Source organism: Tiliqua scincoides, chromosome 1, assembly GCF_035046505.1.
Source record: "Tiliqua scincoides isolate rTilSci1 chromosome 1, rTilSci1.hap2, whole genome shotgun sequence".
Classification (NCBI taxonomy): Eukaryota; Metazoa; Chordata; class Lepidosauria; order Squamata; family Scincidae; genus Tiliqua; species Tiliqua scincoides.
The window spans coordinates 248,028,666-248,172,844 of NC_089821.1; the positions used below are offsets into that span (position 1 = coordinate 248,028,666).

A 144,179-nucleotide genomic window follows, 5' to 3' on the forward strand; every position below is an offset into this window, starting at 1 on the left:
TCAGGGGTGAGATCAATGGCTAATATTAGCTATCAATATCTTGATATTATAGAATATCACCTTCCCTTCCTCCAGTGAACCATACTAAGCAAGCTCTTCTTACCCATTTCACAGCTACGACTCTTGTCTCTTTTTCTTGCCCATTAGCTCCATACTGGGAACAGTCAACCTCTGCCCTCCCAATAATCTTGGGACTGCAGGGGCTTCAGGATGTCAGTGCTACTCATGCCAAAGGATTCCTGCTCTGTCCTAGGTCCTGTCCTACAACCTAGCCTAGATCGGTCTAGTGGAAAATCTGACTTTGACAATTGGGTTTTGAACTGCATCTTCATCAAAACTATCTAGTTCAAACCTGGGAATCTGTTGCCTTGACTACTGCAACCTCTTCCTCATGATCTGATGGCTCCTCTTGGCCTCTGTCCAGCACTCTGCTACTAAAATCATTCATGCTCTCATCATTCCAACCATGCCACCCATCTTCTCAAATCCCTGTAATGGAAATGTGCAAAATTCCTCAAGGAGATAGGGTGGGTGTCAACAGTGGCCCCTTGCTCTGGCAGGCAAGCATAGGATTAATCCCAGGGCTCTAACTAGTAGTGGGTATGCTGCCCAGCTGCAGACACTAGAGGCAACCAGGTCATTAAGGAATGAAAGCAGCACCTGAAGAAGGGATAGTTTGGTGGGTGAAGAAGGAAGGAGTTTGGAGAGACTGAAAGAACAGAAGGAAGGAGCCTGGAGGCGAAACTAAACTGATGGATTAATGAACTGAGGAACTAATGGACTGGCTGATTGACTACTGAACCTGCTGTCTGACAGATGGACTCACTGACTAATGGACAGATGGGTGAATGGACTTCTGAGGATTGCTGGAACAGAGACTGCCGGAGACACTGGAGATTAGTGTGTGGCTGCTACTCCCAAGACCTACTGAGGACCAAGTTGTTGCTGTGGTGGCTGGAAAAGCTACTGGCAGGTGGAAGGAGGACCTCTGCAGGTTGAACAGGCGAGCTACACTGGTGGTGGGGTCCAGCAGTGCTGCAGTGCAGAACTAGGGTCATTGTTGGGGAACACAGAGGAGCTAATTAGCTTTAAGTGGGCATAGGTTCTCTAGGCAAAGCTTGGACTGGAAATTTGGTAAACCAATCCCTTCATTTGTACCCATTATCTCCTGAATCTAATAAAAGTCATCTTCAAAGTTCTCCACAATTTTGCATCTCCTAAACTCTTGACCTACATATCCTGCTACATTCCTGCCAGGGGCTTTTGCTGTTCCAACTCCATGACCCCTAACCATCTGATGGCCACTTTCTCCATGGAACAGGAACTTGCTCTCACATTCTGTGTAAAGTGCTATTGCTCACACATAAGAACATAAGAACATAAGAACAGCCCCACTGGATCAGGCCATAGGCCCATCTAGTCCAGCTTCCTGTATCTCACAGCGGCCCACCAAATGCCCCAGGGAGCACACCAGATAACAAGAGACCTCATCCTGGTGCTCTCCCCTACATCTGGCATTCTGACTTAACCCATTCCTAAAATCAGGAGGTTGCGCATACACATCATGGCTTGTACCCCATAATGGATTTTTCCTCCAGAAACTCGTCCAATCCCCTTTTAAAGGCGTCTAGGCTAGACGCCAGCACCACATCCTGTGGCAAGGAGTTCCACAGACCGACCACGCGCTGAGTAAAGAAATATTTTCTTTTGTCTGTCCTAACCCGCCCAACACTCAATTTTAGTGGATGTCCCCTGGTTCTGGTATTATGTGAGAGTGTAAAGAGCATCTCCCTATCCACTCTGTCCATCCCCTGCATAATTTTGTATGTCTCAATCATGTCCCCCCTCAAGCGTCTCTTTTCTAGGCTGAAGAGGCCCAAACGCCGTAGCCTTTCCTCATAAGGAAGGTGCCCCAGCCCCGTAATCATCTTAGTCGCTCTCTTTTGCACCTTTTCCATTTCCACTATGTCTTTTTTGAGATGCGGCGACCAGAACTGGACACAATACTCCAGGTGTGGCCTTACCATAGATTTGTACAACGGCATTATAATACTTGCCGTTTTGTTCTCAATACCCTTCCTAATGATCCCAAGCATAGAATTGGCCTTCTTCACTGCTGCCGCACATTGGGTCGACACTTTCATCGACCTGTCCACCACCACCCCAAGATCTCTCTCCTGATCTGTCACAGACAGCTCAGAACCCATCAGCCTATATGTGAAGTTTTGATTTTTTGCCCCAATGTGCATGACTTTACACTTACTGACATTGAAGCGCATCTGCCATTTTGCTGCCCATTCTGCCAGTCTGGAGAGATCCTTCTGGAGCTCCTCACAATCACTTCTGGTCTTTACCACTCGGAAAAGTTTGGTGTCATCTGCAAACTTAGCCACTTCACTGCTCAACCCTGTCTCCAGGTCATTTATGAAGAGGTTGAAAAGCACCGGTCCCAGGACAGATCCTTGGGGCACACCGCTTTTCACCTCTCTCCATTGTGAAAATTGCCCATTGACACCCACTCTCTGCTTCCTGGCCTCCAACCAGTTCTCAATCCAGGAGAGGACCTGTCCTCTAATTCCCTGACTGTGGAGTTTTTTCAGTAACCTTTGGTGAGGGACCGTGTCAAACGCCTTCTGAAAGTCCAGATATATAATGTCCACAGGTTCTCCCGCATCCACATGCCTGTTGACCTTTTCAAAGAATTCTATAAGGTTTGTGAGGCAAGACTTACCCTTACAGAAGCCATGCTGACTCTCCCTCAGCAAGGCCTGTTCGTCTATGTGTTTTGAGATCCTATCTTTGATGAGGCATTCCACCATCTTACCCGGTATAGATGTTAGGCTGACCGGCCTATAGTTTCCTGGGTCCCCCCTCTTTCCCTTTTTAAAAATAGGCGTGACATTTGCTATCCTCCAATCTTCTGGCACTGTGGCCGTTTTGAGGGACAAGTTGCATACCTTAGTCAAGAGATCTGCAACTTCATTCTTCAATTCCTTAATAACCCTTGGGTGTATGCCATCAGGGCCCGGTGACTTATTGATCTTTAATTTATCAATGAGGTCTGAAACATCTTCTCTTTTAACCTCTATCTGACTTAACTCCTCGGTTAGAAGGGGCCGTTCGGGCAGCGGTATCTGCCCGAGGTCTTCTGCCGTGAAGACAGATGCAAAGAACTCATTTAATTTCTCTGCCATCTCTAAGTCTCCTTTTATCTCCCCTTTCCCTCCCTCACCATCCAGAGGGCCAACCGCTTCTCTGGCGGGTTTCCTGCTTCTAACATATTTGAAGAAGCTTTTATTATTCCCCTTAATGTTGCTGGCCATGCGTTCCTCATAGTCTCGCTTGGCCTCCCCTATCACCTTCTTACATTTCTTTTGCCACAGTTTATGTTCCTTTTTATTCTCTTCATTAGGGCAAGACTTCCATTTACGGAAGGAAGCTTCCTTGCCCTTCACAGCCTCTCTAACTTGGCTGGTTAGCCATGCGGGCACTCTCCTGGATTTAGTGGAACCCTTCTTTCTTTGCGGTATACACCTCTGCTGGGCCTCTATTACTGTTGTTTTAAGCAGCCTCCATGCACTCTGGAGAGACTGGACTCTTTTTACCCTCCCTTTCAGCCTCCTTCTAACCAGCCTCCTCATTTGAGGGAAGTCCGCCCGTCGGAAGTCAAGGGTTTTTGTTAGAGATTTGCCTGGTATTCCTCCCCCAACGTGCACGTCAAAACGGATCGCAGCATGATCACTGTTCCCCAATGGCTCAGTAACGTTTACATCTCTAACCAGGTCCTGCGTACCGCACAAAATTAAATCCAGAGTCACCTGTCCTCTGGTGGGCTCCGTGACTAGCTGATCTAAGCCACAGTCATTTAGCACGTCAAGAAATCCGGTTTCCTTATCGTGACCAGAACACAAATTGACCCAGTCAATATGAGGATAATTGAAGTCCCCCATGATTACAACCCTGTCCTTCCTTGTCACCTCCCTGATCTGTTTCCTCATTTCAAGGTCCCCATCAGATTTCTGGTCTGGAGGGCGATAGCACACCCCCAGTATTACATCGCTGCTCAAGCCTGGTAATTTAACCCACAGAGATTCTACGGTGGAGTCGGACCCACCTTCAATCTCTACTTTGCTGGATTCTATCCCTTCCTTAACATAAATGGCCACCCCACCTCCAACACGCCCCTGCCTGTCCCTCCTGTAGAGTTTATAGCCCGGGATTGCGGTATCCCACTGATTCTCCGCATTCCACCAGGTTTCCGTTATGCCCACTATGTCAATATTTTCCCTTGTCACCAGACATTCTAGTTCTCCCACCTTTGCTCGTAGACTTCGGGCATTCGCATAAAAGCAATTATACACGGAATGCCCCAGGATGGGCTGCTTATTCGCTCCTTTGTCCCCGCATCCTCTCATTGTGCCAAACTGTCTATCACATCCCATCTCTCTACCTTTCCCAATTTCTTCTCCTACCCTGCCTTTGTCTTGTTGTTCTCTAACCTCCCCATCCTCATCCCATAGGGATGAGGAGTCCCGAACCGGATGCCCCTCGGCTCCTGTCGGCCTTCCCCCAGGGATCAGTTTAAAAGCTGCTCTGCCACCTTTTTAATGTTATGTGCCATACATGCTTATGCACACGTGCCCGTGCAACACCAAGGTGTGCCCTGTTAGTAAAAGAGCATGCAGCCAGTATTCTAAAGAGATGGGGTTATGTTCGTGTTTTTAAACATAAAGGAAAATCTAATTGTTATATCCTTTGGCGACTTTGGGGGATAATTTGAATAGCTCAGTTAACAGCACACTGAAGGATTGATCCAACACTAATTAAAATAGATTAGGCACTTAAATTCAGTTTGACAGGCATATTTCATCAGAAAAACCACAGGCCAAATCCAATATGCTTTTGCCTAACCAATTCCATAGATTCTTAGCTGCTTTACTGCTTCAGTCAAGCTGCTGGAACACTGAATTAAATACAACTGGCGTTTCTTTAAAAAACAAAACAGAAAACCCAAACCAAACAATAACACAATAGCACTTACATGCAAATTATACATCCCCAAACCAGTTTGTACTATGTATGGTGGTATCTTTGCCAACATCGTTAAAGCAATAAAAGCAGCCAACACACACGCATAATTAAAAGGAGGCAGTCTGGGAAGACACAAGGCAGCCTCGCCGAGTTCAAAGATTTCCATAGCAACTGTCCCCTGATTAATCCTACTTTCTTGCTTGCTAGAACAAACAGAAAAAGCACCCAGAAAAACTTCTTTATGGTACTGATACCATTTACTCCTGTACTGTTGTAGGTCAGCGATTTTCAACTGGTGTGCCATGGCATGTTGGTGTGCCGTGAAAGGTCTGCAGGTGTGCTGTGGGAGTTTGGAGCACAGCAGTAGAAAATTGCTGAAAAATTCTTCTGCGTTCTGCGGCTCTGTTTCTAGGGCAACTGTCTGTAGTAATGAATTGGCAGAGCCAGTGGAGGAATAGGGATAGACACTTTGTTACTATAGTCAGTTGCCTTAAAAACAGCTGTAGCACCCAGAAAAGTCTCCCAGAAGCTAGAAGTGGCATCACAGGAGGTGAAGACCATAGAGAAAACCAGAGTTCAGTGTGCCATGAGAAGAAAAACATTGAAGATTGCAGTTCTAGGTCACTGGGGGGAAACTCTCTCAGCACTGCACTGGGAGAAGATACACAGAGGTGTATTTTAGGAAGATGCATCTAACTTTAGGAAACCAGCCTAGGGATAATTTAGCCCAGGGACCTTATATATTGGGTAAGAGTTGGTGGGGGCCAATGAAATGGCTCAACCAACTCATTGTAGCAAGACTCTTTATCCACTTTCTGACAGCCCAGTCCTAAAGGCAGCACCACCACTGGGTGCAGTGGCACTAAAGCAGCTACCGCTGCATCTTGCAGCCCCACAGCAGCCGCCAGAGGTCTCTTTGGGGAAGCCTCTGCAATGGAGCTTCTCAAATCTTTGCTGGATATTTTGCCAGCACAGACTTGAGAAACTCCCTATCGGGCCTTCTGGCACGACAGAGTTCAAGATCTGGTGCAGCAGAGCTTTGCTGATCCCACCTCCCGCCCCAGAATGCCTCCCCCCACCCCCGAAGCCCTCACCCCCACCCAGAGCTCTTACCTAGCTCCAGGAGTGTCCAACCAGCACAGGGTTCAGTGCCAACTCGGCACGGGGTGTCATGGGCATGCCTTATAGCACATTTACGACACCCAGCACTGACGGTATGCTCGTACTTTCAGTGCTAAACAGCTCAATATTGGGCTCTAAAGCCTTCGTGGATCCTGTATTGACATTTTATGATGGGAACTGCATTGTGGAATTCCTTCCCCAATGAAATTCAGGCCCACTTCTTTGTGGTTTTTAGGCATTCTGCAAAGACTTTTATTGGCTTCTTGTGAATTGGGATACTTTTGTATTCTAATAGGATAAAATTGTTGCATCTTGGTCAGTGTTTTTAATGAATTATTTTTTGTTTGATGCTTGTGATAGTTTTTTAAGGTGCTTTGAAGGGCCTTGTGGTCTGTATGTGGAATTAGAAATAAAAAAGAAATTACAAAATTTTCCCAACATACAATTCTTCAGTTCTGCTTTGGAAACCTCTAAGGAAGGTCCCATAAACTCAGCTACTTTTGCTATTGCATAAATGCGCTCACAATTAGAAACATCCTTCCTACTGCTGAATCTAAATCTCCCATGCTGTGGCACAATCATTACTGCTTGTTCTGTCCCCAGGAGAAAGGCAGAACCAATCACATCAAGAGAACGAGAGATTGAGCAGCAGTGAAGTGCATCCCGAATGATATGATAAAAAAACCAGAAGAATGCCAAATAAAAACATCCTTTATTTTTGATGAGTTTTGAGTGTAATCCTTTCTCGAGAGATGTAAGCTTCAAAAATAGATCAAAGCAGTCAGAATCTATATCTTTCAGTCATCTCTGAGTGGGTGTCCAATAGAGAAGATCACCAAGTACTTCTCCTTTCAAGTGCTTACACCATTTCCCCCTCACTCTCCACACCATTTCAAAGTGGCTCTGGGTTTTATTTGGAGCATTTATTTCTCTTGAATCACCAAGGACATTGTCCTTTTCATCATCTTCTCACTTTTTTTCCCCTATGAGTAGTGGGCATCTCTTCCTTTAGGTGTGTTCAGTACTGGAGAACCACCCACATATGCTGCCACCACTTTAAATGCTTTTTTGCTGGGCTAAGCCTATGTAGTGACTTCTTTCAATCTCTGGATCAGATACCTAAATTCTATTCTATGGTTCCATTGGCAACATACAAGCCCACAGAGGTATTGTCAGATACCATGTTTTAAACCTTTTATTTGCTCCCTCTCATGCTCCTTTATGTGATGCAGCTTCCCTTTGGGATGTCACCATCTTTTGGGACATACTGGAATAGAGATTATCAGCCAGCATTCCAAAAGTACACAGTTTGTCAGGTTCTTTTCTTTGGCCTGGCCCACCTAATTCTAAGCCACTCTATGAACCATATTCTCCAACTCTGCTTCTGCAGTCTGATGTCAGTAATTGCTGGGGTTGGATCAGTGCACAGAATGCTGTGCTACCAAGACAGAATAAAGATATGATTAGAATGGAAAGTTAATAATACTTAGCATTTATGTAGTGCTTTCTGAGTGTCGCATATATTAGCATAACATCTTACAGGGCTGTAAGGCTTGTGAATAAGCATTATTGTCCCCCTATTGCAGCTGGAGGTGGGGACCTAGAGAAAGTGGTTTGCCTAAACTTATTAATTCATGGCAGAGGCAATACTGAAAACCAGTGAAGCCCTGATTCATAGCTCACTAGCAAAATTGCTGGCACAGGGCTGAATGGACCCCAGCTGCAGGATCAGGGATGGGAAAGAGACTGGGATTTGGTAGCCATTGCTGCTGCCAAGACTGCCTCGTGCCAAAAGCCTATCCAACTTCCCCTGCCCCATTGCCTCCCTATTCTGCCCTCATTGTTGCCTCATTCTGCCCTCCCCCACCCTGTTCCAACTCCCCTACCCTGTCTCACCTCCCCTGCTGTCCTACATGCCTCAGTGAGTCTGGCAGGATCCTCCAACATGCATGGGAAGGCTCCAGTCAATAGGATTGGGCTATAAGAGACCCTACTGAGCTCCTATTACACCAAGGCTGCAATCCTGTGCAAATTTATCAGGGAGTAAGCCCTACTGAAACTCAGGAGATTTACTCCTGCTGAGATACTACTGAGTCCTACAAACTCAGGTTTGCTTCTGCATAGACATGCATAAGTTGACACTCTAATACAACTTTAAATGTTGCACTATTGCACCTCTGCTGCCACTGCAGTATTGTGTTTTGCTGTTGCATTGTCCTACCTTCTGTGCTCAAAGAAAAATTTAAATCAATGCCATTTGGCAAAGTACTAGATAATGTTTTTCCAGACATTTAGGAGAAACACAGAATGCTGCCATTGATCTCAAGAAAAAAAATTTAGTAAACCAACAATAGTTCAACCATCTTATCTTTTTACCTCATGCTCAGTATGTTTTGCTCTTGTGAAGAGTACCCATCAGATCTACACTAAGTTTGAGACACTGCGTTAAAGCCAAAGACAGTCAGCTATGGGACTCCTGTTGGTCATGATGCATTGTTTAGTTGACTCCAAAAGGTGCTTAGACATGACTTTCTTTGAATACAACCTTCTGTAAGCAGCTAAGAGTCCAATCCTATGCCTGTCTACTCAGAAGTAAGTCTCATTATAGTCAGTGGGGCTTACTCCCAGGTGTGGATAGGATTGGGCTCTCTGTCTCCAGGGAGCCAAGCAAGAATGCAATGCCTCTATTGCAGAGGTTCTCAAACTGGTGGGTCGTGACCCACCAGTTCGTGTAATGCTTCCCCCGTCCCTTTAAGGGGTGGGGGAAGGGGAGGGAGGTAGCGACGCAATCCCCAGGATCGCATCGCTAAGGGGGGCAAAGGGGGATGCTTTGCACTTACTTCAAGAAGGCTCCAGGAGGTGAGGGGAGCCCTGCACAGTGCTCCCAGAGGCTTGGAACTTTCACTAAAAGTGGATGCAAAGCACCTCCTGCAAAATGGAAGTGCTTTGCACCCACTTTTAGTGAAAGTTCCAAGCCTCAGGGAGCACTGTCCAGGGCTGTGCAGGGCTCCCCGCACCTCCTGCAGCCTGCTGCAGCCCTGCCTTCTTGAAGTAAGTGCAAAGTACCCCCCCTTGCCCTCCTTAGCCTCTTCCCTGCAAGAACTTACTGAAGGAGTAAAGCTCCCTCAAAGTTTGAGAAACGCTGCTCTGTTGGATTCATGAGGGAGCCACTTCCCAGCAGGTAAAGCCCTATCCAGCTTGTTCTGTAGGAGTTGGTTTATATAAAAAACTCTATGTAGGAAAAATGCAGTTCACAAATTATATGGTCCCCTACTTGATAGCTATTGGGACTAGAGTAAGGTTTCAGTCCTATAACACTTTCCTGAGAGTAAACTCCACTGTGCACAAGTTACTTCTGAATAGACACACATTGTACTGTGGTGTAAGAACTATGTGTGGGATGATTGTATGCTGGCATGAAAACCAATAACATTCAATATATTCCCTCATTCAATATGATGAATGACTCAATATAAAATACCCACCACTTTAAAAATCCTTCTCTGCCATTAGCAGTTAATTAAACAGTTTTCTAAATGCACTGAAACTGTGTATGTAAAATGACAAGTGATTACACTCAAAAATATTTTTTTTAATCAAATCCCAGTTCATATATATAAACATACAGAAGACAAGTGGTTGCAATACATTCTTTTAACTTGGGGCCTTGCACTGAAAAAGGTGCCCAGTATTAGCAGAAACAAACTCACTAAATTGAATATATGTGTTGCTTAGAAATACGGAGTCCATTGTCCCTCCTCCCCAGAAAAAAAAGCCATCTAAAAGATCACCCACCAGCAGCACTATGGAAAGGAGAGTCCACACCTCATTCCCATCCTCCATAAGGGAAGGCAGGAAATACTGCCAGTCCATTACTGGTGGTCTTGGGTGAAGCTGTAGCAGCTGCTGCCATTCCTCTCCGAGCTGGGATTCAGCAGTTGGTGGGCATGCAACTAGGAGTGGCCCTGAAGGATGGTGTGGAAACAGAATAAAACAAACAAAAGTATAGGGAGTGTCTGGGTGCATGAGGGAAGCAAAGGCTTGGTAGTCAGGAGGGCACAGGATAGTCTTTTTGGCTTCCCCCTCTCCTCCCTACTAAAGAGAGTTAGCCCTTCCACATAAGAGAGTTAGCAGGATGGTGTTCATACCTGGTTGGAATTCCTACAGGAGTTCGGTGGGGTTTCCTTTTGGTGGATGGAGCAAGTAAGTTCACTCTGATGCTGCCGAAAGCCCTGGGTTTGGGGTTTATCTTAGGGGTTGATGTGTTGTGTGGCATTATGGCCTGAGGATTAAGTACAATCTTGCATCACACTCAACTGGACCTTTTTCAAATTCTTTTGGGTCAGGGATTAGGAATGAAACAATGCACTTCTGGTGTGATAACCAAGCAGGGGTCTTTGCTATCAACCAGCAGACTTCCAAATCTCCACTTGGGTCAGGGTGCTTGTTGCCGGACATGTATCTAGTCTGAAAAATGGTGCTGCCAATTCCCTGTCTCATTTTCAGCAGGAGTGTTTCTTAGAACTAGCTTGCTTGGCACATTTGGATGAAGAGCTGATGTTTCTAGAGCTGTGGAGCTTTAGAATGCAGCCATCAAAGTCTTGTTAGGTACCCTCAGCACTTGGATAGGCTACAAACACAAGAATCCAGGCATTTTATTGTTTAAGGGCTGAAAATTGGATGGAGGACTTATGGCCTATTCCCATGGAACACTTGGCTCATTTTTTGGCCCAGTTTAAAAACTCTGGAAGGGCTGAGAGCACCTTGCAGGGGCATGTGACCAGCAGGTGGCAGCTTGAAGACACTCGCGAGAGAGCTGCTATGTGGTCATTCTCTCTTTTCTTGGCGCTTACAAGCAGGCATACTTACAAGTAGCATGAGCACTCAGCAGGGCCTTGGAGGAACCGTCTGCATCACCTGGGTTGTAAAGCAAGGGATGCTCTGGAATTAGGTTTGGGATTACCTTCAGGAGAACTTCACAGGCAGCTTGAGTGGTACAATTCAGCAGCCAATTCCAGGTGTTGAATTAGAAGCTCGGACTATCAACAGATGATCTGCAGCTTAGAATCAGTGTAAGATTGCTCAAAAAGGGGGGGAAAGAGTGGTTACCTTTTCCATGATAGGAACCTTTACGCACAAGAAGTAGGAATGAGGACCAGCTGCAGGGTCTATAGCTATATGTATTCTTTTGAATAATTTGTGGGAGGGGAGGATGTGGACAAGTTAAAGCTGCCATCTGGGAATGCAACATAATCTCCTGGAAAATATAGTGAACATACTGGTGCATGGTTGAACAGACCACTGTTCTGTCTAGACCAGGGGTGCCCAAACCTCGGCCCAAGGGCCACTTGCGGCCCTTAGGGGCTCCCAATCCAACCCGTGGGAAGTCCCCAGTCTCCAATGAGCCTCTGGCCCTCTGGAGTCTTGCTGCAGCCTGTGCTGGCCTGACACAACTGCTCTTGGTGTGAGGACGACTGTTCAACTTCTCACCTGAGCTGTGAGATGAGGGCTCCCTCCACTACTTGCTGTTTCATGTCTGTGATGCAGCAGTGGCAGCGAAGGAAAGGCTAGCCTTGCTTTGTGCAAGGCCTTTTATAGGCCTTGAGCTACTGCAAGGCCTTCATTCATTCATATAAGTTCCATGTCTAATATATTCATTTATGTAAATTTATTCAAATTTTAAATGCAAATTAATTCTTTTTTTCCCCCGGCCCCCGGCACAGTGTCAGAGAGTTGATGTGACCCTCCTGCCAAAATGTTTGGACACCCCTGGTCTAGACTCAACTAGAACTTTATTCATAGGTAAATTGCCTTATATCTCAAATGATACAGCACTGCAATGGCTATGACCAGCTCACAAAGTATTTTTCAGGATTCATTTTTAAAATAAATGTTTTGCATTCCTTTCAAAGAAGATATGGAAAATGTTGATTGCGCAGTACCTAGTGAACATCACTGGACAAACTTTTCCTAACGGAAAATATGGTCGGCAAAGTTTACATTTCAGATTCTGTTCCCCTGGCAACAAATCCCTTTGTGTAACTGCAACTTGTAATGACACCAGTTCTGATGATTTTGCAAACCTGACATGAATGGAGCCGAGGACACTTTGAGAATGTGACCAGTGCAACACTTGAGAGTGTGAAGCGCTTCCTTCACGCTCACAAAACGGAATGATGATGTGGGGATACATTTGCTTCTGCAATTTAATATAATGACAAGGACAGCTAGTTGTGTTTTTCTTTCCTTTCCTTTCCTTTCCTTTCCCACCATTCTGGAGAAGCATAAATAGCACCTGTCAATCAAATAAACTTACTCCATTGCTATCTTGGCTGTGTTGGATTTTCTTTTTAAACTCCATATTCCTCCATGGTGTAAGAGAACATGTCTATTTTTCTGCAGCACAGCTCTTGAAGAGACTGAGGGTCCAATCCTCTCCTCTCCAAGCACTGGTACCAGTGCTGGGTGCTGTAAACATGACATTAAACACGTTTACAGCAGCAGGAGAGCAAGAAGAACCAATGCTGAGCCCAGTGCCAGGAAGCTGACACTGGGGGAGCGCCAGCAGTAAGGTACATCACCAGGCAGCAGTGTGGTGTTTCTGGGCAGGAGGGGAGACATTCTGGGGCAGGAGGAGGGCGGAGCAGGGGAGGAATCAGTGGGAGAAGGGTGGGATCAACGGAGCCCTGCGCAGGATCCTATTCTTTGTGTCAGGCGAAAAGTCCAACACAGAGATCTTCCAGTCTGCATTGGCAAAACATCCAGTGCAGACAGGAGGAGACCCATTGCGACCCCTGTGCCCTTACTGAGGGGAAGGGGATGAAAGTCAGTCAATCAATCAATGGGTTTGGGCAAAATGAATGGAAAGTTAAGGGTGCCCAGGAAATAAAAATAAACAATTGAAGCCATATCCATTAGCTAAAATGCCTTGTGAAGTTTTGGAGAATAAACTGAGTTTCTTTTCTAATCCACAGCAAAAGGGTGGGCAGAGGTGCAGCTCTGCCTTACAGGGGCAGCTCATGGAATGTTGAGATGGGGAGGAGGGACTGAGTTATATGCGCCATTTGACTCTTAACACAGGTATCAGGCCACCTGTGGGTACCCAAGAACTGTTCATCTATTGGATCTACTGCTGGGCACATGTACTAGGTAGTAGACAAGAGCCCACAGCTACATGCATTGTGTGACAATTTACACTATGTACATATTTCCAAATCACAGAGATAATGATTGGTAAAAATCTTTCTTGGGGAGGGGCCGATGAGGAAAAGTCTCTTGTTCTCATCCCCCACTCCTCAGATACACAAGACTGAGATTCCCATATTATAACTGCTTAAAACCTGCCCCTCCCTCCCCCACCCAAGAACAAAGCACCAACAGACATCATGGAATGATGAAACTTGGCAAGAGCCAGCTCTGGCTTCCTGGCTGACAACAGATCAAAACTTCTCTTCTGCATTCAGCTGGCAGGCCGCATGAACAGCTGAGCCTGAATTACTTTCACGATGACACGGGATATACAAAAGCAGCAAACAAAACCTTGGGCTGCAGAAATGGATCTTCAACAAGCACCGTTACAAACCACACACGCGCACACATATGGAGCAGGAAAGGCTTCAGTTTGAAGCATCCTGAGCCCAAGAAATAGTCAAAAATGTCCTTTGGGAAACACACTGTACAGGTATCTATAAATATTTCATCAGCTTCTTTTGATAGTTGCAGCAGGACTGTTTCCTCAGCAAGCCATAAAGGAGGCAAAATGTTTCCAGGTATTCCCCACCCTGTGGAAGGAGAAAATAATATCTCTAGCTAGCAGGTCCTTTGCATTAGTGTCTGTGCAACTGCCATCTTCCTCAGGGACATCTTGGCCTAACCCGTAGTTCTCTCCCGCTTCTGGAACAGCTTGCCTGTTATGGAGGTGTACGGGTGGTGCCAGTCCAAAAATCCTTGCAGCAGGGCCTCCACAGTAGAGTCGACTGGAGGAGTGATCAGTGAAGGTCACTCTCCGCTGCTCTGCACCTCCGCTCAGCTGAACACAGGGGGAAAAAAGAAGACAAAAATGAAGTTATCTTTGCACCCCACAGCATCACAGGTGCAGGGGGATTCTATGCTCTCTGTTATCCTGTGCTGCATGGAAGGAAGAGAGTTAAACAAAGTATTCTGTTGTCAATAACAAACTAAAAACCATGATACAAAACAACAATAACTATCATCACCTTGCATTTCTGGAGAGTTGTAAGATTACCAAGAGGAGGTATGAGAGGATGTAACCTAAAGGGAGGAGTAGATGAGGAGGGAATGCTCTCCCATTTATTTTCAGAGGGATATTCAGGCAGGCAGGGTCAAAAGTATTCCATATTTCTGTGACTGTGTGCAGAACTAGGTCCAATTGCCTAATTCAGCCTCCAGGGTATCTTACCATTCATTCAATTCTGTTTTTTTAAATGAAAGTTGTTTCAGCATGGATTTATACCTCAGTAGCAAAACTTAAAGACTACTCTAGGCTCAATCCCTGGCAACCCCAAGGTGACTGAGCCCAAGACCTCAGAGCTGCTGCCAGGCAGTATAGACAATACCAAGCAAGATAGACCAATTGGTTGAACGATATGGCTGCTTAATTGGGGGAAGGACTCAGAAGGACTAAACATCATCTCTCTCTCCCCCCCCCCCCAGGAAATGAATGATCTACGAGCATAATCTCGATACCTGCCAGTTCCTGCCTATGGTTTTGTTCCCAGAATTTTGTTTTGTTCTCTCTCCCCCAGGAAATGAATGATCTGTGAGCATAATCTCGATACCCGCCATTTCCTGCCTATGGTTTTGTTCCCAGAATGTTTATGCAAACATCCACTGCTCTGCCAGTACAGACAGTGCACGGAATATCTTTGATTCAATGATCAATGAAAGTTAAGTTTAATTAGGAAACACACACACACACATACCTTGTGAAACTTTGATGATCATTTAGAGGAGGCAAAGAATGCATAAAAAAGGAGAGAAAGGGAAGACATAACTATCAGGAGAATTCAAAGCACATAAATACCATGACAAAAGTGACCAGCTATTGTGCTAAGTAAATAAACAGAGCTCTAAAATGAAACAAGACTGAGCAAGCAGAAATATAAACACTTGAGGATTTTTATTCCATTCTCATATTCTCACATTGCAACAACATTACTAACTTTATAATCTAGATTTTGTGGTCCAAGTTTTAAGAAGATTCAGTTTATAGAACTGAGGCCCAAATCCTAACCAACTTTCCAGCACTGGCATAGCTGTGCCAATGGGACATGTGCTGCAGTTGGGTGGCACTCAGGGAGGCCTTCTCAAAGTAAGGGATTTTTTTCCCCCTTACCTTAGAGCTGCCTTTCCCTTATGTCAGTGCTGGAAAGTGGGTTAGGATTGCACCCTGAATGTTAGTTACCAGAAAGCCATCCAGTGCTTTTTTTTTAGTTAAAAGTGGATTTTAATTAGGAGAGGCAGAACAATACTAGAAAAAGCATACTTTTAAGCCCTTGCCAGTTTTCTTGGAAGCAAGTTTCTTTGGGCTCATGGACACTTCCTTCCAGGCAGTACAGCATAGGATCAGGCTGTAAGCACTATCATGTCAGCCCGCATTAGCTATCTATTTGTTAAGCGTACTGTAGGAAGATACCTATTGCAGGAGCATCTTTTAGGTAGGAACTGAAAGCATTGCTATCATCCAACCTATGAAGCAGCACAAATTGTGTGGGTGGATGGATGAGTGGGTGGGTGAGGGTGTACTCAGACGCAGATAGAAATTGGTTTAGAGCAGGGGTGCTCAACAGGTGGATCGCGATCTACCGGTAGATCGCGAAGCAAAATGAGTAGATCGCGGAGTGCCGACCCCCCCCTTCAGGTGCCTCTGGGAGGAAACGCCGGGAGTAAGGCCCATTGTACTCAATGGGGCTTACTCCCAGGTAAGTGTGGCTAGGATTGCAGCCTCACAGCCTAATCCTAGGCATGTCTACTCAGGAGTAAGTCCTGTTATACTCAGTGGGGCTCAAGGTACACCAACATACATTGTACACATAAATGTTATATGTTATGATGGCGCGAACATTGTAAAAAAAACTCTGGTAGATCTCCGGGCCTTGCTGGGTTTCAAAGTAGCTCTCAAGCCAAAAAAGTGTGAGCACCCCTGGTTTAGAGTAAAGATAGAGTCCCATGGTAATCCAAGATCTTATCCCACCCACAGTGCAGCATGATATAAACGTGATGTGCCATGGGTAGTGACGTGTCTGACAATATATCCCTTTCAATGCATACCCTCATTGTGTCTTGTGCTACTGCTATGATTTAGTATTTATGGGACACCTTTTGCACAAGCAAACCAAACTTCAGATTCAGGTTCAAGTGACTTAAAAGCTGTTCAAGCTCCTGGCAAACAGGCTTTCTATCCTATATTAGGGATGTCAGACTCCAAGAGAAAAAGGGTAACATTGTAGGTGGGACTGAAGTCTTGAAAAGTGTCTCCCTGCCCTCTGCAAATGTGCCACGTAAGTTCCTTATTAGCTGCGGCCCACTGCATTTGCTGCTCAGTGGGGAAAGCAGCAGCAAAACTATGGCATGCCACTTTTAATCAGGAACAAACAGGTCATTAAAGTACAATGAAAAGCTACCATCCAGGTCCATGATAACTGAATCAGTATGTCCAAAGGACACAATCCCTTTGGAAACCATGACATCCACTTTGAACAGGGACATGGTCTGAGTGGTCAGATAACGAGATCCAATTTTGCAGCATTTGATACTGATCCAAAGGAGAAGTAGCCCATTTGTGAGATGCGGAGCCTGAGTGGCCCACCTACTAGCCAGAACATTTTGCTAAGTATGTTGAGTCGCATGTTATAACTTCAGCCAGTTTCATTCTCCATGTTCGTAAATGGAGAATAATTGCCTGTCTGCTTGGAGGAAAAGCAGTACTATATGGTCAATGCTATTTACAGTTAATGCTCAAATGCATAAAGGAATGCAAAGAATGACTGCAATTTGCATGCATTACCAGAGAGCTCCAGAGGAAATGACCTTTAGAGCATATTCCCTCTTCTGCCCAATGAAGAGATGTCAGTTAATTGAAAGAGGGCAGAAGGTTGGTTCAATGAAAGGCAAGAAATTCATCTATTTTGTCTCTTGGCAGTAATTGGGATGACATAAGAGACATTAGAACATGCAGGCGACTTCTGTCTCTGGAGGAACTCCTTTGCTTCCGTAAGGATTAGTCAGGGGTTCAGGTAGACAATTAGTTCTATTAATTTGTTGCGTGTCTTAACAAAAAGGGCTGTCCACCCACCTTTCAAGTTGCAGGGGTGGCAGTGGCGGAACTGTGCTACAGTGGCTCTGTGGAAGAACAAATATGGCTTTCTGAAGCTCTCCACAATCAGGGAAATTAAGCAGCTCGGTAATGGCCAGCAGGCTCAAAACTCTCAGTTAATCTAGCAGTAACAAGTGGACAGCATGATTGCAGATTAACCTTGTAATCACTGTTCACTAATGAATCCTTGAGGATCAAGATCCTGCCACTCATTAACACCCAACTAATGATGGTATGAAACTTCAAACTGGGGAAGCTTGAAATGTGAGCATCTGACTTGATTAATTTGTCTCCATTTCAGACTGGGCCTCACACCCTGCTCCTATGATTACTCAGACCCCTCTGCCAATTTTCAGCTACTGCTCCCAATAAAAGCAAAACAAATATACCTTGGGAAAGGGCAATAGGGAGGTTTGACACCTCACACGGTCTCGCCTTAGCTGAAAATTATGTGTAGAACAACAATCATGCTTAGCATTTATATAGTGCTTGCCAAGTATGCAAGTGTTTCATGTGTATTATCTTGATAGAATCCTTACAACAACTCTGTACGATGAATAAGTATTACTATTCCCATGTTTCAGGTGAGGAGCTGAGGGGATATGGTTAGGCCTCCTAGTGAGTTCATGCCAGATGTGATATTTAAAGCAGCAAAATCTTGATTTGTGGCTCAAAGACCAAGCCTACTTGAGGGTTATATGATAGTGTGCAAAGTGGGTGGTGGGAGGAATGGGTCAGGAGAAGCAGGGGTGTGTCTGGGCGATGAGGGAGGGGGCAGACCAGAGGGAGGAGTGGATCCTGGAGATACCAGCATGTGCTAGGATACTATCCCAGTTCCTTCTTCCTCTGCCATCAAACTTATTCTCCTCAGTACTGTATCAGCAGAGTGGCTGATACAGATCCAAGGAGACTCATTTGGGCAACCAAATCTTGTCCTGAGGTAAGGGAAGGAAAGGGACTAGGAGGGGGAAATCAATGAATGAGAAGTGTTCTACCAAAAAGAGTGTGTGCACTTGATGTTGTGTTAAACTGGAAGACGTGAGTGGGCAAAATGCCAGGTGGAAGCAGCACTGGGAGAGATAAGCCAGCAAGCCCTCTATTTATATATATTATATATCTGGACTTATATATCTTGTTTATATATATTTATATCTGGTCTCTTGTTGTCTGGTGTGCTCCCTGGGGCATTTGCTGTGAGATACAGGAAGCTGGACTAGATAGGCCTATGGCCTGATCCAATGGGGCTGTTCTTATGTTCTTATGTAGCCATCAGACCCCTACACAGTAAATCACAAGCTAATAATTTGTACAGGTTGTTAGTAGAGTGCAGCTCAGTTTGCTTTCCTGTATCTCCTTCCCCAAGTTGTCCCCCAGGCAAAACAACAGAAGAAAATTACTCTACTTACTGGCAAGAATGACCATGTCCATCCCCCAAAATATACTCATGATCCAACCAACCATCACAATAGCTGTGAGAATCTGAATCAGAGCTGCTGCAATGTTCAACCAGAATACACAGCAAACATGCCGATCAGGGAGGTCGGTCCGGGCTCCACACAGTACTGTGAAAGCTGACACAAATGTCCCTGTGCAAAGGAAGAGCAACAAATAAAAGAGTCAGAAGGAAGCCGAAGGCACAGAAGGAGCTGGGGTGCTGCAATCCTTTGCTAGGATACTCTCCCCAAGTCCCATAATAGCCTTGCATAGTGTAAACCTGAAGCTTCCAATGTCAAAAAAGTTGTCTATGGTAAGTGCTTTAACAAACATTCTGCACAGCACACCTTGGCTGCATAAAAGTCCCAAATGTTGTTGACACCTTTAGAGGAAAAAAAAAAAAGAATTAGGAGTTAAATAGGGACCCTTTCAGATAGTTGGTAGTTTAATAATGAGCTGGGTTGCGTGTACACAGGGTCATACTGCCATGCAACTGCAGAATTGAATAATGGTTGGGAACCTTCAGTCTCAAAAGACTATGGTACAAGCCTACAGCACCCAGTATTCCCACATGGTCTCCCATCCAAGTACTAACCAGGCCTGACCCTGCTTAGCTTCCGAGATCAGACGAGATTGGGCATGTACAGGGTAACCATCTATAGAATAATGGACACAGAATTCAGCAGCTGGAAACAAGACAATAATGTCATGAATCAAATAGCCTTCAGTGCAACCTTTCTAAAACCAGTTGTTATGGTGGTAGCTCAGTGACTTGACTGGACTGCAAGTCACTCTAATTTGTTGTGAAGAAGTCCTTTAGATCTTGTCAACAAGTTACATTCTTTGATAACCCCAGGACTGCTGCCAAAGGAAATATGAACACAAAATCAAGGTACTTAACCAGCACAGTCTCACATTTTCTATAGTCCTTTTTGAAAACATGCATATGCAACAGATCAGTCACCTTTGAAAGAATTTGGCAGTTTTAAGTATGAAAAGGCGAGAGGGAAAAGTGTGTTATTCACAGAATCATAGGACTGGAAGGGACCCAAAGCCATCAACTTCATCCTCCTCCTACATGGCAAACCCATCCACACCATCAGCTTCCACAGATCAACCCACACAATCCCACATGCTGCTGCTATCTTTCTAGATTAAAACCACCCAACACACAGAGGTGCTAATTTCACAGTCTTTCTAGATTATATACACTGTTACGGTAATAAAACGGGCTACAGCATCACTGATCATTAAGTTTTATTGCTGCTAAAGGAGGAACATTCATTTTATGAAATTTGAAATAACCTTCATATAGCACATAATTAATCTGTGGAATTTGTTGCCACCAGCTTGGATGGCTTTAAAAGGGGATTCACAAGTTCATGGAGGACAGGTCTATCAATGGCTACTATAATAGTCACAATGGCTATGCACTGCTTCCAGATTCAGTGACAATATACCTCTGAATTCCACTTATAGGACAGCAGTGGTCAGAGAGAAGGATGGCTTTCTCTTTTGTTTGTGGTCTTCCCAGTGGCAGCTGGTGGGCCACTGTGGAAAACAGAATCGGCTGGATGGGCCTTTACCCTGATCCAACAGAGCTTTTCTAATGTACCCAGATGGGCAGACAGAAATAGGGACAGTACCAATTATCCTCAACCTTGTTACAAGGCCACTGAGTGTGAATTAAAAAATATTGGATGGGTGAAATCACAGCCCAGTTTTTAAACATTTCAGACCTTTTGCAAACTCAAATCAAGTTGCTTTCTTGTGCAGTACAACATCTCAAGACATCCTTCCCTTCTTTCCTGCTGCTACCTTTATTCCTAACTCCCACTTTCTTCTAAAGCCTCTCAAAGTTAGAGAAGCCTTTTAGAAGCACTGCAGAGGAACAGCGTGGGTGGGAGCTGCTAAGGCCGTGGAAAGCAACTCTCTATTTAACCTGGTAGCGAGGGGGGCAGGAAGACTGACGATGCTTCCTTGAATGTGATATTCCCCTACTGTATAGCCTGCATGCATCAATCTTGCATAGATATATATTTCATTTTGCAAGATGGTTACCTGCTCGCTTTATGTAATCAATCCTTGTGAAGAAAAAAAAAAAAAAGGATGGTCTATAGACATACCTTCATTATACTTCTATATATTGCCTTACACTGTGCATGTTGGAAGAAATGTATCTTTGGCTCCTCATGGTTCCTTTCTTATTGTTCTAGGATGCTGGGACTCAATGTTCCATCCTTTACCTGCTCCTTCAAATGACAACCCAGGAGAGCAACTTCTTTGTTTAAAAACAAATGTGTTCTCCATACTGACCAATTGTGTAGTTCATCCAGCAATGCCAAGATTCTGCATTCATGTAGATACCTTACAATGTACTGACATCATGTTCTTTTCACATTCATGGGGGTGTAACAGTGCAATGCTATTCAAGTTTATTCAAATTTCATTTTATCCAGTGGGGCTTACTCTCCAGTAAGTCTGTATAGTGTTACAGTCAGGCAGCTCAATTCTAACTCCCGGCGTGGTGATGCAGTGATGCCAACGTGCCTCTGCTGTATCCTGTGCGGGAGTTCTGGCCTCTGGAGGCCTCCGTGGGGTAAGGCAGGGTTCTCAAACTTCTCAGGAGTAAAACTCCCCAGGTAAGTCTTTGCGAGGGAAGGAGAAAGTCAGTGAAGAGGTATGTTTTTACTTACAGAGGGCTGACACAAGGTCCAGGAGCTGCAGGGAGCCCCACACAGTTCTCCACAGGGCTTCCCAAGTCTTAAAATACTGAGAAAAAGTGATTGCAAACCACTTCCTGGAGATTGTGACACTGCCTCTCCCCTTGCCCCATTCCTTAAGGCACCAGGAGCTGAGGCTATCAGGCAGGCGTGTTGCAATGCCCCAGTTTGAGAACCTCAAGGGTAAGGGAATATTTGTGGCTAATAGCACACCAGCCAATGTGCAGGAGATGCTATTAGGTTCGGCGGACACCTGCATGTTGACACCGCTGCCCAATATGGCTCTGATGGCAAGTGGGAGGGGCCACTTACAAAATGCATTGTGTATTGGCAACCTTCAGTCTCGAGAGACTATGGTATCGCGCTCTGAAAGGTGGTTCTGGCACAGCGTCTAGTGTGGCTGAAAAGGCCAATCCGGGAGTGACAATCCCTTCCACACCGGGAGCAAGTGCAGTCTGTCTCTGGTCTGTCTCCCTGGCTATGGGCCTTCCTTCTTTGCCTCTTAGCCTCAGACTGTTGGCAAAGTGTCTCTTCAAACTGGGAAAGGCCATGCTGCACAGCCTGCCTCCAAGCGGGCCGCTCAGAGGCCAGGGTTTCCCACTTGTTGAGGTCCATCCCTAAGGCCTTCAGATCCCTCTTGCAGATGTCCTTGTATCGCAGCTGTGGTCTACCTGTAGGGCGCTTTCCTTGCACGAGTTCTCCATAGAGGAGATCCTTTGGGATCCGCCCATCATCCATTCTCACGACATGACCAAGCCAACGCAGGCGTCTCTGTTTCAGCAGTGAATACATGCTAGGGATTCCAGCACGTTCCAGGACTGTGTTGTTTGGAACTTTGTCCTGCCAGGTGATGCCGAGGATGCGTCGGAGGCAGCGCATGTGGAAAGCGCTCAGTTTCCTCTCCTGTTGTGAGCGAAGAGTCCATGACTCGCTGCAGTACAGAAGTGTACTCAGGACGCAAGCTCTGTAGACCTGGATCTTGGTATGTTCCGTCAGCTTCTTGTTGGACCAGACTCTCTTTGTGAGTCTGGAAAACGTGAAAAATGCATTGTGATGCCTGCAGTATTTACTGGTTTGCTCCCCCTAGCTCTGCTACTGAGGTTGAGCAGGTAAAATTCACTCATTTCATAATATTCCAGACTAGGTTTTTGCAAAACAGGTTCCAGACTTAACACATTAGTAAACCCCAGTACCAATTAAGCCTCTGATGAGAGTTCCTTCCACTAGTGAACTCACAGCCCAAACCTAACGGGCAGCCCAATCCTGAGCTGCCCGGAGCGCCCCCGCTCGGGGGCACCACGAGGGCTGCCACCAAATCCAGCACCTCCCACGTTACCGCAGGAGGCACCTCAGGAGTAGGGGACGTTCGTCCCCTTCCCCCAGGTAAGGGAGGCAGCCCCGCAATTGGGCTACTCTCTTTAGCGGTGCCCAAAGGGCACCGCTAAAGTAAAGGTGCTCATGTAAGGCACGCAGCCTCCACGAGCACCTAGGATCCTGTGGAGCAGAGCTCCAGGGATCCTCCACCCACCCACCCCCAGGCACACCTCTGGCACACACCCCTCCCCGCATCACACTGACCTCCCCCTCCCCGGAACACCCCTGTCCCCGCCCCGTTTGCTGTTCCGCAGCCCAGCAGTCGCAGGCACCGCCAAACTGCGCAACACGGGCGCCTGCCGGGCAGTGGCTCAGCACTGGCCAGAGCTGAGCCACCTCTGGTGGGAGCCCAGTGGTAAGCCCCGCAAACATGCCGACCATGATTCCACACCATGGAGGCGCGGTGCGGACCATAAGATTGGGCCCTCAGGTGGCAGGGTGTATTTCAGATTGAAAACATAGCAGGGCCACCCTAAAATAAGGTAGAAATGTGTATGTACTTGGGAGACTCACTAAGTATGTGGAAATGCTTATGTTTGCAAATGAAAACAGGATGATTTTTGAAACCAAACTAAAATGGACCTGTGAGCTTCCAGGACGTTGAACTTCAGGACCCATGGAATGCTAAAGGTTCTTGAGCTAGGGTATCAGCTGGACAATAGAGATGGAAGCGAATGGTCCGCTCAAGTCCCAAACAGCTTTAGCTTCTTGGAGGCATGGATAGACATGTGCCGTGAAGTTAACACGCTCACCTACCTATACTATACAGCACTGGTTCCCAACTCATGGTCTGAGAACCACAGGAGGTCTGCGAGACCCTGAGAAGTGGTCTATAAGGTCTCAGAAAAAAGACTGCCTTCAATCACTTCCAGCATCTCACTAAGCAAGGGCTCCCCCAAAGACCACCAGAGAGGGTGGAGAATGGACAATTTATTACAAATTTAATTGTATCTTTGTGTGCAAGGGGGTGGGGTGGAGGGTTGCATTTCGTCCACAATGATTCAAATTTTTGCTTCAATGGTCCATGGGCACTTAGAGATTGGGAACCACTGCTATACAGAGATGTTTCAGGAAGAAGGAGAAAGAGAAAAAAGGTCTCATTTTCATTTTCCCACTCTCCAAAACCATTCCCCCATCCCAACACTATATATAGCACAATAAAGAAAGGTCTCAAGGGAGTAGAAGAAAGGATGTACTGCCCCATTCTTCCCTTACAAAGTCTGAATATCACTACAAGTTTCCTGTTTCAGGCTGGCTGAAGTTCTGCTTTTAACTGTGGACCCCACTGGATGGTATTAATCTATGTTTAGAATTCCTATTTAGAATGAAAATTGAAGCAAAACCACACCTTATATGATAGTTCATATTCTATATTTGAAATTCAGTATTTAAAACTGAGGCTGGAATTGGTTGCCAGGGAAACCACTGGTTTCAAAATGCAGGAAAAACACTCCAAGATTATGCATGGATGTGAACTGTGCCTGTGCCCCGAATGGATATAAACATTTAAATTTCATCACATGTTGGAGAGCAAAATCAAATTTCAAAAGCTGACAGATTTGTCACTTAAAATGTTTTGCTTTAGCTCTCATTACTTTACAATGAACATAGAAAAAGAGAATTTCAACAGGTACCATTCGACTTATTAGAGTTTACAGTGGAGGGAGAGCTGTTCAAGTGCCTTCTGTGCAAACAATCTGGTAACCTTCACCCAGAAAGCTTTAAAAGGCATCCCATTATCAATTTCATAAGTAAACAGCTATTCAAATATGTGAATTATTTGTATTAGTACTACATTCCAATTAGCCAAAATATGACTTGGCAAACAGGCAAACTAAGAAATTATACCTTTAAACAAGAAGGAATTCAGGGACATGCTAAATGCCACACCTAAATTACCTGCTTAGCAGCAGAGTCCATGGGCAATTCAAACATTGACAGCACATCAGTTCTGCACTGGAACCTTTGTGCTTTTTTGAGCTAATATTCTAGGTTCCACTTGATACCATTTCAAGTAGCTACACTTTCACTTCCCCCAAGACAGTGATACCCAGCACTGAGGATTAAAAGCTAGTGAAGATGCCATGGAAGCAGGCTTGGTTCAAGCCATCAAACATACAAATAGAAAACTTTTTCTTCCTCTGCAGTAAGAAAAAGGCAAACTTCTACATGCTTCAACCTCTGATGTTCCACTGCTCAGTAAGTAAAACCCTTAACAAGCACAAACATTTTCCTGGACAAGTTGACTGCAATGAACACCTGCACCAGCTCTAGCAGCCTTTTCCAAACACAGACACTCCAAATGGCATTCTTCATGCTATACTAACATTAGAACTGATCCAGAGCTCATGCAATATTGCATTCACATGTAATACAGTTCAGGGGAGAAGGCTTACTGGTATTTAATCCTTTGGATTTTTAAAAAAAATGTCTTCTCAGGTATATCTGCGCTTCTGTACTACAGCAGGGCAATGCTCAGACTCTAGAGAAGTAAAAATACAATACAATAAAATTAAAACTTTCAGAAGGTCACAAAGAGGTAATTGTTTCAACTGAAGACAAGATCAACCCAATGGCAGTCCAAGTTGCCTGAGGCAACTATACTCCAGATAGGCACACATTGTCTCAACTATGCATAGCCATGGATGGAGTGGGAAGGGAGAAGCTGCATTTTGTCAATCATGAAATACTATCATTTTGAAGCATGGATAAATGCAGCATCCCTAAACTAACTTGCAACTACCGTGGCATCTCTGTCCTTAGCGTTGTAGGAAAGTTGTTTGCCCGAGTTGCACTAAAGAGGCTCCAGGTACTTGCAGAGAGTGTCTATCCAGAATCGCAGTGCGGATTCCGAGCCAACAGGTCCACCACTGATATGGTATTCTCCCTTAGACAACTGCAAGAGAAATGCAGGGAACAACGACAGCCACTCTTTATAGCTTTCATAGATCTCACGAAGGCTTTCGACCTGGTCAGCAGGGACGGCCTCTTCAAGATTCTCCCCAAGATCGGATGTCCACCCAGGCTCCTCAGCATCATCAGATCCTTCCACAAGGACATGAAGGGCACTGTTGTCTTCGATGGCTCCACATCAGACCCCTTTGACATCCGAAGTGGCGTGAAGCAGGGCTGTGTTCTTGCACCAACCTTGTTTGGGATTTTCTTCGCTGTCATGCTGAAGCAGGCCTTTGGAACTGCAACAGAAGGCATCTATCTCCGGACCAGATCTGACGGAAAGCTCTTCAACCTCTCCAGACTGAGAGCAAAGTCCAAGGTCCAGCTGAAATGTCTGCGTGACTTCCTCTTTGCTGACGATGCAGCTGTCACTGCCCACTCTGCCAAAGATCTCCAGCAGCTCATGGATCGTTTTAGCAAGGCCTGCCAAGATTTTGGACTGACGATCAGCTTAAAGAAAACACAGGTCATGGTTCAGGATGTGGACTCACCTCCCTGCATTACAATCTCTGCACATGAACTGGAGGTTGTCCATGACTTTGTGTACCTTGGCTCAATGATCTCTGACACTCTTTCTCTCGATACTGAGCTAAACAAACGCATCGGTAAAGCAGCTACCACGTTTTCCAGACTCACAAAGAGAGTCTGGTCCAACAAGAAGCTGACGGAACACACCAAGATCCAGGTCTACAGAGCTTGCGTCCTGAGTACACTTCTGTACTGCAGCAAGTCATGGACTCTCCGCTCACAACAGGAGAGGAAACTGAACGCTTTCCACATGCGCTGCCTCCGACGCATTCTCGGCATCACCTGGCAGGACAAAGTTCCAAACAACACAGTCCTGGAACGTGCTGGAATCCCTAGCATGTATGCACTGCTGAAACAGAGATGCCTGCGTTGGCTCGGTCATGTCGTGAGAATGGATGATGGGCGGATCCCAAAGGATCTCCTCTATGGAGAACTCGTGCAAGGAAAGCACCCTACAGGTAGACCACAGCTGCGATACAAAGACATCTGCAAGAGGGATCTGAAGGCCTTAGGAATGGACCTCAACAAGTGGGAAACCCTGGCCTCTGAGCGGCCCGCTTGGAGGCAGGCTGTGCAGCATGGCCTTTCCCAGTTTGAAGAGACACTTGGCCAACAGTCTGAGGCAAAGAGGCAAAGAAGGAAGGCCCATAGCCAGGGAGACAGACCAGGGACAGACTGCACTTGCTCCTGGTGTGGAAGGGATTGTCACTCCTGGATTGGCCTTTTCAGCCACACTAGACGCTGTGCCAGAACCACCTTTCGGAGCATAGTCTTTCGAGACTGAAGGTTGCCAATATATAATATATATGAAACTAACTTAGAGGAAGATGGCAGAAAAATGTAAGATTTCCTCCCCTTGCCAAATGACTAACAACTTTGCAATGCTTTGCCGCAAAACAGCCTACTGTAAGGGTCCTCAGAGTTTAACTGATATCACATGATGATCCACATCATGAGAGGAGAAGAGAAGGCTAAGAGGGGATATGATAGCTCTCTTCAAATACCTAAAGGGCTGTCATATGGAAGAAGGGAATCATTTATTCTCAGCTGTTTCTGAATGTAGAACTAGAACAAATGGGTACAAACTGCAAGAGAGGATATTTCTATTAGACATCAGGAAAAAATTCCTGACAGTCAGGGTGGTTTGGCAGTGGAACAGATTGCCAAGAGAGGTGGTGGACTCTCCCTCACTAGAGATATTCAAGCAGAGGCTCGACAAGCACCTGTTGGAGATGCTCTATGAGGATTTCTTGCCCAAGGCAGGGGGTTGGACTAGATGACCTATTAGGTCCCTTCCAACTCTATGATTCTATGATTCACATCATAGCCGTGAAAAGAGAGAAGCTCAATGATCAGCAGAACCATGTGGTGCAAAGCTTGCAGTCATAGAACTATGACTCTAGAATCTGTTCAAGAGATTCACAGCCATAGGGATGAACGTAAAGCACACGTGTTTATTTTACAAATCAAGTGAATATGGTATTAACATTCTTAAGCAGAAGGGATATTTTCTACATGTCACCTTCAGCATTCGAAGGAACACAATAAACACTTTTCAGATAGCCAATGCTGGCTAAATAAGGCTGCAATCCTAACCACACTTTCCTAAGAGTAAGCCCTATTGAACAAAATAGGACTTACTTCTGCGTAAACCTGGTTAGGATTGTGCCCTAAATCTAACAACCCAAGCCACCGTACTGCTGTCATAATTCTCATGAGCCCCAAAGGCCATGGTAGCAATCTCAGTATCTAGTTATGGAAACAGAATTCAGACAACCAGAAAGGGAAAAGGAAGAAGGAAATATGCCTGAGCAGCTGTGATGGATTCCAGGTGTAGATACTGAAATATCTTTCCGGAGTTTTGTTTGGTATAAATCTAGCTGTTTTTCTTAACACAAGATCAGCACAAAGTAAACCAAGTAAAGAAATTTTTACCCTCTGCCCCACTGTCTCCCTCTCAGACTCATACAGAACTTCAGTGAAAATTATTTGGACCTCCCCATTCAGTTAAGCAATGCTTTCAGTGAACTCTGCAAACACGAATTCACCAGGACAGAAAGGAACAACTCAAAGCACATCCAGAATACATCACACGCCAAAGAGCTTTTTCTACACCACTAGACAAATATGTGCTTCTTAGCTCAGTCAGTACAATTCATATGGCAGAAGATCTCACATATATATATCTAGCTTTTCAGCCAAGACTGGCTCCCAAAGTAGCTCACAATTAAAAACCACACAAAAGTACAATTATACTAGGACTGTTGGGAAGGGTGAAGGTATGTATAGCAGCTATTCTGGCAGCTAGTGACATACTGTAGTTCGGATTCCAGGATCTCTCTAGAGGGAGGGTGGCAGATGGACCACAGGGCTGGCTGATGGTTAAGATGCCAGCATGCATAAGCAGCCCAGCCTGTTGATCTGGCAAATACATGTTACAATAATGCAAGAACTCTTTGAGTGCTCATGCTGCCAACACCCAACTTTTTCTCTAATTGCTACAAGAACCACTTTCTCCAGTTTCTGATATCCGCATCTTACTACAAAATTCCTCCTAGTAAGAGCAGATCAAACAGATAATGGAGGCTGAAAGAAGAGCACCAAGTCAAAAGTAGGGCTTTCCAGCATATTTTAAGCAATAAACACAATCTCCAAATTGCCTATCCCAGACAGACAATTGCCTGGCATTGTTTTGTGGCTGCTCCAAAATGATCACATTTCTTCTAAAGTCAAGGCTGAACTTTTGCCAAAAGTGCCACAAGACCTTTCCATTTCTAAGACCTTCTAGTGGGAAGTTTTAATCCCAAAAATTTTGTGGCAGTGTTTTGATCTTTCGGCCGACATATATCCTATTTCCATCTGGTGTGTCAGATACAGAACACTGATCCCAGAAATCTTGAGTCAAAATGTGAGACTTGGTAATTTCTTTCAAAAATCTAACAAAAGCCAACATACACATTAGCAAGGAAAAACATGGGTTAAAGAAAAGCAACAAAGACAATAGCTTAAGGTAAGTCCTCTGAGTCATATCCAATATCTATATAACATTAGTAGCCCTCTTCTGAAGGCCACTAGCCTAGCTGGCAGGAACAAAACAAAGAAGTAATGACATTCGCTTCATTTTCAGAATATGTCACCTAAAGCCTAACTTGTGTATCTGCCTCTGTATGTGAGCAATCCCTTCTCAACAGCCCCTCTGATTATTAGCTATCTAAATGTCTCTGTTTCATGAAACTGACAACACAGATGACATTTTATGGCTGGTAGCCGATCACAGAACCATCAAATTCCAAAATGTCCATCTTGCTACAATTCATTACTGATTTTTTTTAACTCTTTCTATCTTGTTTTCCCTCTACAGGCCTGTCGCCAACTTAGGGGCGTTTGGGGTGCTCAGAGTTCTTGGTTCTCGAACCCTAAAGCCCTCAAGGCCCCCTGTTCAGTAGTACTACCACCACCCTGTACGTGCCAGTGTCTCAGTCCAGGGACACTGAGACCCTCTAGGCTTAATTCTATCCCTTTCAGGCACTGAGCGCTTTCTCCAATTAAAGCTTCAGTCCTCAAGTTACTAGACCTCAATGAGCACTTGGTAGCTTGCTGAATGGCTAGGCAGGATTTTGAACCTTTGTCCCCAACATACAATGAAACAACTTAGTAAAAGATATTTTAGTTTATTAAATACATAAGGTTACATAAGGTACATAAGGCAGCAAATGCTAGAGGCATAAACAACCAGGAAACATATCAGCAATTAAATAATAAAGCTAGCTGGCTATCTCTATTAATCTCTATGTCTCACCTGGGTCAGCTTCTTGTAGATCTTTTAGCTCCAGGCTACCTGTGATGCCAGATGCCCATGTTGGACAATGGAGCTCACCGCGTGTAGGATGTTGCACCCAAAACCTCTGTCCAAGAAGGGACCGGACACACCCCTTGGGCCTCATTATTATACTTCTTATGCTAATAGTACGGAGGTGACTTCATACTTATTTAGACTGTCCAGTCAGAAACTTTTGAGGACAGAACCTTCTCAAAGTGGGCCTGGTTGCTAGTCCTCTTAGTTCTTACCCCTCCCAACTGGAGATCCACAGCTGCATTTCATCAGCTTGATATGGCGCCATCCTGTCTGCAAAGGTGCTACATTCTAATGGATTGTAATTCTTGTTGTCTGTCCTTTCTGGCCAGCAGAGGAGAGACAACAATCTTTGTGTTTGTTTACTCACATTCTTGCAGCTAGGAACTGCTAGCAACTCCTCCATTACTGACTTAGTTTGGTTCAGGCTCTACATGCTAACCAAGGCCTAACATGTACATATTCATGACAAGGCCCCATTAATCCTAGAGAACTGGGATAGAAACAAGATCATGGATTTATTTCTGCCACAGAATTACAGATTCTGGATCAGAAAGTGACTGAGAGAGAGAGAGAGAGAGAGAGAGAGACTCAAATCTAATGAAACCTTTTAAAGGAGCAAATTTGTGTATGTGTAGCATCAAAAGTTCAAAACTGTGCTCTCCCTTATAATCCAGTCCTATACAAGCATCTTGAATGGTTTTTGTCTGTGCATCTTGTAGACAATTGACTATGGCAGCCACTTTCAACCACTGTGCCATGGCACATTGGTGTGCCGCGAGTGGTCCACAGGTGTGGCACAGGAATTTGCAGGAAGGTCATTTATTTAGTAGGGCCAATGGGGGACGTGAACCCCCACTGGCAGCATGGTGTGCCTTCTCAATTGTCAAAAACCTGATGGTGTGCCTTGACAATTTTAATGCCTTGTCGGTGTGCTGCGAGATGAAAAAGGTTGAAAATCATTGGACTATGGGAAGAACAGAAGCAACTCTTACTGATGCTGATCAGCTTCCTTATTGACAGCCCAATCCTATTCAACTTTCCAACACAGATACAGCCACAATGGAGTCCCGAGGTAAAGGAACAAATGTTTCCTTACCTTGAGGAAGCCTCCATGACTGCCCTAACTTTTCCTAACCTAACTTTTCAAGGTTTTTCTTACATGTGGACCTGCATAAAGGAACCACAGCAAGACTGAGAGCCCAAGTCTAGGCATGTTAACTCAGAAGTAAGTCCCATTGTATTCAATGGAGCTTACGCCCAGGTAAGTGTGGATAGGACTGCAATCGGAGAAGATAGGGGGAACAGCCCAGTTGAACTGACTCACTGGTGCTGCCAGAGCACTAGCTCACCTCCTCAGCTGTGAAGTGACCATCAAAGGCAAAACAAACTTCAGAATCCATGTCACTTCCCCTTGCAACATCAAACGACTCCTTAGCTGAAGTGCTACAAAAAGAGGCTCTCTGGTGCAAAGCAGATCTTGCTTGCATGTTCACTGGCTGGCATTGCAAAAGCCCACAAAATATCCTTGAGAAGGTTTCTTTTTTAGGGAAGAAACAGGGACTTCGCAGCCAGCCTTTTTCATCACAGCTCTCCAGAGACCAGCCTAGCCTGGCAAAGCAGGACCTGGTGGGGGCAACCAGGCTGACCCAGGGTGGCTCCTTCAGAACTCACCAGCTCATTGTTTGGCCACAAACCTAGCCACACTTACCTGGGAGTAAGCCCCATTACATAATGGGGTTTACTTCTGAGTAGACATGCATGGAATTGGGCTCTTTGTGCACTGGGCTCAGAGGGACGCCCAGGTCTGTCTGCAGGACATTCACGGAGAAGCAAAGGCAAAAACCAAGCGGGCACCCCCAGGGATTGAGCCTGCAGCCTCTGGGTCACTGAGAGGGGCGGGTGGTGGCTATCCAGCCTGACCAGGTGCCTTGCAAAGCCTTCTTAGGGTGGGAGGAGGCACCTTTGACATCAGGGCAGGGGCAGGAGGGAGGGAGAGAACTCTTGGACCAACCAACTCTCAGTGTTCCTGCTGCAGCACCAGCCCCTCAGCACCCCCTCCCCCCCGGAACACAGCCCCACCAAGATCAAATCTTGGGGCAGGCATACAGGCAGGGAGGAGCGCACAGTCTTGCTGCCTAGTTCATCATTCCCTGCTTCAGCCACTCAGAAAAGGAGAAGGGGGGCCCAGGAACTGTCCTGGACTGCCAACACCTCCCTTTTTTGTTAGGAGGGAAATGCCCATTGCCCTTTCCAGAGACTGAGTGCCCCCCCCCCACAATTCCCAGGGACCCAGCAGGGGCTGCAGAGGTGTCCCTCCCTCGGAGCCTGAGCCTCTGCTCCATATGGGGCAGCCTCACTCACTGCATGGAGACTCCTCCATCTCTCTCTGCCGCCTTTGGGTAGCTTTCCCTGCCTGATGCAGAGGTGGGGCAGGGATGGGACAGGATCCCTCCTGAGGCAGCCCATATCCCTTTGGAGTACCATGAGGCTCAGAGCAAGTGGCAGCATCCAGACAAGGAAGGGTAAAGAAGGGGGCTGCACCTACTGCTGCATATAGATACATTCTTATTGGGAAGGCTGGCGCTGCAGGGCAGATGGAGCACATGTTTGTCTGCATGGTACACTGGGAAAGGTGGCAGAAAGTGGGGGAGAAGAGCAAAACTAGTGCAATGCCCCGTGGGACCCAATTTGTCAAAATCACTCCAATCACACGAAGGCTAGCCCTGCCTACATTGCTCATAAAACTTCTCAGTTTTACCTGACCACATCTTAGGATTCCTGTTCTTCCATAGGGTCAGGTAATTCCCCAGCCTCATCCATGGGCACATGGATTTTCATCCTCCTGAACAACCCACCTCTGAGCTTGCCATTTTTAAATGCTAAAGAGCACGTCTGCTTGATGATCCCATGAGATACACAGGAGAGAAATATGAACAGCCAAGAAATCTTCAAAGCATGGCACAGTTAACAACAACCAGACATAGGTGAGCATATGCTCTTTACACTCTCACATAACACTGTCACTCCCAAATCGGCCTTTTCAGCCACACTAGACGCTGTTCCAGAACCACCTTTCAGAGCGCGATACCATAGTCTTTCGAGACTGAAGGTTGCCAACATGATGAAATAACACCAGAACCAGGGGACATCCACTAAAATTGAGTGTTGGGAGAGTTAGGACAGACAAAAGAAAATATTTCTTTACTCAGCGTGTAGTTGGTCTGTGGAACTCCTTGCCAGAGGATGTGGTGACAGCATCTGGCCTGGATGCCTTTAAAAGGGGATTGGACAAGTATCTGAAGGAAAAATCCATTACACATATACATAAGAACATAAGAACAGCCCCACTGGATCAGGTCATAGGCCCATCTAGTCCAGCTTCCTGTATCTCACAGCAGCCCACCAAATGCCCCAGGGAGCAAACCAGATAACAAGAGACCTCATTCTGGTGCCCTCCCTTGCATCTGGCATTCTGATATAACCCATTTCTAAAATCAGGAGGTTGCACATACACATCATGGCTTGTACCCCGTAATGGATTTTTCCTCCAGAAACTTGTCCAATCCCCTTTTAAAGGCGTCTAGGCCAGTCGCCATCACCATAACCTGTGGCAAAGAGTTCCACAGACCAACAACACACTGAGTAAAGAAATATTTTCTTTTGTCTGTTCTAACTCTCCAAACACTCAATTTTAATGGATGTCCCCTGGTTCTGGTGTTATGTGAGAATGTAAAGAGCTTCTCCCTATCCACTCTGTCCATCCCCTGCATAATTTTGTATGTCTCAATCATGTCCCCCCTCAGGCATCTCTTTTCTAGACTGAAGAGGCCCAAACGCCGTAGCCTTTCCTCATAAGGAAGGTGCCCCAGCCCAGTAATAATCTTAGTTGCTCTCTTTTGCACCTTTTCCATTTCCACTATGTCTTTTTTGAGATGCGGTGACCAGAACTGGACACAATACTCCAGGTGTGGCCTTACAATAGATTTGTACAACGGCATTATAATATTAGCCGTTTTGTTCTCAATACCTTTCCTAATGATCCCAAGCATAGAATTGGCCTTCTTCACTGCCGCCGCACATTGGGTCGACACTTTCATCGACCTGTCCACCACCACCCCAAGATCTCTCTCCTGATCTGTCACAGACAGCTCAGAACCCATCAGCCTATAGCTAAAGTTTTGATTTTTTGCCCCAATGTGCATGACTTTACACTTACTGACATTGAAGCACATCTGCCATTTTGCTGCCCATTCTGCCAGTCTGGAGAGATCCTTCTGGAGCTCCTCACAATCACTTCTGGTCTTCACCACTCAGAAAAGTTTGGTGTTGTCTGCAAACTTTGCAACCTCACTGCTCAACCCTGTCTCTAGGTCATTTATGAAGAGGTTGAAAAGCACCGGTCCCAGGACAGATCCTTGGGGCACACTGCTTTTCACTTCTCTCCATTGTGAAAATTGCCCATTGACACCCACTCTCTGTTTCCTGGCCTTCAACCAGTTCTCAATCCATGAGAGGACCTGTCCTCTAATTCCCTGGCTGTGGAGTTTTTTCAGTAGCCTTTAGTGAGGGACTGTGTCGAACGCCTTCTGAAAGTCCAGATATATAATGTCCACGGGTTCTCCCACATCCAAAAGAATTCTAAAAGGTTTGTGAGGCAAGACTTACCCTTACAGAAGCCATGCTGATTCTCCCTCAGCAAGGCCTGCTCATCTATGTGTTTTGAGATCCTATCTTCGATGAGGCATTCCACCATCTTACCCGGTATAGATGTTAGGCTGACCGGCCTATAGTTTCCCGGGTCCCCCCTCTTTCCCTTTTTAAAAATAGGCGTGACATTTGCTATCCTCCAATCTTCTGGCACTGTGGCCATTTTGAGGGACAAGTTGCATATCTTAGTCAAGAGATCTGCAACTTCATTCTTCAATTCCTTAATAACTCTTGGGTGGATGCCATCAGGGCCCGGTGACTTATTGATCTTTAATTTATCAATGAGGTCTGAAACATCTTCTCTTTTACATACATGATGTGTATGTGCAACCTCCTGATTTTAGAAATGGGCTATGTCAGATGCAAGGGAGGGCACTAGGATGTAGGTCCCTTGTTATCAGGTGTGCTCCTTGGGGCATTTGGTGAGCTGCTGTGCAGCAACTGTTACCCTGCACATGCCCAATCTCGTCTGATCTTGGAAGCTAAGCAGGGTCAGGCCTGGTTAGTACTTGGATGGGAGACCACCTGGGAATACTGGGTGCTGTAGGCTTATACCATAGTCTTTCGAGACTGAAGGTTGCCAACCATTTTTTTTTTTTTTTGTGAGATACAGGAAGCTGGACTGGATGGGCCTATGGCCTGATCCAGTGGGGCTGTTCTTATGTTCTTTTGAGCAACTTTAGAAGTGAAAGAATCGCTTTACATACTTTATCTTAGCTGAATCCCATGTGTTCTGCAGGATGCTAGGAACTGCAATCATAAACTTTCAAAATGGCAAATCATTCATTTATGTTTAAGTACTCAAGTTTCACTGATCTTAGCTAGGCTTTTTATCTACACAAGTGCTTTCAAAATTGAGAAAGTTAATTTTCCCAGGTATGAGGGCTTTAGAGAAAAAAATTCTTAGAAAAGGATGTGGGATCTGAATTAAAGAATACATATTTATGTACTCTACTCAAGGGCAGAACATCTTGGTAAATATGCTCTTTCCAAACTTTTCTTTGCTGAATGTGGTAGGATTAGAAGGGTGGAGTTTTAAGGGAACTGATATGCATACTGAACTCTCCCTACGACAGCAGATTCTCCACTACAAATACTCCTCAGCATCATATTAACACAATGAGACAAACATAGGTTGAGAGGCTGAACATATGAAGCTGCTAATGTAGGAAAGGGCAGCCTAATCTTGAGCTGCCCAATGTGCACGGCTCTTGTGGCACCAAAATGGCTACCACAGGATCCTGAGCACGCCAGGCAGCCAATGGTGGCTCCTCAAGGGGGGAGGGGACGAAAGTAACCCCTTTCGGGTAAGGGAAGTAGCCCTGCAATGGGGCTACTCAGTTCTGCGGTGGGGAGGTAGGGCTGGGATCCAGCAATTATGCTGGATCCCAACCCCCATTCCCAGGGAGTTCAGAGCAGCTTCAAGCCACACCACTCTCCTCGGACTTGTGCCACCTTAGGAGGTGGCACAAGTCTGAGGAGACCCATAGGAACCAGGGTGCCTTAGAGGGAGGTAAGGGGAAACGTTTCACAGACCTAGCCACTTTGAACACCTACCCTGCCCTGGATACAGCGCAAGCCTCTTGGCTTGACCCACCTCAGGATAGGATTGTGCCCTTAGCTAACATTCAGAAATCCTGAAACCTGCTAGGATCAAGAATATCACACTCTACTGGAAACAAAAATATCTACTGGAAAGAATATCACACCCTACAGGAAACAAAAAACTAAGGCAAATATTCCTGCCAAAAGCTCCAAAGAACCCTAACCATAGACAACTGCAATCTGCCTACAGCAGAGCCTACTTGCATCTAAATGCCAGGATAAGAACAAGAGTATTTATAGTCAGGCTTTTCTAATCAACTAGCTGCTAATCAACTAAGCAATTAGTTTTTTGTTTCATGCAGTAGAGCATGATATTCTTGCTCCTAGCGGGTTTCAGGATTTCCAGGTGTTAACTTAGTTGTATTTTTCTTTATTCCCATGATAATGCCCTACAGCACTGTTTCTCAAACTGTGAGTCGGGACCCACTAGGTGGGTTGTGAGCCAATTTCAGGTGAGCCCCCATTCATTTCAATATTTTCATGGTATGTGACTGCATTTGGGGAAAAGTTACAGATCTGTTCTTTTAACAGGCTATTGTGTATATGATAGCAAATGAGATTTACTCCTGGGTAAGTATGGGTAGGACTGCAGCCTAGGATTGTTAAATATTTTCCTGCTTGATTATGTCACTTCCGGTGAGTCCTAACAGAGTCTCATTCTAAAAAGTGGGTCCCAGTGCAAAAAGTGTGAGAACCACTGCACTACGGAGTTTAGGATGAAACATCGGATTACTATCTATTCTAGACTATCTACTATCTAAACTAAACCTGGAAAAATAATTTCTCATTAGGAGATACAAAGCTGCTGTATATAACAAGCCAGACCACTGGTCCATCTAATTTAGTATTACAAGGGGACTCTCATTATCCACGAGGGTTCCATTCCTGGACCCCTTGTGGTACCAAATTCCACATGGTATCAAATCACATAGCTTTCAGGGTCCACTAAGCTCCGAATGCGACCAGAGCTGATCTGAGGCAAGTGGAGGTTGTGGCCGAAAACATGTGTTTCATGAAAAATGAAAGCATTAGTTATTGCCTCTGGAGGCTTCAGGTTGAGCTGAATGTGGCTCCAGAGGACCCCATTGAGCCAAATCCATGGATCAAAAATCTGTGAATAAGTAGGCTCAACTTGTGGATAAGTAGGCTCAGACAGTGCACTGATCATCAGTGGCTACCCAGGATTTCAGACAGAGGTTTTTCCTAGCACACATTTATGGAGCAGCCACACGCACAGAGGATAGGATTGGTCTCTTAGTCAATTAACAGAATCCTCTTCAGAAAACACTGAGGGAGATGCCCAGTGTCTCTGAGTAACTTGTTCCACTGCTCAGTCATTCTTCTAGCCAAGAAAAATGTTTACATGGTTGCCAAACAGCTGAATTAGAAGACAAGCCAAACAACACAGACCTAGTTATCAAAGATTCCTCCTTTTTATTCCCTAGCTTCTTCAAGACCAGCTAAAGATGCTGCTCCTGCAGTCTTTGGAAAAACATCTTCACAACCTGCTACTTAATGTCTAAATAACTAATACTTTCATTTTTTGCAAGATCCAGATGAAAAAACAGGAACGTCAGAAGCAAAGGGCCTGTTCATTCATTACTTGCTGGGTTGTGATCCAGCTGCAGAGTTCTCAGAGAGGACCGACTTTCTAGACAAACACCAATCAGCATTCCAACTAGAATGTGGAATGGAAATGCTTATCTGGTTGATATACGGCATCTAGAGATTGGAAGAAGAGTACAACTCTGTTGGCACCTGTATCTCTCAGCACCTTTTGATATTATGAACTACCATTTTGGGTTGCAGGGGTCAGAAGTATCACTTTGCAGTTTTCCACTCCAGACAGGCCATCTCTAGAGGATAGGGTTATGTGATCTCTGCTAGCCCTTATGAGATTTATCCTATACATAACAGAAACAGTATTTATCCTATAGGACACTGCAAAGGAACTACCTTGTCCTCAATGCTTTACAAGCAATTGCTTAGAACTGAGGTATTCAATCTGTGAGTCCCACCTCCTTAGTGAGGCGCGGCTAGCCTCCAGGGACGTTGCCAGGCATCTGGGGAGAGAGGCTGGGCTGGGCTACTCTGCTGCCTCCTGACTTGCTGCTTTTCTGCAGCTATGAACCAGGTGGGTGGGGCAGCATGAGGCTGGGAGGGCGTGTGAAACATGGTGGGGGGAGGTGGGAGAGAAGGCTGGCTGGGCAGGCAGAGGTGCTGCATCTCGGCATGGAGCTCTTTCCATGTGCAACCTTGCCCCAAGGACTATATTTCCCAGTGTGTCCCTCACCCTGGGCATCCTGGGATTGATCAAGGCTGGAGGAGAGAAGAGTTCAGAGGTGCTGCATCTCATCAGCACAGGGGCGCTCCTGGCAAGCTTCAAAGCAGGAGGGAAGAGTAAGTCCTCCACTTAGGGAGCCCAGCCTGCATCCCTCCATCTTGCCTGGGGGGAACAGGGGTGGCATCTGCATGTTGGGTGTATGTGCCTGAGCAGCCCCCATCTTCTTTGGGGTGAGTTGTAATCTTGTTGGGTGTGGCTGCAATCCTTTCCACACTTTCCTGGGAGTAAGCCCCATTGACTCAAATGGGGCTTACTTCTGAGTAGACCTACATAGGCTTGGGGTCTGTGTCAGTTTATCCCAGGATCCTCACCTTTCTCTTTTTCCTCCCCCTTCAAAAAAGAAAAAAAGCCACTCTTGATGGCTTTGTCTCCAAAAATTGATTAAAAATAAAAATCCCCATTCCTTTTTAGCCATTCCCCTTTTTCCTCCTGCCTCCTGTGGGGGGGGGGGTTACTCTGTTGGCTGCTATTGTAAGACAAAAGGCACCATCCTAGCTAGGTCTGCTTAGAAGTAAGTCCTATTGTGTTCAATGGGACTTACTCCCAGGAAAGTGGGGTTAGGATTCCAGCCAAACAGTCTCTAGGTGTCAGTTTGAATCAGTTTGCAATTAGCAGATACACACAAAACAGTCTTCCCCTCTTGCAAATTCATCACTTCCCCCCTCCCTTTCCAAAACCCCCCAGGTGTGCTGCTAACAAACTCAGGGCACAATCCTAACCAGGTCTACTCAGAACTAAGTTCTATTTTGTTCAGTGGGGCTTACTCTCAGGTAAGTGTGGTTAGGATTGCAGCCTCAGAGTGCTGGCAGCCTTGTTTCTAGTGTATAATTATAACACCTTCATTCCCATTTTGGGGGTAACTGAGGTGTGGTGTTGGAATGGGGAGCCCTGGCCAATGGCTAAAAGGATTAGGGGAGGCTCGAGCCAGAAAAGTTAGAGAACCACTGGCTTAGAAGTTTGGAGTGGGTACACTCTGTGCAGTGAGACAGAGTAGAACAGCCAGAGGAACAAGGAATGTATTCCCACTGGTAGACACACTGTACGTAAGCTTGGCAGCACAACCAAGTAGAAGCTATAAAACACTCACTCCTACAGAGTTATTTACATTGTGCCTAAGTTGTACTAGAAGCTTTGCAAAAGTTAAGACTAGAACTGCAGTCCTATACACACTTCCCTAGACGTAAGCCCCCTTGAACACAGTGGAACTTACTTCTGAGTAAGCATGTATAGGAGTGCCCTGTCAGTCTTTGCCCAGGTCAGGCATAAGAAAAACAGGCATAAAATATGGGAGCAGAAAAAATAAGAAGCAAAAATACACAGCTATGGGGAAGGAGGGAAATAGTTTTATTGCATATGCGTTTAGACAGACAGCCCAGACAAGATCAATCCATGCATATGTCAACATACAACAAACTACAGATAACCCATTCTAGTTCATTGTCCTGAACAGAACATTTCCAATTAGAGTTAAGAAAACACAAGAAAAATGGAGGGTGCAGACTCTTAACAGAGCTCATCTCTCTCCTTTGTTTAAAAAAATCATAGGTCGTCACAAACCTGATCTTTATCAGTACTACCCAACATTCTGTAAATATTTATAAAAACAATCTGGCTGAAACTTCTGGAATGATTTCACTTTTCCATGAGTTAACAGACTAATGAGGAGACTGAGATGGTCTTCAGGATTCGTTGTTGTACATAAAAAGTTATTTGCAATATACTGTCTATACATATATACTATCTGTAGGAATGGCAGGTTCCATTTTACTGAAAAATTTGTAAGACCAATTATGATAAATTATTTGAAAGCAAACCAATATCAGAAAAACGAGAGACTGCTCCAGCAAAATGAGAGACTGCAGAGATAAAGGAGCAAATAAGCAGCCCATCTTGGGGGACTTAGTATGCAAGTGATTTTATGCTAATACCCGAAGCCTCCAAGCAAAGATGGGAGAACTGGAATGTTTGGTGGCTAAGGAAAACATTGATATAGTGGGCATAGTAGAAACCTGTTGGAATGCAGAGAACCAGTGGAATACCACAATCCCAGGCATAAACTCTATAGGAGGGACAGGGAGGGAGGTGTTGGCAGTGGGGTGGCCATCTATGTTAAAGAAGGGGTGGAATCCAGCAAAGTAGAGATTGCAGGCAGGTCTGACTCCACCATGGAATCACTGTGGGTTAAATTACCAGGCTCGAGGAGCAATGTAATGTGAGAGACCGGATTTCTTGACATGATAAATGACTGTGCTTCAGAGCAACTACTCATGGAGCCCACTAGAGGACAGGTGACTCTGAATTTAATATTGTGTGGTAGTCAGAATGTGGGTAGAGATGCAAGTGTTACTAAGCCATTGGGGAACAGTGACCATGCTGCGATCTATTCACCATGCATTTTGGAGGAAGAGTGCCAAACAAATCTGACACAAAAACCCTTGACTTCTGAAGGGTGGACTTCCCTCAAATGAGGAGGCTAGTTAGAAATAAGTTGAAAAGGAAGGTAAAGAGGGTCCAAACACTCCAGTGTGTGTGGAAGCTGTTTAAAACAATGGTCGTATAGGCCCAGTGGAAGCGTGTACCACAAGGAGGAAGAGTTTGACTAAGCCTCGGAGGATGCTGGCATGGCTAACAAGCCAAGTTAGAGAGGCTGTAAAGGGCAAGGAAGCTGTCTTCTGCAAATGGAAGTCTTACCTGAATGAGGAAAATAAAAAAGAACATAAACTGTGGCAAAAGAAATGTAAGAAGGTGATATGGGAGGCCAAGAAAGACTATGAGGAACAGATGGCCAGCAATATTAAGGGGAATAATAAAAGTTTCTTCAAATAAGCAGTAAACTTGCTAGAGAAGCGGTTGGCCAGCTGGACGGTGAGGGAGGGAAAGGGGAGATAAAAGGTGACTTAGAGATGGCAAAGAATTTAAATGAGTTCTTTGCATCTGTCTTCACAAGACCTTGGGCAGATTCCACTGCCCCTATTGCCCCTCTTGACTAAGGAATTAAGTGAAACAGAGGTTAAAAAAGATGTGTCAGACCTAATTGACAAATTAAAAAACAAAAAGTCACCAGGCCCACTGGCGTCGCTAGGGGAGTGCGGGGGGTGTGGGCCATACCAGGTGACACGCTGTGGGGGTGATGACGCGCCACGTGCCCCCACCTTTGCCCCCTGCGCGCTTACTAAGTGCGCAGTGCCAGAGCCTCAAACCTGCAGCCGAGTTCCTACCCTTCCGAAATTGACTGCAGTTAGATTTAACATCGTGCATGTGCATGAGCCTCGCGCATGCGCACGATGCTAGAGGCACCTGCAGTTGAGTTCAGAGGTGCCTGCAAGTCCTTCCAAACTCAGCTGCAGTTAGATCTAGTGTCGTGCGCGAGCCTCGCGCATGCGCACGATGCTAAAGGCACTTGCAGCCAAGTTTGGAGGTGCCTGCAAGCACTTCCGAACTCAGTTGCAGTTGGATCTAGCATTGTGTGCATGTGTGAACCTTGCACATGCGCATGATGCTAGAGGCACCTGCAGCCAAGTTCGGAATGCCTGTGAGCCCTTCCAAACTTGGCTGCAGTTAGATCTAGTGTTGTGCACGTGTGCGATCCTCGCACATGCGCACGACACTAGAGGCATTGCCCACTGCACAGAGGGGGGTGCACTGCACATCATGGGGGTGATGCTCTGGCCTCCCGCACCGGGTGACACAAAGCCTAGTGACGCCACTGACCGGGCCCAGATGGCATCCACCCAAAAGTTATTAAGGAACTGAAGTGGGTAAAATATGCAACTTGTCCTTTAAAACAACCACCGTGCTGGAGATTGGAAGACAGAAAATGTCACACCGATCTTTAAAAAGAGAAGGAGAGGGGACCTGGGAAACTAAGCTGGTCAGCCTAACTTCTGTTCAGCGGTGGAATGCCTCATCAAAGATAAAATCTTAAAACACATAGAGTGCAATCCTAACCAACTTTCCAGCACTGGCATACCTGTGCCAGTGGGGCATGTGCTGCATCCTGCAGTTGGGGGGCAGTCACCAAGGCCTCCTCAAGGTTAGGCAAGGTTTACCTCAGAGCTGCATTGCCCTTATGCAGTAGCTACGCCACTGATCCAAGGGCTTGCTCCACATACCCCAATTATCAAAAGTACATTTGGTGACAATGCAGGACAGAACCTTTTTGGTTGAAGTCACTGAACTATGGAACTCCCTATCCCTGGAGCTTCATTTGGACCCTTTACTGCTCTCCTTTTACCATCTGAGCAAGACTTTGCTTTTGTGAGGTCCTCAGTGCAAAATATTGTCCCTTCCCAGTGAGTTAAGTGATTGACTGACTATGGTTTGTTCCCTTGGCTCCTGCTAGTTGTATTTATTATTATTATTATTATTATTATTATTATTATTATTATTATTATTATTATTATTATTATGTGAGCTACTTTATGGGTCCCTTAGGGGACCATATAGCAGAATATGAATCTCTAAATAAATAAATACATACATACATATTCATGACCCTTAGTCATTCTCCAAATAATGAAAAAAAAAAACCACTCTGCCAGGCTGCCAATACTATTTCTGGGGTAGTGGAAGGGCACAAAGTATTGGTTGCTTACTTTCCACTTGCACACATGTTGCTGCTTCAGTGCATTTTTCCAGTGCACATTTCAAAAGAAAGTACTTCTTCGTAAAACATATTTAGGAAATTTTCAACCATGAGATGTGCTGGTGGCCACCAGCTTAAACAACTTGAAAAGGGGGTTTGACAAATTCACAGAGGACCAATATATCACTAACTACTAGTCATGATTGCTGAATGGAGAGAGGTGAAAAGCGGTGTGCCCCAAGGACCTGTCCTGGGATTGGTGCTTTTCAACCTCTTCATAAATGACCTGGAGACAGGGGTGAGCAGTGAGGTGGCTAAGTTTGCAGACAACACCAAACTTTTCCGAGTGGTGAAAACCAGACGTGATTGTGAGGAGCTCCAGAAGGATCTCTCCAAACTGGCAGAATGGGCAGCAAAATGGCAGATGCGTTTCAATGTCAGTAAGTGTAAAGTCATGCACATTTGGGCAAAAAGCAAAACTTCACATATAGGCTAATGGGTTCTGAGCTGTCTGTTACAGACCAGGAGAGAGATCTTGGGGTGGTGGTGGACAGGTCGATGAAAGTGTCGACCCAATGTGCGGCGGCAGTAAAGAAGGCCAATTGGGATCATTAGAAAAGGTACCAAAACGGCTAATATTATAATGCCATTGTACAAATTTATTGTAAGGCCACACCTGGAGTATTGTGTCCAGTTCTGGTCACCACATGTCAAAAAGGACATAGTGGAAATGGAAAAGGTGCAAAAGAGAGCTGCTAAGATGATTACTGGGCTGGGGCACCTTCCTTATGAGGAAAGGCTATGGCGTTTGGGTCTCTTCAGCCTAGAAAAGAGATGTCTGAGGGGGGACATAATTGAGACATACAAAATTATGCATGGGAAGGATAAAGTGGATAGAGAGATGCTCTTTACACTCTCACACAACACCAGAACCAGGGGACATCCACTAAAATTAAGTGTTGGGAGGGTTAAGAGAGACAAAAGAAAATATTTCTTTACTCAGCGTGTGGTCAGTTTGTGGAACTCCTTGCCACAGGATGTGGTGACAGCATCTGGCCTGGATGCCTTTAAAAGGGGATTTCTGGAGGAAAAGTTTCTGGAGGAAAAATCCATTATGGATTGCAAGCCATGATGTGTGTGTGTGCAACCTCCTGATTTTAGAAATGGGCCATGTCAGAACGCCAGATGCAAGGGAGGGCACCAGGATGCAGGTCTCTTGTTGTCTGGTGTGCTCCCTGGGGCATTTGGTGGGCCACTGTGGGATTCAGGAGGCTGGACTGGATGGGCCTATGGCCTGGTCCAGTGGGGCTGTTCTTATGTTCTTACAATGGAACCTAAGAGTTTAGCTCACCAAATACCAAGTATGAGGAGTCATATCAAGAATAGGCTATCTCCTTCAAACCTTGCACATGCATCCGTCTGGACATTGTGGGATACAGAATCCAAAAGAGATGTTAGGATATATTTCATTGAAAGTAATGCAGTGTGGATGGAAAAATTTGCATTTGGGGGTGCATCCCCACTTCCTTCAGCTCCAAGTAGACAACTAAGCACAACTGGATGAGGTAAGGGAAGACTGGTTCAGTTACTTCATTAACTTGAATATGTTTTTTCTTCCATCACCCCTCTTTTACACCATTTTTCAAAGGGGTGCAAAAATGTTTTGCAGAACACATCCCCTAAATATATAGGTCATCAAGGCAGGAGAAGAAAGGAGGTGGCAACAACAGCTAAGATAATCACATATAGCCAGGAGAATATAATATGCTAAGTGTCTGTCAATAAAACAACTTCAATTTGTGTATCTGAAGAACAATTCAGCAGACACTTTAGTGCTCTCATGTATTTTTGGTGAATACAGCTGAATTCTCTCATTATTCATGATCCAAATGGGACATTTTCTTCCATCCAAGAAAATAGCAATCAGGTTTTTACAGGCTGTATGTATCTTGCGAGTACAGTTCTACTTGTTACATTAGATGTAGTTTCCTACCCCCTCTGAAATCTCCACACATCCATAAGTATTTTTAGAGAGCTCTGCTACACAGAAGCTTGTTACTGTCATTCAACAGGAAAAATTATTGAACTAAATGCAGTCATGTAAAATTGCCTTAATTTTTATGCCCATTTTGTTCCATAGAAAAACCTGCCTATTCCAAGGAAAATTTAGAGCTTCCAATACACTAGGATGATTTCACCAATGCTAGTACCTTGACTATGGCACAAATTTAACAGCGCAATCCTATCTTGTGCTGGAACAGGCCAAGAGGCCTGCACTGTAACCAGTGCAAGATAAGGCCCCAAAGGGGCTCAGCCGGAGGTAAGGAGAAACTCTTTCCCTTATCCCTGAGTAAGCCAATGCAGCCCCAATGGGTCTCCTCAGACTTGTGCCATCTCTGGAGGTGGCATAAGTCCGAGGAGAGCGGAGTGACTTGAACTGCTTGGGAACAGGGGTTGGGAGCCAGCATAAGAGCTGGTTCCCAGCCCTGCCTCTCGCTCCCCGCCTGCCCACCCCCAGGACCACCCTCCACCGTCGAGCTCGGCTGATGCAAGGCTCCATCCCCAAGTTGGCGCAGAGGCTGGATTAAGCCCCTGCGGGCTGGTGTGCACCCCTGCACCAGCCCAGCCGACTCACGAGGAGGTGCAAATGTGCTTTATGGCTTGTGCCAGCCTAAGGGTAAGCTAGGATTGCACCCTTAGGGCACAATCCTATGCAGGTCTACTCAGAAGTACGTTCTATTGTGTTCAGTGGGACTTACTCTCAGGAAAATGTGGATAGGATTGCAGCCTAACAAATTTAATTAACTTTAATACTTTAACGTTAGGACATCAAGGAAGTGCCCAGCAGAACATTGCATTTATTACAGCTTGCCATGGTGTAGCTCTGAATCCAGCACAAAACAACAGCTTATCCAAATAATTGGTTCAACACACATTTCTATTGCAGTTTAGTATTTGTGGGGTGGTACTACAAGTCTCTACTTATAGAGCTATATACACTTTGTTCTATGGAATAGAGAGGTGCATTGCCACAGTTTAGGAAGGTTGCCAAGTGATGGAACACTCACAGCCCATCCTGCCATGCTGTGGTGGCACACACTGCATGCTATGGTGGGGGGAAGGGTGATCAGGAAGCCTAAAAGAAAATGCTTTTCTCCTGATGGCCTACGGGTCTCTTCAGATCTACATCAGTGATTTTACTCAAACCAAAGGTGGAGCGGGACAGGCCAGTCCAAAAATATGGGATAGGATCTGGTGTGCACAATTGCCACTGGATCCACTCCTTCCTTCCCCCAACATGTCCTCGTTCCTCCCTGAAAAGCTCTGTTTCTCTCCCCCCACCACCAGTTTACCTCCTCCAGCAGTGGTTGAGCGCTTCAGTGGCAGGCATGTAGACACAGACTACATAAGCGTGAGTCAATGACCCATCCTTGCTTGGGGTACAGAGCTTGACTTCTTCACCACAATCAGAAGTTTCAGCGTTGTAAGCCAACTGCAAGTCCCTTTGGTATTGGTTGAGCTGTTACTCATGCACTGTAACTTGCTTGTGCAACCTTCCCCCCACCCCCCCCCAAAAAAATTAAGGTGGTCTGAATATGAGTAGGAAGACACAACAAGCAGAGGGAAAAAAAGCCACAATAGCATAGGAGAGTTGTGAATTTGCGTTCGGCCCCCAAATGGTTGCACGAATTGTTTTCTGGTCAGGAAACAGAGACATTGTTTCTCAAGTCTCTCTGTTTGGCCACCCTTTTTATCCTATGCCCTTAACCAAAGTTTCTTGTGCTACGGAGGATTTCCCATAATTCCTTGTATCCTGTAGCTATTTTTTCCTAGGTTTTTTCCAATTACTTTCTTCTTCTTCTTGAGGGCAGCTTTAAACAACACTGGCATCATTCACAAGTCTTAGATGTGCACTGTTGCTAGGGAACAAGTCCCAAATGTGCCTTTAAAACCCAGATTTTAAAACACACAAGTCAGGAAAATATTGTGCTTTTTTTTCTACAACAAACTGCTTTGTATTTATGCCTTTATCTAAACTTCATTTTTATTCTTGCCAGACTCTCTGAAGGTTGCATTGACTTTGTAACCTTCGAGCAAAGGACCTGTCTGTCATTGTATCACTTATCTGTTTGTGTCACTGTGCACCCTGGTGTCGCAGCAGTAGGAACAGCCACCTTCACCATTTGAAATGGTAGGAAATTCATTGCAAACTCATTTGCCCATTCAGTAAGAATTTGACAGGTGATGGAAAAGTCAGATGTAGCAAAGGGCACTGCTTCAGAGCTTCTTTCCTCCTATCCCTCCCCCATCTGTGGCAGTCTCATCTCTTCCATTCTGAAGCCTAGAGGGTACTTGCAAAAGTGGGTCCTTTGATCTAGGTTCCATCTCCTCCAGGAAAAAAACTGTTGCAATCATAGGAAGATCATGGTTTATCTGTGACACAATTCCAGAGACTGAAGCCAAATTTGTAATAGCCTACTGATGCCTAGCTTTCTAAAGTTCTTTGGCAGAGGCAACAAACACGTGAACACAGAGCATCGAATGGAGAATGGATTTGTAACGGTAAAAGATCAGGAAGCAAAAAACAGAAATAAACAGATAATTTTCATAATGGTGGAAAGTAAGAAAGGAGTTTTTCCAAGGATCTGTGCTGTACTGGTGCCTTTTTCTTTGTTCATAAAGGATCTGGATTTCAGGGTATGCAGCAACATGGCTAAATTTACAGCTGAACCCCAACTATACAAAGTTGTAAACACCAAATGGATTGTTAAGGTTTACCTTCTACGAGTTACCCTGCAGAAGGAAACGATCCCTGAAGAACGACAAGTTCTTCGTAGTTACCCTGCAGAAGGAGACGATCCCTGAAGAACGACAAGTCTAGCATTTCATGTGAGCACAATGTTTTAAAAGGCATTCTCAAAAGGTAGGAACATAGGAACAGTGATTTTGCCAGGAACTGGTCCCAGAAAATTGGTACCAGCCCTGTTAAACAGGGGGAGTTGAGACATATGAGACCTGTGAAAAAGGCACCTCTTCAGGCTTTAGAGATTTTACCAGAAACCACCCACATATTTTTCAAGTCTATGTTTATGGCCATCAGGGCTAAAAGTTTGTTTCAAAACATAAAAACTCAGATTTGTTGGATTCTATTCTGTGCAAAAACATCCAGTTCATGTCTTCCTCCCCACACCCCCTCCCCAATCTATTTTAACTGTGAACACGGCAGAGACCTAATCTTTACTAGGACCCTCAGATGTTACAATATAAAATAATTTGCAATAGCAAAAGCCCACTAATCCACCTACTTTATAACATACGCCTAAAAATTGGCAGTTTCTACCCACTTCTTAGCACACCTCCTGTCAGTCATTGGGAAGAGACCTTGTGTTGCTAGGGTTTCATTTTTTCCCTTCCTTTTACACAAATTATCCTACAGAATATGCTGTGAAATATGTTAAATAATTAAAATTAAACTGTGCTTGTTTAAGGAAGAACAGAGTACATTTTGCAGTACAGTAAGTTATTTTTGACTTGCATGTTTGCTCATTCAGGAAACAACTCACAACAGATGTCTGCACTGAAAAGTAGCACTGTTAATGCCTTTTTGTTTTCTCTTGGCTCAGCTTGGGGCCTAACTGCTGCAAGTTACCGTACTTATTTTTTTTGCCCTCTGCAGAGGGATCACAAATGGGGACAGGCACACTCAAAGCTAGTTCTCAAATTTTACTGTAGACAACTGCAATGTTACATTCTGTTTGTCTGAAGACAACTATCTTAATCATTTACCAAACAGTGGTTGCATGGATTCGAAGTACTTATCAAGTTATTTTAACAGTGCACTCCCCCCCCCAATCCATTCCATGGCCCTGCGGCGGGAGTACCCCTGACACCAGAGAGATAAGCCATGCCCCCAGTGGAGACGGCCGGCAAGAAGGGTCCCAGCCAAAGACCCCAGGGGACCCCAGTATGGGATGGGATTGGGGGCAGGAGGATCAGGGAACGCAGCCGTCTGGTAGGAGTGGTGTGACACCCGCAACTCACCCCTTGGCCAAGGATTCTGGCTGGAGGCAGCCACAGAGCCACTATGCAACCGCTCCTGGTGGTGCCTAGCCCCCTCTGGAGGGCAGGAAGCCCTGAAGTCTCATCCCTCTGCCTCACGCCTGCCAGTACATGAGTCAGGTGGCACACCAGCGACCCGGCTGGTCCAGGGAAACCCAAGGGGACCAGCAGGAGGAGCAGGTGGACCCGGGCACACAGGGCTCTGGTTAGGGATGGGGGACGTTGTGGGAGGCCAACCCTTTGGGGAGAGAACACCTCACACCTCCTCCAGGATATCTTGGGGTGCCCCAAAGGGGGGGGCAGGTCTGGCACCAAGACCTAGGGCAACCACAAACCCCACTTGAGCTATCAACCACATCCAGCTGAGGGCCAAGCTACTGGAGGTCCCGCTGGCCAGACGTAGGTGAAGTTGACTCCATCCTACCTCATCGTCCTGAACTCTGCCTCCAACAGTGCAGGGCCTCCTGTTAAAGTACCATCCCATGAGACAACTATGACTACTTACCTGTTGAACTTTTTGGACTCTGCACCTTGTGTCCAGATGTACATTAACACACTACTGTCTTTTTGAACTGAGAACCCAGGCCCGGGTGAGTTAACATGGATCTGATGAATGTTAAGAATCTAACCAGAATGAATCAGCTCTATCAAGCAAGTCAACTACCCCTTTGGTTTCTACCGCAGCGGGGTAAGTTCCATGCACCTAAAGTGCGCCCCCAATCGACATTAGATCCCCTGGGGGAGGGGCCAGGTCCTGCCATGGACGTACAGTCCCTTAAGAATCAAGTATCATTTTTGCCTTGTCGTGGTCACATCATATCTATAGAACAGGGGGTGGCCAAACTTGCTTAATGCAAGATACACATACGATAAATTTCAGATGTTTGAGAGCTGCAATACTTAAGAAGCTTTTAAATTCTTAAATATATTTACTCACGACGAATATCACACTCATGTTCTATTTCAACAGACTCTCAGATTACACCCAGTAAATTATAAAGCTTGAAATTTTCTTATTTACCTTTTATATTGTGATGTAAAAGCTCAACCAATATATTTCCGAGAGATGCCATTCCCTTGCAACTGGCATTCAGACATACTCTACCTCTAAAACCAAGATGATGCGTATACCCATCATGGCTTCTGACCTGTGATGGACTTTTCATCCATAAATCTGTCCAATCCCCTGATATAGAAGATGCCTCTCTAAAGGAGGGCTGCCCCCCCTTCATAGTCATTGTTTGAAAGGCATTCATATAGTGGCAAACCTAAGCAAAACTGTACTTGTGGCTGGGACAGTTGTTTTTTTCCTTAATTTTAGCAATATTTTAAATATTTTTCTTCCAGTCTTGGCACAATTGGTGCTCTCTCTCTCTCTCTCTCTCTCTCAGACAGGCTGGCAGCCACACACACACACACAAAGAGAGACAGTGAGAGTCTGGTTTTTGTTAAAGTGTTTCTGGCTTTCCAGGTTCACATAAGACTTCAGTCAATTACTAAAAACTACTAAATTACTAAAAATCTTAATCACTTTCCACAATCATGCTTATCAAATTGAACATTAAATAAACACCCTGCACAAACCAAAGAGCCCAGTGCAGCCAGAAAACAGCATCCTCTTATTCAGTACAGCCACTGCATCAGAAAACACAGTCCTTACAGAACAATCCTATGCATGTCACTCAGAAGTATGTCTCATTGAATTCAGTGGGACTTACACAATTTCCTGGAAATATATGATTGCAGCTGGGCAGCCAAATTCTAAGCTGCACTCATGCAGAGACCGCATGGCCTGTGCTGCATCCAGCACAGCTTAAGAGCTGGCTGGAAGTTCCCTCAGGGTAGGTGGATATTATTTCCCTTACCCCATGTCAAGCCCCAGACACCTCTATGGGTCTTATCATTTAGTTATTTGATTTTTCTCTGTAAACCGCTTTGTGAACGTTCAGTTGAAAAGCGGTATATAAATACTGTTAATTAATTAAATTAAATTATCAGATCTGCACCAGGTATATACTGGCACTAATCTGGGAAGCCTGGTGTAACGCCGGGAGGGCTAGGAGGGGTGTTAAGATATTGCATAGGCCTGCTCCACTTGTCCTGTCCCATCTCAGGACCACTCTGGCCCAGGTTCCACCCAGCCCCAACCAAAAAAAGCCCTCCCGCCTCCTATACACCCTTCTCCCTATGCCCCTGTGACACCCTATGCAAACTTAACTGTGCCAAACGGCGCAGGGTCCAGATGCGATGCTGCCGAATCAACGCAGGACTAGCCAGCTCACAAATAGCTGCAAATTATGGAACATTTGCAACACTGAGCTGGCACAGGGATGGCCACATTGACTCAATAAAGGTTAGGATTAAGCTGTAAGTCTATTACACCAGTAAACTGTTCTGCTTCTGCCACGACACCTCTACTGTGCATCAACACTCTATGGAACATGTTACATGTTTTAAAAGAAAAAGTTGCCAAGGTTAAATTCTTCTTTTTTACAATATCTAGTACAGCAATTTTCAACCAGTGTGCCATGGCACACTGGTGTGCTGTGGGAGTTAGGGGAGGGTCACTTATTAGTAGGACCATTGGGGAATATGAGCCTTTGACAGCAGTGAGGTGTGCCTTGTCAACTCTTAAAAGATTGATAGTGTGCCTTGACAAATTTAGTGCCTTTGTCATGAGATAAAAAAGGTTAAAAATGGCTGATCAAATATAAGAAAGACACCTTCCACAATGACATCACATTACATGCCACAAATGAAAGAGACACAAAAGAGTAATGTCTATCTCCTAATGTCTAGTTTGGCCCCAATATTATATGTCTGGAGGTTTATGCAAATTGTTCTCCCTACATCTTCCTTACAATCAAGAAGACAGGGAAAATGAATCTTTAAAATGAAAGATGAAAAAGGGCCTGAGCAAGAGCTATAGCACTTCTTACAGGGGCAATGGAAACATCTATTCAGGGTAAACAGAATATTGTAAGGATGCTCCACTGGTCTTACAGGGCTGCTCATTCACCGCAACTTCCCAATGTTCAAGAGAGTGCACTCTAGATTGTAAGAAGGAACATATCTCAACCATTTTTCTGTGCTTGTTATCTTGACGACATCCCCTGAAAAGGGGTCATCTGGATTCAAAACCCAACAGATCTTTTAAAATAGTGCAAAAATTAAAGTGACCACACATCCAGAGTATAGAGCCAGATATATTTTGTATTGTTAGATGAAAGTTTAATTGTGCAGCTGGTTTGGACTTTGTCTCACCATAGTAGTAATTATTCTAGATAATTCTATTACAGACTAATCTTGCCTGTACTGTAAAAAGCACTGATCAGAAGAGGTCTGGCTTTAACTTGTTTTAGACAAAGCCAGTTCTTGCAAAGTTTATCTTAGCCTGCAGAGCCCAATATTCTTACAGATGTTTTACTAGAATGGTATCTGTCAAAAGGTACTGACCTAAATGAGTCAGCAGTCAAAACTCCCAGAGTGTCCTGTACCAAATCTCCAGTCATTTCCCTCAGCTCTGTATACCATCTAACATGTCAGATAGGTGCATGCACAGACACACAAAATCATGTTTATGGAAATGAAATTGTCATGGCAACAGGAAAGGTCTCAAGTATTTTAAAAATAGAAAATTAACAAGATCCATTTATGAAATTTAAAATCCAGTTAACACACCATTCCCCTCCATCACACACACACAACACAAAGCAAACAAAACCGGTTTGCAAGTACACAATTTAAAACTATTGCAATGAGGAATAATGCTGCGGGGTAATTTAAAGTTTACAGATGTGATTGCAATGGGAATACTGATTTATTTACACCTTCACACTTTATTGAGTAAACTTTCTAACCTAGTTTGGAATGGTGATTCACATTGATTACTATTGTGATTTCATTCAGGAATTTCCATCCGAAACTTTTTCCCCTTGCTTTTTACAATTCTATTAATTTGCACTTGGTTCCAGTATTGTGGTGTAGCAGCACTTTTGGTTAGTGAAAACAGATAACAAAACCTGTCAGATTCTTTAGAATATGTGCCAGTGTTTGTTAGGCTATAATCCTATGCAGGATTATAGGAGGAAGCCCCACTTAACACAGAGCCCTTTAATTTTTGTAAACAGGCAGCAATTCAGACTAAAATGGTTATTTGAACCAAGCTATTTTAAATTGTTAAAATAATCCATAAATTCTTCGTGTAACTCAGACTAAACGACTGGCACATCTGGAGCACTGGTGTCGCTAGGGGGGTGCAGGGGGTCCGGGCCGCACCAGGTAACGCGCTGTGGGGGGGTGATGTGCCACGTGCCCCCACCCCCTGCATGCTTACCAAGCATGCGACATTACAGCCTCAAACCTGCAGCCGAGTTCCTGCCCTTCCGAACTCGGCTGCAGTTACATCCAGCATTGTGCGTGTGCGCAAGCCTCACACATGCGCACGACGCTAGAGGTACTTGCAGCCAAGTTCGGAGGTGCCTGCAAGCCCTTCCGAACTCGGCTGCAGTTAGATCTAGCATCGTGCGCGAGCCTTGCGCATGCACACAATGCTAGAGGCACCTGCAGCCGATTTCGGATGTGCCTGTGAGCCCTTCCGAACTCGGCTGCAGTTAGATTTAGCATCATGTGCATGTGCGAGCCTTGCACGTGCGCATGACGCTAGAGGCACCTGCAGCTGAGTTCGGAGGTGACTGCAAGCCCTTCTGAACTCGACTGCAGTTAGATTTAGCGTCGTGCGCGTGCGCAAGCCTCACGCATGCGCACAATGCTAGAGGCACCACCCACTGCACAGAAGGAGGTCCATTATGGGAGTGACGTGCTGGCCTCCCACACTGGGTGACGCAGAGCCTAGTGACGCCACTGATCTGGAGTTTTATAATCTTACAGTCAGGAGATTTTTGACTGCTACAAATACATGCAGCTTCACAGATAGCTTGGCCATTGCAAGATATTTGTTGAAAATATTAAAAGTAACCCAAAGAAAACACGTACACCAGGCTGGGTTCAAAACCTGGCATTTCATTGAATGAAACAACACAGTATGTAAAACTAATAGGTTGAGGGCCCAATCCTAACTGTGCGCTATGCTGGCAGAATGCATGTTCCACTGGCATAGCATCCTTTGCAGATATTGCAAACATAACTCTGCCAGAGAGCACAGCCTGGCTACCACTGTAAGTGGCAAACAGCAGGGTCTGTGCGGTGATGGATGCTAGATACCTGCCGACTCAGGTAAGGCTGCACAGGGGCTGGGGGAGAGACGGGAGAGGTGGAATTGGGTGGAGAGTCAGCAGAACGGGGTGGTGACAGGGCAGGAAGGACTCAGGGAAAGGTGGGTTCTGTGGCAGTGGCGCCTTCCAAATCCTGACCCTCTTCCCAGACCTGATCTGCCTTCATGGATCAATGCAAATTTTTGTGCCTGTGATATTCCTGGCGCAGGTTCAGATTGACCCACTGGACTCACAGAGGTTTATCTCAGGTCAAGGGAACAAATGTTTTCTTACCCTGAGGAACCCTCCTGAGGCTGAAACTACCCCATAGGTTTTAGCAGATGCCATGTTGGTGACAATGCATTGCTGTGCGGGTAGCTGTGGTGGATTGGCTGACATTAGAACAGCACATTCAACATAACCAGCTACAAAGTGAAACCGAACCAAAAATTCACTTAGGTGCATCCAATATACATAATGATTATTCTCTCCCCTCGGATCAAAGACATCAAATTCCAAAACAATTTTACAAATAATCACAGACATTGCATATCATAAGTCTCTCAGATAGCTTGCAATTCTGGATATCACCAACTTCTTTACTGTATACTTCCTCATGGTAAATCAAGAATAAATCCAACCATCTGCCTGAGAAACCCCAATGAAGCAGGTTGCTCAACAAGCCCACTTCCTGGCAAAGGCATAGTGGATTCAGTGTCTGTCTGCAGTAGGAGAGATAGTATCCTGAAATGTCTTGGAGATGCTGTTTCAGCAGTCCCTGCTGTGGTTACCCCACTAGTCCATAACAGTTTGATATGATGGTGCCAAACTGATTCAGGTGATACTTGAACAGTATAAGACAAGGGTGGCCAAACTTATAAGAGCCACATACAATAAACTTCAAAAGTTTGAGAACCACAGGAGAGATGTTTGGGAGCCATAATATTTAGGAAGCATTTAAATTCTTCAATATATTTACTCACTATGAACTTTAAACTTACATTTTAATCCACTGGATTCTCCATTTATACCCAGTTGTAAAGTTTTGAAAACTTGAGAGCTTAAGTAGAAAATTAGAATTTAGGGTTAGGAAATAACATCAAGAAATTATGGGAGAGGTGGGCACTGAATCTGCCTAGAGAAAGGCAGATGGGATGCCTGCTTGACTTTTCTCTTGGACTTTGACTTTAAGGTCCACAGATTTATGGCTATAAAGCAGGGGTCTCCAGACTTTTTGGCCAGAGGGCCACATCAAATATCTGGCATGGTGTCGAGGGCCGGAAAAAAATAAATACCTTAGAGATGGAACTTAGATGACTGAATAAATGAATGAATGGGCACAAATTTCCAGGATTTCTCCAAAGACCAACACACACCACAAAATGAAGCACACACTCAAATGGACCCCCATTCCCCCACCTCCCAAGCAGCTTACTTAAATAAACAGGAGTAAATACTTCAGAACCAGTACATCCCCGGTAACACCCAGAGCATGAGGCCAGGAAGGCCTCCATGATCCTCAGAAAGACTTTTAAGACCTTCAGAGGGCACAGAAAGTTACTTCCGGTTTTTTGGGAAAACCAGGAAGTGATTTTTTTGACCCTCAGAACACCTTCCAGATGCAGAAGCTCCATGTTTAGTCAAGTGGCCAGAGGCTCACAGGGGACCAGAGGCTAGCCATGGGCCAGATAGAGGCTTGTCGTGGGCCACATCTGGCCCCTGGGCCCGGGTTGGAGACCCCTGCTATAAACAAATGGCAGAACTACTCTGTTCGCTGGGAGATACTGTCTCCACTGGCCTTGGGGGCCCAATCTCTTAAAATATCAGAAACCAGCTGCAAGTGGAAGGGCAATCATAAAAAATCACTAGAGCCAAAAATATTCAAACGTATCCTCTGGAAAGAATATCAAAAGGTGCCTACGTGATGCTGGCACATAGCCTAGGGAGTGCACCAGTTTTCCTTTGTTAGGGGAGTTAGTTAAAAAAGGTATTAGAAAGAGGATGGCCCCTTCTCCTTCCAAAATCCCATCATGCTGCTACTGAGGAGGATGCCAGGGCTCGCTGCTGGCAGGAGCCCACTGGCTGAGCCATATTGACCCCAGCATGAATGGCCAGAGCTCAGCCATACAGAATAGTACCAGATAGAATTCTTTGTTTTTAATTGCTGTATCTTATTCCTTATAATCTTTTGCTATGCATGAAGGCTTTGTCCTCCTTTTGTTCAGTTATTAAATAAACCTTTTTTATAACCTGATGCGTATTTCCTGACTGACTGAAAAAGGGCATCACCTGGGCTATATGCTTTAAGACCATCACACCATAATTATTTAATGTTAACCTCACCCCTGCCGATAAAACAAATTGGGTTTCCACATGTTGACTTTTCAACAATGCCATAAAATTATCTCAGAGCCAAATCCTATCCAATTTTCCAGCGCTGGTGCAGCCATGCCACCGAGGCATGCACTGCATCCTGCAGTAGGGGAGCAGTCATGGAGGCCTCCTCCAGGTAAGGGGACATTTGTTCCCTTTCCTCAGAGATGCATTGTGGCTGCGCCGGCACTGGAAAGTTGGCTAGGATTGGGCCCCCAGTGAGGAAATAGTATAATTTTTGCACTTGCATAAACAAATCAAGACAAACCAGATTTTGCAATGGATAGTGTGCTGTGTGTCACTCACCTCTGCCTTATACAAAACTGATTTTTTTAGCCCACAAAAATGTGTAAAATATATGATGTGACCCTCCTACTGAAGGTCCTTCTACTGAAAAGTTTGGAGACCCTGGTTTAGTCCCTTGTAATCACAGGCCAGCACCATCTGGCCCACTTGTAGATGACGAGGCGCAGCACATCCTCCTGTAGATGCTTGGTTAAGTTGTAAGTTGCTGAGATGCATATGCAAATTTGGTTTTAACAAGTCCAAGCATGAATGTATGCTTCTGCCTATAAACAGCATTGCTAGTGATTGACTAGTGTTGGCATGTGCAGCATTACAAAACATCAATAAGCAGCACACTAGTTTTTGTTGTAAGAGCCTGTTTTTCCTTGCCGCTGACTTCAGGGCTCATTTTAAAGTTTCCACAACTCCTTCCACCAAGTGGATGGTATGGTGTGGAGATGATCTGCTGAATGCCATTGTGATGTATGAAGTTTCTGAATTCTTCAGAGATAAACCATGGGCCACTGTCACTGAGGGCTGGCACTGGCAGACCTGTCCTGGCAAACAAACTCTGAACAATTGGAACTGTCCTGGAAGTAGTAGTTGACTTCATGCAAAATAAATAAACAAAACAAACAAATCAGTCATATTTAATGGGCATTCACAACTATCTAGAACATCTGTCCCAAAAAATGGACCTGCAAAGTCAATATGCAAAAATTGCCATGCAGTAGATGGCAACTGTGATAAATGCCGAAGTGAAGCCGTGGGCTGATGTTGTGTTTGCTGGCACCCAAAGCACTGCATAACCAACTGTTCTAATTACTGATCAAGTCCTAGCCACCATGCAAAACTTCTTGTTAGAGCCATCATTATCACTCCAAGATGTCCCCCATGAAGCATTTCCAACGTTTTACAATGGAGTTTTAGATGGTATGACAACTGAGATGCCCTAGGCTACACAGACCTGATGTATTATAAGCTCACCCTAACAATTTTAAAAAGAGGCCAAGTGAGTTTCATCAGCAGATTTACAGCCCTCAAGCATGGCTTTATACACATGGACCACTACAAAGGCCCGGTTAGTTTCCCATTAATGGTTAACGCACATTCAAGTTGCAACAGGTTGAGAAAATGAACAGATTCCATCCCTGTCTCAGGCTGATCCTCTGCTGCTACAAGCAAACATGAGAGGCCATCTGCATTTGTACATGCTGCTGTATTTTTGTATTCAATGTCATAAGTGTAGCCTGCCAGGAAAAGAGTGCAGGGTTGCAATATTGAAATATTGCTGGCGAATTGTACCTTAGGCTACAATCCTAACCACACTTTCCTGAGAGTAAGCCCCACTGAACAAAATAGGACTTACTTCTGAGTAGACTTGGTTAGGATTGTGCCCTCAGTATCTTTTACTTCTATCTGCAAGTAAGTCCATATCTGCAGAATGGTTTTCCTCCTGACAGGGTTGCAAATATGTCATCAATACGTGGCAAGTAATAATTATTCACCTTCCACAGGGTTTATGATAACCTTGAAATCTCCACAGAGTCTAACTGTTGCCCCTTTTTAATAACTAGAGTAATAAGTGCCCACCAATTTTCTCTGTAATTTTTACAGCGACTGCGCTGAACCGTATGGTGGCCGTGTGGGGGCACCTCTGGAGTGCCTGGTGATGACGTTGTCATCATCATCGACAACGAGCTCCAGAGTGCCATAACAAAAGCATTGAGGGGCTCCAATTTCAGCTGCACAGTTTAGAGAGAATGGTGTTGCCCATTTGTTCTGGCTATCTTGGCGAGTATGCCTTCCTTTCCTAAGTGATCCAACCTAGTATCCACTTTTGGACCAATACTAGAAAGGGTCAGGCTTTGTGAAACTTGGGCTGTGCATTATCATCTAGTGTCTGCCAGACTTTTATACATTTTAGGGTTCCTTAAGCATTTTTAAACACTTCCGATGTCTAGATTAACATATTTTCCAACTCTTCCTTGACTTTTATGCAGGGTGTTGGTAGGTGCAATTGCAATGGTGATGTATTTCCAATGCAGGGACAATTTCTTCATTCATTCACTTCCTAAAAGTGCTGGTCCACCTTGCTCAACCACATACGTACAAGTCAAGAAGGCATTTCCTATTATGATCCATGTCAGTGGCATAGTTAATGATCGTGTAACCTGATGCCAAGCTCAAAATGAGGCACTGGAAGTGATGTCATGCCTGGGCTTTTGAAAAAGTGAAAATGGGAGAAAATCTGCCTCCTCCCCCCCAACTCGCTGCTCACTTGCTCTGCCACCGCCCCCCCAGGCTCCCCCCCCATATTAACACCTTACTGGTTCCCTATTGCTGTATCATAATAACACTTCATTGGCTCTTGGAACAATCAGACTCATCAGCCAGTTTTGAGTTAAGAAAGTTCAGTTTTTGTTAACGTAATGCAATTGTGTTTTTATTTTCTGGTTATAACTTTTGATAGAATAGAAATATTTTGATGTGGTTTGTTTCATTACGTTCTGCATTAAATTATGCATCGAATGGTGTATGACATGATGGTATTATTTGAAAATAACAAGGTTTTCACAGTTTTGGCCACTAGTGTCAAGCTTAAGTTGTTGCCCCCTTAAACTTGTTGCCTAGGGCAGTTGCTACCCCCTCCAGCTTCTTAGCTATGCCACTGGTCCACATCAATTTATATCACTTCCCAACAGCACTTTGCTTTGTGCGTAACCAGCAATAGGGATGCGCAATTCATTTATATGTCTGCAAAAGCTTTTTCACACTGTAGTCCCTGTACCAACTCCATCTTGAGCACTTTTCCAGCTACCCTTGGAGTCAACCAAAATGTTGATATGTCATCTTTGCTCATATTCTACTGCCAGGTTTGCAAGATCACTCAGTCTGAGTTACGACTGTCTTGGGCAGGGACAAGGACTTTGGCCTTTTTCTGCTTATGCCATGAGGTGTCTCATAAAAGTCTCATTTGAATAGACACACTGTGCAATACACATAAATCATTAATTGTCTCTTAGTGCCTCATTAAGGCCCTCCTTGAAGTCACAGTGTTCTGCAAGCCTTTTTAATTTTGCTGCAAATGAAGAAATATGTTCACCCGGTGCCTCTTGTGAAAGTTGAAACTTTTTTGGTGACAGATGTTGCTGAATAATTTGCACAATTTCTTTAAAAGACTTGTTTGCAGGCTTCTTTGGAACAATCACACTGAGTACAATAGTATAGGATTTTCTTCCCATAATACACAACAATCCTGCTACATGTTTATCTGTGGTGAATTTCATTAACTTCAAGACATAACTCCAGCACTATCAAAGGCCTATGATTAAAGCCTGCCACTTTACACAGTTTACAACCCAGTCCTAACCTATGCTGGTACAGCCAGGCTTATCCAACGCAGGTTAGGAGGCGGTTGGAGGTCACCTCAGGGTAAGGGGATATTTTTCCCATGTTGAGTCCCTGCCTGCCCAATGGGGCTACTTGGATCTGTGCCAGCTATTTAGCTGGTGCAAACCAAGTAGCCCAGGTAAGGCTGCCAGGTCCAGGAATGGGAGTTAGGGATATGGCTTGCGCTGCTGCTGCCCCTCTCAGGTCTGATCCTCCCCTATTCCACCCTCCCCTCGCCCAGAAACTCCCCCTCCCCGTTCCTAGAATGCCCTACCACCACTCTCTCCAACCCCCAGCGCTGCCCAGCAGAAACTCACCTTCCTTGGCCAGCACAGGGATGGAATCTGGTGCTGGCAGACCAGCAAACGTCGTCGTGCCAGAACAGCTGGCTCATGAGTCAACGCAAACATGCCTTATAACAAGTTTGTGACATTCCTAAATTGGTGCAAAGGGCCTGCACCCGCAAAGAGGGCTTGCGCTAGCACATAATACAGTTAGGATTGCACTGTTAGTGACACGTTTATTTCTGTACCACTTAAGGTTTTTGGATCCTACCTTTATCACCAGTTGTAAGATATTTCCCAAGGGGGACCCAGCCACCTTGGATCCCCTTAGGGCAGTGATATTCAGACTGGGGCGTTGCGACACCCCAGCCTGAGGGCCCTGGCCTCTGCCCCCTTAAGGGGCGGGGGCAGGGGGGAAGGCAGCAACTCCACTTCCACAAAACCGGAAGTGGAGCGCAGTCACTCTACTTTCACTTCAAGTCAGCTGGGAGCCCTGCAGGCACTCATGCAGGGCTCTCCACACCCCCAGGATGATGCTACAGGGACTGGTGAGTTTCCCCTTCCCTTCAGCTGAGACACTTTGGAGCCCTATTTTGTGCTGGATACAGCACAAGCCTCCTGCCTTGCCTGTTCCAGCACAAGATAGAATTGTGCTGTAAAGTAAGTAAGGCCCAAATTCTAACCGACTGTCCAGCACTGACACAGTTGTGCCAATGGGGCATGTGCTGCATCCTGCAATGAGGTACAGTCATGGAGGCCTCCTCAAAGTAAGGGAATGTTTATTCCTTTACCTCAGGGCTGCATTGCCCTTACTTTCCTCGGTGATGGAAAGTTGGTTAGGATTGCGCTCTAAGACTTACAAGCAATTCAGAGATTACATGTACACCAGGCTGGGTATCTTGGCATTCTATTGAGTAACACACACACAATGTGAAACCCACAAGAAGGGGGAGGTTGTTCTCTACCAGAAGCCTGAGAGACCCTTTTGTTAAGAGCCCACAGAGAAGCACCCACTTGCTGAACTGCCACGCAAATAACTTAAGCTAGGAATCATACAGATAGCTGTATGTGTCAAGTTTGGGGCTTTTTGTTTGTTTAATACCATGTATAATAACTCCATGTATAATAACTCCAGTTTCTGTGTAACATGAGTTTGAGCTACATCTTAGCTCCATCTGTTGGGCATTAATGGTTATTACATCCTTTTGATGAAAACCTTTCTTTACGCATTTCTATCAGCTTGATTATATTTTTTAATTCACTTCCCATTTTATTTAATTCCTTTTGTTAAGGCTTTTAATAATATTGACCCTTGATCAGCTTGGTCCATGTTCACAGGTACTTCAGTGCAGGGCCTAGGAGAGGGGGGTAAAGGGGGTAATTTATACCCAGGCCGAGGATCAAAAGGGGGGCCCAGGAGCCAAAGGAGGGGGCCCAGAAATTTCCTGAGATCTTACGTTTTCCTATCTACTCAGACTTGTTGCCCACACAGGATGCTGGGGACACTACCACAACTGGGTATGCTGGGGAGACTACCGATGCCACATGGGTTGGTAGACTTGGGCTCCAAAGACTTTTCCAGCTGTCTCTACCCTCCACCCTGTTTCGCCCCTCCCTGCTCCTATTCTACTCTCCTGTCACAACCCTCCCCCTCTGCAAAGGGGCCCAAAAGCAACTTTGTACCCCTTGATAAAATTCCTCTCAGAGGCCCTGATTCAGTGGACCATCACATCTCTTCACTCTGCAGACACTGTTGTGGAATGGATTTTTAACAGGAGCCCCTGGAGTTTAGTGTTCTTCTGGGAGGGAGGTTTTTCCCACGACCATCCTGTGCCTGATCTCTATAACTTGTGATGGTGGGAGCAGAAGTAATGCAGAAACCCCTAGAGAGAACACATGGTTGCATAAAATAAGATGTATAGTTTATTTCTGAGAAATTGGTGCAATTCCTCTCATGCTGGCATGATCTTAAATTTGCACACATGTACCTGCTCCAGTTTATGCTGTTATACTTCCATTTGCTATTTCCATCCACACTAGTGGACTGAACTCTGGTGTGGCATGCTTCCACTAAATGAGGCATGTTTCACTAAGGAATCAATCGATAATGAAACCCTGCAGGGCATGTTTTGCTGCCCACACTCCACCTTTCTGTCTTCAGGTGGGTGGTTCTCTCTTGAATTCTTGCACAATGTATATTTATATTCTGCTCTTCATAAAAGATGGCTTACAATACATACACTGAAGCACACATGTTAATAAACGCAGCAGTTCAAATAAAAGTTAAGCTTTGCCAAGGAAAAAGACTTGGCCGATACATCTGAAATTGGAACTCCACAATGTGGACATCATCACCAATTCTCACTACTTTCTCCCACAATCAACCACCTGTCTTCTGAAGGTGGGAACATCTAGAGGAGGATGTCAGGTACTGTTTTGCAGTTTATTTCCATGCATTTGGTACAGACTCATTAAGTGCTTGGAGAACCTATTAGGTTTGTGCAAATTACTCTAATCTTAAATGAATAACTAATCAAACCTTAATAAATGTACCTCCCATACTACACCATCCATCCTCTTTCACATTCACTCTAATCTTTGCTAATGCATCTTGTTCAATTACATTAAAAGATGAATTAGATTAGATAGAAGATACACAGCAACTGTCTTTTTTCCAATTGTGCTCTCGCTGACACAAATGGCACTCCATATATTAAGAACATAAGAACAGCCCCACTGGATCAGGCCACAGGCCCATCTAGTCCAGCTTCCTGTATCTCACAGCGGCCCCACCAAATGCCCCAGGGAGCACACCTGATAACAAGAGACCTGCATCCTGGTGCCCTCCCTTGCAGCTGACATAGCCCATTTCTAAAATGAGGAGGTTGCACATACACATCATGGCTTGTAACTTGTAATGGACCCGTATTAAAATGAATACGTGAACATCCATTTATATTTCTAGATTTTTAAGCCATTTCAGACAATCTCCCTGCAGTGTCTGAAGCCCAGATACTGATACAGAAACATATGCTGCCTTTATATGTACTCAGAGGCTGGCAAAATAACAAGTAGGTATTCTAAGTTTCACAGCATCATTAAAATAGGAACACTGATGCCCAAAACTTGACTAGTTCATTGGTTAACTTCCAATTAGAAACTCTTTGGTTATCTTCCACTTAGAGCCAGGAAATGTCAATACATTTCTCATTATCCTCACAGCCACACCTAAAAGGTTAACCCGAGAAATTCCCTCCACACATACATATACACACACTCACACAGGAAGACCACAGAGCAGAACCAATGGATCAGAACTATTCAAGTAGGGGCGTATCTGCCCTGGGGTAAGACAGGGCAAGAGCCCTGGGTGCCCACTGCAGGTGGGCACTAGCGTGTGCACTTCAAATCCTTCAGAAGTGATTGGAGAGCATGTGCTCTTGCAGCAGCGGCTGGGGCAAAATCACCCAACTGGCCACTGAGTGTGTGTGCACTCCAATCGCTTCCAATTAGGGAAGTGATTGGTGTACATGCACCCTCTCAGCAGCCGGCTAGGTGATTTCGCTGCAGCTGCGAGTGCAGATGCTTGCTCCTATTGCTTCCCGAGCTGGGAAGTGATGGAAGCGCCTGCTGCCTGGGCACTCACAGCCATGGCTTGGGTGATTTTGGCCCAGCTGCAGCTGTAAGGGCGGACACTCCTGTTGCTTCCCAAAGCGAAGTCACATTACATCATCACGTCACATGATGTCACTCCTTTCCTGCCCAAGGCACCATTACAAGATAAGCAGTTTTCCCCAGTGTACTTACAAAGAACGTAAGTTATTTACAAATGTTTACAGACTGAGGTGGGGTACACAATCCAGATCATCTGCAGTCATTCAAAGAGGATTTTTAAGCTGCAGAATAAGCATTCTTCAGCTACAGTATTTTGAAAGACTTTATTTGCAATGCATTCACTTTAGAGGAGAAATGAGACAAAAACGTAGTGTATTGACTCAGAAGCACAATGGGGAGCCAAATCTGTTTCCCACGCTGACTGGCACACAAAAGGTATATGGTCTGCCAGTTATGGGGCACAGCCAAGTCTATCTCTCAGTTCCTATATACAGGCCCACAACATTATCATATTATGATGTTATGAAGGTACATATTATCAAGACCAGTGCAACAAGAGCGGAGCAGAAGACATTTTGAATAGAATTATTTTTTTTGTTTACCAGCCATAAATCCCTTCCACTTCTACATCTAAAATTGGTACTGCCCCTTCTAGAGAGAGTGAGCCTGAACTTGCAGTGGAACTAGATGTCATGCTGGAGTGCAGATATTATACACTTAGGGCACAATCCTAATCCCTTATGTCAGTGCTTTCCAGCACTGGCACAGCGCTGCCAATGGGACGTGTGCTGCATCCTGCAGTTGGGTGTCACTCATGGAGGCCTCCTCAAAGTAAGGGAATGTTTGTTCTCTTGCCTCAGAGCTGCAGTGCCCTGGAAAGCACTGACAGAAGGGGTTAGGATTGCACCCTTAGACTTCCAAAAAGATGTTGGCAAAGCCCTTTACCATATGTTCCAGAATATATTTAGCAGTCATGGGATAAGAAGGCAGGGTTTCCTATGGATCAGTTGACTGGTTAAAGCACAGGAACCAGAGAGTATGGACAAACAGTTCTTAAAATGGAAGTAAGGAAGCAGTGGGGTCCTCAAAAGACTATATTTTGGGACTAGTGCTATTTAAGCACTTCATTAATAACTGGAGTTGAGATGAAATGCATGGTAGCCAATCTGGAGCCACACCAAGTTTTTCTGGATTCAAGCAGGCTGAACAGCTCTAAAAGACAGTGCTAGGGGTGTGTTGGCCGCATCAGGTGACGTGCACAGGGAGGTGAATGCCACTACTAGACAAAAATTTTTAAATCTTGGTAATTTTGAATAATATCATCATGCTATATATAATTCAATGTGTAAGTTCATGCGGAATGCAATGAAACAAACCACATTGAAATATCTCTATTCTACCAAAAGTTATAGCCAAAAAACCAGCGGGGCAGGGCAATGGTGCATCACCACACCCACCGCCTCAGGTGCTGCCCTGCCTATTGCATGGGAGGTGATCCACCTTGGGGTAACACACTGGACTCTTGTGGAAGGTGATACAAACCCTAGTTACGCCACTGCTAAAAGGATCTTTTCAAACTGGTACATGGGCAATAAATTGACAAATTATTTTCAAGGGAAATGTAACATGATGCACATTGGGGCAAAAAAACCCTAGCTTCATATGTACACGGATGCATCAGAGCTATGGTGACTAATCAGGAACAATCTCTCAGATGGGGTGGACAGTTCAGTTCAGCTTGATGCACAGCACTGGTGAAAGGAGGCAAATTTCATTATGGGGACTGTTAGGAGAGGGATTAAAAGAAGACCACTAGTACCATACCTTTATATAAATCTATGAGGGTACAGCTGCATTTGGAACACTGCAGACAGTTCTGGCCACCACCTCTCAAAAGGGATATTGTAGTTTTGGAAAAGGTACAGAAAAGGATAGCCTAAATGATTAGAGGGAAGGATTCCCCTTCCTTAGGGAAAAAGGCTACATTTTTGTGACTTAGAAAAATGTGGCTAAGGGTGGGGCTCAACAGGACTGACGCTTATAAAATGATGCCTGTTGTGAAGAAAGAAGGTAGACAGAAGTTTATCTTTTGCCTTCTGCACAATTTGTTGGCAGTTTCTTTGCACGCTCTTTGACATAGAACTTCTTTGCACACTATTTAATTAACAACACAATCCTAACTCACGCTGGAACAGGCAGGCTGGTAGGCTTGTGCTGTATCCAGTGCAAGTTTGGGGCTAGATGAGTCTTGGCCCAAGGCAAGGGGAAACTTACCCTGGGGAGAGTCACAGTGACCCCAATGGGTCTACTCAGATCTGTGCCGCCTGACAAGAGCAGAATGGAGCTGCCAGGCAGCCGCTTTGCACTGCCTGGGAATGGAGCTACGATCTGGCAAAATTGCTGGGTCCTGGACCCGCTTCCCGCTCCCTGCCCACCTGTCCATGGGCACACCCGCCACCCGCCCTCCCCGTCCCAAAATGCCTCCTCCCTGCCCTTCACCCGCCCTCCCCAGACATCTGCACCAGCTGAGTTCAGCCAGTGTGAACTCATCTGCTGCTGCCACTGCGGAGTCTGGATCTGGCCTCCACGGGCCGGTGCACCTCTGTGCACCAGCAGAGCTTACTTGGAAGAAGTTGCAAATGTGCTTTATGGCATGTTTATGACTCTCCTGGGCCGGTGCAAGGGACTTGTGTTGGCCCAGGGGGCACTTAGGACTGTGCCCTAATTAATAGAAGTCACTGGCACAAGCTATGGTGATACCTGTTATCTTAGATTGCTTTAAAAGGAGATTAGATGAATTTATGGAGGATGGGTCTATCAACAACTTGCTGAAGCAGCTGAACTACCAGCTTCAGAGGTGGTCTGCCACTGAATATCAGCTTTTGGGGGGGCAGTGGTGAGGGAGTGTGAGATACCCCTGCCCCTGTGGCCCCGTCCCATGGAGGTAACTCCACACTGAAAGGACTTCCCACTGACATACACCCCTCAAACCCTTTTTCTCTGGGAACGTCTTAATCACACTCACCTAGGCCTGAATGGAATGCAGGAGGCTTTATTTATAAGCGATACTTCTCATCATTGATACAGTGAATCTCTATTGCCAGGAGCCCAAAGGTGGGGTTCAAAATGAGGAACATCTAATCGCTACGCCAGCCACAGACCAGGCATAGATTAGAGGAGTCCCACGGGTGCCATGCACACATAACAAGTACCAATAAATCTCAACACCTTCCAACCTCCCAAACCACACCCACAGAACATAGGATACAAGGTAACTCTGGCAGTCAATCCACACACACTTCACCATATAAATGGTGGAGCTCTGGCACAAACATCCAGTTCTGGCCATGATGTTAAGATATTTGGAATCTAAAATTTAGGAAGACAACTTACAAATGTTACCAGACTTTTACAGTCTCTCAGCAGGCAACTCCTATATTGCTTTGTCAGACAAACTGAGGAAGTGATCCTTAAAAAGAAGGACCAATATTCAGGTTGTATAGCCTTTTCATTTTTTAGTTTAATGCCCTAGAATAGTAAAATACCTTTTAAAGTAAAAACCTGTACCATGGAAACAATCTGACAGCCCAGTCCTGAGCTCCCATGGCACGTGGCTGTGGTGGCACCGTAAACTGCTGCTGCTGCATCCTGTGTGGCAACGACAGCCACAGGCAGCACCTCGGGAGAAGGGGACTTTCATCCCCTTCTTCCAGATAAGGGAAGTAGCCCTGCAATGGGGCTACTCGATTCACCACCAACCAAAGGTTGGCGGTGAATTAAGAGCATTCGTGTCAGGCACCAAGCCCCACACGAACGCTCTGGATCCGGTGGAGCAGAGCTCCACCGGACCCACACCTCTCCCCCCACTCCCTCCCCCCAGCACGCCTCCCACCCACATTCTCCCCACATTCCCCCTCCCGGGAATGCTTTCTCCCTGCCTCCCCCCAGCCCCCGCTTTCCTCTCCGTGGCTCGGCGATCTGTGCGACTGCCAAGCAGCGGAGGCTGGGTGCCTGCCCAGCGCTAACCCAGTGCCGGCCAGCGTTGGGCTAGTATGGGCACTTGCCCGGTGGTAAGCTGATGCAGCGAGCCCAGGATTGGGCTCTAAATCTGCTCCATTGAATATTGATTATCACTATATTATATTAGTCTACAAAACCTTTGAGGAAAGAACTTGTTAAACATAATTTATATAGACAGACTAGTAGAGAAAGATAAACAATGTTGCCTGTCCTACATCCTCTTCTATGTCAAGATACTTTCCCCCAAGGTAGAAAGATATGCTTCCATTACCTTTGGACAAAGAGACTTTAATTTTAGTCAGGGGAACACTTTAAGAAGCTCTCATTAAAGTAGAAGTAATTAAACTCACAGAAGAGAAGGTCACACTACCTAGTCATTGAAATTCATCCCGCTATGCTATCGGGGTTAAAATAAAGCTTTTTCCAGCACTGACAATTTTTCTTGAAATACTTCACTGTCATAACTACACACCATTGACCACCTTTCATCATTGACAGTCAAATGTGTCTCTCTCTCACTGTCTTCATCTATATCTTTTCATTTCTTTCACATATCTATCATGTTTTTGCTTCCATTAGACTACTGTTAAAGTCACTGCCAAAACAAAACAGATAAGGGAAGATCTAAACTGTTGTAGCAGTATTTTAAAAACCAAATTGTGTAGTCACATTTTTAATTAACGTACTTTTCTATTTTGCCACTGAAGTATTTCTAACTGTTGCAAATCAGTCATCTACAAGCAGTCTAATTTCACTGCAACAGTGAAATTCTATTCCAACTCATTCCAATTCAGGCTGCCTATGCCATGATACAGCGGTGCCAAAAAGGCCATCACTGTATCCCAAGCATCCATGCCCCTTCTCTGGCCTGAACTGCCCTCCTCCCCACCCTGAAATATTCCCTCCCTGCCATCCAGCATCCTACTTGTCTGGTTTTCTACTGTGCAGCTCCAGTGCAGGCCTTTCTGCCATTAGCCTCCCTGAGGCTACAACGTGCTTTACAGCAACTGTTTGCATGCTCATCCATTGAGCTAGGTTATATGTCAATACCATGGCACAGCATCCTGAAACCTAGACAATGTTCTTGAAATGCCTGGAGTTGCTACCGTGAAATAGTATGGTAGTAAAATTGTACAGCTGGAGTCTGAGGGCCCAATCTTATTCAACTTTCCAGCACCAGTGTAACCTCAATGCAGCCCCAACTTAAGGGAACAAATGTTCCCATACCTTGAGGAGGCCTCTGTGACTGCCTTCCCATCACAGGAAGCAGTGTATACCCCATTGACACAGCAGCACCGGCACTGGAAAATTGGATAGGATTGGGCCCTTTGTCTTTTAAAGAAAAGCAATTTTTGATCATATTTTCTACTAAGAAAATTGCTCTTGCCAATAGCTGAAAGAAACCTCAAGCTCTTATAGTGAAGTCACGTGTCAGGAATGTAGGCTGAGGGCAGCAGATGACAAGTGGCTGTGTAGACTGAGCTGCAAGCAAATCTCTCTCTCTCTCTCTCTCTCTCTCTCTCTCTCTCTCTCTCTCTCTCTGCTGATAAATGTCAGCTTTATTGCAAGTCAAGTACATGGCGAAACCATTTCACCACATGACAAACAGTAGGCATTTTCAGTATGGCCATGAATTGAGCTCCTTTGAGGAAGAAAAACATAAAGATGAGTTTGATTAAACCAATGAACTGGCTCTTAAAACAGATCCATGAAACCCTGGAAATGAACAAATGCCCTCATTTTTCATGTTATGTATAATATTTTTATTCCACGCTTCCTCCAAGGACCTCAGGGCAGCTACCCTAGTTTCTCTCTTCCCACTTTATCCACACAAGTATCTTCTGTAGGTTAGTCATACATGTTACAACCAAGATGCAAAACTAAGAATAGGTTTGGCTACTCAGAAGATGCCAAGGTAGTCTTGCTTCCTTCTCCCTCACTTTCACTGTAATGTGTGTAACCCCACTGGCATGCTGGGCTACCAAGTTCTCTGCAGCAGAAAGCATTATCAGTGGGCAACAATTAATAGGTTCACACTACTCAGGACTATAGCTGAGGAGCTTGGTGGGTCTGAAGAAGCTTGGTAAGTCTGAAGAAGGAGGTAAAGAGAACAGTTCCTCACACACACAAACCCCTGGCAGATGCCCAATTTCACCCCATGTCAGCATTGGTAGAAAACCCTGGCCTTGTGTCTACACAGTATTCCTTCCCTGTATCCAGTCAAGAAATCTGCCATTTCTGAACCAAGGCCTAACAAGTCTGGCTCCTCAACCTTCTGACCTCCCCAAGGGATATCCTGTACAGGTCCAGACTGATTATCCATGGATTTGGGACCCACAGTTTTATCTAACTGCGTGTTCCAAACCCAAGGGTTCAGCTGGACCTGGTCCTCTGAATGTGAACGGAACTGCATTCTGCTAATGACTGGAGGGCCTTCTGAGGGCCAGGGGAAGCCACACATGGCCTCCCCAATCCTCAGAAGGCCTTCTAAGGCCTATAGAAGGCTGAAAATCACAACTTCTGATTTTCAGCCAATTTTGGCTGATTTCATTATCTGCAGATTTCAGCATCTGCAGGGGTTCCAGAACGGAACCCCTGTGGATGCGGAGGCACAACTGTACAACTATAACCTCTGGGCAGGCAGTAATTGAACATGTGATCTGAAAAGACAACAAGCTATCCACTCACTTGGTTTTCACAAACTTACTCCAGATTGAGGACAAGACCACCACCATCACCTGGAAAGCTCACAAAGAAGTCCTAAAGTGGACTCAAGGGGACTCTCGTTTATCCCCTTATTTACAGATCCTTATTTATATGCTCAGCTGGCCAATACTCCCATTTGCATCATGGAGGACCAGCATGGCCTCCCTCAGACATGCTGTCATCATGTGCACCATACAAAGGCTCACTTGCACAAAAACAGACTGTGCAAATCAGACAGCTACACTTGCAGGTGTCCTCATGTAATGTGCATGACTGAGACCGCAATTCAAACCACAAGATCCACTGGCTCAGTGGTCCCTGCACCAGCAGAGGTGGTGCACCCAGAGAGTAAGCAGCACTGGTAGGGAGGCCAGCGCTGCCCCACTGATGCTGCATCCAAGCCTTCTACCCAATGGACCAGGTAAAGTCACACCAGGCAGCAGAGGGGAGGTAGGAGGGTGGTTTGGAGGCACGGATATTAATTCTAGATTAAGAATGTTTGAAATTGCTATGACTGCCACTGCGAGACTGCCGATACAAATGTACAAAGGAGAGAGAGATGCTGTAATAGCTTTGGCATCCTTTCCCAGATGCTTTATACATTCACACTGTGACATTTCCATCATTACTTTTAAAAACAACTAAAGGAGACGGAACATACTACACACTATTCCTGTTTTGGCATATGGGGGTATGATGCTTTTACTCCAAGAGGCAGAAAATTCTGATGTGACTAAAGTGACATTCTGCTACTTCCTTTCCTGTGATTGTGCTCAGAGAGGTGAAAAGTGACAAAAAAGCAAATGAATATTGCTGATTCAGTCCGGATGGTGTGTTTTTTTTAAAGCACTTTGTAAACATTCAAAATAGCAATAACATGTCATTTCATAACAGGATTATGAAAAGCTGGAGAGCAAGGCAAGAAGTGAGTAACATGACAGAAGGCAAATCACTGAGGTTGCAACCCTATGCCCAGTTTCTTGGGAATAAATTCCACTGAGCTTAATAGAATTTATTTGCAAATAAGCAAACATAGGGTCAGAATGCACATATGGGTACGATCTGAGTGTAAGAGACCATGCTGAAGAGACAAGACATACCCACTTATTATTTTAAAAGCATTTATAGCCTGCCTTTCCAACTCCAAGGGCAGCCCAAGGTGGTGTACAAAGAATTAAAACAAAAATCATCAGTATAAACAAAAACCTATCACTTCTTAAAAGAAACAAAAAATAAACAAGATAACAACAAAAACATCATCCACCCAAAATCAAGAGTCATGTTTATACAATGTGCTGAAACTAGTATAGATTGGGTGCTTTATAGGCAGAGAGTTCCTTGGGTTGGTGCCATCACCGATAAGGTTCTGCTCCTAGTATCCATGTTACATACTAACGCCACCCAGAACAAGACTTTTCTTGATGACCTGAGAGCACAAGTGGACTTGTATAGGAGAAGGCAGCCATTAAGCTACTCAGGTCCTGTAGTGTTAAGGGCTTCAAAGGCAATAACCAGTACCTTGAGTTGAGCCCAGAAATGACCTAGTAACCAACACAGCTCACATGTAGGGGTAATATGATCCCTTGGAGACACCCCAGTGAATGCAGCATTAATTCTTGTTTTGACAATTGTAGTTTCTGAACACTCAAGACCCTCATAGAGCCTATTACACCACTTTGGAAGTAACTAATGAATGAATTACTAAGGCGAGATCCAAGTTCTCCAGAAGAGGAACAGGAGATACAAGAATATTCCTAATTATTAAAAATTTCTAATCTAAAAGGTACATTGTGTTTAAAGATTGGGTCTAAAAAAGAGAAACTGATTCTTCACCTCTAAGTAGGTCAAAGAAAAAGAGCATCATTTTTAGACCTTGGTCTTAGGAAAGTAAAAACTAAAAGATTGAACAATATGGCACCGAGGCTGTAGCCTCAGATGAAGTAACTTGGCTACCAGCAATTGATGTCAGGGAACAAGCGATTAAAGGAAGTGAAATAAAATCCAGGGAAGACCGTTGTACTGACAGCTATGTCCCAAACTAAAGACATAATTATATGTGGATATGTAGCTTAATATTTATACTGAACTTGCTATTAGTGCACTATGTTCTAGTAAAGGCAGTGGGAATCAACCACTGCTACAGTATTGGTTCTGTAAAACAGTGATTAGTGGTGTGATGCCTATTTTAACTCCATTCAAAGTCTTGTTATGCTAGAAACAAAGGAAGAATTTCTTTTGTTTGACTTCTGGAGTTCTCAAATCCAAATGCAGCTCCATAGAACATCTAGAGTTCCTGCAATTTGTTCAGGAAATGTTCAAAGAATGCAGGCTCTTTTAACACCCTCAGTAGCTGCAAGACCTTGACAAATTCAACAAGCACGTGGCAGCCAATTATCTTGCTATCAGAAAGGAACTGCCAGTTACCCCTTAGGACGTGGTTCTATTGCACTGCATCATGGAGGCTCATTCATTCTTTTCATTGTTATTACAATTTCTCTCTCGCTGTCATTATAAAATACTCTTCAATATTATGTTTTTACTCTTCAATATTACGTTTTACAAGGTGAAATTGCATGCTTCTAAAATACATGCATTTATGGGAATTAAACAATGGATCCTACTGTAAGCCTGCCACGTTTGTTCCAGCCCGAGGCTTTGTGCTTTTTTTATTATTTAAACCAAATCTCCCATTTTCTCCCACTAGGGGACTCAAAGCTGTTACAACAATAAAAAGAATGATATCAATACAATCATGCAATTTAAAAAAAAAGTTAATAGCAAAACACTTTAACCAAAACAGAATTAAAACAGAACAAGCACAACTAAAACAAAATAGCCCTGGAAATATCTGATTAAAGAGTCATTTATTCAAGTTCCCAGCAAAAGTCTGACAGGGAGGAGTCCAGGAGTACATCAGGTGACAAAGAATTCCAAAGAGTGGTGGCTGCCAATACCACAGTGACACATTACTGCCAGCCTAGCCTCAGATAGCCATGGGACACATAAGAGAGCCTCCCTTCCAGATCTTAGTGGATGAGTAGATTAATATGAAAGGATATGGTCCTTCAGGTATCCTGGTCCTTAACCACAAAAGTCGTTAAAAGTAATAACCTGTCCCTTGAATCATGTCTGGAAACAAACCCTGTCTTTTATGGAAGGTAGAAATGAAGTAAGTGTAACTTTCTAGATACCAATCCCTCATTACTGCATTTCTGTGTTGGGAAAAGCTATACCTGCTGAATGTCTGCCTCTTGTGCAGCTGTAAGAGGCACAGCACCTGTCACAGGAACAAAGGTGGCAGCCTGCTCTTTGATAAATCCTGGAAGGAGAATTGTGTCTCTGTTTTTGCTCCTTTTCCTTAATCCAACACTTGTTTTAAAAAAGCTCATTTTCCACTTAGTTTGAAGACGTTTCATCCCTTGAAAGAGTACTGTTTCTGCTATGCAGAAATTTTAACGGGTGTCAATGGAGAAATGATGCCTTCCTGAATGAGAATTTTGTGAATAAATGAGGGGGAAAGCTAACGATGTAACATTTTGCCCAGGGAGGGACATGCAAGCTTTAAAGTCTCAAAGACAAAGGATGCAAACTGGGCATTTTTCAGTTTTCACCACTGATACAGAAGTTGCTGCACCCCCAGCCATCCTTCTGTAACATTTTAACAAGAGTGGCAGACACCGGGATGCAGCACTGGTAAACATATTATGTTGGTGCTGACAATTCATTCAGAAAACAGAGCACTCAAAATCACTAACACAGATCAGAGTCACTGCAAGCACTGAAAAAAACAGAAAGGTGATTGGCAGTAGGCTTGAGATAGACAAGTAGTATGATACTGCCTGCCACAGGATGTGGGGGTGACCACTGATTCAGTGGCTTAGATGGTTTTGCACCCTCAAAGTAATGGAGGATGGTTTATCTGAGCTATAAGAGGCTGCTCGACTCTCAGTCGTGGTGGTGACCATTTTCAGAGAGAACCTGTCACCACTAAGAATCAACCACTGAGAAACAAAACCAATTGAGAACACCTCCTGTCTGCCTGTGGGTTTCTCAGAGGTATATGCTTGGTCATGGTGAGAAGCAACAGGTTAGACAAGAGAGGGCTTTGGAATGAAAGAATCCAGCACTCTTATATTCTAGCTGTAAAAATCACTACACCCTGCAGAAAACCAAAACCTGTGAGAAAGATGTGCAGAAGAAGAAGGGCTAAAGTGGGTTTGCTTATCTATGGGACATGGTCTTTGCTTTCTCCAGGCTTGCCCCCACCCTGAGCACTCCAAGGTAAGGCTCCTAGAACATAAGAAGAGCCCGGCTGGATCAGGTCATAGAGGTATCTCACAGTGGCCCACCAGATGCCTCAGGGGGCACAGAAAACCACAAGAGACCTGCATCCTGGTGCCCTCCCTTACACTGGCATTCTGAGGTAGCCCACTTCTAAAACCAGGAAGTTGCACATAGCCATCGTGGCTTGTAAGCTATGATGGAGTTTTCCTCCAGAAATCGGTCCAATCCCCTTTTCAAAGGCATCCAAGCCAGATGCCATCACTACGTCCTGCGGCAAGGAGTTCCACAGACTCATTCCATGCTGGGGAAAAAAATATTGTCTTTTGTCTGTCCCAACTCCCGCAACACTCAATGCTAGCGGCTGCCCCCTGGTCCTGGTGTGGTGTGAAGAAGAGCATCCCTCCCTCCACCCTCTCCATCCCCTGCATCTGTTTGCCTGGCAGCGGGGCTGGTGCAGAACCCTCAGCTCTCCGCACCCCACTCTGAAGCCCGCCAGGTCCCCAGAGCAGCAGCAGGTTGTCCGGCGTGAAGAGCTTCTGCCTCCCCAACTCAGCGGCGCTTGGAGCGCGTGAGCTGCCTCGAGCCTCTCGGGGGCTGGGGTCCCCAAATGACCGTGGGGAGGGAGGGGCTCGAGCCCTCCGTCGTCGTCATCCCGGCAGGACCCCCCTCCCCAGCGTCCCGGGAAGAAAGTGCTCCTGGGCGGAGAGGACCAGCCCGCCCTGCCGCCTGGGCTGGGAGTGGCACGCCTGCCTGGCCGAGCACCCAGCAGCAGCCCCGGCCCGGCTCTCCACTCGCTCCCCGGGGCGCGCGCACTCACCCAGCCCGGGCACGAAGGTGTTGAGGAAGAGGCAGATGACGGCCACCGGGAAGGGCATGTAGGGGATGGCGGCGCGCAGGGGGCCCTTCTTCTCGCGCACTTGCACCACCACCCCGCCCGAGGAGGCGGCCGCCGCCGCCCCCCGCCCGGACTCCCCGGCCCCGGCCGCGTCCCCTTCCTTGGCACCGGGGTCCATGGCGCCTGCTGGAGCAGCGAAGGCGGGCGCGCCCCGCGAGGGTCACTCCAGAGGGGGACTGTCGAAGCGGGCGCCTCCGGAGTAGCAGAAGTGCGAGTGAACACGCGCCCGGGCTGCCAGCCCTCCGTTTAAAGAGACTGCGAGGCGCACGCTCGACAAAGCCCCCCCCCCCCGCAGCCGCCCTCGCGCACTCAGGCGCGCGCCCTCCCTGCCAAAAGCGCGCCTGGCCTCCCTCAGCCTCCCTCACGCACTCAGGGATTTTTCACTCCTGGCACTCACTCAGGGCACACGGACACTTTTCACTCCTGGCGCACTGATGACTCACCCACTCACTCGCAGGTTGTTGACCATGCTGCTGCTGGTATGGGACTCACATCCCCCAGTGGCCCTACTAATAAATGACCCTCCCCCCACAAATGTCTGAGGCACACCTGCGGACCATTTGCGGCACACCAATGTGCCATGGCACAGTGGTTGGAAATTGCTGCTCTAAGAGTGTCTCTCCCTCTCCCAAAAGACCAAAAAGATGCCACGAGAAAATTCTCAAGTTGCTTTCGTGGCAACAGGGAGCCCAATCCTATCCAATTTTCCAGTGCTGGTACAACTGTACCAATGGGCCGTGTGCTGCACCCTGTGGTGGAGAGGCAGTCACTCAGGCCTCCTCAAAGTGTGGGAACATGTGTTCCCTTACCTGGGGGCTGCCTTGTGGCTGCACCGGTGCTGGAAAGTTGGATAGGATTGGGCCCTGGGTCATTAATGCTACACCTCCATACAAGTTGTTTTGCCCGCTTGGCGTTGGCCAGGGGCTTCCGAACCTTTCATGACTATAAGCAGAAATTTAGCAGCTCTTCCCCTCTCTCATCAGCTTAAAAAGGGTGCTAAGAAAAGCTGTACCTTCTGAACTTCTTATTTCAGAAGGGTTAAAAGCACAAAAACCCAGCCAGAAAAAAAGCTAAGAACCAAGATGGCACAAGACTGTTTGCATATATTAGTTGTTTGCAAGGGAGTGGCACCAAGATGCAGGTATCTTGTTGTCTTGTGTCTCCCTAAGGCATCTAGTGGGCCAATGTGAGATACAGGAAGCTGAACTTGATGGGTCTTTGACCTGCCCTTCTTGTGCTCTTCTTATGTTCTCTTTCTTTAAAATACTTGTATCCCACCCTTCAACTGACAAGGCTCCCAGAGCAACCTATATAAAATATGTCAACGGGAAATCATTGCAACAGGAAGGAATGATAGTGGTGGTACTGCCTCTTTGGCTTCTTTTGCACACAAGGCAATGTATGGGTCTGCAGCTGCTGTGAGAGGGGTGGAGGGATCTCATCTCAGCTTGCATGGTACCAGCAGGTGGAGGTGGCAATGAGGCTCTACGCCTTGCTAGCTTTTCCTTCTTTTTTGTTACGGAGAGTCCACTGTAAAATGATTTGATCGTAAAGTTGAAAGCATTGTAAAGTGGGGGTCCATTGAATATGCTATCCATTTTGGAGAAAGATGTCCATAGGACAAAATAATCCAAAAGAGGGTCTAGAGTTATTATTTCCGTATTATTCATCATATTATTTCCAAATAGGCACCTCTTCTGACATTCTGCAGTTCCAGCTGTTTAGATATGGGTGCAGATTACATAACCCAAGAATGTACCCATTGTATTGGACAAGAATAGGACTAGCAGCACTCCTGCTGAACAAAGCAGTGGATCAGGACACCCCCCCCCCCGGCGCCCAAATAAAAGCCTGGCTTTGGGATTCATCAGGTCCCTTTGGTGGGCCAGCAGTGGCTTTGAGCTTACTTTAAATACTGCTGTTTAGAAGCATTTGTTTTTAGGTCTCATCTGCACTGAGTCCGTACATCTGAGCGCCACAAAACTAACTTGAAGTCCTCTATAAATTGCATACTGGAAAGGATATTAGCAGGATCAGTGTGGATAGTACAATCTGCAAAATGCAATTTGCACAACATCTTACACCACACACAGTGCTCTCTTTTTGCAGTTACAGCTTCCTGCACTTTTGGTTTAACGCTGGCATCACAAGAAGCTTCCACCTGTTTGATTCAGTTGAACGAGCCGCATAAGACCCATGAAGATTCAATGACATTAAATGCCGTTGTGGTCTGTCCACAAAAAGACATGGACAAAACCGTGTTTGTTCAAACTTTCTGACTACGTTCTTAGGAGAGCCACGGACATCTGAAGACATCTAAACCAAGAAAAGATTTTGAAATGTTTTTATGGTTGTTGTATAGACAAGCAAACTTAGATTTGAACCTGTGCAAACACACAGTTCACCTGAAAGAGTGTGGGCATTATCATATCACATTGCATGGGCAGACACAACAGAATTAGACAATAAGAAATTAACAGGTGTTGGCTAAAATCTCCCAAAATATACCATTTGCTCTGGTGTAACATACAAGCCTTTTGTATGTTGGCACTTACTGGAACACAATTCTGCTAGTTTTGGCCCACCTACACTTTCTTATATGATTTCTTTGCTTGTCTCCCACACAACCACTCATTTCATTGCCAGTATACACCCACAAGGACTCTCTCTGGGCTGTTTCACACAAGCTGAATTTTCCATGCAGATCTCATATTCACAGAAGACACTGCTAGTGTGCTACATGTAAATCAGTATGTATGACAAGCACATATATGTCTACTTCACTGAGTGTAAATGTTAGAGGGATCCATTGCCAACTAGGGTGCCCTACTGCATTTGCACCTGAGATGCATACACATATAGTGTACAATATAAGTATCATTCTGAAAGTCCAATCTTATCCTCCTTCCCCCCCCCCCACTGATGTAGCCATGCAAAAAAGACATATATCCTTTGGGGAGGGGGGAATCAGGAGGCCTGGGAGAGGGAAGGGAAATACTTTCCCTTACCTCTGGTTAAGCCACCTAATCACCAATGAATGAGTCTTCTCAGACCTGCATCAACCATTGAGCTGGTGCAAGTCCAGGGAGAGAAGGGGGCATGTTGGGAGGTGAGGAGGGGGTAGGATACTGGCACAGGTTGCATATGCCATTTTTTACACACCCCTTCCCACTTCTATCATGCCCCCCCCACCCCACCGCTATCTTACCTGGTCTGGCAGGCATGACAGGGTCCATCAGTGCTGTTGCAACACTGCTGCCTCTAGATGCAGCATCTGTAAAATGGCAGCCAATTGAGTGCTGCACATTCTGTTGGAAGCCATTTTACAACAACAGAACTCTGTTCCGCTGCTGTAAACCCTTCAAACATGACAGTCAGATTCTGAATCGAATCGGGCTGTAAGAAATATTAATGTATGAACTGACTTGATTTAATATCTGGGTACTTCTGACATAGACTGCAACTTATCACTCCCAAGGCGTATGTCGGATTTCTTGTCTTTGGAGATCTAGATAATAAACACATCTATTTATGCTGCAATCCTATGCGCATATACCTAATAAGCTCAATTGAACACAGAGGAACCCCTGAATCCTCAGTATTGGTACAAAGGTACCAGTCAGTACAATGGTACAATGTGCCATCAGGGGTGGGACCCAATTCAGGGCTTCACTTCAGGGCATCTGTACCAGCCCTGGGAAATTGCTTAAGCACAACCATGCAAAGGATTCTCTCCATGTGATCAGGAATCCAAAGTGTGCAGAAAGAGTCCTTTATGCATACAGTTATATGATGTTGTTGGCAGCCTTCAGTCTCGAAAGACTATGGTATCGCGCTCTGAAAGGTGGTTCTGGAACAGCGTCTAGTGTGGCTGAAAAGGCCAATTTGGGAGTGACAATCCTTTCCACACTGGGAGCAAGTGCAGTCTGTCCCTGGTCTGTCTCCCTGGCTATGGGCCTTCCTTCTTTGCCTCTTAGCCTCAGACTGTTGGCCACGTGTCTCTTCAAACTGGGAAAGGCCATGCTGCACAGCCTGCCTCCAAGCGGGCTGCTCAGAGGCCAGGGTTTTACATCTGCAAGAGGGATCTGAAGGCCTTAGGAGTGGACCTCAACAGTTATATGAGCATAGACTCTATTCCAACCTTAGAATAAACATGTGGTATCAAGAGTGAGGACAGTGCATGCAATCCTACCTTTCCTCCTTCGCATGTTCACAGTGTACTATTGAGCATGATGGAATTTTTCAATAAATGTGGGTAAGGCTGCAATAATGCATAGTGACATTTTCCCACAGACAGTCGCCTAATGTCTTATGCAGAGATACACCTGGGAAGTAGGAGCAAGACAGGACAACAAGATGTTTTATGCGATTTCATTATTTTCTGTGAAAATTGATTGCAACGCACAGAAATGGCCAGCACTTCTCACATTCTAAAAATACTGCTCTTTGGGGATGGGGTTTTGATGTGTAGATATAAACCTGTGGAAGTATGTGCTATCAGTTTGCTAAATGTTCCTTCCATGCTTTCCCTAGTCTCTGAGTTATGGATATTAGGAAATATAGCCCACTGGTACCATAAGATGTAATCCTCCTACGTGATGAGTAGGCAATCATAATTCACTACACAGCCTGCTGAGTGGAATGTTAATAGGACCTGAAGGTGTCTTCTTCCTAGAAATGGTGACAATGTTGGTCACTGAAGATGTGGTTGAAATTAAAAAGAAAATCAAGAAAAATATTCCAAACATTAATCATAGGGCAGAATGTAGACATGAGATAATTATTGCACCTCGCTGGTTGCAATCAATACAGAATAAACTTAAACCCTCAATTCAAATCAACATAATTTTGACTTAAGCCATCTGCCATTAATCCATTTAAATGATTTATAGAGTGTTCGGATACAAGCAGTTTTTACAGAAATCTGAGACTGAGGCTTTATTTTCAAGTTATTTGTGGACATGGTAACATCACCATAGAGTGATTTTCCTAGAGATTTACAGTGTCCTGGACTGGCATACAGACAGTGCTGTCACCAGATTGCTGGAAGCCCTGAAAGAAAGTCACGCACTGCCCCCCCCCACTGGACCTCAACATACTCCCATGCTTACAGGGGTAGGTTGTGACTAAGAGTGGCTGCTCCTGCCCTCCTACCAGCCAGCATCTTGTAAAGGGTCCGTGATGTAGCTGAGGGCCCTGGGAATTTTTCCCATTTGTAGATGGGGTGCCAGACAGAGCAGCAGAACCAGCCTCTTCTGTCAACTTGCACTATCCATGCCATATGGGGGCATCACTGAGGTAAAATATGATTGATGGGTTGTAGCAAAGTTGACAAAGTTGCTATGTAAGTGGCTGCTGGGCTAACTCTAGTTTCTACACCTTTGTGCTTTTGATGTTGCTGCTCATGCACATAGAATTGTGATGTTCCATTGGCCCTGGTGTAGCAACTGCTGACATAATTAGACCACAGCTTTGAGAGAGCTGCTGGGGTTCACTAGGATGGCCTATGAAGAGATCCCAGATCAGAAGGCAAGATCAGGAGAAAGCAAGTCATCTGCTGGAGAAAGGCAAGGAGCTGAGGATTTAGAGAGGTGGAACATTTGAGTGACTGTTGAATCAACTAGCTGGGTATACTGTGCTGCCTGCATGCTACTGGAGCAGCAGCACAATCCGACTTTTAGCAAAGGCGCTGTCTCAATGGAGCACATGAGGTAATACTATGGTGATTAATAAGGTAATAAGATGATTACTGGGTTGGTGCACCTTCCTTATGAGGAAAGGTTACAGTGTTTGGGCATCTTCAGCCTAGAAAAGAGACGCCTGAGTGGGGACATGATTGAGACATATAAAATTATGCATGGGAAGGATAAAGTGGATAGAGAGATGCTCTTTACACTCTCACATAACACCAGAACCAGGGGACATTCACTAAAATTGAGTGCTGGGAGAGTTAGGACAGACAAAAGAAAATATTTCTTTACTCAGCGTGTGGTTAGTCTGTGGAACTCCTTGCCATGGGATGTGGTGACAGCATCTGGCCTAGATGCCTTTAAAAGGGAATTGGACAAGTTTCTGGAGGAAAAATCCATTACGGGTTACAAGCCATGATGTGTATGTGCAACCTCCTGATTTTACAAATGGGCTATGTCAGATGCAAAGGAGGGCACCAGGATGCAGGTCTCTTGTTATCTGGTGTGCTCCCTGGGGCATTTGGTGGGCCGCTGTGAGATACAGGAAGCTGGACTAGGTAGGCCTATGGCCTGATCCAGTGGGGCTGTTCTTATGTTCTTACGTTCTATGGATTCTGACTGCTGGGAGTCCCAGTTTGAGGCTCTACAAGAGGTAGAGAAACCTAAGATGATAGACGCCAGGAACTACATAAGAACATAAGAAGAACCCCGCTGGATCAGGCCAAAGGCCCATCTAGTCCAGCTTCCTGTATCTCACAGTGGCCCACCAAATGCCCCAAGGAGCACACAAGACAACAGACATAATCTGCTTCCTGTTACCCTCCCCTGCATCTGGCAATCAGAGGTAGCCTGCTTCTAAAACCAAGAGCTTCCACATACCTACTATGACTTGTAACCCGTAATGAACTTTTCCTTCAGAAATTTGTCCAATCCCCTCTTAAAGGCATCTAGGCAAGATGCCATCACTACTTCCTGTGGCAAAGAGTTCCACAGACTAATTACACAACTACAGTTAGGCATCCTTTGAGAGAGCCCAGGTACCACAGCATCAATTAAAAGCTAGTTTGCTTGCAGTGCAGGCATACCTTAAAGTGCAAGAAAATCCACAAATGAAATGCAGAGGAAATTATCTTTATCAAATGCAAAGCTTATGGTAAACGCAAGTTCTCAGGATAAATGCTATCCTGTCAGGACAGGCAAACAACTAATCCAAATACATGAAATGAGAAAAGAACATTCTGGCAGCTCTGTGGAGCATTAATATACAACACCTTCTTTTCTGTTAAGGCTGCTGGATGACCCTCTCTAGTTAAGCTGATTGCACATAGTTAAACAGGAAAGGCTGGTCAATGTTCCCTCATTGGAAGTTAACTACTGGAGATGTTTGCTGGAATGGGAAATTTGCCTACAGGGTTTATGTTTGATCAGATGTTCTACTTGGGGAGGTTCAAGGAAAAAAGTTGGCTGGTTACAATGAATTTAGGGCAAAGACAAGCAGAGCTGCACATTGGAGAGTTTTTAACACTAGAGAGGCAGATAGGCAGAGATAAATCCTAGCTCTAACTATTGTGTAGCAGAATTAACGGGAAAAGGGCAATGTCCCTTTAAAACATGCCTCTCCTACATGAATCTTGAAGATTTTCCAAGGCCGTTTTACATAGTTTAGATACCAGTTGAGAAAGACACAGAAATAGACCCAAGTACAAAACAAATTAGGAATGTTATTTAGAAAAACAGTAAGCGGCATGTTTGCTGACAAACCCTTAGGGGGGTTGACGTATCCCACCATATCTTGCCATATCCTATCTTCATTTGCATTGGTATAAACATGGAGTCACCTCATTGCTAGGATTTTTCTACTTTTGTTTATATGAATGATCTAATTTCCATAACATCAGACTGCTCTTAGCATTGTAAGTAAATTATTTCTGTTCACATGAGAGCAGGGAGATTTGATATAGTTATAGATAGTAACATGGCCGTTATGGTATCCGCTAGAGCAACAAATAGAATTGCTCAGAAGAGAAACTAAAATTAACGACGTTAGCTTTGCACTTAGAGAGAGAGAGAGAGAGAGAGAGAGAGAGAGGGTGCTCTTGGTAAAAAAGAATGTGCAGAATCCTGCAGGTGTTTGTACAATTCATCCCATATATGAAATCAAACTGCTCAGGGGAAGTCAACTGTGGATGCGGAGGGTTAGTGCTTGTACAAGATCTCCTGGTGTCTGAAGTGGTTTGCCAAATTCTGCTCCCTTCCCTGGTGATGTGACAGCCGCTGCTTCCCTGACACTATTGCCCACTGCCCTCCTCTCCTCCACACTTCCTCTTTGTCCCCCTCTTCCTTTTCTAATACAGGGAGTGGGAGGAGGATCAGTGGAAGCGACCTGGTGGATGGAAGTGGCAACCTCTGATAGTCTGCTGCCTGTGGAAACCATTTCATTTAGCCTCATGGATGGGCTGACCTTTATGGCGGTAAGATTTAGCTTTCTTCACCCATGAATCCATTTTGCTCCAAAAGCTGGAAGCACCTGCTTTACACTTGACTGGAATAGACCCAAATTTAAAACAACAGGTCCATTACCTTCATATCTAGCTTGGTCCTCAGTATATATACAATTATACAATATATAAAAACCTTCCCAAAGGTGCTGGGTTTGTGTTTGTTTTTTTCCTTCTTGTCTGATTTTTTGCTGCAAGGAATGCACATTCACTCTTTAAAATATTCCCACATCCCAGGATCCAGACAGTTTGTACTTCTATTGCTGAAATATACCATTCCCAGTCAGGGTTGCTGCAGTCAGCATTGTTGGGCAGCTATCAAGAACTGTCAAAATGGCTCACTTCCAATCCCTGAGACCACCTCTGCATCCATAGCCTTTATACAGTGAAGTGACTCTATCATCCTTTCCTCTTTTCCCCATATGCAAATGAGAGCTTTCTCCCAGGGGCCTCACTGATGATGCAGGAGCCTTAGGGGAGGGGAATTTGTGGTGTGCTCCCTGGGGCATTTGGTGGGCCACAGGTGGGCCACAGATACAGGAAGCTGGACTTGATGGGCCTATGACCTGATCCAGTGGGGCTGTTCTTACGTTCTTATGTAGATGGGGATACTTGGGGGACACAAGCAATACTTGGGGGGCACAGCAGTTCTCTTGGCCAAGAGAGTTGCACTGTCATTGCCTCTTCTCCCCCATCCTATTTGTCAGAATAATACCTATGAGGGACCTTGGGGGTCCACAAAGTTAAAATGAGACCCCTGGAGGATAGTTTGCTGAGGGTTTAACCAAAATTGCAACTGGATCTGTTCCAAGTACCCCCAAAATTATTCTTCAAGGCACAGACTTCCAGTATCCTCACGTGGAGAGAGAGAGAGAGAGAGAGAGAGAGAGAGAGAGAGAGAGATGTGGATAACCAACTTCTAGCGCAGGGATTTAAGATAGAGCTCTGTACTGAACTAATCTGGAGACAGACTGCATGCTTCTTGGTTTGCAGAAGATGCATACTGCAAGAGCCTGGAGAAGAACTTGTGGCTTCCCTGGCAATAGGCCTTCGAAAAACAGACAATATTTACTACAGTCATGTTCAGTAATTTTTCTCAGTGAACAATTTGGATTCCTTGGCACAGAGTTTGGGGTCTTTTCTCATGCAGAATACACACAGCCATTGTTATACATCTTCTTTTTAATTGTGAAACAAAACGCTCCAGACAAGATGAAATATTGGATTTTACTTGGCAGCAACTTCAGAAAGCCACAAAACCGAAAAACATGTGCTTTGCCCCATTTTTTTTTTACAGGTTAATGTCAATTGCAAACCATGATGCAATTAATATATGTATGAATGTTCTGGGGCCAGCTGCCTGGGTGTTAAACCAAAAAGAAAACTTCAGTCCATCAGAATATAAATAGTAAATAGAAAAAGCAGGAATTGGCCAGCCCAATACTAACCTGCCCTGGAGCAGGCAGGCAGGCAGTCTGGCTGGCCTGCCCCACATCCAGATCAGGGCTGGAGCTGAAGGCTCAGGGTCAAATCCTAAAAAGTGTCGTTGGCTTACCGCTGGTGCACACTGTCACAAACATGCTATAAGGAACGTTTGTGGGCCCTAGTGCTGGTGGAGCATTGGCCAGCACTGGGCTAGCGCCGGTGGAGCACTGGAGCTCCACAGCTCAGCAGTTGTGTGGACCGCCGTGCAGTGGAGAGATAGGTGAGGGCATGGGAGAGGTGGGAAGGAGGCATTCCAAGGTGGGAGAAGGCAGGGGGAGGATGGGGAGTGGCAGGGAGGATGGGGAGAGGCAGAGGGAGGGAGCGGGGTGGGAGGGAGGATGGACATTGTAGAATCTAGTAACCCCATTGTGGTGCTACTCACTTAACCCAGGGGAAGGGGCTGGAAGTCCCCTTCTCCCAAGGAGGTGGCAGTGGCTGACTGCGGTGCGCTGGATGCAGTGGCAGTCATTTTCATGGGGCATGCTGGATGCAGCCCCACAAGCCAGGAAGCTCAGGATTGGGCTGCCTGCCCAGGGCAAAGGGAATCACTTTCCCTAACCCTGTGTCATGCTGCAGTAGCCCCATAAGAACATAAGAACATAAGAACAGCCCCACTGGATCAGGCCATAGGCCCATCTAGTCCAGCTTCCTGTGTCTCACAGCGGCCCACCAAATGCCCCAGGGAGCACACCAGATAACAAGAGACCTCATCCTGGTGCTCTCCCCTACATCTGGCATTCTAACTTAACCCCACTACTCAGGTTAGGGGCTACTCAGCAACTGAAAGTCTGAAGGCCGTATTGAAAGCTTCCGCTGGCTGCATCTGGTCCCTGGGCCTTATGTTTGACACCCCTGGCACAGACTCATGCTGTAGGTGGCCATCAGCAAGCCCCTCCCTTCTCTGCCTTAGCTTCCCAGGTGCAATATGGGAATAATAGTACTTGCCTTACAGGATTGTTGACAGGACAGCATCAGAATAATTACAGGCAAAGCACTTTGCACACATGGAAAGCAACTGTTTTTTAGAGTGCAACAGGAATGAATAAATACAACTAATTTGTTTAGTAATAAATAGCAAGAGTGGGTTGATCACAAGAAGGATACAACTAAGGCTCTATCTTCTTCCATTTCTTGCTTATTTTATTTATTGAAATCATTTCAAACCTATATTTCTATCAGAAAGATTCCCAGTGTGGGTGTTCCTTAACGATAATAAAGGCAATGTAACCATGCAGTGTGCCATGAAAACAACAAGGTTACAACAAAGCATCTTGTGGCACCTGAAAGACTCACATATGTATTGCTATGCAAGACTAGCAGTGATTTTCCATCAGTGTGCCAGGGCACATTGGTGTGCTGCGAATGGTCCACAGGTGTGCCCATGGGAGTTTGAAGGACGATCATTTATTAGTAGGGTCATTGGGGATGTGAGCCCCCCACTGGCAGCACAATGTGTCTTATCAATTGTCAAAAAACCGATGGAGTGCGTTGATAATTTTAGCAACTTGTCAGCATGCTGTGAGATGAAAAAGGTTAAAAAACACTGTCGTAGAATAAGTAATACATTCACTAGTGTTTCAGGTGGCACAAGTTTCTGGGTCATTTTTTCCTGTGACAAACCAACAGAAGTCATGCCTCTGAAAATAAAAACCACAAAATCCATAGAGCAAGAAAAACCTTTTTACTTTCAACCATCCATTAATGGAACAAAACACCCTCAGCGGCATTAAATCAATCAGAAATTACCACATTTTGACAGCCCACTGGAAGATAAGCAGTGGCAAATATTCTTCTGCCATTATGCCATGGTGGGAAAGGCAGGATCCGCCATGCTCTGCTTGTTACAACATAAGTGGTATAGAGCAGGGCCTCTGATATTGATGTGAGTACACACAGATACAGGTGGTTATACACAGGGCTGAAGGCAACCTGGCCCCAGGCAGTCTGGCATTACAATTAGTATCTGGTACAAAGGACTTACATGGTGCAAAGTCCCTTGTGATTATGAGTAATTCTTTGAAGATATTTTGTAATGGTCCTCATCCTCTCCATTGTCCCACACTCTCACTTTCCACCTTTTGTTCAGGCTTTTTTTTTCAGTTTCTATGATTGTGCATATATCTATTTAATAGTTCCCAGTAGGAATCTTTTTTCTCCCTGACCCCAGCATTTTGCATTACCCTTGGAGGACGACATCCCATAGAGAAGCGACATTGTTCCTTCCTCCCTTTTAAAATGTACACAGCCCACTAATCGTAGCATCAATCTGTAGGGGACCTTGTGTTTGATGTTACTTCAAAAAGAAAATCTAAGTCAGCTCTAACAATTTTAAATATGGCTGAAAGGAGGAAATGAACATATACAGAGACTGTGGAAAGACTACGAGTGTAGAATGGTACAAGGGAATAAGGAACAGAGAGGATGCAAAGCATTAAGAAAAACAGCAGTAGCACTCTGAAACAGACCTTCGTTTTTGACAGGGGCTCTGTTTTTCTTCATTACCTGTGGTGCTGCACCATCATCACCCATTGTTTATACAGTTCAAGTGGCAAAGCTTTGTAAAGGAATGTTAGATATGCCTTGGTTTCCCATAGTTCTTCCATGTACTTCTTCAAAATAACTGATGGTCTTTTATATTTCTCTACCACCCACCGTTATTTTACAGTGGAAAGAGGATTTTATAGAATTGAGCAAATCATATTCATGAAAGAAACTTAGGGCCCAATCCTATCCAACTTTCCAGTGCTGGTGCAGCTGCAATGCTGCCCTGAGGTAAGGAAACAAATGTTCCCTTACCTTCAAGAGGCTTGACTGCCCCCCCTCCACAAAAGGATGCAGTGCATGCCCCATTTGCACTGCTACATTGGTGCTGGAAAGTTGGATAGGATTGAGCCCTTAGGCTGCAATCCTATGTATCAGGGGTGTCAAACTCTGCACTTTGTTCTCACACAGCAACTCATTAGCTGTAAATGACAAAAGAGAAAATGTGAAAATCTTGTGCATATTTTCCAAGATATTAGAGAGCTCAATTACAATGGGGACTGGATAAAATGCTTCCAGGGACCGCATTTGGCCTGCTATATAAACTTACCTGCAAATCCTATTAAATGCAGTGGGGCTTACTTCTGTGTAGATATGCATAGGATTGTGCTGTAAAAGTCCTAAAGAATTTTATGGACATCTTGTTTTTTTTTAAGGTTTCATGACAGCAATTTAAATGTAAGTCATAGCAAGGCTGAGATGTAATTTTAACCCACTAAATTGCACTTTTAATATATTCTGTGTGTACACACACACTCTCTACTCGGAAGTCAGGCCGTTTGTTTTCAATGGGGCTCACTATATGGAAAGTGTGAATAGGATTGCAGCCTTTGTATGACACGTTTGTGTTTCACATTATGTAGGGCCTTTTTGCTTCTGTGAACATGCCTGTAAATTCTTATTATGGCCACTGATTAAAAGGATAAATGAAAAGAAGATGTCTTCAGATTGCCAGTTTGTCACAAATGACCTTGATCTCTCCAGTTTTCCTTGCATCTCAGGTGGGCAAATAGCAAAGGTTAATCCCAAGCCATTTTGGGATCACTGCTAAGCTCCACCCCTTTACTTCAGGGCATTGTCTGATTACTAGTTAGCCTGCACCCCAGTACCAATTTCCCCCCTCTCCCATTTTTAAGGGTTGGAAGTCTTGTGATGTTGCCAGGACCCATTGCAGAAATCTCAGGGGGTACATCTGACCTGGCTACCCTAGGTGTTGTTTAGCCGAATACAAAATACCACCATATCAACAGCCTAGGCAAGATTTCTTTTTGTGTGATGTGTTTATGCCAACATGCAGTCTCTCCCAGATTACCCTCATGAAGCTTCTTTCTTCCTTCAACTCCTCCAGGATAAGCCTCATCGTGAGGCAAACTCATCAAGAGGTGAACTGAGGCAGTCTCTGCAGCTGAAAGATTATCAGAGGCTGGACTACGGGGACAGGACCTGCCATCTACTTTCTACCTGCCTGGCTTGACAGCATGAGAATATGTGTCCACTCACCACAGGAAAGGAAGAAAAGGAAGTGAAGAAAAGGAGAATGGTGGGGAGATACTCTAGCCCTCTCCTTTCCTTTCTTTTCACTTTTGTTCCAATCCCCCCTCCACATCTCAAATTCTTCAGGGATGGAAAAGAAGCAGCACTTCAGACTTACTGGCTGGGCATATCATTGGCACTGGTTTGGGTATGGCATTTGGTGCCCTGCTCTAGCTGCTTGAAGACCTTGGAGAACTCCTGCAAATCCCTTCTCAAAATTACCTTTTCCTTGAAACCTTTGGCATAATCACCCAGTTGTTGTTGTTGTTGTTGTTGCTGTTGTTGTTGTAACCTTTATTGGCATATACATACATCAAAACAATATACAAATAAAATTCAAATTTATATAAGATCAGAAGATGGCTCCATAATCCATAAATGCATGTCACACACAGGAAAAATCCAATAGTCAATAGTGCCCCCATTAGCTGATCTCATACAGGGCTAAGCTTCCAGTCTCATTTCCCGCGTACTTATGACTGTGGCGATAAAACAAGAGATGTCGATAAGAGTTTCTCCCTTCTCTACTGACAAAAGTGCTTGTAGCACATCTGCCTCTGCCCATCCTCGGAAACGCGCTAGGATGGGCATAAGATGTTTCTGACGTTGGGTCTTATGCAAGGGACAAAACAAAAGGATATGTTCAACTGACTCCACATGGTTCAGATCACAAGGACAGAGCCTTGTGGAAAGAGTTATCCCTTTAAACCGGCCCCATAGAAGGGATGAAGGAAGGCCATTACATCTTGCCAGCATGAAGGCTCTTCTTAACTGCGGATTATACAGCTGGGATAAATAAAATGGCATGCCTCTGAAAATAACCCGGTTCCTATACTCTTCCGTTTTCCTGTCACCATTCTGCCCCTGCCTTTGTTGACTCTTGTGTTTCTACTTCTAGACTAGGGGTCTCCAAACTTTTTGGCCAGAGGGCCACATCAAATATCTGGCGTAGTGTGGAGGGCTGGAAAAAAAATTAAATAAATAAATTAGAGCTGGAACTTAGATGAGTGAATAAATGAATGAATGGGCTCATTCATTCAACAACCTCTCTGGCCCTCAGAACACCCTCCAGACACAATCAGAGCACAGTCCTGGTCATGTTCAGTTGAGTGGGCTAGAGGCTTTCAGGGGACAAGAAGGCCACGGGCCGGAAAGAGGCTTGCTGCGGGCCGCATCTGGGGGTTTGGATACTCCTGTTCTAGGCTGTAAGCTCCTTGGGGCAGAGACCTGTGCCTTCATCTGTTGTCAAGTGCTATAAAAATAAACAGCGCAATCCTATCTTGTACTGGAACAGGCGGGCCAGGAGGCCTGCACTGTATCCAGTGCAAGACAGGGGACCAAAGTGGCTCACCTGGAGGCAACTCTTTCCCTTACCCGCGGGTAAGCCACCATAGCCCCAATGGGTCTCCTTGGACTTGCGCCATCTCCAAGGGTGTCATAAATCCAAGGAGAGCGGAGCGGCTTGCAGTCGCTCTTCACAGTTCAGGAAACATGGTTGGGATCCGGCATAACAGCTAGGTACAAGCCCCACCTCCCACTCCCTGCCAGCCTGCCCCCGGGACTGCCCTCCCTCTGCTCCAGAGTGCCTCCCTCCCACCTCCTCCTCGCTCTCCCCAGATTGAGCTCGGCTGATGCAACACTCCCTGATCAAGTCGGCATGGAGGCTGGATTCAGCCTCCATGGGCTGGTGCACACCCCTTTGCTGGCTCAGCCAACTCTTGAGGAAGCGCAAAAGAGACTTGTGCCAACCCAAGATGCACTCAGGATTGTGCCCTAAACTAACTGAAAACCTTGAATAGAAACATTGCATTTCCAACACATTAGGACAACTGATCTTTAGTAGTGCTCAGTGTCTGTCACAACTGCAAGGTCTTTTTCATGGACAGTCACTACCATTTGAGACTCCATCAGTGTGTATGAGAAGACAAGATATTTTATCCCACTGTCAACAGTGGGATGTGTTCCACTGTCATCACACAGAATCTCATTTGCTATTTTGTGGGCCATTCACCAAGTTCGTGTCTATTGCACAGTCTGGGTGGGTATTCTCTAGTGGCATAGTGATAACTTTTGAAGTGCAACTCAACATGATACCCCCCCATAGTCATGTCCCACTAAGACTATTGAAAAAAATCCACTTTAAATTTCTTCATTAGAGTGCTTTCTTCTACTGCCACTTATTCCTAATTTAAAGCTAAATATAGTTTACTATAGTTCATTTAAAGCTCTAACAAATTTCATCCTAAACTTTTGGAGTAGGTTGCAGAAAGTTAAAATACATCTATACAAATTGAAAAATTGACTTGAAAACTGGAAGTGCCATTTGGATGCCTCTGGGAGACTTTCTGAGGTACAGGGAGGCCACAACTCAGAACATCCTCCAGATGCGTGGTGGATACTGGTAGATCCTGGAATTGATCCCCCATGGATACTGAGGGCCCACTGGATGCTATTATATTCAGATTTTCTAAGCCTGCAATCCTATACACACTTACCTGGGAGCAGTTCTCAATAGATCTTACTTATGAGCAGACATGTATAGGCTTGCATTGTAATTCACTTAAAAATTACATGATTAGCTTCCCCCAACACACTTTTTAACCAACATGATTAAAGAATATAACCTGAAATTCAAAAGTTCAGTTAAATTTTTACTTTTCTGTAGGTATAATGTATTACACATTTTCTTCTGGAAATGCATCACTTGAGCCTTTATAGTAGGTAAGGTATTATGTGGAGCTTTTATAAAAATTATGAATTATGATAGCATGGAAACTATTGTAGTTTCTGAGGAGTCTATTTTCACTGCAAATAGCCTGACAAAAATAATGAAAGTGCTTTCAGTTTGGAAGTATTGTTTCTTCAAGATTTCTATAGCTCTTTCTCTTTTCTACTGCCTCACTTACATGTGAAAGAAAAAGAACCTCTCAAGTCATGCATTACACCTATTTTATGTTCTGGAGAAAATAAAGTATACTTGTGGCACTGATTCTCAGTTATTGTTTAAAAATGGTGACACAGCAGGTGTGATCTGAGTTATAATACTACCATTGGATTCCTTTTCACTGTAAAAGTTTTGATTTTAAGCACACTTTTTGAAATGCAGAGGTTCGTAAAACAGAATTTCCCATAACTATGACACTCGACAAGTGTTCAGATATGGATCTGTGATGTGGATTGCATATTTGAGAGAGTATTTGAGAATATTTCTTCAGAGAAGATCTAACTACACCACGAACCAACAGTGTATCTCTATTAATCAAGAATGACCAGGGTGTTAGTGGTCAATCAAGAATGACCAGTATGCTTCCTGGATAGAAATTGAGCTCAACTGCAACTAAAACTCTGATAAACCTCTTCTCCATGGGATTCAGGAGAAGAGAAGTCAAATGGTTACTGGGAAGGAGGTGTGGAACACTCATGGTGAGAAAGAGAAGATGGGTGATGTTTGCCTCACAAAATTTCAGCTCACTAAGTCAAGGGTGTCGAGCTGAGGTTGCATAAATTGTTTTTTTCTTTGAAGTCCAAAGTCAGTTGGAATTCAGAAAAGAGATATCCCTCCAAAGCCCTTAAGTTAAAAAAAAAAAAATGGGAGTGTGGCAGTTTTGTTTAAAATTCCCTCCATAAGGAGTAACTAAAAGAGAGAAGAGTTAAGCAGCCCTCCAAGGTTTCCAGGAGCCAGCTTCTAGTCATTCTGTATGGGAAGCTGGAGTTAGAAGATCTTTATCACTGCAGGATCACATTGTCACTGGAGAGGAATGCTGCTTCCAAAGTTGTCCTTGTAAATAAACCCTGTTTTGTTTAAACAGGGTGTTGATTCTGCTTTCATCTCTGCCATACATTCTGTCAGAGTGCCAGGTTACAGAAGGGTAAGCCAGACAGTCTCAGGGGTTGAGAATCCAGAAGGGAAGCATCCCTACTCTCAAGTCCTCACAGAGAGCAGAACCCTGGCAGGCTAGGGACTGGTGGCAGTGAAAGACAGACCAGGCCAGTCAGCACTAGCATCTCAGCACCCTGGATCAGGAACAATGATAGCACTATCAGGGGGCACAGAGAATCTGGTTGCTGATGTTTCTCCAGGACTATGAGGGATTTTTTTTGTTTTGTTTTAAATTAGGACAGTTAAAAGGCACACCCCACCTTTCTGCGGTATTTACCGGGTATGCTCAAAGACACATACATGGGGATGTGTCAAAGACACAGATACATGGGGAACTTACAGTGTTTGTGCAGGGATCAAGTGCACAACTCAGTGGAATGGCATAGAATGAGGACGGTAAGCAAGGATATAGGCACAAATATGTAGTTTTACTGTGGGGATAATAATACAAGAATTGGGAACAGGAATCATAACGCAGTGCGACGTACACAAACAATCACACAATTGGACCCTAAACGTCAGTGGATTCTGGGTAGGAAGAAAAAGGGGAAATCTTTGCAAGAGGAAAGGAGTACGTAGAGGCACAAAGGGAGAGGGAGCAGGACATTACTGGCGTTTGGGCCTCTTCAGCCTAGAAAAGAGACGCCCGAGGGGGGACATGATTGAGACATACAAAATTATGCAGGGGATGGACAGAGTGGATAGAGAGATGCTCTTTACACTCTCACATAACACCAGAACTAGGGGACATCCACTAAAATTGAGTGTTGGGAGGGTTAGGACAGACAAAAGAAAATACAATATTTCTTTACTCAGTGTGTGGTCAGTCTGTGGAACTCCTTGCCACAGGATGTGGTGACAGCATCTGGCCTGGATGCCTTTAAAAGGGGACTGGACAAGTTTCTGGAGGAAAAATCCATTATGGGTTACAAGCCATGATGTGTATGTGCAACCTCCTGATTTTAGAAATGGGCTATGTCAGAATGCCAATGCAAGGGAGGGCACCAGGATGCAGGTCTCTTGTTATCTGGTGTGCTCCCTGGGGCATTTGGTCGGCCGCTGTGAGATACAGGAAGCTGGACTAGATGGGCTTATGACCTGATCCAGTGGGGCTGTTCTTATGTTCTTATGTTCTAAAGCCGGGGTACTACATTCACAACGTGAACAGGGGCTAAAGAACAGGAGGGATGTAATGGCTGAGGCCAGTACCTGCCCTCCACAACGAGAACTTGGGCCCAAGCAAAAATGGAAAGGCCAGGTCCATCTCATGCTATCTCTGCCGTGGAGAGGCAGCAACAGCCCGGGAGTGCCCCTCATTGGTGGATGATTGATACCTCTGGGCCAATTAGCACCCCGCACTCCCGATATAACCTCCCTATTCTAGCCCAATACTCTCGCAACCCTCGACCTTCTCTACACCCCTGCGCCATCTAAGTCTGTCTATTTTACTTTGTGCACTTTAATAAACCAATTCCTGCACTTAGCTTGGTGTACTCCTTTCCTCCAATCTCTAAAAGAACTATACAGGCTGTGGGCTAGCCTGAAACAAGGGGGTATGCAGTGGTGTGAGGGGAAGGAGAAAGACTTGGGGAAAGAATGAGAAATGGGGGAATGTCAATGTTCCAAAAATGGCACAAGACAATGGCTTGATCTGTGTTCTCTGTATTATCTGTAGCCGGAACCAGGGCTCCAGGCAAGGAACAAGCTTCCTGGCAGGCCATGAAAGCATTTCACTCTCTTGCAGTGGGGTTTCTCTTAACTGCCACTGCAGGAGCTCAAAAGGAAGCTCATTCTACTGCAAGCCCATTGGTTTGAGTAGCTTTGGCGACATTTGCATTACTCTGCCTTCCCAGAAGGCCTGAGGCTGATCTTTAGGCCTCCCTCTTAAGTAGTAGAGATAGAGTAAAGAATTGTAGACTCGCACAGTCTCACAATACTCCAACTATGAGGAAGGGACATGTTGTCTGAGACACAGAACAGAGAGGAGTTTGGGAGTCCATGATCAAGGTTTGCACCTTTTGGACCTTTATTGTTTGGAGAGTGCAGAGAGGGTTCCTTGATTGCTAGGAGACCTGTGTCTCAATTATTTTATTTACTTTTATTTTTGACATTGTTATACTGTCCTTCCTCCAAAGAGCTCAGGGATCAGTACACAGCTGTTTCCCCCTCCTTTTGTCCTCACAACAACCCTGTGAGGTAGGTGAGGCTGAGAGAAAGTAACTGGCCCAAGGTCACTCAGGAAGCTTCATGGCTGAGGGGGGAGTTGAACCTCGATCTTCCAGGTCTAAGTCCACCTCCCAAACCACTACACCATCCTGGCATGCAGCTGTTTATTGAGTTTACAGTGAAAGCATTGAGGAAATCAAGGTTGAAGGTGAAGTGAGAGTATATTATAAAACAAATTGAATGAAATGTGTTCTGTCATTAGACATTTTTAGAGACATACTTCATGAACTGTAGTATGCGCTGAAACTTTTACCAAAAGGGCAAAAGGCTGGGAAGCAGGATAATCCCTTGTTCCTCCTTTGTCTTCCAGAGAAGGGTAAATAAATAAATTAAGGAATGGCTCCTGCTGCCTCAGGAGCAAACACAAACAGTGAGCAGACAGTGGATAATTTAGGGAAGAGCTTTGTGTTGCAAGAATATAAGTGGCTGCAATATAAGAAGGAACATGCTAAGTCCAAACAGTTAAGTGGAGGCATCGACTGATTTTAGGTATCATTCCCAAAAGACCTCAGAAGGACCCCAGGTAACAGAGATATGGAGATATTAGTCTACCAAGGAAAAGACAAGACATAACCTCCTCCTGGAAGGAAGTAAAATAGTTAATGATATATTTACTACTAATAAGCAACTCTGTACAAACAACATGTTAAGAATGTGCTGCATGGACCTTCTGAATGTATAAAAAGCTGGTGAAAGAGTTGGTTGGCACGAAATCTTTTTGGCACCCACCGACTTGCGTCCTTGTATTGCAATATAAGATTTTAAAAACCCAGTGCTGGTATTTTTGTTTATCTCTTTCTGCATACCAGGCAGAATCCTCAACTTTCTAGGTCCCTATGCTTCCTCTCACAACAAAGGCACTTCTTTTGTGTTTGCTAATGACTTTGTTTACTTCAAAGTTAGGGCTCCCCAGATCTGGCCTTGTTCACAGATTCAAATCTGCTACCTGACCAAGGTGCAGCTGGCTGTGGAAAAGGAAAGGCTTCTTCTATGCCCACCAGCTAGAGTTGTGGGGGGGGGGGGGAATTTGCTCTGAACAACCAACATTTGGTCTTTTTCCTATAGGCCTGTGGGACTTCACCGGAGGTCTAGTCAGGCAGGAGGTCTGTTCTAGAGGGTAGAGCCTCTGTTAGCCTGAAGAAAACAGCTGAAGGTTGCCAGTTCGAGACCTTGAAGCAGCTGACAAGCTGTGCTGAGTTATTCCACCTGCTCTTTGGTGCAGTCTTGGCTGCCCTTCAAGTGAGAGATGAAGGACGTAGGATGCAACTGGGGCCAGAAATTATACCAGACCATGAAAGATCCTTCTGAAATGTTGTGCAGTTCTTGAAAGATAGAACCTTTCTGTTATTGCCAAAATTCCCTCAGGGGTTTAGAGATAGCCTGCCTATGTGAACTGCCTTGAATAAAGTCAGAGGAGTAATCTGATGACCAAAAAGGCAGTATACAAATACCAGTTATTATTATTATTTTATTATTATTAATGCTTCCTTGTCATCAGCCAATGTCAAATATGCAGAGACTGGTCTGGGTCTCCCCAGGTCTCCCCTAGGTCTCCCCTGAGGGCTGGGGATACGAATAGGCCCTCAGTTTGGCTGTACTTGTCGTAAGAGGCGACTAAACAGCCACCTTGTAGATGGGACTCGTTAACCTGGGAAGGCAGCTCATCTGAGAGAAGGAAAACTCTGATCCCAAACCTCCACTGCCTTGTGGCTACATCCAGTTATGGAAAAGGCTTCAGGAGTCAACCTCGAGGCAAAATCCGGAGCCGGAGTCCCTGAGGCAGTTCATGGCTGAACACAGTCACATTCTGGCAACTCCTGCGACGTCGCTGGAACCAACTGTATTGGCTTCTGCCTTTCCATTGGACCACTTCAGCGACGTGGAGAGGGGGGATTTGCTGCATGGGTAACAGCCTATCCTCCATATCTACTTTACCCAGGCTTCGCGCACTGGAGAAGACACTCTGTTCCAGAACACTATTCAGAGTGCAATACCATAGTCTTCTGAGACTGAAGGATGCCAACAAGGTCTGGGTCATGCTCATCTGGCATTGACCCAGCACTAAATACATGTGATCAGGCAATATAGTAACTAGATGTGGAAGGGTTAACCCTCCCTAAGAACTGGAACCCATGAAGGCATTCTTGGAGCACTGTTTATCCCTTGTTGGCTAAATGCAAACTGAACAAAAGCCTCTGTGTTATCATAATTAGCAGTCAATTCACAACCATTCTAAGTTCAAAGACCTGTCTTAATTATACATTGTTCCCCATTCCTCAGTATTCTATTTGCAACCCTGCTTCTAGTGCTGCTAGTTCAGAACACATGATTTGGGTTGTGGGAGCTGAAAATTACAGTTATTTGTCACATCCCTAGTTAACTACATGGGGAGAAAGTAGTCTGCATGTCGACTACAACCATGCCACCCTTTTACTTCCGTGGATTTCCAAATGGCTGCTGTTCGAATCATTGGGGCAGAGTAGGAAGGCCTTTAATAAAATCTACGGTCCCATTCTCTGACTCCTTGCCATTTTAGTCAAATCAGGGCCCCCAGTTTCTCAAAGTGGTAGCTAGTGGGGGTCATCACAAAAAGTAAAAGAGGCCAGACCTCATCTGGTCATCCCTGTAGTTTAACATTGCAAAATGATTCTAAATGACAATCTTGATAAATTCTAAATAGCAATCCTGATTTTTAACAGTGTGCTCAGAGGCTATAGGTGACTGTCTCCTCTCATGATAGTCTGCCACTGCCACATGCTGTTTTCTTTAATTGCTACTCTGGGGCTGCTGGTCATTAGAATCTACCCTATATTTTACGATAAAGGTTCCTTAAGGACAGAGGGTATTTGCCAGGCATGGGAACTCGAGACAGCTGACTCAAGCGTGAGTCGCAAAAATCAGCATTTTTGGCTGACTCATGTACACTCAAGTCATGGGTATGGCAAGACTCAGCAAAACACTCGCATCAAGGGTCCCTGACTCAGCATTCAGTCCCCACGCATGGAAACTTGAGTCTGTCTGTGTCTGGGTGTGCTTGCTTACTGTTTCGTGGTGTGAAAACCTCATGTGGCCATCATTCAGATCGGGCCAGCAGCAGGGAGGTTCCAGCCAGGAGGCAGGGAAGGGTTAGTGTTTGCTTTTGCATCCGTGCAAGGGGGGGAGGCAGGAGCGAACTCTCTTGCCTGTCTTTGATAGGAAGGAATCAATGATCATATGACAAAGGATGGGTGGTCTGATTTTTTCCTTTGGATGAGGGAGAACAGGAGGAGGAGCCAAGGGGGTTCTTGCCTTGGAATTGCCTAGAGAAGCCCAGGGAAAAAGGAGGCAGGGAAGTGGGGGGGGTGGAGCTTCGTAGCAATCACACTTTAGAAAGCCCAATTGAATGACCAGCTGCAGTGGGATTATTTCTGAGTAGAGCTGCAAAGGATTGGGTCGTTCTGGTAAGCTTCACAGCTGCTGTGCATGACCCTCCTCTAGCTTCTCTCCCTGCTCTCACCCATTCTGTCCCACCAAGGGTCTAGGAGACGGGGGTAAAGGGGGTAATTTGTACCCGGGCCCAGGGTTGGAAAGGGGGCCCAGGAGCCAAAGGAGGGGGCCCATAAAGTTCCTGGGTTCTGACATTTTCCTATCTTACCTGAACTAGCTTTCCCCTGGGGGCTGGGGATAAGAATAGGCCCTCAGTTTGGCTGTACTTGTCGTAAGAGGCGACTAAACAGCCACCGGGTAGATGGGACTCGTCAGCCTGGGAAGGCAGCTCATCTGAGAGAAGGAAAACTCTGATCCCAAACCTCCACTGCCTTGTGGCTACATCCAGTTATGGAAAAGGCTTCAGGAGTCAACCTCGAGGCAAAATCCGGAGCCGGAGTCCCTGAGGCAGTTCATGACTGAACACAGTCACGTTCTGGCAACTCCTGCGATGCCGCTGGAACCAACCGTATTGGCCACTGCCTTTCCATTGGACCATTTCAGCGACGTGGAGAGGGGGGATTTGCTGCATGGGTAACAGCCTATCCTCCATACCTACTTTACCCAGGCTTCACGCACTGGAGAGGACACTCTATTCCAGAGCCACCATTCAGAGCGTGACACCGTGGTCTTCCGAGACTGAAGGATGCCAACCTAAACTAGCTGTCTGCGCATGATGTTGGGGGCAGAACTTCGGGCACGCAGTGGCAACTGCTGCTGCAAGCACTGGGCCCAGGAATGCATCCCTGACCCTCCTTAACGCTGTATCACATCTGGGAGGAAACTGGCCTGCTACAGTAGCTCTTTGGCTTGTGGATCCAATAACCAAGAAGGACTGTATAGAAGCTCAGGGACCCAGCTGCGAGGCTACAGCTATTGCAGAAGTTTATTTTGGTGCACACAGGACACTGTCCATTCTAGTGTGACTCTAACTACAACTTTGCTAATTTTCTGCAATGAATTGCTATACTTCAAAGATTTTACAGAGACTGTGTTTGGTTTTCCATATTACTTTATCTAGCTGCCAATGCCGCATCGTTGGGTAGACCTGGGCTCCACATCAAGAAGCCTGGTAGACCTGGGTTTCAAAGACTATTCTAGCTGTCAGCACCCTCCCTTTGCCTTATTTTGTCTTCCATCCTGCCGGCTCCCATTGTCCCCCTCCCCCTTTGGGAAGGGGCCCAAAAGAAACTTTGTACCCCCTGATAAAATTCCTCTCAGAGGCCCTGGTCCCACCCCTTCCCACTCTGTTTACAGATGGGATAAGACAGCAGGGGAGTGTTTAAAGAGAACTTTGACACACACGCACACCCCGGCAGCAGCCCATTTTTCCACGCCTGACGCGTGTATCAAAAAGAGTCATGACTCAAGTCTTTTCGAGCCATGAAAACACTCTGGGAAACTTGGAAAATGCCCATGTTATGAATCATCAAGTTGCAGGGGGCAGAGACTCATGACTTGACTTGAGTCAAGCCACACTGGATTTGCCTATCCCTGGTATTTACCAGCCTATGTTATACAGCTGCAAGAGACATCTCATTAATCAGTGACCTTACAAATGTTTCCACTAAGGATATTGCTAAGGAACATCTTACAGTGCATGCTATACTTTAATGTTACTCCTTTTCCCTAATAACTGCAGGACCCCAATCTTCATTTGCCAATCATGTTCTCCTCGAAATGGAGAAGTGTCTGTGACACTGGCTTCCCCTTTAACTGATCAATGGGAGGCATTTCTCTCTCGTTTTCTTTTTTCAATTTCAGCAGGAATGATTTTGACCCTTTGAAAGGAATATTGTTTAATCACCCACATGGCAGCTTCATGCTACCGCCTACAGGGCTGGTAGTCATTTGATCACATATAGTACATTCAACTTCTATTATAAGGGCCAAGCTGAATCCCATCTGTTTTTCAGCTGAATCTCATCTGCTTTCATTCAGAAGATTAAAGGACAGAAGTACCCAGCAATTCTCAGTTCTTTCAAAATGGATTTCCTTTTACCCCTTTTTTAGAGTCTCATCGTTTGCAGTCTCAGAACTTCCATGAAATCAGAGTTGCAGCCCCAGAATCAACCATTAGCAAATCATTAGCAAATCATGCCTCAGCTGGAATTTCATGTCCAGTTCTGATCATCATATTTTTAAAAAATGTAGCTGATAGATTGAAAGGGTTCAGAAGGCAGCCCCAAAGAGAATGAAAAGTTTTGAATTCATGATATACATGAAAAGAAACACTAGAGGAAAGGGGTGAGCACAATATGATCTAAAGAGGGACATGACAGAAGTTTCAAATATCTATAAGGCTGCTAAAGAAAGCAGACAAGCCTGCATCTGTTGTAGGGTTTAAAATGAATTTGAGAAAAAATCCCAAGCAAATTTTCCCAACTTTGATTTGCTTGCAAAAATATTTGGTAACCCACGCTCACATTCTGCAGCTTTTGAAGCTTCTGGACCAGTGGTTCTCATTAGCACCGGGGCCCATTTTTAAAAATGACAGTCTGTCAGGACCCACCAGGAGTGATGTCATGGCCAAAAGCAACATCATCAAGCAGGAAAATTTTTAACACCCCTGTTATGCCCTAGAACCCTCAGGGGAGGGTTGCCCCACATCTGATGTATACATAAGCTCTTTCATGGAGGACCCCGCCCACGAGGGAGGGGGCATAGTGCAGTGGAAGGCCCCACCTCCACACATGCAGAATCAGGCTGGGAAAAGAAGCAGTCTCTAAGGGTGGAAGGGTGGGACCCACCGTCCAGTCCCTGAGACACTCACAGGCTGACATGTCAGGGGGGAGAGAATCCTGCCACATCCAGGAGACAGGCACAGGCCACTAGGATCCTGACGGTAGGGCAAGACCGGGACCACCCCTTTTTCCCGGCTGCCGCTAGATGCCAGGCCCCACTGACACTACCCTGGAAGACCCACCCCAGTAGGGTGGATGAGGACATCGACCTGTCCTATCCCAACACCTTTCTCTTCTAAGCAGGCCAGCCCACTTCTTCTGCCCCATCCCGGAAGGAGGAGGGAGGTATTGATGCGCTAACTCCCTCTAAAGGCAACAGCTGCAACCCCGACGTAGGAAGAAGAGACCCCCCGTGGGGGCCCAGGGTATCGGAGCCCTTCCCTGTGCAGTAAAGAGAGGACTTCCAGAAACAAACGTTTGGTGGGCTTGGACTTGTTACCTGAATAAAGGAGTTGTTATTGCACCTCACTTCTACCTGTTTGGTAAGCCACACTTCCGTTCCCTTTCTTTGGACCCTGAGGTTACGTCGACAGGAAGCCCCTTCTATGCCCCTTTCCTCCCTGGGGAGTGGAGGATGCAACAGACCCCATACGACAAAATTAATTTCATTCATTCATTAACTGAGTAAATTAAAAGTTTACAATAAATACAGTGGGGACCCCTATCCATGAATCCTTTATCTGCAGTTTCACATATCTACGGATGCAGGGCCTCACAACTCCTCCCCTGGCCTCCCTGGCCTTCTTATTGCCTTTTAAAGGCATAAAAAACGTCACTTCTGGTTTTGCAGAAAAACCGGATGTTTTTTCACTTCCAACAGTCATTCTAAGCCGCACAGGGGCTGCAGACAGACCCGCACAGCCTCTGCTGGGCTCAGAAGAGCCTTTGGAGGTGAGGGGAGCACAGCTCCCCTTGTCTCCAGAGGTTGTGCAGAGTGCATTCCCAGTATCTGCGGTTCCAGGTAACCATGTGGGGTTCTGGAACAGAAACCCCACTTCTTCCAGTGCATGCCTGTATACATTAAAAAATTATTTAAAATAAAGAAGAACCCTCCTAACCACCCCCCCCCACAGCAGTTTCTGACCTGTTTCTAAAAACTTCCCCAAACATCCCAAAAGCTGCAATCCTATCCACACCTAACCAGGAGGAAGCCCCGTTGACTATCATTGTTAAAAGCATATCCATAGTAGCCTTTCCAAAGTACAGATCTGTAACATTTCCCCAAATGCAGTCACATGCCATGGGAACATCAAGTCTAAGATATTAAAAATAAAATACACATTGCAATGAATGGGGATCCACCTGAAATTAGCTCGTGACCCACCTAGTGGGTCCCGACCCACAGTTTAAGAAAGGCAGAAGGCAGTGGATGGACAGTAGCAAGCAGCAAATACACTTTTCCTCCCCCTGCTCTGTCAATTAAATAACCTGGTAGATCTTCTAATAAATATCTAAATACCATTAGAAGCAAGATAGAGCTTCTAATAGTATCACTGGCTGGCACGGTTCAGCCTGCAATTCCTTTGCCCAGAATGATGCTGCAGAAATCTAGTCTCTGACGTCTGGTTTGTGAGCCCTTAAAGAGCCCACAAACCTGTATGTGACATAGAAGTCGCCTGGTTTCTTACCCAGTCTGACCCAAATCAAAATTTCTTTTTGACCCTCCCTTTGGCAATCAATCTGAATGCAGATGCAGGAAAACTCATCTGCTGAGCTCCCCCCTCCCCACTCCATTCTCCCCACTCTGGCTCTATTTGTTGTGGTCCTGGATGCTGCAGTTAAGTGTGTCTTTTCAGTGACACACACACACACACACACACACACACACACACACAATGTGTAGCAATTCAAAGGCTATATACACAAATGGAAATGGAGTGACAGACATATCGAGAAAATCCACCTGGCAGCTTTTCTTTCAAACGCATGTTTATGTTGTCACTTTTTGTTTGCTTGTCTTACTGCTGCTGCCTCTTGCTCAGCTTCATTTCATGCTCTTCAGCAAGAAAGAGTATCTTCACATGTTCACTTTTCTCCCCAGGTATTCTTCAGAGGGGGATCTGCAAAACAGAAGCCACGTCTTACGCTTGTCATGAGTACTGTCCCCGGAGAAGAACAAACTGTTCAGGTCTAGCAGGTAGAACGACACAATAAAAATAGCTGCTCCTTTGCCAACAGCATAACAAGAGGGCACTAGATATATGTAGATCACCTCCTATTCCTTTACTTTCACATACCTGTAACTTTAGAGGGGCACTGTTCTGCTAGGCAATATGTCATTCTTCTCTCTCATCCCTTCCTGCCGCCTCTTATTGCCTCATGAAAACTGTCATATGGATAATCCCAGCAACCTGACATTCGCTGTCAACGTTTGCAGGATTTACGTTTTAGCAACACATTGGGTTGTATGCAGAGAAAGTCAGTCATGATTCAAACTTACTGAAATGAATGGGGCATAAGGTACAGCGCAATCCTAGGCACATCTGCCACTCAAAAACATGCAGAGGACCGGGGCATCAAGATCTCCATCTCCATAATGCATAAGAGGCATGTCCCAGCATTGCTATGTTGAGCATTTCCCCAGCCTCACCAGCAATGTGCAAAGATATGGAGCAGGAGTGGGAAATCATTTGAGTCACGATATCAGGATAGAGGTAATCTGTACTACATGTGATGGAGAAGGAGAGAGAATGCAACCTGGGGCTCATAGCTCTAACATAGCCCTTCTAAGGGTTGACGTAAAGCTCACCCGAAAGGGTGCTGTTCCTGACAATTTGCACAAAAATGCTACTTGGCAAAAGCATATTACTGCAAATTTGGCTCAACCGCAGTGACCACCAATTAGCTCTTGGGCACAAATCAAGGTGCTTCTAATTAATTTTAAAACCCTGACAGCCCAATCCTAACTCCCTGAGTGGCAATGCAGTGGTGCCAACATGGCACCTGCTGTATCCTGCAGGGGAGTTTCAGCCTCCAGAGGTTTCCTCTTGATAAGGGAACATTTGCTCCCTTGCCCTACAGTAAGTCTATACCAGGCTGCTGGGCCTACTCAGTCCAGTTCCATAGCTGGCACAAGTCCACATGGATTTGTGAAGGCTGATCAAGGCAGGGAAGGGTGTTTGGATTCAGTGGATGCAGCTGCTGCTGAACCTGCCCCCTTCTTGATCCCAATCCACCTTCTCATCGCAATCATCACTTCTTTCTATCCAGCCCTCCTCCTTCCCACCCCCTGCATTCACTGAGGCCAGCTGGCGTCAGTTGGCTGCTGGTGTGCAGAGCTGGCTACTCACCGCTTGTGACAGCCAGACTGTGTGCTCCAGTGTGGCACCTTTTGTGACAGTCAGAATGCGCCTAATGCCGCTGAAACACTTGTTCAGGCAGTTTTACATGCCCATAGGATTGGGCTGTAAATAGCAGGAGTTGAACATGTTTGGGGGATTATTGTCTTCTTCCATGTCTCCCAAATCTTCAATCATTTGAGTCAGCAGGTCAGTCTCTGCTCTCTGTTTGAAATGTGAAATCTGGAAGAGGGCCTTCTTAGTTGTGGCACCTATTTTATTTAACAGCCATTCCAATGATTGACATCATGTCCTGTTGTGCTCACTATAGGATTGAAATGTTCTTATCAGGTTAGTATAGCCATATGTCTTGTCTTGTTCTTATTCACTAAGACCTTCTATAGCCTTTGCATAATAGTATGCTATAATGTTTTTATCTGCATGTTATGCCTTTTGTGCTATTTATACCCTATGTTTTATGCATTTTAATATGTAACCTGCTTTGATCTTTTTAGCAAAAGCAGGATATAAATAATTTAAATAAACAAGTATGCTGTTCTAATGTTTCAAAAGTTATTTGAACTGTAATAATGGAGACTTCAATCCTACGCACACTTACTTGGGAATAAGCAACATTTGACTCCATAGATAAACTTTTTAAACATCACTCTCAGATCTATAAGTATTATTTACATGTCACCTGGTGTACCTTTTTAAAGGAACTTAAGTGCTTGAGTCTCAATCCAGATAAAGTTAGTGCCATTGAAATGAATGACACTCGTTTGATAATATTGTCTTTATGAAAAGCAGGATGCTCTTCCAAATGCCCCCCCCCCGAAATATAATATTAACCAGGAGGTCGTGTAAGACTCTGAGCCTCAAAAGTCTGTGAAAATTGGTCCGAAGGGTTGGAATGATGATTTTTGGAAACCTCTGTGTTTTATTCTCTGGTTTTAATTCACCCTGGAACCCAGAACTTTGTTGCTGCTGATTATTAAGGGGAGAGAGTCATTTTCCCAAAGCATTGGCTCCATTGTGGGTGTCAGGAATAGTGAGATGCTTAATGCTAAGGACAAGTCCACATGAGGCAGACACATGGGGGAGGACTGTGCAAACACTTAATGCACATATACAATAATAAGCTCAGATGGTGGTGCATTTTGGGTGCATCCTTTGGTGCTGCTTACAGCCATTTTTGCAGTTTCCATAGAAACACTGAATAGATTTCAAAACAACTTGCTGTGAAACTTGGCAAATCCATGAAGCACTGATAACAAATGCCCTCAATGCCCTCGGGGTGTTAAGTACATTTGACTCTCATTTTAATTTGAGATTAATTGGTGTAATAACCGCTGTCAATTAAGACTTTTAAGTTGAAAATAAAAGGTTAGGGTTTAAAGCCACTAGAGGAGCATAGTCTTGGATGGGTTGTCTTAGAACACTCACAGAAGCAAAGAATGATATGAATCTGGATCAGGACTGGCCTATCCATGAAACCAACAGAGGCAGTTGCCTAAGGCACTAGGTTGGCAGGGGGCACCCACCTTTGTCCACCCATTTGCCTCCACTGCTCCTCTTCCCCTCCCCCCCACTCTTTGGATTGGAATAGGAAGAGGGGCAGAACAAAATAGGGGGTTTAGAGGAAGAGAGTGGAGGCCTAGAGGATCTCAAATGCTTTGACCCACCAAACTTCTCTTCCTCTTCCTCTCTATTTCCCTCTTTCTTTTCCAGTTCAGGGGATGGGAGTAGCAGAGACTGGCACAGAATAAGGTAAAGGTGGAAGATAAACAAGGTAAAGGGCAGGCTGCCTCAGGCTGTAAGAGATTTTGGGCTGGCCCCGAGAGCCATAAATAATGTGAAACAGCATGTGGGAGAGACTTCTTAACATTAAGCCCAAGTTGTACATAGTATTGACAGACAATGGGCAGATATTTAGACAGAAACACAAATACAGGCACCTCTTATTTTATACAGGTTTGATTTACACGTTTTTGAAATAACACACTTTCAAAATTCATACTGAAACCTAATCTACGTGTGCTAGTTTTTGAAATAACGCAGTAAAACTTCCCAGAACTCCAGCATGCTCGGCTGGTTTTGTGGGTGTTCTTTCTGAATTTTAATTTATATGATTTTGAAATATTGCACGTGTTGATTTTCATAAATATAACCCCCATGTAAAACACTAGGCATCTGTACCTGGTTCCTGCCTATGGGGGTCTGCCCTTTACAGGATAGAAAGGGCACTGGTGATCACCTAGAACCTACCAATGGTAAGCATACCCTCTCTCAAACTCCCATATAGCTTTTGACAGCTTGTGTTCACACTCCCCCCAAGCAGTGAGAAGTTTTGCCACAGTTCTACAGGGTTTAGTTTCCTTTCAAGGAGAGAACACTGGAACCATAAAATGTATTTGTAATATTTGTTTAAAGAATACAAGCAGGGTCTATTGGAAGAAAACAGGTACACCTTTATCAGGCAGCTTATCCCCCATACATCAACGTGTGCTGCTGTCATGCCCAGCCAGCACTGGCTTCAGCACTTCTCTCTCTCTCTCTCTCTCTCTCTCTCTCTCTCTCTCTCTCTCTCTCTCTCTCTCTCTCTCTCTCTCTCTCTCTCTCTCTCTCTCTCTCTCGGCCATTCTCTGCCTCCCTAGTCCATTCTCACTGCCAACTGCTGTTTTTCACATACACAACTGAACATTAGTCTCGGACCCACACCTCTGCAGGTGAATTGCCCACCAGGAAGTATCCATTGCCATTAAAGGAACATTAAGATTCTTTTGTCAAATCTCAGGCTCAGAGGCCAAAATGACACATGACATTTAAAGCAGGAGTAGTCCTGAGATGCTTAGTTTTCCTTTAGTCAATGACAGCTTAATGGCTGGGGGGGGGGTGCCTATGAATAGAAGCTATGGGAAGAAAGTAGGAAGGCTTTATCAGTACCTCCACTGGTTCCTGACTTGCAGGGGCCCCATTGTAGCTGCTATTGATTAAAGAAAAATTAAGCCACTCAAAGTGAAAAGCACTTTCAACATTATATGTAGTTTGGTCCACACTTTCTGACAAAACCAGAGTGATAGCCCCATTCTCAGTAAGCAAAAGGTCAGACTCACAAAAGTAAAGTTGAGAAACTATTTGATGAACTTTGATCTGATAATTGTTCTGCAGGGTCTTGAGGGGATCAAAAGGTTTTTCTCCTGGCCACACACACATGTTCCTTCCTTGGTGCCTGTTACAGAAAGAAATTTGACCCTGTATCAGGCTAACCTGAACTTCTGAACTCTTCAGGAAGGGAACCACAAAACAATACTGCTGCCTTCAGATGATCAGACTGGCTCCAAATGTACATGTAGGGGAAGGATTAGGAGCACACCTCATGGTCCCATCAGGAAAAGCAGGGTTACAAGGTTTACTAAAAACCCTCAGCTGCTACTTAACTGGTGAAGCTGTAAAGCCTTGTAGGCAGCTTCCCTACTGTTCAGTACTTGCACCCAGAACCTTGGCTTCAGCACTAGCAGCTAGCCTGCCATCCTAGCTGGACAGCTCCCCCAGCTCCCTTCAACTCCCCAGTGGTCACCAGTGTTTTCAGGAGCAGGACACTGCCTTGTTTCTGCCTCCATATTTCCTCCCCATCATCATTTTAAATACACTAGGCCAGTGGTTCTCAAACTTTTAGTACCAGGACCCACTTTTTAGAATAATGATCTCTCAGGACGCACTGGAAGTGATGTCATGACAGGAAGTGACGTCATCAAGCAGGAAAATTCTTAACAATCCTAGGCTGCAATCCTACCCACACTTACCCAGGAGTAAGTCTCATTTGCTATCATATACGCAATAGCCTGTTAAAAGAACAGATCTGTAACATTTCCCCAAATGCAGTCACATACCATCAAGTCTAATATATTAAAAATAAAATATTGAAATGAATGGGGTCCCACCTGAAATTGGCTCACAACCCACCTAGTGGGTCCCAACCCACAGTTTGAGAAACACTGATATAGAGCTTTAACGGCCAAACCCAGCACCCTGAATTGGCCCTGGAAATGAACCAGCAAGCAATGTAGTTTCAGGAGCAGTAGTTATATTGAATCAAACCACCTAGCAAATTCTAGACAACTTAGGGAGCAATCCTAACCCACTTTCTAGCACTGACATAAGGGCAATGCAGCTCTGAGGTAAGGGAACAAGCATTCCTGTACTTTGAGGAGGCCTCTATGAGTGACATCCAACTGCAGGATACAGCATATCTCCCATTGGCACCACTATGTCAGTGTTGGAAAATTGGTTAGTATTTGGGCCTTAGACACATTCAGCTGGACATTTCTTTGCAGGCAGGGGAAAAAAACTTCGTTGCCATCTCTGCCTGATTCTAACATGAGCTCTAGCCCTTGTTTAGTAAGACTTGTCCAAGTTTTATGCCACTGACAGTCCAGATCTGGAAGCTGCATCATTTTATCTGCAGCTTCCCAGGAAGCCACCTTAGCTCTGAAATGAGGCAGAAATGGGCTTTGTCAGATGCAAGGGAGGGCACCAGGATGCAGGTCTCTTGTTATCTGGTGTGCTCCCTGGGGCATTTGGTGGGGCCGCTGTGAGATACAGGAAGCTGGACTAGATGGGTCTATGGCCTGATCCAGCGGGACTGTTCTTATGTTCCTAATCTGATCCACCACCCTAGTCATTTCTGCACTCCAGAGGTTGACTAGGGCAGGGGTCGGCAACCTGCGGCTCTGGAGCCGCATGTGGCTCTTTCAGCTGTCTGCTGCGGCTCCTCCAGGTGAAAGTGGCAAAGGGGGTGACAGGAGGCACCTGTGTTGGGAGGGCAGGCTGCTTCCCTCCGCCCCCTGAGCTCACTGCCCTCCTCTCCCTTCACCCCCACCTGCCCTGCATTGGTTTCCCTTTTCAATTTTGCCCGCTCTGCAGGCTTAAGCTCCCTGTTTTTCCCCTCCTCAACTCTCCAGCAGGACGCCCTCCTCCTCAGCCATTGCGAGCCCTTGCAGTGTGCCTTTCCCTGAGCAGGTCCCCACTCAGTGCAAGGAGAGGCTTTTCCTCCATAGCAGAGGAGACATCCTGTGTGTCTACTCAGTAGTAAGCCCCATTACAGCAGATGAAGCTTACTCCCAGGAAAGGGTGCCTGGGATTGCAGCCTTGGAGCCTGCTCCTATGTGTGTCTACTCAGTTGTAAGCCCCATTACAGCGGATGAAGCTTACTCCCAGGAAAGGGTGCCTGGGATGGCAGCCTTAAAGCCTGCTCCCATGCATGTCTACTCAGTTGTAAGCCCCATTACATCATATGAGGCTTACTCCCAGGAAAGGGTGCCTGTGATTGCAGCCTTGGAGCCTGCTCAAGGGGTGGGAGCCCAGCAGGTCTGTTCTCGAGCAAGCCCCGCTGTAGTCCCGGGGCTATTCCCAGGAAGGCGTGGAGGGCTGTAGCCTCAGTGCCCTCCTGTGCAGGTCTACTCACAAGTAAGCCCCGCTGTAGTCCCTGGGCTACTCCCAGGAAGGTGTGGAGGGCTGTAGCCTCAGCCCCCTCCTGTGCGGGTCTACTCACAAGTAAGCCCCACTGTAGTCAGTGGGGCTTCCTCCCAGGAAGGTGTGAAGGGCTGCAGCCTCAGCCCCCTCCTATGCAGGTCTACTCACAAGTAGTCAGTGAGGCTTTGTTACCAAAAAGGCTGTTTTGTTTAGGGGAATTAGTTATATTAGCCTTTTGGAAACTTTCGGGACCATAGGCTGGATACAAGACAGCGTAGAGCAAAAATCCCTTGTTTAGCTTAATGAGGAGATTGGGAGAAATATAACTTTCAATCAAAGGATTATATTTTTATTGCAAAAATACACAAAGGTAAAACATAATACACATAACGAGAATCGATAAGTATAGATTTCTAGTACTGGTCTGGTGTACCTAACTAGTGGTGGATGCGTGTGCTGTGTATTTTGGGTGCATCCGAAAAAGAATCAGAAATGGACAGAAAGTAGGGAGGTATTATAGGGGTTCCTTAATCTGCTAAACCCAATTGCTGACTAAAGATGGGGGAGCAGGGAGGAATAGGTAGGGAAGAAGGGGGGGAAGTTTAGACGCAATGATATATTTACCTGTCGGGGGGGGGGGGGAAGAGTTGGAGGAAGAGTCTGGCCACTCCGGCCGGTGGGCAGTCAGAGAGAGACCGCATGTGCTCTGAGTTCTCTCTTATAAGATTTGTCTTGGACCTGGAAGTTGATCTAAACTGACCGGAAGTATCCCAGAGCTGTGGGCATGCTCAGTAACACACAATGGTACACGTGGAGTATGTAAAGAAAAGGTGGAAGGGTCCAGAACTCAGTTATCAGCAAAAGCTTGGCTCTGGGGGAGGGAGGCAATTTGCATAAGGTGCTTAAGAGTGTTAAAGCTACAACAAAAGAACAATAGACTTCCTCCTCCATAGGTGCATGCTTGTTTTGCATAATCAGGAGACACAGTGATTAGGTTATACATTGACCTGCAAGGAATTGGGGGTTGTGTAATTCATGTGCTTGTAGCTTGGCCATGGCCCCTTAGAAACATGTGCTGGGGGAGGAGTGGCCTGCTTGCTTGGTCTGTATAGTCCAAAATACATAACTAGATATAAAAACACAACTTGGAAGGGAAAAAGGGGATTTTCACGTAACAGCTTCCTCCCAGGAAAGTGTGGAGAGGACTGCAACCTGAGAGCTCCAAACAACTTGTCTGCTCAGAAGTCCCATTGTAGTCAATGGGGCTTACTCCCAGGATAGTGTGGAGAGGGTTGCAGCCTGAGGGAGGGAGGGAGGGAAGGCAGGCAGGGCAGAAGCTGGCCTGTGGCTGCCCCAGCTCTGGCTTCTTCTCTTCCCCACCTCTGGAGTCTGTGTCCTTTTTTCATTCCAGCAGGTTGCCTCTGGAAGGTGGGGGGAGTTCTTTAGTATCCATAAGCAGATGTCATAACCGCCATATGTATTGGAATCCTGGAAGATCTGGTGAGGAGGTAGATGTGGTGTCAGCAGTGGCCCCTTTAAGGGTCAGGCCTGGGCATCCAGCAGAGTGTGCTGCACAGCTGCAGCCACTTGAAGGCAATAGGGCCCTCAGGGATATAAGGAGCACCTGAGGCAGGAAGGGGGTGTGGGTTGGAGAAGGAGTGCAGATTGGAGAGGAGGCTGACTGGGCTTATTGACTTTGACTTGGATACTCTGACTGATTTGACTGACTTACTTTGCTATCTGACCTTGGACTGTGACTTTGGACTCTGCCCTGGATACTCTTGACTGACTTTGTGACTAATGGACTGCTGGAGACACTGGAGTTTGAAGTGTGGCTGCTGTGCCCAAGACCTGCTGATGACCCAGGGTCTGCTGTAGTGGTGGGAGGCTGCTGGCAGGAGAGAGGACCTCTGCAGGTTGAACAGGTGAGCTACCCTGGAGGTGGGGTCCAGCAGGACTGCAGGGCAGAACCAGGGTCATTTGTTGGGGGAAAGAAGGGGAGCTAATTTGCTTAGTGGGCATAATTCTCCAGGCAGAGAATGGCCTTGGAATCAGGCAAAACACCACAGAGGACCAGGTGTCTGAAAACACAGGACAAGAATGTATGACAAAACTAACTAAAAGCTACAAGAGGGGGCTACATTATAAAAATGGGACCTATAAGAGCATAAAGGTAAAAAAACAAAAACAACTATATATGCAGTGTTATCTTCATTTTAGATGTCAAAAGGGTTTTGTGGCTCCTGAGGTTTTTTTCCTCCGGAAAATGGGTCCAAATGGCTCCTTGAGTGTTTAAGGTTGCCGACCCCTGGACTAGGGCTTTGAATGAGTAACCCTAGCAGCAGGAAAATCCCCTCAGAGCCTTCAGGCTCTAAGGGCAGATCATCAAATGAAGCCCCCCCCTCCCACTCCTGCAGAGGTCATGATCAGCATAAGCACTCCTGGGAGGTGATCTGTCCATGACAAAGAGGAGATCTTAATCCCCTCCACATCTAGATTCCCATTCACTTGCTCAGCAGTAAATTACAGGTCAAATGGTTGTCCAGCCATGGGGGTGGAGGGATTAACAGATTGTGCTACTGGAATGGCCACAGTAGTCTCTCCAAACAAGATGTAACTCTACATAAACTTCTTTTTTAAAATTTATAAATCCACTGAGCAGAAAAATACATAATACATCCTATCAAAGCATTCATCTCAGATGGTTAAACAGATTCTTGCACAGGTTCTTAAAAAGCAAAGGCTAACATTGTCTGGCTGATGTACTAACAAGAGAATATTTCTAGCTCATATAAGCTTCACTGGTTGGCACATAGGAAATGCAACACTCTGTTTTAAAAAAAAAAGAGAGAGAAATGTGAAGAAATAGAAAGGACCATGATTTTAATCCTGGACATAAGGCCTTGTAAAGCTGTCCTACTCTGAATCATGAGGTTACAGAATTTGCACTGCAGCATGTCAGACTGAAGGGGAAGAATAATACTTTTAAATGTCCCCATTAAAAGAAAAATCTGTTTGTATGTAGTCAATTTGCACATTACTGAGAAAGGTTTAGTGTAGCTCTCTGGGCTGCTAGCTTGCTGCTGTGTGGGGCTCTGGCTTTCAGGGACAAAAGTTAGTATACAACACCACTAACCTCTGTTGAAAACTACCATTCCCAACAATAGCCAGGAAGGGCTCAGATCATTGGCCTCCCCAACTGTATCCTACTGCGATCTCACAGACCCCCCCTCTAAGCAGTGGCGTAGCTTCTCCTGCACATACCCCCACTGCTCCATGGGCAGGGAGACATGGCAAGCGGGCTGGCTCCAGGTCCACCTTGGAATTCACCACTGGGGGTGCAGGTTGGCACACCCCTCAAGGTGTGGTACCAGGGGCAATGTACCTCCTACCCCCTTTAGCTACACCACTGCCTCTAAATATTTCAAAAGTTGCTTTTAATACTCTTGGCAAATTGGCGTCCCCATGTTCCATGTGTCACCCTGGGATGACATCACCAATTGATTTTGTTGTTTGCTCCTGCCAGCTTCCCACGGTGTTCACATGAAATACTCTGAGGAGCAAAGATAGTGTGGCAGGTGCTACTCGTGCCATCTCACTAGTGACCTTTGATGTGGTCCACGGCAGTACATTTGGGAGATTGGCCAGGCTGTTTCTCCTAATGAACAGTGCTGGAGCCAGGGTTGCCACAGGCTCTTGGCTCCCTGCCTGTCACCCTCTCAAAAGGCAGAAAGGAAGTGGGGAGATTCACTTATGACCACCAGTTTTTGCCCCTCTCCTCTTTCCGCTTCCACCCCTCCACCCTCTCTGTCTTTTGAAAGGGTGATGAAAAGGGAAATGGGAGGAGGGTGAGAATGGTACTGGTGAGGGGGGGGGGGAAGGAATTAAGAGCCAAATCCTATCCAATTTTCCAGCACTGATGTAGCCATGCCAATGGGGCATATGCTGCATCCTGCAGTGGGGAGGCAGTCCTGGAGGCTTCCTCAAGATAAGGGAACATTTGTTCATTTACCTTGGGGTTGCACTGTAACTCCATTGGCACTGCAAAGTTGGATATGATTGGGTCCTAAGTGTTTGGGAGGATAGAATTTTTTGAGCTCAGTCTTGGTGGGGGGGGGCTGGGCCTGGGTTTGAGAAGCCCTTTGGCAAATGCCCTGTGGTGGACCTCCTCCCCAATGTGTGGAGGCCACACATGGATGTGGCCAAGATGATGATGGGGCTTATCCTGGCTATCAGTTTTTGTTCATTAAAACTGCTGCGGTTGCCAGCGGTGGCAACTCAGCAACTGAGCTCAGCTTGGCAACTGACAGCCATATCTGCCATCTTTCTCCCACAATGCCCCAATGTAGCATCATTCAGGGGCTCTGCGGGGAAAATGGTAGCCCCTACTGCCAGTCATCCCCACAGGGTGTAAAGCCAGATACTTCTTATATGCCTACAGCTACAGTATTCTTGTCTTTTTCTCCTAATTGTGGAAGTTTGTGTCCATAATTCTAGAAAGAAAGCTTCTGGTCAATGCATCAAGCAAAATTATAACTTGGGTACTGTTCCGAAACACAGTTATTATTTGAGTATATTTTTAACATGTTTGCTGCCCTTTCCCCCTACCCCCTCTCCTAGCAACTACCTGATGAAAATGAGCTATGTTGGAAACTCACTGTGGAAAATGACTTGCTGAAAACTTAAAAAAAAAATAGTCTCTCATAGACATGCATAGTTATTAACAAAAAGTACTTCTGTTATACTGAGTGCACTTATAGAAATTCTAACACAAAGTTCTTCAAGCATCGGAACACTACCAGCATGTCAACAATTTAATTGCAATAATGACAAGGTGCTTTCAGAAAAGAATACATCATACCTGCAGCAAACCAAGCCTTGCACAAACACGACTGCAGTAACCCCTAGAAGCAATTATTTGTCACAAGAATAATCGGGTGACCCTTCAGTTAATAGACTTCCTGTTCATTCTAAACCCTACCATTTCTTTAGAGGGGGCGGGGAACTGATCTGGAGTAACTGAGATCATTATGGCATTTGTGACTGTGTTTCTAACTAAACACAAAGGAGGTTTTCCAAACCACTTTCAATGTAAGTTTCCTTAGGAACTGCTAAGGTACAACCTCTCCCCTCTGGATTGCTAGGCCAAACGTAAAGTTGTAAGTTACATGTAAAGTTACTAAGTTATAGCCTGAGGTAGAAAACAAAAAAAAATGATATTTGCCCGATGGCAGTTCAGCCTCTGACTGCAACTTTTATCTTGCCAGACTCCCCCATTGACATGAATATTGCAGAACATTCTGAAGGCAGGTAGGGGTGGCAAGTGGTAGTTTTAAAAATGAGTTTGCTCACTGGTGGGTGGGAGGGGGATGGAGCTGGCGGGCAGCCCAATCTTGAGCTCCCTGGGGCACGGGGATGTGGTGGTGCCAAAAATGACTGCCACTGAATCCTGTGCGCTTTGGGCAGCTGCTGGTGGCTCCTTGGGAGAAGGGGACTTTCGTCCCCTTCCCCTGAGTAAGGCAAGTAGCCCCGCAATGGGGCTACTTGATTCACTGCCACCAAAAGGTCAGCGGTGAATCAAGTGCCTCCGCATTGGGCGGTGAGCCCGACGCGGAGGCTTTGGATCCGGTAGTGTGTCGCTCCACCTGTCCCGCCTCCCTCCCTCCCTGCTGCCTCCCCCGGCACACCTCCTCCCTGCCCTCTCCCCACCTTCCCAGCACACCTCCTCCCCACCCTCTGCCCATCTCCCCACTCCCCGGAATACCTACTCACCTCCTCCCCCCACGCCCCCACTTACCTATCTGCTGCTCAGCGGTCCACAGTTCAGTGGTTGGGTACTTGCCTGGTGGTAGCCCAGTGCTGGGCAGCGCTGGGCTACCACTGGCAACCATGCGCTGCCTGGCAACCATGCACACCGGCAGTGGGCTGACACACCAAGCTCAGGTATGGGCTCTAAGTCTATAACAGCTTTCACGAAGACGACATGACTTACAGCCCAATGCTATCCCCTGCCACTCCATAACATGCAGTCATGCCAATGGAGAATGTGCTGCAATGCTATTGAGGGGAGGGCAATCAGATGGCCACTGCAAAGTAAGAAAGAAATTTTTTTTTTTTTTACTTACCTCCTTTTAGGCCACCTGATCACCTGTGGGTCTCCTTGGACACACACAAGCTATTTTGCTGGTGTAAAACCAAGGAGAGGAAGGGGGTGGGATGGGTCGGAAAATTGATGTCCAATTGCCGGCACTGATGTCCAATTGCCATTATAGCCACAACTCTTGACATTTACTTGTATTCATCGGGCAGAAGCCTCTAGACCAGTGGTTTTCAACCGCTGTGACACAGCACACTGGTGTGCCACAAATCTGCCACAGGTGTGCCGCGGGATCAGAGGAGGCAGGCAGCAGCCAGCATGCGGGAGAAGTAGCTGCTTTGAGCCTCGCGCAGCAGGCAGCACTAGAAACGGAGCAGCCAGGGAAGGGGCTGGTTGTGACTGCTTTGCATCCCACGCAGCAGCTGAAGAGTCTGCTTGGAGCTTGCTCCTGCTACTGAGCATGACTCAGGCTGCAACCTGATCCTCACTTACCTGGGAGTAAGCCCCATTGGCTATAATGGGGCTTACTTCTGAGCAGGCATGCATAGGATTGGGCTTTTGGTTGCACTCTTTTTTCTCAAATACACAAGCAGGCAATTAGCACTTCTCTCTCTTCTCCCCCATCCCCTTCCCCAGGCATATTTCCTCCCCCCAAATCTCACAATCACAGCAACTCTCTTACTGTCCCTCCCCTCACTTGTCCACATCTTCCAAAGATACAGAATCACTTGCCTCACATTCTCTCTCCCCCATCCCCAGTTTAATCCTGCACTTGTTTCAAACATATCTCCTCACTGCCACTTACCTGCATTTCTCCACTATGTGATCAACCTGCCCTGTCTTTGCCAACACTTTCTGGCACTTTTGATGAGAATTTGAACATAGGATTTTTCCTCCTTTTCAGAAACCACATATACTTCCCTCTCCATGTTTCTTGTCAATTTTTTGGTCATGTAATGATTTAATTGTATTAATTTTATTAATTCATGATTAATTATAATGTAGTAATTTAATGTAAGTAAAAAACTGGTAGTGTGCCTTGACAATTTTAGTGCCTTGTCAGTGTGCCTTGAGCTGAAAAGGGTTGAAAATGGCTGCTCTAGACAGTCATTTCCTGTTCTCTCTGAGGACCAAATCACCCATGACTATAAAAATGTTACTGTGCTTCTTTTTTTAATAACTGCCACAGGGAGACCTGCCAGACTGAGACCATGCTGTGGGGGGGGGGGTCGGTCATTTTGGTCAGGGGCTAACAGCTGTGATCATATGTTTGGTACTCTTGCATAGGTCCAGCCCACTGTCCTAAAGAGCACACGCAACCCCAAGTATGTAATTTCAGCTAAGGAGGGCAGGCAGTTGAAGGAGGAAGAGGGTAGAGGAGTTGAGTGAGGCATCTTGGCTACTCTCTTGGCATAATGGCTACTCTCCATTATTCCTCTGGCTCTTCCCCACCCATTCTGCCTTTCAGGATGGCAGAGATGGCAGGAGGAGGAGGAGGAGAGATGCTGGCTCCAGCAAGCAGCACCTTCTCTTCCTTCATACTGCACTTCCTGCTGCTTCAACCACCCACCACAGGCAGCCACTACAAAGTCCAGGAGGCGCATGAGGAGCTGCAGCCCACTCTCCCCCCTGCAGCAGGCCACTCTGGACCGTAGGTCCCACAGGAGCTCATTAATGGGCAGGCCCTCTGCACAAAGTTTCCTTTGCATTTGTGGTTCACAATCAAAAGCTAGATCTGCACACAGAACATCACATGCTCTATATGAGCATCTATTTACTGAACTAACTTTGCTTTCATTATTATGAGATTTGTAAATGGATGTATTTCTGTTAAATCCCCAACTCCAGGACCCCTATGACTAAGTTTTCAACTAAAGCCTTAAATTGTAAGAGAATATCTGAAAAGAAATGTAAATGTCAGAAATGTGTTTACTCAATTATCCTTAATTTATTTTATTGTGACTGACTTGAACATGACTCATGGCCTTGTGTGTTGCTCTGCAGTTCTTTGCTATGACATGCTGTATTACGATAATTTAACTGCTGCTAATTTATTTGATCCATTTCATTTCAACCTTTATATTTTCTGAATGCATTCTTCTTTAGTTATGACTTTTCTTATGAAGAATTTTAAAAGGCAATAAAAACCCATGCATGGTAAAAAAAAAAGAAAAGACTAACAGCTCAATCCTAACTTGCGCTGGAAACAGGCAAGCCAAGAGGCCTGCGCTGTATCCAGCGCAAGATTGGGGCCAGAATTGGCTCAGCCGGAGGCAAGGGGAAACTCTTCCCCTTACTTCCGGGTAAGCCACCACAGCCCCAATGGGTCTCCTCGGACCTGTACCACCTCAGGAGGTGATGCAAATCCTAGAAGAATGGAGTGGCTTGGAGCTGCTCTGCACTGCTCGGAGACTGCCCACCACCCACTCTCCCCCTGCCACAAACTCCTCCCTACCCTCCCCAGATCCCTGTGCCAGCCAAGCTCAGCTGGTGCAAACTCACTGTACCTGGAGCCTGTGCTGATGCGGTTAGGCCAGCGCAAGTCCGCAGGTTACTGAAAGCCAAAGAAAGACTGCCCCTTACCTAGAGAGTAAGACACGTCTCACTTAACATGAAACTGCAAGTGAGGGAAATCTTTGTGATTGGCCCTATGGTATGCACAATAGGCCAGGGACCTGGTGAAACGTTTGCCCTCTTCCTTGCTGCAGTGACAACAAAACAACCTTGCAAATGATTTTGTTTGCTCCGGTTTATGCCATGAGCATTATTTGTCTCCTCCTTGCGCCCTGTAATTACTCAAAGTAGTAAGACGGCTTGCTGTGCTTTTTTAATGTCAAAATGGGACTTGAGCTGTGCTGATTGTCAATGCAACATGACAGAAAAGCCACACAGGTAACAGAATGCCAAGGGCACCATTGATTTCTGCCAGAGCTTCTATGTTGGTTAAAGAATAAAAATACAGGGCCTTCCTCACACATTATTGCTGCTTCGCCTCTGAATTGAATTTCACATAAACGACTTGGTTATTAGGCTGCACATTCTCTTTAGCTGAAATAAAGTCTAATAAGTCTTTTGGCTATATGCAGGATGCTTTCTTACTAAAATCCTGATAACAGTAGCTCTGAGCCCTTTACAACTACTTTAGGGTTATTGTTCATTATTGTACAGCTATTTTCAAGTGCGAAGTGCCAGCAAGGATAAAAGTGAATAATCTGTTTTTCCAGAATGTCCTAATGCTATATTCAAACTATAAACTCAGTACCAATAGTGCCCCAGAGGAGGGTGGGCACAGCGCTAAGTTTTGCAGGCACCTCGACGCACCATGTAAGCGGCCCTCCCCCCTTGTCTTCCAAGCCATTCTGGATGGTGAGATCAAAGTAGAGGAGATGCCTCTGCTTTGCTCTCACTGCTCAGAATGGCTCGGAAGCCAAGGGGGAGGGGCTGCTTACACAGTGTGTTGAGGTGTCTGCAAAACTTAGCACTGTGCCCCTCCCCCCGGAGTGCTACTGCTCAGCACAGAGCATGGGTGAAGTGGATCACTGACAATTCTTAATATTCTTCCAATCCTCCATATTTGCTGACTTTCACCACTGAGTGTCACATAGCCCAGGCAGCTTACATCAAAGTTTTGGAGACCTGAAATAATTCCTGTTTAAGAAAGGGGTAAGAAGGGCTGGGAGATAGTGACTTGTCCACAGTGGTATCGCTTAGGGGGGGGTGCAGGCCACACTGGGTGAGGTGCACAGGGGGATGATGTGCACTGGGGGTGATGTGCTAAAATTGCAGTGGTTAGGAATAATACCATCATCTCATACTGTTCAATGCAGAGTGAAATATCTCCTTTCTATCAAAAGATATAGCCAAAAATCTGGAAAACAAAAATACATGGAGCCCTACGGAAAGTGAGCCATATCACATGTTTATTCGCAAGTAGGCGAACTTGCCTTAGTCCGTTGGAAAGGGCAGGCTGAGAGGAATCCAATGACACCTGAATGGTCCCCATCCGATGAACGCAGCCCCCCAAAAAACCTGATAAGGAAGTCTCCCCTCCAAGCTGGCAAATGTATTGAGCCTTATGGAAAGTGAAACAAAGCCTCACAAGTAAGCAAACCTGCCTTGGTTCCTGGACAGGTCAGGCAAAGCGGAATGCAAGGCAACCGGAATAGTCATGATCTGATGGAACTGGAGCTCAACAAATGCTTTAGAAGGCAGCCCCCCCCCCCCCAAACGGGATTAAAACAGAGACTTCAGCTGTTAAGATGAATTTTTTTAGACTTGCAAAGCTAGGGGGATCCTGACAGTGATGGTTTAAACATAAGAACTTCAATTGAACTGGGCACTGGGTAGGATTGAAAATCTTACTGATTTTTTTGGGGGGGGAGTATTGCAGGCAGGCTAGAGAAAATTCACTTGGTGGAACAGGGCTGGCTTCCCCTTATTTAATTATTTGTTTTACTTTAATTATTTATAATTTTAATTTGTTTGATGAGGTCACTTCCGCCCATGACATCACATCTGGTGGGTCCTGGACAGATTGTTATTCTAAAAAATGGGTCCCGGCCTGGCAAGGTAATTTTGTGTTGGCCGAGCTCTGCCAACACAGGAGTCTGGGGGTGCGTGGGGAGGGCGGGGAGGAGGTGTTTTGGGGCAGGGGGTGGCCGTGTTGCACTACACTGGCCCCAATGGGTCTTTTTGGATCTGTGCCACCTGACCCAGGGCCACTCTGTGCTGCCCAGGAACAGGATCAGGATCTGGCATAACTGTCATACCCCATCCTGAAATGCCTCCTCCATGCCCTCCCCATACCCCCCCCAACCCCTATGTTGACTGAGCTCAGCCAATGCAAACTTACCCCTCCAGGCCTGGATCCAATGTGAGGAGGCCACCACAACTCCTTGCGCTGGCCTCCCTGACTTCTGAATCACCCCTGGGTCAGCGCAAGTGTCTTGTGCCAGCCTAACCCGGGGGTTAGGATTGTGTCCTGAGTGAGTGAGAGCCCAATCCTGAGGTCTGCGGCATGGCTCCGCGCCGCGGACCACAATCACAAACATGCCGTAAAGCATGTTTGCGGGGCTCACCACCGGGCTCCCGTCGGAGCTAGCTCAGCACCGGCTGGTGCTGGGCTAGCGCACAGCAGGAGTCCAGGTTCCGCAGCTGTCTTCTGGACCACCGGGCTGCGGAACAGGAGGCGGGGGCATGGGGGAGGCGTTCCGGGGAGGCCAGCGGGAGGCGTGCCAGAGGGCGGGGGGAGGCATGTTGGGGGGAGGGAAAGAGGCGGATCCACAGAGCTGAGCTCCACAGGATCCAAGGTGCTCGTGCAGGGCTGCGCGCCCTACACGAGCGCCTTTACTTTAGTGCTGACCTTTTGGTCGCTGCTAAAGAGAGTAACCCTATTGCTGGGCTGCTTCCCTTACTCGGGGGAAGGGGACAAATGTCTAGGCCTGTAGCCAGGATTCTAGAGGTGGAGGGGCAACCATTTTTTCAGGGGCGGCAATTATGTCAGGTATCTATACTGGTGTGCAAAATGAAGGATAAGTATGGAGAAACATCAAAGACCCATAACTAATCCAAATTTCATTAGAAGGAAATATTTTAAGTTGTTGTTTTTTTAAAGATGCATTCATTATCTGTAAAGCAATCTAACAATGATCTGCATAGAATAAATGCATCTCTGTATGCAATGTAAAATCTATTTGTCTACATAGAAATAATACACAACTTGTCCTTTCATTTTGGACACCAGTGCAATACACAGAGTACCAGTGCAATACAAAAGTAAAACATCACCATGATATAGGTAGTATTTACTTGTATTGAAAGCCTTTCATTTGCTGATGACAAAAGTAAATTTACTTTACATACAAGCAAGAGGAAAGATATTGAAGTAAAATATAGCAACGCCATGGAACATTAGTTTTTTACATTATTCATTACTTTTAAAAAGCAAGGTACAGAAGATTTGAAACTACCTAGTAGAGCTGAATTCTCCTATCTTTCTGAGAATTGAATCTTCTTAGAACCTTTTCCATACTTAAATTCTTGGTTCTCTTTAGCTCAAAAGCTAGGTATACTAAATTAGCTAGTCTTGAGTGAGACATTGATAGTCTTAGAGGTCTGTTAATTCGTGTAAGCACTGAGAAGGTCGATTCACAAACTGCTGTGCTACATGCAAAAGTTCTTACTGCCGCTAACATACTGTAACAATCTTCAAAGACATTCTAGTGTTTGTATATTTCACTGAAGAAATTTCACTTTTCAATTTTGTTCTTCTCAAGGAAATATTTTACTACTTTCACTTCTTTACTTGGAATGGTAATATTGAATTTTTTTAGATAATTAAGCCTACCATTTTCATCATCTAAATTTTCTGCTGCAATTATTGCCTGAAGAATCTCTTCATTGTCGTGGAATCTTCTTTTATTTCGGCTAGCACTACATCCAAAATTTCAAAAAAGTCAGAAGCATGCTTACTGTGGGTGTCACTACATGATGCTCTGTTACCTGTTGTTTCAGACACCACATAATCATCAAGTAAGGAATTAAATTTCCTTTTCCTTGGCATTTTTATTTCTTCCTCTTTAGCCAGTTTTGATGTTTCCTGCAGAATTGATTTCAAAGTCTCACTGTTTCTTAAGTCTTCTAGTGAACTTTCTGTAGCTTGAATTAAGTTATAGGCCTGTTCCAAGGAAATGTCATGACTCTGGAGTCCCTTATCTACTGGAGAAAGAATTTCCAAAATATTTTTCATTACCACTAGACAAAATCTAAACTCTTGCTTCCACATTATAAGATGGAGACCAGTGCTAAGAACCACATCTTCCCCAGCAAATCTTTTTCCATTATTTATTGATATTAGTTCAAGAGTTTCTGATATATGTTTGTATTCTTCAAAAATTGTCCTAAACACCTGAAGATGTCCTGATCATCTCTGTTCCAGCAGATGAGAAAGAGTTTTGCCTTCATACTCAGCAGCTACTACCCCATGGGACAAAAAGTTGTATAATTCCACACATTGTCCAAAAAATTCCCTCACCATTGGCACAATTTCAACTGCTTTAACTACAACTAAATGCAGCCTGTGGTTAAAACAATAGATGTACGGAATTTCTTTCTTCAGTTTTTGTTTTTTTTATTAATGCCTGGACACCACCTTTCTTGCCAGTCATAACTGATGCTCCATCGTAACATTGGCTCAACAGATTGTTAGGATTTCAACCATACCTTTGGAACATATCTAAAGTTGTGTTTGTAAAAGTCTCAGCATCCAAAGCAGTTGTTGTCTCTATGGATAGCATGGATTCGTAATTTCACCATCTTTAACATATCTAGTAGCAATTGCTATATTTTCTCTTCAATTTTTGTCTTTTGTTCCATCCTCCAAGACAGAAAAAAATGGGACATCTGCATTCTTTATGTCATTGGAAACTTCCTCTTGAATGAGATCAGTCATTACTTTAACTATTTCATTTTGAATTTCTGGGGATTGGTACATGGCATTCTTTAGAATAATTTTATAAGATTCAGTTAGTTTTGGGTCCTTTTTGAGGGTATATTTAAAAAGGTTTTAAAATAAACTTTCCTCCACGTGTTCTTCAATGTTGTAATTTCCCTCATTGGAAGTTCATTAGCTACAAGAAACTGAATGATTTCAACAAGGCTTGAAATGTAATACCTATGTTTTTCAAGCACATTGTCATTAATTAGAGTTGAAATAGATGTGTGTTGAATCAGTTCTTTGGTTTCTTTCAGACCACATTAACATAGCCTGCACGTGGGTCTCAGATGAAGCATGCTTGAAAAATCCTGATTTAGTTTTATCCAATCCCTTACTGGTGCTAGCAGAAGCAATGATATCTCTATCTCCACCTGTTGTTTCCAAAGTTTCTTGATTACACAAGTTTGAAGCTCGGCTTGTTCTGACAACAAAATGGTCCATGTTGGAAGATTTCAACACTAATTCTTTTGTACTCAGGTTCTTCAGAGTAAATGTCTGTTTATTTGGTGGTGTATATTCACAAATTCACACCTGTCAACGAACCATTGCAAAAAATCACACTTTTAATGAAAATATAACAGTTTGCAGGAGCAAAAAAGTCAAGTGTTCAGTGGTCACCCAGCATATACACAGGGGGGCCACACCATTTATCAGGCATGGAGTTTAGGGCCTAGATCTATGTTATTCCAATTTACACTAACTTTGAATTCCAATACCCATGAAAAAAAAACTCTGAGGTCTCTAGGAAAGATTCAAAATTTTAGAGGCCAGATGCTTGCTTTCCTCTCCCCCTTCCCAAAGAGAAAGGCCCTACCAGACCCAAACAGTAAAAATGGTCCATCCAAAATCTCAGATGCCAGAGCCAGGCTTTCCTCTCCACCCTCCCAAAGAGAAAGGCCCTACCAGACCCAAACAGCAGAAATGGCCCATCCAAAATCTCCTACCTGCTCACCCCCAAATGATGCCAGAGTCACTCAGCAGCAGTCTCCAGGGTCCTGCAAAGTTCCTGCACAGCCACTCAGCTCCCAGGAGGGTGATTGAAGGCACTGAGCACATTCCCTCCAGGCTTTTTCATGCCTGACTCTCTGGTGTCCTGTGACTATCAGCAGGTCGCTATGATTGGTCCCTAAGGTGAGTTACTAAGCATCAGCAGCCTGAGCTGATTGGAGGAGCTCTCAAGGAACAGGAGCTAAACTGGAGGACATTCAACCACATTTACATGACAAGTGTGGAAAAAATGCCAAGGGGGGCAAACTGCTGGCTCAGGGGGGGCAAACCCCCCCTGGCCCCCCTAGCTAGGGCCTGCAAATGTCCCCTTCTCCCGAGGAACCTCCCACAGTAGCATGGGAGGCACAGGATCCAGCGGGAGCCCTCCATGGAGCCGCCGAGCCTGGGTGCTGCGGGCAGCTCAGGATTGGGCTGTGAGTGAGTAAAGAAAAATAGGAACAGCACAAACAATGCAAAACAATGTATAATACAATGTAAAACAATGTATACAATATGTAAAACAATGTGTAATAAAAATACTCCCACTAACTGGGCAAAGAAGTACTTTCTAAAATGGTATCTCCTTATATTTCATGGGGGAAGAGCAACTGTCATTCTTCACCCCAGCCTGGTATCTTTTCCAATGGCTGTTGCTTGTGTCTTTTTCACTTGGGTTTGTTTGTTTGTTTGTTTAAATTGTGGGCTTTTGGGGGTCATGGAACCATTTTTTTTTTAGCTATGTGAATGCTTTGTAAGTCTCTTTGGGCTGAAAAGTGGTATATAATTAAAAAAATAAAATAACAATAGTAATACTACTTTACTATTTCCCATCAATACAGAGTAGGCCCAAGATATCTCAGTGCCTGAGGCAGCATGCCTCCACACAATCCCCCTAATGCCGCCCCTGTGTGCCCATATTCCTTCGCTCATCAGGAACGCAATCTGCAGCCTGCCTAGTTCAAGCCACTTCTGTTTGAAGCTGCACCACTTCTGCTCATATCAAAGTGCCATGGACCAGGCAGGCTGCAGATCACAATCCTGGTAAATAAACTCAGGGGCAGGGGGTGGGCTCCAAACCACCTGATCCAGAGTGCAGCAGAGCTAAAAGAAGGGGGGGGAAGTACTTTACCTCCTTACTGTTCTCCATCCTTGCATGGGTCAAAGGTTTATAGGGAATGAGTCTAGCAAAGAACAGAGCTCAGTTATTTGTAGATCAGGTTCAGGCCCCCCAGAGCGCTCACCCCCATGTGACCAGAGGCAAGGGGAAATTTGCTCCCCTCATTTCTGGAGAGACCTCTGAGCTCAGCAAAGGCCGAGGAGGTCCATCCTCCTAATGCATTATAAGGCATTAAAAATGTCACTTCTGGTTTCTCTATGAAACTGGGTGTTTTTTTAGCTGCAAAGCTCAATTTGAGCTTGTCAGAGGCTGGGTATGGACCTCCTTGGCCTCTGCTGAGCTCAGAGGCACTTCTGTGGGGGGGGGGGGCTGAAGCCACGTGTTTGTCCATATCTGCAGTTTCAGCTATCCACGGGAGGTTCTGCCTGTATTGATGGTTCCAAGCTGAGGTGGGCATATATGGTAGCATGCTGTAATGCATTACCAACTGGATGAAAGGTTGTTTTCAAAAGATACAATCAGAAGAAGCTACTGTGACTGTCCTTTGACTGAATTACACACACTATCACCCATTTTCTTTCACTGCCCAAAATACACAACAACTAGGGATAGATACGTGAACAAGTGGTTGCAAAAATATTCAACGCTCCCAGATCCTCCAAGACTGAAACTACTTTTAAGCAGTTTTTGTGAAGGATGTACTGTGGACATAGTCAATTTTTGTTTTCATGTGCTTTTAGTTTCAAACTTATAGGTGTTTGGCTTATGGGCTGTTTACCCTAATAAACTTTGACTGAGAGTGCAATCCAAACCTTTAGCGCATTTGTGCCTCCTTGAGGGGAAGCCAGGCCGGCACTCCAAGAAGCACCGGCCTGCGGAGGCTGATAGACGACTCCGAGCCAGCTTCCCCTCAGCCACTTGTGTTGGCCCGCCTGCACTGACACAAGCAGAAAAGGTAGGCGTGGGGGGCAGGGAGGAGGAGGGAGGGAGGGGTTCCTGGGCAGGGGGAGGGAGGGCGATGGGCGGCCCCGGGGGCAGGCAGGCGAGGAGGCAGGGTTGGGATCTGGCAGTTATCAAGCCGCTCTGCTCTCCTCGGACTTGTGCCATCTCAGGAGGCGGTGCAAGTCTGAGGAGATCCATTGGGGCCAGCAGTCCTTACCTACGGGTAAGGGGAAAAGTTTCCCCTTGCCTCTGGCTAAGCCGCTGCTGGCCACAATCCTGCGCTGGATACAACGCAAGTCTCCTGGCTTGCCTGTTCCAGCGCAAGTTAGGATTGCACCCTTAAAGTCTGAAGGCATGTGTTCCCTTTAAACTTCAAACCCCATGCAAGGAAGGAGCGTGGCAAGGGAAGGGGATGATCTTATTGCTGCTCATTTGCAAGTGGTGTGTGGATCAATCCAGCTTATGTCCACAGTGGGCTGCATTGAGAAGGTGGCAGCAGACTTAGGCACCCCAAATTCATTGCTCCTTTTACCAACCACTCTTACGAAAGCCACATCGTGTGGCTTCATGGTTGGGGCAGCCATGCATCAATGCAGTTCCAGTCCTATACTGCACAGCACCCATTATTAAGTACTAAAAATATTATCAAAGGTGTAGACAAAAAAAATAGGATCTCAAGACTTTGAGTTATGGTGGGCTGAATGTTCCAGAAATTAATAAATGGGGTCCAGGTTTTCTGAAATTGTTCCAATGCTTTCTGATTATCATTGAAATATCTTTTCACTCTCATGATTTCGTTCACGACCATCACAAAACGGGATTTTTGCAACCATAATTGTACTATTGGTGCCTTTTTTTCCCCCTTCACATACCAATAACAGTTACCTTTGCTGCCTTAGTAAGATTTGTAACAAGTACTTGACATCTCTTTTTAACTTAGAACTGTATATACACCAGCAGATATATTGGTGGAATGGATGGGATCTCATAGCCTGTAATCTATTGACAGCAGAAACTAATTTCTTCCAATATTTCTCTAACTTTTTTGCATGACCATCACATATTCATAAAAGTTCCCATATTTATCCCATATCTCCAACATATATTATTGGTCCAAGATACATCATACAATATTTGGATGTAGTATTGCCTGTGTAGGATTTGTAGCTGGTTTTCTCTAGACCAGGATTAAGAAGGGGGGAAAAACACTTCAAAAAGGTATGATTCAGTTTAGAAAAGAACAGAGCTTGCCCTAATGAAATATTCATGCTCATTACATGATGGATGCCCCTGTGTAAGCGGACAACACAGGAAGCAGACGTCACTGAAATCCCATTTAAGGCAGGATTTAATATGGGGGTTTGAGTTAAGTGCTAAGTACTGAGCTGGGATATATTCACCCTGAATGAGAAAAATCAATAATGAACTCACCAAGTCTTAAGCTGGTCTGGAAGCTCAGTGGGAATTATTTTTTAATTAAAGTGAATTTGTTTCAGTTTAGCCCTGGCTATACTAACAAGTTAAAATGTCAATGTATTTTTCCTACTCAGTCTAGCTTGTAAATAGAATCCAGAGAATCCATCTGCTTAATGCAACCACCACCTCACTTCTGATGGCATGAAAGGGCCCATGGTCTGTCCTTTCAGATATCCTACAATAATTATTTTTCTTTCTCAGGAAGGAACAAAGGTAGTATGGAGATGAGCTTCTTGATCATTGGTAGGAAGAAGCAATGATATATTGAAATGTAATTGTTGCCAGTGTCTGTCTTCTAAAGAGGCAGATGGAAGGTGTGGCATGTTATGCCAGGGTAGAAAACCACATCTCTTTCATACTGCAATCATGTTTCCTATCTATGCAAGGTCTTCATAAACTTTCAGGATCATCCATGCGAAATGTCTGGGAGAGTTTATTTGCCCAAAAGGAAAAAAGGAAGCCACTTTCTTTCATTTTTTAAAATGCTGAAACTTAATAAACCGCACAATGCCAGGCCAATGTAAAAACAGTCAAAAGGAATTTAATACACAGAGAAGTGTACTACTTCACTGACAGAACATAAATTTTGGTTGTGGAGATATAATGCATTGCCAACTTACACTGATGAGAGCTTGAACAGCAGCAACATAGGATTACATGTAGCCATTTATGATGGGTTAACTTGCCATTTGTTAACAATCAAGGTTGCAGTTGCACCTCTGTGTGGTCAGATGTACAGAAGGTTTGCTCTTGATCATTCTGAATAGTGTGATTCTGTACAATCTGATCACAAGAGGGTGCACTTGCAATAAAGCATCAGTGCAAGAGAAGGCAGGGTCAACACATGGTAACTTTTCCCTGCCATCGCCAATACAGTACTCGTATGTACTCTTATGCACAGGCATAGAAGAAATCAGAGTGGTCCTATGTGATCCATGATAAAATACTTGTCAGGAGACATTTATGATTCTTTATTTATTTAAATATTTATATCCCACTCCCCCCCCCCCCCAAAATAGAGGGCAATAAAGGCAGCTAACAATAGCAACAGGAAATAAGCCAGTACACCACCAATACAAAATGAAATAAAACAGCACCACAAGTTATAATTCAATGGCATATGTAAAATAGGCACAAAAATATAAAGCGCAATACACAAAGAGTGGAAATAAAATCCAAACACCAGTATACTCAAGAGGGAAAAGAAAAACGAAAAAGGAAAAAGTTCTGAGGTTGTGCTGGAAATCCAGCAGAGAGGCCACAGTTCTTAATTCTACTGTGAGGAAGTTTCATATCAATGATGCTGCCACAGAAAAGGTCCTGCTCCTCATCATTGCCAACCTCCTCACCCCCCACCCAGGTCACTGATGGGAGATACTTCTCAGCCCAGGAATCTGAAAAGAGAAAAGGAGGCATCCCACAGGCTCCAACACTTAATGACCCTTAATTAGCATGACTTTCCTAAGAGTTCAGCCTAATCTCACTGTTTGTACAGCAAAATCCTGCTTAGCTCCTAGGACTGCCAGTCAGAAACCAAGATGGAGTTCATGTGGACTGGGAAAGAGGCTACATTTGTAACAGTTTCCCTCTTGCATTTCAGTTCAGAGTCAATAGAGGAGGAGAAGCAGTGGAGGGAAGGAGGGAAATAGGAAGACAGAGATGGGTGCCCCCACCCACTTGCTGTCTGAAGCTACCACTTCAGTTAGCTTCAAGGACGGACCGGCCCTGAGAATCCTTAAATGGACAGCCTCTAGGCTGGAGCTGAGCTTTCAGTTGCCTGTCTTGCTTGATTCATTGGGAGCCAAGGGAAGCGAATCAGGGTCTTTAAATATTTCTATCTCATGTTTCTCTTTTAAAGACTCAAAGCAGCTTACTACAACTACAACAACAAAGTATCAAAACAACATCATCAAACAAAATGAGAATGCATCAATAAACTCATAACCAGCACCCACAGACAGCATGTTATCCTGGAAGCTCCAACCTGCAGGGAGAGAAGAACCACAAAGACCTGCCAAGAAGCACCAAGGATGTGCTCTTCAGGCTCCTGGCACAGTGAGCTGCTCAAGTTCCTGATGGTGCTGGCAGGCTCCCCAGGTCCCACATGAGTCATCGAGCACTAAGCAGCTGGTTGGGGAAGGCTGCATTTCTGTCACAGGAAGCATCTCTCTTTGGCTGACAGCAGGCTGGGCTCTCACTGTCCCTTGGGGCAAATGTTCTCACTCTCAAGACACAGGGGATTCTGCCCATCCGACAGCAAGGGAGTCAGCAGAACATTCAGGTCCAGAGCCTGCAGAACTGACCTTCGATTTTACCAGACTGCTTTTGCTTTCAGAACTGGACACAAAGCCTTTTTCAGATTTAAGTGGGCCCTTGGGGAAAAAGCTATTAGTGGGTCCTCTTCGTGCTGGAATTACAGAAGGAGCCAGAGGAGGCCTGCCTCTGACTCAGGACATCCATGACGATCAGAAGATGCAAATCATAAAGTTCTGGGCCCTCAGCATGCTGTTGACACTTCAGTTCAAACCTCTGGACAACCTCTCCCATCAGTTTCATATAGATGCTAAAAAGTTTAGGGTACAAAATGGAACCTTGTGACACCCCAAAAGCCAAAGGTCATTGGGTGGAGGAAGTCCCAGCATCACTTTCTCAGACTGACCCTCAAGGAAGGACTGGAGCCATTACAAAACAACCATCCATCCCTACCCCAGGACAACATCAAAGAAAGATGTACCATGGACAATAGCACCGAAAGCTGCTAGAGGTCCAGAAGAATTGGCAGAACTACATACATGCAACCTGCCCATTTCCTGGGACAGGTATTTAAGTTCCAGTATTTGAGCACTTAATATTCCAAACATGAACAGACATGTAAGCCTCAGTTTCATTCTAAACATATACATTTGTCCTCTTCTCCCTTGGAACAAATCCCCACCGTCAGTGACAGAAATGCTAATGTGAACGTGTATCTTGTTCAGCAGAATGATTCCTTTGGAATAGCAAGTAGGCAACAGCTCCTTCCCTTAGTCTTGACCTTGTTTTTGAAATACTGTAATGATTTGGGCTGACGTGTTCCTCTCTCCTTGAATCTCATTCACCTCTTCAAGACTCTTCCTCCCTCACATAGCATCAATCCCCTACAGCTATTTAATCAGCGCCAGAACTGTCTTACTTACCCTCCCCCATCCACTCTTCACTGGGATCTGTGTATGTGGTTTATCCTTCACCATACTTATGGCCTAATCCTATACTTACCAGCCATCACCTTTGCACCTCTTCCACTGGCTCTGACTGCAGTAAAACAGTCAGCGCCTATCATCAAAGGTGCTCCACCAGTGTGCTACTCAGCATGCTTCGGAGAACACTGATGGGAAGGCCAGAGCCTTCACACTGGTGCCAAAGGATCCAAAACCACATGTCAATCCAGGTAAGATGGTGGGGAAGGTAGGAAGGGGTGGGGGAGGGCGGCGACAGGGGCAGAGGGAGGGTAGAATGGGAGGGCAGCAGGGGCAGGGATGGGTGAATCAGGTTCGGGAAGAGGGCAAGTTCGGCAGCAGCAGCAGCCACTGAATCCTAACCCCCTTTCCATTCCTGATCCTGTGGCACAGGTCCACATGAACCTGCATCAGCTATTTAGCTAGTGGAGGTCCAAGTAGACCACCCCTCACACACCGTGGAGGCTTACCCATGGGTAAAAGAACAATTGTTCCTTTACCCACAGGACACCTACTGCAGGATGCACTGATAGCCATTTTGGTGCTGCTGCATCAGCAGGGAGGGAACAATAGGACTGGGCTCTTATTTACTTTATACTGTGTTCCTCCTGTGACCAAACATTGCCACAGTGCAAATGTTTAAGGGCAGAATCTATTTCAGAAAAAAAAAATCATATTTCCCTTAGGAATGCTAGGAGATTATATTGGCAGAAGTGTAAATATTTCATGCTTGCATGAACATGTTCTTGTGGAACCTATCAAAATTCTTTGTGGCAGTAAGGGTCAGGGTCCCATGGCCAGACTGATCCTGAACTGTTGTTAGGGCATGAGGATGCTGAGGGAGAGACATTGCAATTTTAGTGTGGTGTATAATGGCTCGGAATGCAAGTACTGTACCTATATTGATATTATTTCAAGAGCAAGTGTGGTAAGGCTGGGATTTTTCTACCTGAATCTGGAAAAGGAAACAAATATAATCGGGTTGCTAACCTACTAGGAATCAGAAATACTACCTGGGCCAGGCCAATTGCCATACTGTTTTGTATAAAAGCAGCAATGTTGAACTGGTTCTCAATTTGTAAATTCATACTTCTCTGAGTAAAGGTCGATATCATTACCTTCCAACCTCATTCTTACCAGCTGCATGACAGGCTCAAACAGAAAGCTTCTGAAATTAGCTCTACCCTTGGACCTACTGCAGTCTGCTAGACTCTGCCCCTTGTGTGTTCTAGGTCTGGACTACTTACCTGAATTTTTGAAATCAGAAGTTGGCAACACTAAAAGTGATGGGACTAGTGAAGAAGAAGAGGAGTAGAGTGAGTAGGTGAGAAAAGGGACTATCCCATTTCCTTTCACTTCTCATACATCTGAACACATTTAGGGTCCAATCCTATCCAGTCTCTCAGTGCTGATACAGCTGCAATGCAGCCTTGGGGTAAGGAAACAAATGTCCCCTTGCCTTGAGGAGGCCTCCATGACTGGCCCCATTGCCATGGATGCATCAGCACCGAAAACTTGGATAGGATTGGTTCCTTAGGGCGCAATCCTGACCTGTATTTGGGCCTGCGCAACTTCCAAGCACAAGTTCCTCCTCAAGAGGAAGCCAGACCAGCATTCCGAGAAGCGCTGGCCTGCGGAGGCTGACATAAGCCTTGTTGGTCCGAAGCAAGCACAAAAGGTAGGTGGGGGGGAGATGTTTCTGGGCAGGGGAGGGCAGGTGGTGGGTGGCCCCGGGGGCAGGCGGGCAGGGAGTGGGAGGCGGGGCTGGCAGTTATGCCAGATCCCAACCCCCGTTTCCAGGGAGAACAGAGCAGCTTCAAGCTACTCCGCTCTCCTCAGACTTGTGCCACCTCAAGTCCGAGGAGACCTATAGGGGCCAGCAGCCCTTACCCAAAGGGGAAAAGTTTCCTTTTACCTCTGGCTGAGCTGCTTCTGGCCACTATCCTATGCTGGATACAGCGCAAGCCTCCTGGCTTGCCTGTTCCAGCACAGGATAGGATTGTGCCCTTCATCAGTCAAACAGAGCACTGCAGGTGTGTTCCTTTGAGTTTAAGCAGCATCCATCTTAATTACCTTGTCACAGATTCAGAATCAAGTCAAATGTTGTGTTTAATCACTGATATTGTCTAGTGCAGGGGTATCCAAACATTATGGCAGGAGGGCCACATCATCTCTCTAACACTGTGTTGGGAGCTGGGAAAAATAGAATTAATTTACATTTAAAATATGAATAAATTTACATAAATGAGTACATTAGAGATGGAACTTATATGAATGAATGAAGGTCTTGCAATAGCTCAAGGCCTATAAAAGGCCTTGCACAAAGTAAGGCAGGCCTTTGCTGCTGCTGCATCACAGATGTGAAACAGCAAGCAGTGGAGGAAGCCCTCCTCCCACAGCTCACGCGAGAGGTCGAACAGTCGCCCTCATGCTGAGAGCCGTTGTGTTAGGCCAGCACGGGCTCCAGCAAGTCTCTGGAGGGCCAGAGGCTCATTGGTGACCAGAGGCTCCCTGTGGGCCGGATTGGGTGTCTTCGAGGGCCACAAGTGGCCCCAGGGTCGGGGTTTGGGCACCCCAGTCTAGTGCATAAGAACATGGAAGGTGAGAGGAGACACCTTGTGCATTATGACGCACCACTTCCCATAAATAGAATCAGCACCCCCAAAAATAAGCTTTTGTGCTTTTGCAAGTTTTTCTGCAAATAGCATACAAGATCTCCTCATATGTTACACTGTCTGTGTGATAGACTCCACCCCAAAAACCATATAACATGAACTAGGTTGAGATGAAGCATGAACAACCAATTCTGTTTCCAGCATCTTCTTATATTTCATTGCTAATATGAGTATTTCATTTCTACATGTGCCAATTGAATTAGTCCTGGAATTTATATCCTACATTTCATAATAACGTTATCAATACTTATAATAAATATCATTTTGTCTGACAAAACAAACATTTTGTCTGACAGTACTGGGGGATCAAGGACTTTACAAAATGATTTTATTGTCCCTTGATGATTGGATGTTCCTCTCCTTTAGGACACTCCTGTGAGAATTTGGGGGAGGAACAGAGAGATGGCTATAAGAGGTTTTGCAGTTTGACCTGGGAAATAGCCAAGGTCAGAGATATAGTCAAGACTGCTGCTAGACCTTTTTTTTTTTTTAAATAACCAAACTGGTTAGATACCTGCTCCAGCACAGGAATCGATCTCGGAAGCTAAGCAGGGTCAGGCCTGGTTAGTACTTGGATGGGAGACCGCTTGGGAATACCGGGTGCTGTAGGCTTATACTATAGTCTTTCAAGACTGAAGTTTGCCAACCATTTTGACCAGTTCAGATGCTCCAGGTGCATACCGCTCTGCCAGTGAAGGCACATGCCCCCATGCCACCTGAATCCCCCAAATGCCACCTCTGCATGTGCACCCCACCTCCCCCCCAATAGATGAGGGGAGAGGGCAGGTGACTGAGCAGGCACACCCCTGTCGCCTCTCCCCTTAACTTTCCAAAAGAGCGGCAGTCTCCCTCCTCCACGCCACTTCCTTTGCAATGAACAGGAGCAGCGTAAGCTTCCCAGCAATGAAAAAGGAGGCTGCATGCTTTGCTCCTAGTAAATAAAGGGAAGGGTGGGCTCCTAATCTCTTCTCCCTGCCCACTTGGTGCACCAAGTAAGCTGGGAGATGCAAGGATTTTTTTTTTCTGCCTCTGTTTGCCAGTAGCAGTGAAGGGAGAAGGGAGCTGCTGCCACTGCTCCCTCTAATCTTCACCCTGAGTGCATGGGGCCATAACAAAGCTGTGTGGGGGCCATTCTGGAGTGCTCAGTGATGACATCATCATCAAGCTCTGCAGTGCAAAAGCAAAGCTTCAAAGACTTTCATTAGAGCTGAGAAGCCACTTAGGGTAACAGCGGCTGCCATTGCCATGATCCACTTCTGATCTGCTTTGAGTGAGCACCGAAGCAGCAGGCTGGAGAGGGAGGGAGGGAGACAGGCTGGGGGCTTGTCCACTTGCAGCCCCTCCAAGGGTGCTGTTCCACAGGACCATTTGAGTTCACTTCATGACAACACTGGCCCTGTGTTCTGCTGTAGTACTACAGCAGAGAAGTTCTAGTTTTACTGTTTAAGATCTTTAATGGTCCAAGGTGAGGATATCTTAAGGGCCACCTTTGTCCATATATACCTGCTCATTCAACAGTAGAGGGCCTGTTAATAGTGCCGTCTCTTAAGTATAGCTTATATAAGTGGCCACAATAAACAGGACCTCCTTGTTTATAGCAGTTACAGTGCAATCCTGTGCACATTTTCTTAAGAGCCAGCTCTACTGAACACAGTAGGACTTGCTTCCTAGCAATAGTATAGCTATGGAGGTGCAGGGCTAGCAATTGCACCAGGCAACAAGCTTGGGGGGGGGGGGACAACAAGCTGAGCTTGACACTAGAGGCCAAAACTGTGAAAACCTTGGTATATACAAATAATAGCATCATATTATATATCATTGGAAAGATAATGTAAAGCTGAATGCAATGAAACAAACTGCATTGGAATATCTGTATTCTATCAAAAGTTATAACCAATTAGCTAGAAAACTATTTACTTAATAAATTAAATTTGATTTTGTCATGGGGGAGGGCCTACAAAATCTTCTTTGACCCCGAGGAGCAGAAGCCTTAGCTATGCCATTGCCTCATTTTTCACTTTTTAAAAAACTCTGGGTGAGAGGTCACTTCCAGAAGTGATGTCATTTTCCAGGGTATCATTTTGCACTCAGCACAGGCCTACACTTACATTAGCAATGCCACTGCTGTGTAGATCTGCATGGGATGGGATTGCATGGCTAGATTATAGCAAAGTTTGTGTTGACTTTTGGCCAAAACATGACATTACTACTACTACTACTACTACTACTACTACTACTACTGATACAGGGTCATGAAAGCCAGCCATTTACGTTAAAACAAATTTGCCTAATAAAGCAGCTTAATAGGGAAATGTACACATGCTTAGAACTTAAGAGATCCATTTTATTTCTCTGTCTCTGCTTAGAAGCAGGCCTGCAGCCTGGCAGCTAAAAATAGCAAAGGAATGCTTGGCATCTTGCAACAGATAACGGTTCAGGCTTCTTTTACAAGGCTTTGAAAACAGGGAACATCCAAGCCATCTAAAGCTGGAAATTTACTGTTTGCTTCTGAACAGAGAATTGAAAAGGAAAAAAGGGATTTTTGCATTTTAAAACATTATATTTTCAGAAGGACAGTGTTATGAACACTGAGAGAGTTATTTACACCAGAGCATCATAGAAGTGTCAATGTTTGCATGCATTCTTCAATATTTTAATAATTATAGCTTAAAAGTGTAAATTAACATATATATAATATGTAGTGGCTTTAAATGAGTTTGAAAGTTTAGTAAAAGCATAAAAATACATAAAAAGATGAAAAAAGCTATTTCTAGCCAAACCAAGGGTCTGACAGGGAAACAACTCACAGGAAGACTCTGGAATGTGGGAAAAACAACATCTCACAGATAAGACTTCTCTGTAAGACCTTGAAGGACTCGGAGCCTTGCACTGATACTTTTAGAATGTGAACAAGGGAGTAAGCATCCCACAGAGATTTGCAAGAGCATATGGGCAGAACAACAGGCTTTGCAACAAAAAGCAAGGGCAATGTTATTTGTCTTGGCCCTAGAAGCCGGAAATTGAAAAGAATACACAGGTTTGCAACATTTTAGTGGAAAAACTAGAAACATTAGATGGAAATGCCTTAGTAATGCAACTTTTTATCTTGTTTGGCAGTTGGAAATAGAATTTTCTAATACAAACACCTGCAGAGACAGCTAGACAGGAACAAGATAATAAAGTTGTCTATGGGAAAGTCCCCTGATCAGCAAAACATCATAAGAGCCTCTGTCTGAGATGAAAGCCGACAGAAGGGGCTGGATTTAGTTAAAATGAATGAGAAAGATCTCTTAAAATCCTTTTTACAATAAGAGGTTGGTTTTCCTGTATTAAATAAATATAATTACAGCACTATACATCACTATACATCACAGTAACAGGTCACATGTAGAGAATCACAACATGGAATAGAGAGGACTTGGTTTAAACAATGTTGGCACAGAGTCCCATAGTGTCTGGTACAAAGAATGTTAGATAGATAAGCAGGTGGCTTGTCAGGGCCAACTAAGTGGGAAAAGGCCAAAAGATAACACAAGAACATACCAAAAAGTCAGTTGTGAATATAATTGAGTAAACAGTGCCACCTAGTGGTTGTTGAAATCTTTAAAATATATATGTCTCAATGTACATTTTTGCCTTTTTTGGAACCTGTAACTTGAAACCAACCAATCAAATGCTTGTAAAGTTATCTCTAGCTAATCCTGAGAAAGCCCCATCTCTGATGTCACACACCAGCCAATGAGAAGTGTAAGACTCCTCAAACAAAGGAGCCAGAATAGAATATAAGTGAGAGGCTCAGACTGGGAAAATTGCTCTCTTCGCTTTGGACAAGGAGTCCCTGAGAAGCCCGTTGCTGGCAACGAAATAAAGCTTGCAGATGATCACCACTCTTGCCTACTGAGTTTGCTTTTGAACTTTGCTTTTGACCTTACAACACTATTATTATTATTATTATTATTATTATTATTATTATTATTATACCGCTTTTCAACAGAAAGTTCACAAAATGGTTTACAGAGAAAATCAAACAACTAATGGTACCCTGTCCCAGTAGGGCTCACAATCTAAAATGATGCAAAAGGACACCAGCAGGCAGCCATTAGAAAGGACAGTGCTGGGGTGAGGAGAGCTAGTTAGTTTCTTAGGAAAGCTTTTAGATTCATTTAATGTGGCTGTGCTGTTCTGACATTTTTGTTTTATTTTATTATTTATTTACTAGATAAATAAAATCTAAATGCCTTAAGTGATGTCCCTGCAACAGACGCTCAACATGGAGAGAAGATGGGAAGGCCGTGAGCTGTTTCACACATTACATGGCAGAAATCCCAGGTCTTCCCCTGAGTCATCTGAAGTCGTGTTCTACTGAGTCAGATGCCCAATGTTCATCTACCTCAGCGTTGTCTACACCAGCTGGCAGTGCTTCTCAAGGGTTTCAACAGAAGTCTTTCTTCAGGCCTACCTGTAGATGTCAGGGACTGAAACTGGGACTTCTGCATGCGCTCTACCAGTCATCTACAGCCTGTTCTGTAGAGGCTACACTCCATAGGATCTATAGTCTATGCCATCTCTCTAACAAGTGTGCCAGTATGATACACATATTTATAAACTATGTGTTGGTCACATTCAAACGTTACATTTTTATGTGTTGCTTTAAAATACCTAGGTATACACCTAAAAGCATAATGTGTGAAGTTGTCTGCTTTGTAACAAGCAAAATCAAATATTCATTGATTGCACAACACATGCGCACTGTCCCTCATCAGTCATAATCCAACCCCTAACCTTCCTGCTCCATTTTATGCTATTTCTCTTGCAGATGAATATCATTCTAGTTTGATTCCATCACGGAAGAAGTGGGCAGGTCCGCTGGGGTAAGATGTAGTGTGGGTGGAAATGGCAAGAGTAGCCCCATGGTAGAGATCGGCCAACACACTGGAGCTACAATATATTATTAATGCCATCTTTGAATGACTCTCCAAGGACAGCAAAGGCAGAACATGCTGTACATTTGTGCAGTGTGTTTCATTATTAGCAATATTTATAAAAGAATTCCAGAGGGGAAGAGGCTGATTAACGATGATGTAGCTTGCTACAGGGTTCATTGCTTTGAAGCAAGCCTGCAGTAGGTGGGTGGATATATGAGGGGGAAGGAGTGATTGATGCAAAATGTCCCTTCTTCCCAGGATAGCTTTCTCCCAACAGCCTCCTGATAGCATAATTTGAAAACTGCATGTGAGCCTGTCTTACACAGCACATATCACTGTGCCATGCTTACTTTGCAGCTAGTAAGGACCTGCACCTGGAATTCAGAATAAGCGAGAACTTTGAGTTCAGGTACTCAGCTGTTTTCACTGAGCATATGATGCTGCCTCGTTTAGTGTCAACCACTAGCCTAGCTGAGCTAAAACTGTTTACTCTCTACACTGATGGGTAGCAGCTCTCCAGGATGTGAGACAACAGTTTTTTTTCCAGCCCTACCTGGAAATGCTAAGGATTGAACCTGTTAGAGACCTTCTGCATGTGAAGCTACCACTTAGCCACACCCCTTTCCTGTAAGCAAGTTGGCATGTTCAGGGTGTAGGTTTAGGAGCGCCACACCAATCTGTGCCAGCTGTTTTCCTCACAAGGCTAAGGGCAAATCAGGGCAAGAGCAAATCAGGAATGAATGGGAGAAAAATTTCAAGGACATAAATTGATGGACATACATTAATTAAATGTAGGAATACTTGGGGTACATTTATACATTTTTGGAATGTAAAACTATGCTCAGGAAATAGTGATACATCAGGAAGATGAACCTAACAAATCAATGCTACTCACAAGTAAGACCCATTGACATGGCATAAAATTGCACTATTTGTGTAATGTATTGGAATAGCGGAAGATCTGGTGAGGAAATAGCATGTGGTGTCAGCAGTGGCCCCTTTAAGAGTTAAGGCCTGGGCTTTGAGCAGAGGGTGTGCTGCACAGCTGTGGCCACTAGAGGCTGTCAGGCCATTACAGGATATAAAGAGCACCTGACACACAGAGAGAGAGAGAGAGAGGGGGGGGGGCATGGGTTGTAGTTTGAGTGAGAGTGGAGGAGGGAGAGGAGACTTGCTGGTGAAATGGACTGACTTTTTGGCTAAACTGACCTACTGGCTTGTGGACTGACTCACGGCTCTACCTATTAGACTGACTTTCTGGCACACTGATTCATGGACTGGCAAGTGAACAATGAACTGGCACTTGGATGGACTGGAGGATGTACTGTGAACTGGTGCACTGACCTACAGACCAACAAACAGCCTAATCTAACAGAAACTGCTGAGTGGTGGAGAACTGAGATGCTGCTGCTGCTGTATCCCAAAAGGACTGCTGCTTGGAGAGCTGGGACCCTGCAGACTTACAGGCAAGCCACCTTCTGGTCTCCTTTCTGCTGATACAGGCAGGTCTAGTTGTAGTCAAGCTGGAGGAACTAATTAGCCTTAATGTGGGCATAGGATCTCTAGACAAAGCTCAGAACAGGGAGCTTGGCAGAGCATGTAGCTAATGTCAGGATATCTGCTTATTTACCCTCTTTTATTAGTGACTATTCCCTCCTCCCTGTTTTTTGTAGATTTGTTGAGTAAGATTCCTTTCTGTAGATTAGTTGCAGATGTTTCTTTTGGATGCTGAGTTTAATTGGTTTATAATGGTTAGTTTGCCTCTTCTCATTTATCTTGCTTGATTTGAGGGGTATGATTGTAGGTCATACTAATATGTGTGGTAGGGCAACACTGATACATGAGAAGTGTATTGATAATGCAGTTCTCCTGTTTGGTTAATTGTTATGTTTTATGTAGTAGATGCTTTTAATAGTTCAACCTTCAAAAAAAAAAAGACAGGTATACCTGGCACCTTGTTGTAGGGGCCCTGTCTAATGAGGGCTTCCAAGTCAGGATGGGTCTTGGTCTGGAAAAGTCACTAATTTGTGACTACTCTGACACTAACATGGCTCCTCAAAATAAATTAATATCATGTAAAATTTTAGGATTTATCTGAAAATGTTTGCTTCTGCATCACTGATTGCAAATGATTTTTTACATTCCTGAGGTATAAGTGAGAACCATGAATGGTTAAAATGTTGAAAAGAGTGCTGCATCCATTTTTTGAGAGGAGTCGGGCTGTTGATGCACTATTGGAACTAGACCGAGGAAGTGCATGTGAAAGGAACTTTTTCATATATTGCTTTGACTGTGTGGTTAGATTTTAATTGGATCATCTGGTTGACTTGGATAGCTTTCAGGAGCTTTAGATGTTTGATATTTTAAAGGACGGTAAGAGCACTTTCAGATGGTTGCTTCCCCCGCGACAGTAGAACTAAACAGGAAAGGCGGGGATGTACCTTAGGGTTTGTACCTCAATCAATGCCACCACCTGTGTTGATTCTTAGTCCATTTGAACTAGTAACCAGCATAGAGATTGGCACAGGCCCATTATGGACTGAAGAGGGCAGGCATGCTGATTTGACACACAAAATGAAGAAGGGGTGGAGAGAAGTATAACAAGTAAGTTGGCAAAAAATGCTTCAACTGGGTTGGATGAACAAAAAGAGAGCTTGACTCTTTGTAAGTAGAAAACTGAGCTGCACGGCCAGGTAGCTACTTAAGAGAAAAGCACACAAATCCTCCAATGCATCACTGTGGAGGCTGGCAGCCTGGCTTGGAACAGAAAGAGCTAAATGCACCTAACTGGGAGGAATATAGTGCCCACTGCTAGCTACTGACATTGTCCCAGGAATGCTGGCCTTCTACACTTATTGGAAAGTAAGTAAGTGGGTGTACCTTCCACGAATCAGTTGCTGGTCCCAATGATAGACCTGGCAAAACATGTCATAGGGTTACCCAACTGGCTACTCTATCCCACCTCTTTATCTAGACATGTGGGTTTGGCTACCCAGTTGGTAGACACATGCCAATCTCAGCAGGATGGTTGGCTAGGAACAATTTTCTTCAGTGAGTCCCAGACAGATCAAGACACATTCTGCATATGTGGTTTTTTTGGGAATGATGTTTCAAACAAATAATCTTAGAGGAGTACCACAAAGTCGGGGGGGGGAGGGTAGAAATAAAAAAATGAATAATAGGAGGAAGCAGGGCATTCATCACCAATGAATTATGCTCCCCAGAACAAAAAATAACAAAGGGATTCCAGGCAGAATGGCATCTTTGACTAAAACCAAAACCATTACTGAGGAAAGGAGTGATTTCCTGATGCAAACAGCATTCAGGTTTGTCCTACAATGGCCAAAAGGTGCATTTCCTGTTCAGAGGGTCTCCAACAGTTGAGAAATACCATCAGCCTGGATAAGGGTTGGTGCAACAAGGGTTGGTGTAATTGTATGTAGTAGGCCAGGCAACCAGAAAATCCTCTATGGCATAGAGGTTGCCTGGCCTACTTTCTGGTTGCCTGGCCTACTACATTCAATTACAATTACATTCGATTACAAGAGTCTATGCTAAATTGAGCTGTGGACACTTAACCAGAGAAAGACATTTGCATGGAAAGTGAAAATCCCCCCCCCCCCCAGTGTTCTTTGGCATTCCTGGCAGCTAGGCTTGACCACAGATTGTGCAAGCAGAGCAGGTTCATGTTTAGTGACCAATTGAACA

General features: G+C 45.3%; 1 protein-coding gene and 2 pseudogenes across 2 annotated transcripts; 1 reads left to right on the forward strand and 2 right to left on the reverse strand.

Moving 5' to 3' along the window:
- Positions 1–13,769: 13,769 nt before the first annotated feature.
- Positions 13,770–76,845, reverse strand: STUM (stum, mechanosensory transduction mediator homolog). Of its 2 annotated transcripts, XM_066611659.1 has the most exons (4): positions 76,650–76,845; positions 18,895–19,074; positions 15,096–15,104; positions 13,770–14,182 (listed from the first exon to the last, which is right to left on the reverse strand). In XM_066611659.1, exons 1-4 carry the CDS (start codon positions 76,843–76,845, stop codon positions 14,142–14,144), a joined length of 426 nt encoding a protein of 141 aa, XP_066467756.1. In that variant the 3' UTR covers positions 13,770–14,141. The 2 variants fall into 2 exon arrangements, with proteins under 2 accessions (XP_066467756.1, XP_066467755.1); XM_066611658.1 differs by lacking the exons at positions 13,770–14,182; positions 15,096–15,104 and adding an exon at positions 17,468–17,514.
- Positions 19,469–19,586, reverse strand: LOC136637866 (5S ribosomal RNA; annotated as a pseudogene).
- LOC136638455 (5S ribosomal RNA) lies at positions 35,497–35,614 on the forward strand (annotated as a pseudogene).
- Positions 76,846–144,179: the final 67,334 nt, after the last annotated feature.

Excerpts from the sequence above, each read along its gene's own strand:
- STUM (XM_066611659.1), bottom strand. The coding sequence starts at position 76,845 with ATGGACCCCGGTGCCAAGGAAGGGGACGCGGCCGGGGCCGGGGAGTCC. Across the intron at positions 19,075-76,649 it reads CACCTTCGTGCCCGGGCTGG|GGACATTTGTGTCAGCTTTC; the intron begins GTGAGTGCGCGC and ends TCCTTTGCACAG.